The 144,179-nt window shown below is 46.7% G+C and overlaps 1 protein-coding gene and 1 non-coding gene across 3 annotated transcripts; both read right to left on the bottom strand.

The window, feature by feature from the left end:
• Window positions 1-67,060: 67,060 nt before the first annotated feature.
• On the bottom strand, window positions 67,061-133,847 carry MAP2K3 (mitogen-activated protein kinase kinase 3). 2 transcript variants are annotated; one of them, XM_053365535.1, is made up of 13 exons: window positions 133,560-133,847; window positions 81,509-81,541; window positions 80,084-80,153; window positions 79,137-79,185; window positions 78,582-78,695; window positions 78,082-78,201; window positions 77,563-77,679; window positions 75,860-75,911; window positions 75,002-75,129; window positions 72,802-72,879; window positions 71,841-71,980; window positions 70,260-70,305; window positions 67,061-69,364 (listed from the first exon to the last, which is right to left on the bottom strand). In XM_053365535.1, exons 1-13 carry the CDS (start codon window positions 133,573-133,575, stop codon window positions 69,281-69,283), a joined length of 1,047 nt encoding a protein of 348 aa, XP_053221510.1. In that variant the 5' UTR covers window positions 133,576-133,847; the 3' UTR covers window positions 67,061-69,280. The 2 variants fall into 2 exon arrangements, with proteins under 2 accessions (XP_053221510.1, XP_053221509.1); XM_053365534.1 differs by lacking the exon at window positions 133,560-133,847 and adding an exon at window positions 95,349-96,042.
• TRNAI-GAU (transfer RNA isoleucine (anticodon GAU)) lies at window positions 117,417-117,489 on the bottom strand. The gene has a single exon. It is a non-coding gene; the product is annotated as a tRNA-Ile (tRNA).
• Window positions 133,848-144,179: the final 10,332 nt, after the last annotated feature.

Raw genomic sequence — 144,179 nt, 5'->3', positions numbered from 1 at the left:
ACAAACACTTCAGGTTACAGACGCTTCAGGTTACAGACTCCACTAACCCAGAAATAGTACCTCAGGTTAAGAACCTTGCTTCAGGATAAGAACAGAAATCGCGCAGTGGCGGTGCAGCAGCAGCAGGAGGCCCCATTAGCTAAAGTGGTACCTCAGGTTAAGAACAGTTTCAGGTTAAGAACGGACCTCCAGAACAAATTAAGTTCTTAACCTGAGGTACCACTGTAGGGTAAGTGCATTAAGGATTGCGGGCAACCATGGCTGGAGACAGCTCGATTGCAACCTCTTTTGCTGCCACCCACCAGATCCCAATGCAACAGTCTCTCGGAGCCCAACTTTGCATATCCTCTGTTCCTCTAGAGACAATGACCCAGCTGCAGAAGTGAGCCCTGCGGGGGTTCCTTTCCAGAAAAGTACCCCTTATTCGTTTAAAATGGCAAAAAGAATCCTCCGTCTCCAGGTGACATTTTGCTTCTGACCAGCAGGATGACTCTTATAATGAGCTGCGTGACATTCACCTGAGACAGCCAGACGGTACACAGACACACAGCCTCAGGGAAGGCAGTTGGGTGATGGGCTGGTCTTCCCCTCAGACACGGGGATAGGCTTGGGATCACTCGTGGGCTCAGATAGGGCAGAGTGGAGAATTCCAAGGAATTACTGCGATCGCTTTTGGACTGTGAAAACGTTGCCGCCTCAAAATGCAGCTAGGTGATTCTTTTTCTTCCGTTCCAATGGAACCTTGTTTGGGGAGTGAGAGGGGAAAGCACATCAGAACACACTATTTCCTAAGGAATATGGTGAGGTTGAATCCTGACAAGACAGAAGTACTGTTTTTGGGGGACAGGAGGCGGGCAGGTGTGGAGGATTCCCTGGTCCTGAATGGGGTAACTGTGCCCCTGAAGGACCAGGTGCGCAGCCTGGGAGTCATTTTGGACTCACAGTTGTCCATGGAGGCACAGGTCAAATCTGTGTCCAGGGCAGCTGTTTACCAGCTCCATCTGGTACGTAGGCTGAGACCCTATCTGCCTGCGGACTGTCTCGCCAGAGTGGTGCATGCTCTGGTTATCTCCCGCTTGGACTACTGCAATGCACTCTACGTGGGGCTACCTTTGAAGGTGACTCGGAAACTACAACTAATCCAGAATGCGGCAGCTAGACTGGTGACTGGGGGTGGCCGCTGAGACCATATAACACCGGTCTTGAAAGACCTACATTGGCTCCCAGTACGTTTCCGAGCACAATTCAAAGTGTGGGTGCTGACCTTTAAAGCCCTAAACGGCCTCGGTCCAGTATACCTGAAGGAGCGTCTCCACCCCCATCATTCTGCCCGGACGCTGAGGTCCAGCGCCGAGGGCCTTCTGGCGGTTCCCTCATTGCGAGAAGCAAAGCTACAGGGAACCAGGCAGAGGGCCTTCTCGGTAGTGGCGCCCGCCCTGTGGAACGCCCTTCCAGCAGATGTCAAAGAGATAAACAACTACCTGACATTCAGAAGACATCTTAAAGCAGCCCTGTTCAGGGAAGTTTTTAACGTGTGATATTTTACTGTATTTTTGGTTTTTATGGAAGCCGCCCAGAGTGGCTGGGGAGGCCCAGCCAGATGGGCGGGGTATAAATAATAAATTATTATTATTATTATTATTATTATTATTATTATTATTATTATTATTATATACCTCAGGTTAAGAACCTAATTCGTTCTGGAGGTCTGTTCTTAACCTGAAACTAAAGTGGTACCTGAGGTACCACTTTAGCTAAAGGGGCCTCCCGCTGCCGCCCCGCCCCCCCGATTTCTGTTCTCATCCTGAAGCAAAGTTCTTAACCCGAGGTACTATTTCTGGGTTAGCAGAGTCTGTAACCTGAAGCACCTGTAACCTGAGGTACCACTGTAGTAGGATAGCTATGGATTGTGGTTTATGCCGCACATGCACTGCTTCTGAATCCAGAGGATGCAGAGTAAGCAGGTCGGTTTAATCAGGCCCGTGAGGCAGTTTATTTCCTGGGGTAAAATCCCAAAATAAAACCTTACAAACTCCAACTCTAAAATAAGGTCAACAACTTTGGCCGGCCTTTTGGCCAAAATCTGACCCTCTTTGAAAAAAGTTTGGACACCACTGTACACAAACTTGGTGCTGGTAATGAGCAAACGACTTAAAAAATAATTATTTGGGGGTTCAGGGGTAAAGGTTGTGGAGAAAAAGAGGGAGCCCTAAAGGGTTCCAGGACAGAAATACATGCAGCGCATGAGCATAAGAACATCAAAACTGTTACTCAGAAGCATGCTGCCTCCGATAGTGGAGGGGGAACATTGCCATTGAGGCTGAGAGATTACCTAAGCAGGCACAATATAAATCAGGAGTCTAGGTTTGGTCAGAATCAAGAATATACCGTATTTTTCGCCCTATAGGACGCACCGGCCCATAGGACGCACCTAGATTTGGGGGGGGGGGATAAAGAAAAAAAATTATTTTCCCCCCCCCAGGCGCGGGGCTGGGGCGGGGGAAGCCTGTGCTTCCCCCGACGCCAGCCCCCAGAACGGGACCCAGAGCCATGCCGAAGCTGCGTGCAGCTTTGGCATCACTCTGGGAGCTTGTGGGGCTGGGGGTGGGGAAAGCGGAGCTTCCCCCAACCCCAGCCCCCAGAACGGGACCCAGAGCCATGCCGAAGCCATGCCGAAGCCCTCCGCCAGCCTTCTACCAAGTCGGGGGACAGCGGGAAAGGCGCGCTGCGCCTCCCACTGTCCCCCGAGTTTGCGGGACTGGCGATGGGGAGGAGCAGGCTTCTCTCCCCCACCAGCCTTCTAACCAAGTCGGGGGACAGCGGGATGGCGGCGTTCCGCCTCCCCGCTGTCCCCCGAGCTTGTGGGGCTGGCGGTGGGGCTCTCCTGAAGCCTGGAGAGTGAGAGGGGTCGGTGCACACCGACCCCTCTCGCTCTCCAGGCTTCAGCGAAAGCCTGCATTCGCCCCATAGGACGCACACACATTTTCCCTTCATTTTTGGAGGGGGAAAAGTGCGTCCTATAGGGCGAAAAATACGGTACTTCCAGAGTTAATGCTGAATGCATTATTTCTGGTAAATGAGCCACCATAGCCGCCAGAGGGCCATGAAAATTTGTGTCCCGGCCTCAGTGCTGTATACCTGAAGGAGCGTCTCCACCCCCATTGTTCAGCCCGGACACTGAGGTCCAGTGCCGAGGGCCTTCTGGCGGTTCCCTCACTGTGAGAAGTGAAGTTACAGGGAACCAGGCAGAGGGCCTTCTTGGTGGTGGCACCTGCCCTGTGTAATGCCATCCCAGCAGATGTCAAGGAAATAAACAACTATCTGACTTTTAGAAGACATCTGAAGGCAGCCCTGTTTAGGGAAGTTTTTAATGTTTAATGCTGTACAGTGGTACCTCAGGTTACATACGCTTCAGGTTACATATGCTTCAGGTTACATACGCTTCAGGTTACAGACTCCACTAATCCAGAAATAGTACCTCGGGTTAAGAACTTTGCTTCAGGATGAGAACAGAAATCTTGCTCTAGCGGCACGGCGACAGCAGGAGGCCTCATTCGCTAAAGTGGTGCTTCAGGTTAAGAACAGTTTCAGGTTAAGAACGGACCTCTGGAACGAATTAAGTACTTAACCCAAAGTACCACTGTATTGTGTTTTAAACGTTCGGTTGGGAGCCGCCCAGAGTGGCTGGGGAAACCCACCCAGATGGGTGGGGTATAAATAAATAAATTATTATTATTATTATTATTATTATTATTATTATTATTATTATTATTATTATTTTCATCTACATTGGTTGCCAGAGATGCTTTCCCCCCCTCAGCTCTCCTACCCTGCTATTAACAATCCTCTTCATGAGTAGAAAGGAGAGCATTGCCTGTGCCTTTAAAGCAAATCCAGAGCATATTTCCCCCCTCAAAGAATTCTGGGCACTGTAGTTTACCCCTCAGAGTGTTACATTTGCCAGCAAACTACAGGCCCCAGAATTCTTTGAGGGGGGAGCTGCTCCTTGAATGTGCTTCAGATGCTTAGTGGTGTGTGTACAGTCGACTTCCAATCTCCACGCAAACTTTGGGGCATCAAATTAGGATGAATATGCTATTGGAGAGAGAAGGTTTGGGAAGAGGTTCTTGCACTCTCCTAGCAGAGCAGCACCACTGATGGCACCAGGCTGGTTAGACCTGGTTAGATTTTACATCTGCCCCCCAAACAAATGTCAAGTGAGAGTCAGTAACCATATATTGCCACAATTTAAGTGGATCGCCTGCAAGCAGCTGCATTCTCTAAAAACTAACACATTCAAATTAAGAAACTGTCACGATCCAATTGGTGCTATCCAAAAAATAATATAAAGCAGACAGCATGAACGGAGCCCCATATCTTAGGACTGTTTTTACGCAGGCTGACAGGAGACCAGCGGTTCTTGTCCCAGGATAACTGATTATGTAAACAGGCGCTAAGGCTTGACTGGGACAGGAGCCAAACTCCTCGTCCCGTCCTGTCAGAGGCTCCGCTGTCAGGGATCGGTAGACACAGAGTAGCATATGTGCCCCTGTTTCCTGGGTGTGAACTTCTTTTCTCCTCAGATTCCCCCCTCCATGCGAAATGCGATGCCTTAAAAGCCACTTGCGTGGGTGATCTCACGGCTGTGGCAGGAGAGGGACGGAGGGGCTTGTTAGTAGGAACATCGCGGTCTCCATGGCTTCTGCTTCTGTGCAGGAAGGCTGAGCAGCTGGCAAGCGGCCTGGCTCTTCAGGCTTCCTGCCACCTTAGAATCATCACAAATGGGGTTGTGGTTCCTAATTCTGGGAACAGGGCCGTGATGACCAGCCTTGCAAATCAACTGGGGTGACTCAGAAGCGAAGGCCGTGTCTGCACTATGCATTTGAAACAGTTACATGCCACTTTCAAGAGCCACGGCTTCCTCTGAAGAATCTTGGTAACTGTAGTTTGTAAAGTGTGCTGAGCAATGCTTTTTTTTCTTTAAAAAAATGTTTAGGGGTTGAAATATACTCGGAGTCCTGTAGTGATTTCATGCTCTTTATTGCAGCTTGTAAAACAGTGATTGAATTGACCCCCAAACCTCAGGCTTTTATATACATTATTTACACAATGAGTCCTGTCTGATTGGCTGATTAACTTCTTCCTGGAGCCTGATTGGTCTTTTCCTGAAAGCCAATCAGTTATTGCATTCTAGGATCCTACTTGCCTATTGTTCTAGGATCCAAGGTTAGTACATAACAGGGTTACTCTCATTTTGATTCAAGAAAATCACCATTTTATAGTTCAAATCGGGGGAAATAAATACAGTATTACCTCATGATACACAGCTGACAGCTCACAGTAACTTCCACATTGGCATGAGGTTGTGTACGCTAACATCTTCCTGACTTTCATCAGTAAAACACCACACATCCACATTTCACACTGCTTCACACATTAAATGCTCGCTTCCGTCTGAGACTCAGGAAACACCGGGAAAGGAAATGAGGCCGCCATCGGGGTAGCAACGGAACTGAATATTCACCATGCTCCCTACTAGATGGAATTTTTAAATTTTGTTTAGACCATGCTCCTGTTAGATTCACAAAATGTTTAGGGGTATGTGTACCCCTGCATCCCCCCAGAAAAGAAGCACTGGTGCTGAGAGGTGTTAGGAGACCCCCCCATATTCCTCTCACACTGCCACAATTCCTAGAGTGCTTTCAACAATGAATCCCTCTTCCCAAGAAACACTGGGGACTGTAGCTCTGAAAGGAGAATTGTGGTCTCCTAACAACTCTCAGGGACGCGGATGGTGCTGTGGGCTAAACCACAGAGCCTAGGGCTTGCCGACCAGCAGGTCGGCAGTTCGAATCCCCGCGACGGGGTGAGCTCCTGTTGCTCGGTCTCTGCTGCTGCCAACCTAGCAGTTCAAAAGTGCAAGTAGATAAATAGGTACCGCTCCAGCGGGAAGGTAAACGGCGTTTCTGTGCACTGCTCTGGTTCACCAGAAGCGGCTTAGTCATGCTGGCCACATGACTCGGAAGCTGTACGCCGGCTCCCTTGGCCCGTAAAGCGAGATGAGCGCCACAACCCCAGAGCTGTCCGCGACTGGACCTAATGGTCAGGGGTCCCTTTACCTTTACCTTTAACAACTCTCAGCTCCCTTATAATAGACCAGCAATATTTAGAAAATCACAGGATCCCCATTCCTCCATCAGGGGCGAAGAGCAAGGTGGGACCATCTCTTACATCAGAGATGGGGCAACTGTGGCCCTCCAGATGTTCTTGGATTCTTGACGCCCATCAACACCAGCCAGCATGGTGAATAGTCAGGGAAGATGGGAGATTGAGTCCATCAACTTATGAAGGATCACAGGTTAGCCTCCTCTGCTTTGCAACTTACAAACGTGGTAGGAATAAAGTCTTGTGTGTTGTTGTCTTTCAAAGGACAAAACTATCCTCCCGCATCTCTTCAGATCTACCGATCCACCAGTCCCACAATCTGGACCCCAAGGAACCAGCATGTCCACCAGCCAATGGAATGAAAGGCAACAGAGGTTATCCTGATGAGAAGATGACCTCGGCTGAAGGGGAAAGCAATACCCAGGGGTGGAGGACAGCTGCTTTCTTGTGGTTGTTTGAGGTTCAGTGAAAAACACGTGCTTCCCTTTTGTATCCTGGCTGTAAAGTGGGTGAGGTTATCAAACATGAGGAGAGGTCCTAGTTGAATTGTAAATGAAGCTGGCAGTACCCAACCAAAGCCCTTTGTAAGAAGAACAGACGATGTCAGAAAGAGCCAGCTCTCACCAGCGCTGTGTGCATATCAATATGGGTCTTAAGAGAATGCATGAAAGTTTACCTCAGACCTACGGAGAATCTGACTGTCACAAGGATAGCTTTGATGTGGGAATTGTGAATGAGTTGGTCAACAGTGCATGGATTATTATTATTATTTTTAATACTTTTTATTGAGTTTTCAGTTTTTTACATTTCAAAATAAACATTTTGCAAACTTTAAAATATCCAATGACTTCCCTTCTTCTCTTTCCATTGTTCACACGACATATCATACATTCCTGTATATTTTACTATAACCAGTCAAATCAATTTTCAACTTTTACATCAATCAAATATTGTTTACTCTGTTGAATTTATCTTAATGCTGCCAGTGTTTTCAGCTGTGTACATATATTCAATAAATATTTTTCACTCTTCTTTAAATGTATGTTCTTCTTGCTCTCTTATCCTATGTGTTAAGCCTGCAAGTTCTGCATATTCTAACATCTTAAGTTGCCTCTTTACATGGGACCTCTCTCACTTTCCATTTTGGGGCTAAGAGAACGCGGGCTGCTGTTGTTGCATACATAAATAAACTTTTTCTGGCACCTGAGGATTTCTGTCTGGGTTATTCCCAACAAAAATGTCTCTGGTTTTTGGGGGGAGGTAAATTTAAACATTTTTTCTTCAACTCATTATAAGTCATTCCCCAATATTCTTTTACCTTTCTGCATGTTCACCACATATGAAAAAAGTTCCTCCCATTTCTTTACATTTCCAACAAGTATCTGATTCTGCTTTATACACCTTAGCCAACCTACTCGGAGTTAAATACCGTCCATGAATCATTTTCAAATAGTTCTCTTTCAGAGAATAACACACAGTAAATTTCAAATCACTTTTCCAAAGTTTCTCCCAGAGGTCTAGGTCTATATTGTGTCCTATATCTATTGCCCAGTGTGTCATCGATGCTTTAACTAGCTCATCTTTTGTTTCCCATTCTAATAAAAAATTATACATTTTGGATAGGTGTTCACCCTTATTTTGTAACAGTTCATTTTTAAAATTGTGAGCGTTGGTCCAAAACCGCCCTTCTTTTTGTCTACCTTACACATATCGTATATCTGATGGTGCATAGATTCTAGATACGGCTTCGTTTATTATATTTTTTACATTTTGCTAGAAGTTTCTCACCCTTCCCCCCTCCCCTTTGGAGAGGGAAACATTGGCTGGCATCCAAAGAAATTCAAGTTCAGCAAGGGTTGGTTTTAAATTCAGTTTTCTCTGTAGAGCAAGGAGTGGTGTGTTGTTTGATGAAAAGCTAAGGCTGTGTTCACAGTCCTGTTTACTGTGCCTTTACAGTGCTGTGGGTTTTTAAATTTCTGTGTCCACACTGTGTTATCCAAAATGTGAAGATGGCCTAAGGCTGCTTCCTGATGGCAACGCATTGCAGGAGATAGTGATAGCCTCCAACTTAGACAGCTTTCAAGGAGGATTCAGACAAATTCACGGAGAAGACCATTGATAGCTACAATTACTAGCCACGATAACTATGCTCTGTCCCTTTGGGATGCGGGTGGCGCTGTGGTCTAAACCACTGAGTCTCTTGGGCTTGCCGATCGGAAGGTCGGCGATTCGAATCCCCGCAACTAGGTGAGCTCCTGTTGCTCTGTCCCAACTCCTGCCAACCTAGCAGTTCAAAAGCACACCAGTGCAAGTAGATAAATATTTACCACTGTGGCGGGAAAGTAAACAGCATTTCCGTGTGCTTTGGTTTCCATCACTGTGTCTTACTGTGCCAGAAGCGGTTTAGTCCTGCTGCCCACATGACCTGGAAAGCTGTCTGCAGACAAATGCCATCTCCCTCGGCCTGAAGGCAAGATGAGCATCGCAACCCCATAGTCGCCTGTGACTGGATTTAACCATCCAGGGGTCCTTTACCTTTACCTTTTTTTTTACCTGCTCTGTCACTTTAGGCCTCCAAGCCTCTGGCACAGATATGATGGGGCATGGTGGGAGCAATGTTGTGGGGAGGGGGAAAAGGGGGAGTTCAAATTTTGAATTTTTATGTTGTGAGCCACCCTGGGAGCTTCAGGTGAAGGATGGTATACAAATTTAAATAAATAAATTTTGTGTTTATTTTTAATAGGGACGCGGGTGGCGCTGTGGTCTAAACCACTGAGCCTCTTGGTCGGCGGTTCGAATCCCCACGATGGGATGAGCTCCCATTGCTCAGTCCCTGCTCCTGCCAACCTAGCAGTTTGAAAGCACATCAAAGTGCAAGTAGATAAATAGGTACCGCTCCAGCGGGAAGGTAAACGGTGTTTCCGTGCGCTGCTCTGGTTTCGCCAGAAGCGGCTTAGTCATGCTGGCCACATGACCCAGAAAAACTGCCTGCGGACAAACGCCGGCTCCCTCAGCAAGTAAAGCGAGATGAGCGCTGCAACCCCAGAGTCGTCCGCGACTGGACATAATGGTCAGGGGTCCCTTTACCTTTAATACAAAGAATCACCCAACATCCATGACACATAGTCTTCGTAACAGTAGCCTTTGATAGACATCCTCTGTGGGTTGGTCTAATGCAGAGGAGGGGAATCTCATGCTCTGATGGGTTGGGAATCAAATGTGGCCCCAGGCCTCTCCATCGGTCTCACAGAACCTTCCCCAGTCCACACCTTGCTTCACCCCCAAAATGTTTTGGCTCAGCTGGAATGAATCCTTGAACTCTGATAATACCTCTCTCCATGGAGGATGAGGTGGGGTGACTGCATGTAGAAACTCGCCTTCTGCATCAAGATGGATTTTACATTAATTGCTCTGTCCATTTTATTATTATTATTATTATTATTATTATTATTATTATTATTATTATTATTGCCTCCCACCACTGGTTTGTGGCTTTTGGAAGGTTGCCCAGCAGGGAATGCAGACTCCAGTCCGAAAAAGTTTCCCCACCCAATGTCTAATGCCCTTTCAGAGCTATCTGTTGCTCCATCATGTGAAAGTGAGTTCCACAGTTTTAGCTGTGCACCATTGCAAAGAAGCACCCCGGATGTCATGGACTGGTTAGAGGCAGAGGAATGGTGGCAGGAACCAACTGGGGAACCCCTAATGGGAGAAGGCTCAGAGACTGGGGATTGGTGGTGGGATGTTAATGAGTGGTCAGAGGGAGAAGACTGGGAAGAGGAGGTGTTGGAAGCTGAAGTGGTAACAGGGCTTAGTGAGCGGGGAGAGTTTGTGGCAGAGAGAAGTCCAGAATCAGAGGCAGAAGCTGAAGCAGGAGAGGAGGGAGGCCAAGAGGCTGGTGCAGAGTCAAAGGTGTTTCCCCCTCCTTCTGCAACAAGCTCCTTTCCCCTCTGGTCTCCCAGAACCAGTAGAGGCATGAAGTGGGAGGAGCAAAGACAGATATGCAGGCTTAGTCTTCAATTGCTTGGGGGGGGGGTAACCCTGGAGAGGAAATAACATAGCCAGCTGTGGAGAGGCAGGGACCTTTAGTCTCAGAAACTGATCCATGAGGCAAGACCTATCAGGGATGAGTTCCTGTGCTCACTGGGCCTGACACTCTTCCAAGTCTGTGCATATCCTGTCCTTGCTAATAAAGTGTTAACTTCAATGTGCACAGTGTGATTTACTGCTGGCTTGCTCCTGTCGCTGAATCTTCCCACAAAATCTGCTTCATTGGTTGACGTACACACACATACCCCTTTGTCTTCTACTGTTATGAAAGAGGGAGAAGCCGCTGCCTTGTTCCGGGTCATGGATTAACTCTACGCCCCTCCTCATCCTTCCCCAAAGATGCCAAGTGACAAACAATGGGCAAAATTGTCTTTCCGATTTGCCAGGGGTTGACAAAGAGCCACTCGACCTGCCGCTGAGCCATTAGTTGCAAAACAGTCAGAGAAGACTCTTTTGCTCTTTTGCTCAGACATATTATCTAAGCCCTTTAGGGGACGCCTGGGGAGCTAGAGCAAGTATCTATTCTCTGAGAGTCGCTTTTTTGTTCTGATTCTGCTTTAGGTTTCTTTTCTTCTCTTCTCTTCCCTCTCCCCACCCTCCCCTTCCCAAACCTCCAAGTCGAGTTCATCTTTATTCATAAAGCATGCCATGTCGCTTTAAGAAACAGCTACCTTAAGCGGCAGGTCCTAAGGAACCGGAGACCAGGGAGCAATCAAGTAAGGACTTGCACATATAATATTTGCTATATTTGCATCCTGTCTCCTTCCCTATCCCTAAAAGATCAGGAAGATCAGGGTGCTTCCCCCCCCCCCGCGGCCTCATCATCACAAGGACCCTGTGAAGTAGATTAGGCTGATAAATAGGGACCCAGTGAGCTTGGCTTATTACAATTATACCCCACTTTTACTACAATGAGCCCAAGAGTTAGGGATAATAATAATAATAATAATTTAACTCTGGGCGGCTTCCACAAAATATTAAAATACAATAATTCATCAAATATTTAAAGCTTCCCTAAACAGGGCTGCTTTCAGATGTCTTCTAAAAGTCAGATAGTTGTTTATTTCCTCGACATCCAATGGGAGGGCGTTCCACAGGGAGGGCGCCAATACCAAGAAGGCCCTCTGCCTAGTTCCCTGTAACTTCGCTTCTCATAGTGAGGGAACCGCCAGAAGGCCCTCGGCGCTGGACCTCAGTGTCCGGGCAGAACGATGGTGGTGGAGACGCTCCTTCATGTATACTGGGCTGAGGCTGTTTTAAAGGTCAGCACCAACACTTTGAATTGTGCTCGGAAACGTACTGGGAACCAATGTAGGCCTTTCAGGACCGGTGTTATATGGTCTCGGTGGCCACTCCCAGTCACCAGTCTAGCTGCCACATTTTGGATTAGTTGTAGTTTCCGGGTCCTCTTCAAAGGTAGCCCCATGTAGAGCACATTGCATTAGTCTAAGCGGGAGATAACCAGAGCATGCACCACTCTGGCGAGACAGTCCATAGGCAGGTAGGGTCTCAGTCTGCGTACCAGATGGAGCTGGTAGACAGCTGCCCTGGACACAGAATTGACCTGTGCCTCCATGAACAGCTGTGAGTCCAAAATGACTCCCAGGCTGCACACCTGGTCCTTCACATGGATTCCTTCCCAGAATTTCATTTTCACAACAACCTTATAAGTTAGGCTGAGAAACATTGATCACCCAGAAAGCTTCACAGCTGGGAAAGGCTTGAACTCTGCTCTTTCCCCTCCTAGTCCAATTCTCTCACCTTCACACTATATTGGCTCTCTGTGTGATGATAGTTGCAGTGGCAAGGGATCAGTACCAAGGACAGCTCATGGAGAAGTTCATAGCCTGGCTGAAACAGCCTGAGATGTTGCTTCAGCACTTGTCAGTTGCCAATTGAGGACTGAAATTGCACTATGGGGACGAGAGTGGTTTTAACTGGACGTTCCTGGATAATACATGTTCACAGGTAAAATGATGCTGTTCTGAGTAATATCAAAACAAAAAAAATTTTTCCTTCCAGTAGCACCTTAAAGACCAACTAAGTTAGTTCTTGGTATGAGCTTTCGTGTGCATGCACACTTCTTCAGATACACTATAGAAGATAGATACAGATAGAAGTGTGCATGCACACGAAAGCTCATACCAAGAACTAACTTAGTTGGTCTCTAAGGTGCTACTGGAAGGAAAAAAAATTTTTGTTTTGACTATGGCAGACCAACACGGCTACCTTTCTGTAACTGAGTAATATCAGGAAGCCTTGTGTGCAGAGTAGACCCACTGAAATTGCAATAGACCTAAATAACTTGAATCTAATGATTTTGATGGGTCTGCTCTGCACATGACAAACATCATAGCTGTCATAATGCATAGGGTTTTTTTAAAATAGAAAAAGAAAATTACTTGGCTTGTTTGTTTTAGATTGAGTGCATCTCAGTTGCTGCTTGATGCAATATTAATTGCCTTCCTTGTTTTCTCTTTGCTGGAGACAACCGCCGCATTGCACAGAACAAGCCATTAGAGTATCCGAGGAACAGAAGTCATTCAGTTTATTGTAATGGTATATTTCTCACTTCCTTTTCCAACAACAATCCAAAAACAGCAACGAGATCGTAATTCCCTTAATGAGCTTGAGTATTGCTCTGGTACCATGGTGAGATTGCAAGCACTTGTGGCTGGCAAATGCCTAACATTTTTCAGCTCTTTGTAGGGTGATTAGAGCCCATAAGAAGGAGATATGGGAATGGTAGGCCAAAGCTGGGAAGGATTCTCTTACTTAAAAGAGAGAAAGAGAGACAAGACAACAGGACTTGGTCTCAGCATATAATTAAACTGTGGAACTTACTATATGCTTCTGAAACATGGACCACTTATAAACGCCATCTCCAGCTCCTTGAAAGATTCCATCAACGGTGTCTCCAAAAAAATTTACACATCACTTGGGAAGACAGGCAAACTAATATCAATGTACTGGAAGAAGCAAAGATCACCAGTGTTGAAGCAATGATTCTTCAACATCAACTTCATTGGACTGGTCATGTTGTGCGGATGCCTGATGATCATCTTCCAAAGCAACTACTCTATTCCGAATTTAAAAATGGAAAGCGTAATGCTGGTGGACAACAAAAGAGGTTTAAAGACTGTCTCGAGGCAATTCTTAAAAAAATGTAGTATAAACGCTGACAACTGGGAAACACTAGCCGGCGAGCGCTCCAGTTGGAGAACAGCCTTTACGAAAGGTGTCATGGGCTTTAAAGACACTCGAACTCAGGACCCAAGGGAGAAACATGCCAAGAGGAAGGCACACTTGGCAAATCCACACGGTTATCAACTCCCACCCAGAAACCAATGTCCCCACTGTGGAAGGACGTGTGGGTCCAGAATTGGCCTCCACAGTCACTTATGGACTCATTGTTAAAACCATGTTTATGGAAGACAATCTTACTCGGCTACGAGTGATCGCCAAAGAAGAAACCGTGGAACTCATGTCCACAGGAGGCAGTGATGGACACCAACTACAATACCACAAGCAAGCCAGATGAGTGCTTGGGACACATATTTTTAGGGGTAATAATAAGCCCACATGCCCTCCAATAGATATATCCCAGAATCTCTTGCAATGCACATAGGACACTGTGGCTCAAGTACTGCCACACATGGGAAGCAGTGGCAGCTGGTTCCATTGACACTTGTAGGGTGGGAGGCTGGGAGGCCAACAGTAGGCGGCGCCAGAGCCAGTGACAGGCAGAGACACCCTCTGACTGGTTGTACACAAGAAGGCAGGCGGGTGGAGGCTGGTTGATGGCAGAGGTTGTTGACATAGCACCCCATTGTCCTAATGGACCAGGCTCCACTGATGGGGAGGTATAACTAATTTTGCCTGGGGGCTTGCAGTGGAGGAAGAGCTGTTAATTTGGCAGTGGGGAAAACATTGCAATCAGATGTACAGGAAGTGAACAGAAGTGTACATAACCATTGTGCGATATAAAAAGGTAAAGGGACCCCTGACCATTAGGTCCAGTTGTGGCCGACTCTGGCGTTGCGGCGCTCATCTCGCTTTATTGGCCTAAGAGAGTTGGTGTACAGCTTCCGGGTCATGTGGCCAGCACGACTAAGCCGCTTCTGGTGAACCAGAGCAGCGCACAGAAACGCCGTTTACCTTCCCGCCGGAGCGGTACCTATTTATCTACTTGCACTTTGACGTGATTTTGAACTGCTAGGTTGGCAGGAGCAGGGACCGAGCAACGGGAGCTCACCCCATTGCAGGGATTCGAACCACTGACCTGATTGACAAGTCCTAGGCTCTGTGGTTTAACCCACAGCGCCACCCGCGTCCCATATTGTGCAATATATCACGTGGAAAATGGAGCAAGTTTGTTCCCTCCTGCTCTGGAAGTCAAGACCCGAACCAATGGATTCAAGTTAGAAGAAAGGAGATTCTGACTCAACATCAGGAAGAACTTTCTGACAGTAAGAGCTGTTTGGCAGTGGAACGGTCTCCCTCGGAAGGTGGTGGACTCTCCTTCCTTGGAGGTTTTTAAGCAGAGTTTGGATGGCCATCCTCCATGGATGCTTTAGTTGAGATTCCTGCATTGCAGTGGGTTGGACTAGAGAACCCTTGAGGTCCCTTCCAATTCTACAATTCTATGATTCTATTGTGGAGCATCAGCCACAGATGCATTTGAGCAGACATGGTGGGGCAGGTGAGTCCTTGCTGCTTCCTAGAAGGGAGAAGGATGAGGCAGCATCAAGGTCGGTGCACTGCAGATGTGCTGCTCCTGCTGATGTGTTTGCGCCACCCTCCCTGCCACCTCACCCCTCCCAATAACTAGCAGTGACTCACCTGACCGGAGGACAGACCAGAGCCTTCCACTCCATCTCTTGCAGCTTTTAAGTAACTCATCTCAGGCCTCAGGTCTTATCAAATGCTTTAAATGAAGCCATTTAAAAATATGGTGATTGATTGATTTTATTTTTTTGCAAACAGCAGCCTGAAGAGTTTGAAATGGCATCTGGCATCAAAACTGATTCTACGGCTAAATGCAAGATGGATTGATATATAATTGCTGTCAACAAGCATTTGTATTGCAATTTACAAGAGGGACCTGCAGTACAATAGTGCAATGTGGGGCTCCCCTATTGAGGTTTCCAGCAAGGCAGCCATGCTACAAACCATCCCAAAAACAGACGGTCAGTGTTCCGCTACATCCTCGTTGGGTTTTCTAAAAGTTTGTGTACTTCTGCAAATCCTGGACTTTCCCGAGCATGCTGGTACCTGCTCCTTGTTTTCCAGTGGGACCGTTTGGGCTATGTAGTGGTTGTTACTCTGCATATGAGTTCATCATTAGAAGGGTAAAGGTAAAGGTAAAGGGACCCCTGATCATTAGGTCCAGTCATGGCCGACTCTGGGGTTGCGGTGCTCATCTCGCTTTACTGGCCGAGGGAGCCGGCGTACAGCTTCTGGGTCATGTGGCCAGCATGACTAAGCTGCTTCTGGTGAACCAGAGCAGCGCACAGAAACGCCGTTTACCTTCCCGCTGGAGCGGTACCTATTTATCTACTTGCACTTTGACGTGCTTTCGAACTGCTAGGTTGGCAGGAGCAGGGACCGAGCAACGGCAGCTCACCCCGTCGCGGGGATTCGAACTGCCAACCTTCTGATCAGCAAGTCCTGGGCTCTGTGGTTTAACCCACAGTGCCACCCGCATCCCTTCATTAGAAGGGTACTTTGTCTTAATATTGCTGCACACCAGCCCAATCTGAGCGGTGTAACATTGCCAAGGTTCCAGGCACTTTTCCAGGGTCTGGGTTAGCTTGTTCCAGCAAGGCAGTTCCTATGAATGTCATGCACGAGACGTGTCCTTCTCGAAGCCTATCAGTGACCTCAATAACTCCTTTTATTTTCATTTGAATAGCATTTCTAGGGTCTATCGGGTCCCAATATCATCATATTGCAAAATTACCCGGCTCCTCTTGAGGGTCACTTTGATCCACACAAGAGTCTGCAGATACTTTCTTGTGTTACTAAGGTCTTCCCATGGGAAGCAAGATGAATGCTTTGTGAGTTTGACTGACCCAAATTGGTCTCTTTATGCTACTTATGGATATAGCAAAGCTATGTATGGGGTAGCAAAGCCTTGAATTGACTGAATCTCCTTCAAGGAGACATAAGAAATGGAGCAGGCTGAGTCAGCAGAATGGTGAGGGTCTTTGGAACTCGGGTCTCAGGTGGCTTCTACATCATTGGAATGATAGCGGATGGAAATAAACAACAACAACAAAATCATTTTTCCTCAATGGGCAAAGGATACAACTGAACGTCCTGACTTCATTTTTGAGAAGAAGGAAGCCCAAGGCTCTGTGCTTGTCAGGAATGAGCCAGCTCCAAGCGAAGGTTTGCAGCCAACTGCAGAAAGCAACCAGGAACAGAGAGGCTTAGATGTTAGTCAGGCAGGGGAGAGCCGGCAGCTGCAGACTTTGTCTCTTCCTGACCTTGACGGGCAAGCTGATAAGGCAGCAGCTGAGAGCAGGCTAGAACACAGACAAAGCTGGCCAGAAGCACAAATAGGCGTGAATAGATTCAGAGACAGCCTCTCAGATCAGGAAGGGGTTGGAGCTGATCCACTAAGTCCAAAGAGTTGGCGAATGGGAGGGCTGCAAGACAGGAAGCAAAACAAGAGACATAAAGTTTGTAAATTCAATATCTTCTGTCAATGCCGGAAGAAGTCTTCAGAAGGGTCATCTTGAGTAATGATGCCGGAGCTGTCTAGAACTATCTGTTTTTGTAATAAATCCTCCTTTTTAATTACCTACGCTTACAGTGTTATCCAGCTGGGAACCTGAACTCCTGACAGTGCTAAAGCATTTTTCCACAGCTTAGTGCCCTCAAGATGTTTTGGGCTATAACTCACATCAATATCAGCCAGCATAGGCAATGATCAAGGATGATGGAAGTTGCACCGAGTTGAGGAAGTCTGGGCAAAAGACCTCACTGAATCTAAGCAGGGCTGGGTGTGGCCAATGCTTGGAGAGGAGTCTGTCTGAAACCCTGCCTGTGCAGGGAGTTCCATGGGAGAAAGTGTGGGTATAAATGTAACAATTAGGAGGCAGCAGGAAATATCTGACGCACAATCCTAAAATGAACCAGTGGGGAATTGGGAGAGGGTTTTTTTTTTAAAGGGATGTATTCTTCCCTTATCTCTTTCTTCAAGGTGGCTTGCAAAATATAAAAAAAGACAGTGTGCAGTGTGCATTTTTTTAAAAAATCATTTTTGCACCGTAACAATTATATGTGTCTATTAAAAGCGTATAATTTTCCCAAACACCACTATATGGGCTTCAGAGCAGGATCAGTGGCTTCTAAGCAGACCTACTGCTTGAGAATAGGAAACGCCCAACATATAGTGGGTTGCACCAAATGTTAGTTATATTCAGGGTAAGCCCAGATATGGGAGAGACATGTTTTGTTGCAGCTGGGGAAGATGAAGGCGCCCAGTTGTCCGTTTCTTCTCTCTGAGCTCCTCCCAGCCATCATTCCTCCTCTGGTCACTGCTATGGGTACATGGCCTGATTGTCTGTCTCCAGGCACTGCGGTCATCTACAAGGGATACCCACACAGGTACTATTACTTCCCTTGATTGGGGCTCTATACTTCTGTTGATGCAGTCTAGAATATCAGCTTTTTTTGCTTCTGCACCACACTGTGAATTCATGTCAAGCTTGTGGTCTGCTAAGACACACCCCCCCCCAGATCCTTTTCTCATGTACCACCGGCAAACCTGGTGTTCCCCCCGCCATCTTATATGTATTCAGCTGATTATTCCTCCCTAATTGTAGAACCTTACATTTGCCCTTTTGAAATTCATTTTGTTAGTTTGGGCCCAGTTCTCCAGTCTGTTAAGATCATCTTGAATCCTGTCTTCTGCAGGATTAGCTACCCCTCCCAGTTTGGTGTTACCTGCAAATTTGATGAGCAGTCCCTTTATTCCTTTGCCCACGTCGTTTATAAAGATGTTGAACAACAACGGCCCCAAGACAAAACACTGTGGCACCCCACTTGTCACTTTTCCCAAGGATAACAAGGAACCATTAATGAGCACTCTTTGATTTCAGTCAGTCAGCCAGCTACAAATCCACTAATAATAGTAATAATAGTAATAATAGTAATAATAGTAATAATAGTAATAATAGTAATAATAATTTATTATTTATACCCCGCCCATCTGGCTGGGTGTCCCCAGCCACTCTGAACAACTTCCAACATAATATTAAAATACAATAACCTATTAAACATTAAAAGCTTCCCTAAACAGGGCTGCCTTCAGATGTCTTCTAAAAGTCTGGTAGTTGTTTTTCTCTTTGACATCTGGTGGGAGGGCGTTCCACAGGGCGGGTGCCACTACCAAGAAGGCCCTCTGCCTGGTTCCCTGTAACTTGGCTTCTCGAGGTGAGGGAACCACCAGAAGGCCCTCGGCGCTGGACCTCAGCGTCCGGGCAGACACCTCACCCAGCCTACATTTTACCAGCTCCTCCACAATAATATCATGGGGGACATTCTCAAAAGCCTTACTGAAATCAAGATACACTACATCCGTAGCATTCTCCTGATCCACCAAGCTGGTGACTTTATCAAAAAAATAAACTTTATCAAAAAAAAAGTTCACCACACAATATCTGCCTCTGCTAGCTTTTTGTGTCTCATAGTTTTGGTGTGTGTATGTGTCCCCATTGTCCAGGTGTGTGCTCCACTTTCTGGGTCTATTTTTCTGCCTTTCATTTTAAGAATAGAAGTGTCTCCAGATGGGCGGGATATAAATAACAAATTATTATTATTATACTCAGGGCCTGAGTCTCCCCCTCCCTGCATTAAAGTCTCCCCATTCGTCTCCCCACCTGAATGCTTTATTTGCTGCTCCAGCATGCAGAAGACTCAGAGATACCAGTGTTCTTTGAAAGCAATATTTTACACATGATTTGAAATGGTAAGGGTCTGTGTCGGGGATGGAGGCCCTATGATGCCCAAGACATGGGCGTAACCAGGATTTATGTTGGAGGGGCAAGACACTCACCTGTCATCACCCTCTGACTCTATCGTTCAGCCAGATTGCCAGTTGTATTGCTAGAATGCACCGCAACATCATGCAAGCAACCTAAGCGAGCATTTCAATTTAAAATATTCTGATTATTTCTACTCTTAGTTAAGTATTTTTATTTGCTTATTTGATTTAGGGGGGAGCAGCTGCCCCCCTGGCTATGCCCCAGATAATAATTATAATAATAATAAATTTTTTATGCCCCGCCCATCTGGCTGGGTTTCCCCAGCCACTCTGGGCGGCTCCCAACAGAATATTAAAACCACGATAAAACATCAAACAGTAAAAACTTCCCTAAACAGGGCTGCCTTTAGATGTCTTCTAAAAGTCAAATAGTTGTTTATTTCCTTGACATCTGCTGGGAGGGCGTTCCACAGGGCGGGCGCCACCACCGAGAAGGCCCTCTGCCTGGTTCCCTGTAGCTTTGCTTCTCGCAATGAGGGAACCGCCAGAAGGCTCTCGGCACTGGACCTCAGTGTTTGGGCTGAACAATGGGGATGGAGATGCTCCTTCAGGTATACTGGGCCGAGGCTGTTTAGGGCTTTAAAGGTCAGCAACAAAACTTTGAATTGGTGTTGTTGGACTACAGATTCCAACATCTCTGGCTGATGACCACACTGCCTTGCAGTTGGAGCCGGAAGCAGGGATAGCCAACGTGGTGACATCCAGATGTTGGTCCCATCAGCCCTTTCTAGCATAGCCAAAGGCTAGTGGTGATGGGAGCTGGAGGCCAGAAACATCTGGATGACATCAGGTTCCCCTTCCCCATCCGATGCTGAAGAAAGGAGGAGTTGGGGAAATAAAGAGGTTTCTGTGTAATAAGCACACATATGTGCTCCAGGAAAGTCTAATTCCATCCTTAGTCACGGAGGAAGTAAGTGTTATGAGTCTCCTATCAAATTGCCAAAGGCCTTGGTGGATGAAGTGACTCATTCTGAACAAAGCATGGCACTTACAAGTTGTACTTGCCCTCCGAGAAAATAAATATACATGCCAGAATGCAGAAAAAGGCACAGGGACCAAAATAGCCGTCAACCAGCCTTATTTCCAGTCAAGTGGTTAGAGCGCTGGACTAGGAAACAGGATGACCAGGGTTCAAAACCCTACTCAGTCATGGAGCTCACTGGGTAACCTTGGGCCAGTCACTGTTTCTTAGACTGACCTACCTCACAGGGTTGTTGTGATAATAAAATGGGGAGGGGAACCCATGTAGGCTGCCACCTTGAGTTCCTTAGAGGAAAGGCGGAAACTTAATAAATAAACAGATTGTTTCAAAATGATCTTATTAGTTGAGTTTGCACCTTCTCTCTCTCTCTCTCTCTCCCTCTCTCTCTCTCTCTCTCTCTCTATATATATATATATATCTCGTATATATAAAATTAAGCCACCATTCCTTCAGTCTTGAAAAGCCCCATGGGGTGAAAAAAGAGGGCAAATAGTCTGCAAATGGCCAGACTCTGCGTTGCGATCCGCCGCCTGCCCGAAATAAACTCTGGGTGTCAGGATGATAAAACCATTGTGGGCTCTCAGAAGGGAGGTTGTCACAGCAAGAAGGCGCCCGTAATTAATAGAGCTGCCACACAGCTCCCAGGAAGGCTAAGAATAAAACTCTCCCTCCGAGGGACCCAAAAAGTTTTGAAAAATCTCCTCTTTGGCTTAATTATATTACAAGGGATGGCACACATTGGGAGGGGGGCGAGGATGGAAACGGGTAATGTGTGTGCAAGGGAGAGTTGCAAAAGGCAAGGCGGAAAGGTGGGAGGGAGGAAAAAATGAGACAAAGGTGAAAATGGGGGTACAAAGGGGGTTGCATAAAGTATAATTAAAGCTATGGTTTTCCCAGTAGTGATGTACGGAAGTGAGAGCTGGACCATAAAGAAGGCTGATCGCCGAAGAAATGATGCTTTTGAATTATGGTGCTGAAGGAGACTCTTGAGAGTCCCATGGACTGCAAGAAGATCAAACCTCTCCATTCTGAAGGAAATCAGCCCTGAGTGCTCACTGGAAGGACAGATTCTGAAGCTGAGGCTCCAATACTTTGGCCGCCTCATGAGAAAAGAAGACTCCCTGGAAAAGACCCTGATGCTGGGAAAGATGGAGGGCACAAGGAGAAGGGGACGACAGAGGATGAGGCGGTTGGACAGTGTTGTCGAAGCTACTAACATGAGTTTGACCAAACTGTGGGAGGCAGTGGAAGACAGGAGTGCCTGGCGTGCTCTGGTCCAGGGGTTCACGAAGAGTCGGACATGACTAAACGACTAAACAACAAAATGGGTCATTAAAGGAACAAAGGAAGTGGCTCAATGGCAGAGGTGAAATGGGTGGGGATGCCCTCCCTCAACTCACTGGTAGTTAAAAAGATAAAGGCCAGAGTTGAAGAGTTGACTTAGGTGAGGTAGAACCTAGATGTTGCAAGGCTGGGCAGCTGGGAAGTTTCATTAATGTGTGACCCTGAAATTCTGGGTCCCCCTCCAAACTGATGCCAAAGTTTAGCGATAGTTTAGTGCTGTTTTGTGCCGTGAACCCCACATTTCATACCACCACCCCCAAACCGAGCAACTGACACAGCAGATCAAGGTCACAATGCCCCCCCAAAAAACCCCAAGCTTGTCTGATTGACTCCAAACAGGAGCCAAAGTTTTGAGCTAGTTTTGTGCTGTGGACCCCACGTTTTGTCCCACCAACCCCCAAACTGAGTAACTGTCACTCAAACTGGGGTCACAAGTAAATGGCCAAAAACCCAACCTTGTCAACCCCTCCCTATAACCCTGGCCAGAATGAGAACCACCCCCCTTTATGCAAATGTGGCCTTTGATTATTTGGCTTTGCACCCCCAAAGTGCCTCCCCCAAAAGGGATTTTCTAGAGCTGCCACAGCACACCTAGCTGGGGCAGCAGGCTTTTTCACTGCTGCCTGCCTGCCCAGGGTCCTGGTCCCTGCTCTGCTTTCACCACTCCTGGTGTTCAGTCCCTTCAGAGCCCAGCAAATGGGACAAGTGGGATGAGCAGGATAACTAGACAGCTAGACCAGCTAGATTAGCAACCTGAGATGTGGGCTCAGGGGGAGAGGGTGGTGAACAAGCTATCCTTACGGGGTCTCAAGAATAGATCTACACGGTGTATTCATCAATATTTTTAACTCACTTCCTGAGGGGACTTCCTGAAAGCGCCAACGCAAAATATTATAAATAGGACTGAGGCAAAACGACTTACTAGCTTTCGTTTCCATTTGAAGTGAGGGTCTAAAACAGGGCGGTCCAACTTTTCATACCAAGTGGGCTTCAAGAGTTCTTCGACATGGAACCGGTGGGCCACACACTGCCTTGTCTCACATGGGGGTTGAGGGAAGAGGGGCCAAAATTTGGTGCCCCTCTCAGGCTTTGGCCAAGTGAGGTGCCAGGCTTTGGGAAGGAGGCACAAGGCTCTGGCAGGGTCCCAGAGCCCTCTTTCCTCCTTCCCAAAGCTGGGAAATTGCTAAATAAGCTTTGGGAAGGAGAAGGGGGACTCTAGGACCCTGTCAGAGCCCTCACACCTCCTTCGTAAAGCCCAGTGTTTTCTTACCCAGATAAATGTTTCCATGGGCCACCAAGATAGTCCTCAAGAGACATATGTGGCCCCCAGACTGTGTTGGACCATCCTGGCCTAAAAAATAACAAAAATCACCTCCCATTTGGGGCATCTGCTACAGGAATGATTGGCACTGATTACTAGTTGGCTTTCCCTGGGGGAAAAACGGCTAGTTTTACGTTGCTGTGGATTCCCAAACAGATGATCTGCATCTGAGACATTCTCCTCTTAACTTTGCCACAGCCACATTTAAGTTGTTTGCAAGTTACTTTGTCTATTACAATACAATTCAGTTCGTGTTATGTGTTATGTGAACTTCGCATAGCAAAAGAGCAGGAACATATCTTTTGGGGAAATTGAATAGTGATATTCCAAGAGAACATACTAAATTCTTTCTGTACGCGACATCAGCGGCGGAAATCCTGGTGACTAAGTACTGGAAGGGTAACCAGATACCGACCGAAGAGTTATGTGAATTATGTGAATATTTGGAACTGGCCAAATTGATGGATATAATAAGTTTAAAGCCAATGAATACAGTCAAGAAGGAATGGAAGTGCTTGAATGATTATTTAGAAAGACAAGGTTCTAATGTAAAAATTTGGCTGTGTCTAGAATGGCCTCGTGAATGGAAAAGGGGAAACATACATATATACATTTCTATATATTAAGATGAAAATAATACTGAAATACAGATAAAATATGAAATGTGAAAGGAAGTGTTGTGAGAGTGATGGAAGTCTATTATTACTATTATTTTGTAAAATAGTGCTTATTGTATTGAAATATTATACTTTTCTTTATTCTTTTACTGTCTTCTTGGCATTTTTTTTCCTTCTCTATTTTTTCTTTCTTTATATTATTCTTTATGTATGGTTTGGTACTGATGCATTTACTTTGCAATAAAAACAAAAAAACAAAAACAATAGTTCGTGTATTTGCTTCTTAAAACAAAAATACTTGTATGCAGCGATTTCATAAAAAGTAGCTAGCAACAATTACATACCAATTGCTTTAAAAAAACAGCCATCAACAATTATACGTACAGACAATTAAAAAACACACATCAAAATTTAGAATTATAGTCAGCTAATTATTATAGAGCTTTTTCTTAATTGTCCGCATGAGGCTGGCAGCAGCAGACATTACGTATCCCTCCTGCTCATTCCTGGTCTAAGTCTGACTCACGGAAGGTTTTTCATTCCTCAGTATCAAAGTAAGCTGGGCTCAAATCTAGGGCTGGGTTGAAAGTTCTCCAGTGAAAACTTATTTTATTTTTTTATACTTTTCAGATATATACATTTCACTGATTTTACAATCATTTTGACATTTCAAAACTTGACTTCCTTCCCCATCTTTCTGCGGTTCTGTAAATTTATTTTTAATATCTTCTGCGTATCCAAATTAACTTAACTTACTCATTTATTTATCTTCTTTATATATATACTCTGATGTAGCTGCAGGTTATTACAATAATCCTGCCAACGTTTTTATCTGTTTACAATTTATCTGTAAATATTCAATAAAGCATTTCCATTCTTTTATAAAAAAGTTTGTTATCTTGATTTCTTATTCTTCCGGTAAGTTTCGCCATTTCTGCATATTCCTTAAGTTTTTGCATCCATTCTTCCTTTGCTGGGACTTCTGCTTCTTTCCATTTTGGGGCAAGTAATATTCTTGCCGCTGTAGTCGCATGCATGAATAAATTTCTATACAATTTAGGTAGTTATATCCCTATAATTGGGGACACGGGTGGCGCTGTGGGTTAAACCACAGAGCCTAGGGCTTGCTGATCAGAAGGTCAGCGGTTCGAATTCCCGCGACGGGGTGAGCTCCCGTTGCTCGGTCCCTGCTCCTGCCAACCTATCAGTTCGGAAGCACGTCAAAGTCCAAGTAGATAAATAGGTACCGCTCCGGCGGGAAGGTAAACGGCGTTTCCGTGCGCTGCTCTGGTTTGCCAGAAGCGGCTTGGACAGGATCACACTTCAAAATGACCTTGACAGATTAGAGAACTGGGCCAAAACAAACAAGATGAACTTTAACAGGGAGAAATGTAAAGTATTGCACTTGGGCAAAAAAAACGAGAGGCACAAATACAAGATGGGTGACACCTGGCTTGAGAGCAGTACATGTGAAAAGGATCTAGGAGTCTTGGTTGACCACAAACTTGACATGAGCCAACAGTGTGACGCGGCAGCTAAAAAAGCCAATGCAATTCTGGGCTGCATCAATAGGAGTATAGCATCTAGATCAAGGGAAGTAATAGTGCCCCTGTATTCTGCTCTGGTCAGACCTCACCTGGAGTACTGTGTCCAGTTCTGGGCACCACAGTTCAAGAAGGACACTGACAAACTGGAACGTGTCCAGAGGAGGGCAACCAAAATGGTCAAAGGCCTGGAAACGATGCCTTATGAGGAACGGCTAAGGGAGCTGGGCATGTTTAGCCTGGAGAAGAGGAGGTTAAGGGGTGATATGATAGCCATGTTCAAATATATAAAAGGATGTCATATAGAGGAGGGAGAAAGGTTGTTTTCTGCTGCTCCAGAGAAGCGGACACGGAGCAATGGATCCAAACTACAAGAAAGAAGATTCCACCTAAACATTAGGAAGAACTTCCTGACAGTAAGAGCTGTTTGACAGTGGAATTTGCTGCCAAGGAGTGTGGTGGAGTCTCCTTCTTTGGAGGTCTTTAAGCAGAGGCTTGACAACCATATGTCAGGAGTGCTCTGATGGTGTTTCCTGCTTGGCAGGGGGTTGGACTCGATGGCCCTTGTGGTCTCTTCCAACTCTATGATTCTATGATTCTATGATTCTATGCTGGCCACATGACCCGGAAGCTGTACGCCAGCTCCCTCGGCCAGTAAAGTGAGATGAGCGCGGCAACCCCAGAGTCGGCCACGACTGGACCTAATGGTCAGGGGTCCCTTTACCTATCCCTATAATTCCCAAGAGAAAGGCTTCTGGGTTTTTTGGAGTTTTTTTTACAAATGTTATTTTAAACATCCTTTAAAACTCCAGTGAAAACTTTTAGCCAAATTCGGAGGCAAAACAGAATGAGCCTGAGGGGTATGATGGATGTGGTCAGGGCTGAACGGGGAGGTTTGTCCTACCCACCTGCTAAAATTGACCTGGGTGTGTAGGGAGAGATAAATATCTGCCCTCCTGAGCTAAAAAAAATTGCCCCACCCCTGGGCTACAGAACCAATGTTTGTGACCTAAAACATTACTTTCGAAACTGGGAGCTGCTTGGGCCTGAGTGTGTCTGGAAGTTTCACTCTTGGATTTATGATGCCTTTTTCTCCTCAACCCAGATCCGTGTGGGGTTGTTGCAGCTATTCTGCTGGAAAGCTCTCTGCACATGCTTGAAGGTGCTTTAGTCATTACATCACTTGTCTTGTATCAGAGGTCCACCACTGCAAACAGGTGATGCCGTTGCTAAACCCACGGCTTGCTTCCAGCCATTAATTTCTGCTACTGAAAGAGGTCTGTGGGGAGAGATGAGAGAGAGAGAGAAAACTCATTTGCTTCACCAAATGAATATCAGATTTGAATGTTGCTGATTGTCTGCTGTGTGGCAGCTGGGAGACCTGAGTGCATATTGGACTTCATACCTCGGTGCTCTTTCTGAAAGACATCCACTTCCTTGCACTCAAAGGGAGTTGAAATGTCTCCATTTCCTTGCATACTTCTTGGCACAAATGCCCGTTAGGCTGCTGTTGCAAGTTCAGTTTAAAGGTACAGAACCATCAGACGGGAGAGTCTTGAAGTTGCAGACTGAGCAGACAGAAAAACAGGCCAGCTTGTCACTGTTTTCCCCACTAGGGTGTGATGTGTGCACTTCTCTTTAAATTATCATAATTATTTCCATGTTTGCATCTATGCACACAAGTTCCTATATGCACATTTTATGTCCTTTTGTTTGCAGAAGGAGGTGATGTATTTCCTCCTTTAAAAAAAAAGTGACCCTTTATTTGCAGAAAAAGCAGCATTAAATGCTGCAATCACACTTTCCTAGGAATAAGGTCCCACTGGATATTGTGGGACCAGATCCTGAGTAAATATGCATACACAGAGTGGGACTGCCAAGGCCTAAGACAGATGGTTTGAGGACCCAATGACCTGTGGAAAAAGCCAAACCCGGCATAACCCACCCAGCTGCTTACGGAAGTCTCCTGGGTGCTTCCTTACGAATCTCCCTGGAAATGAATACCCAATACCCTGAGTTTAATTGCTCCTAACAATATCTCAGCTGACACGGTTGTGCCAGTTCCGGCTGTAAAAGTCCCGAGCCAGAACGTTATGAGTCAGGGGTTCTCGACCCCTCAAGAGGCCTGCGGGCAGAGTATCTCCTTTCATTGCTACTATATGAAGTATCTTGGCTTTTAAGCACTTCCCTTGTTGTCATATATCAAAAAGAGGGCCCCAGGGAAACTGAGGAAGGATGAAATCTCAGCAGGATGCCACTCTGTCAGAATAAGCAGAAAATCAGGGATGTTCAGGGATGCAGAAGAGGATATACTGTTTGATTATAGCCTTTCCAACTTGTGTTAACAAGTTCACAATTTAGCTGATTAACATTCCCCTTTTTAAACTCACAGCGGATACGTTAGCTCAGGCTCGCTAAAGCCTCTATAATAACTGTTCTGGTATTTCCCCCTTATTCCCTCATAAAAGGTAAGACACGACACAGTCTTCTATAAAAGTATAAAAAGAGTTTACTCACATTCTGTTCATAGTCGGATCCCAGAAGGCAGACTTAGCTTAGAAAAGTAACATAAACCTGGAAACTATCTCATAAGGAGACAGTCCCTTTGTCCTCTCTTGGCTGGAGGCCAAGAGAACATCTTTGGCTAAGCAGATGTTGCTGCTTTGATGCATGTAGTCAAAGAGAGAGAGATTGCTGTCCTGCCCTGTGCTTTTGTCGTTACCTGCACAGGTGAGGCTACACCCACCTCTAGTCACATGCAGAGGAAGTCTGTCCCAGCCCAGAAGGAAACAGGAAGTTTACCTGCTGACTGGACAAACATTCTTCCCCATGTGTAAACATGTTCACTCTAGGAATGTTGTACTTGACTGCTCTTCTGTTTCACATCCCACAATTATTTCCACTGCAATGTCAAGAGCTGATGCCTGTGTTTGCCATTATTATTATTATTAGTGGTGGGCAGGGCCAGAGACAAAAGTGGGTTGAGCAACAGATGTATATGGTGTCTTTGGAAAGTAGGATATAGTTTCTCCACACACAGCTCACTATCCTGCACCCCAGAAGCAGTGGCGCAGCGTACTGGGGCCACGGGGTGGTTTCCCCAGGCGCAAAATTGTTAGGGGGCTCAAAATGTCAACCCCCGTTGCTGCCTCAATACGGCTGCCTGCTCCGTCACTGGGCTCCATTGAAAATGGCTTCTCCATGCGAATCAGGAAGTGACCTCTCCAGACAATGAAACAACTCTTCTTTTCTTATCTCTGTGGCTGTGATCTCCTGGCAGTTTGGCTGGGATGTGAGCTGAGAGTGATAAAACACAACAAGCTGGAGTAGAGGGTCAGAGAGCCATGGTTGATTTCTGCTGGCATCCAAGATTGTGGCCATGGAAGAAGCAAGAACCTCTTGGAGTTGAAATAAAAAAAAATAAGGTCTTATATATATAATAAAAGTTCATAAATGTACCAAGCAAACACGTATAAACCACATGTCTGAAGCAGCACAGGAAAACAGCCATGAAGCCATTTTGGCTCCCAAACTGACCAAATGCTTTCTCTGCAAAGTCAAAGGAAAATGGAAAAGCCTCCCCATTGTCTTTTCCTTCACAAATCCTGTCTTAAAGGTATGTCTGGGTATAAATAGGGTGAGCCTGTGACCTGGCTCAGGAACTAAGTATTTGTCACTACAAAAGACTGGCCAGGCTCCCCAGGGTATCCAATCAAGTAAGCATTAACAGGTAATCTGCCAGACAGGAGATAAACAACGACAGGAGATAAACAACGCACTCAGATTTCTGCTGTAGACCACCTTTTCTGTGATGTATGTATGATGTTTCTGGGGGTGGGCTTGTACTCCAGGGCGGGCAATTTAAAATGTCTATATAAGGGCAGGCACACCTAGGTTCTGGGTCCTCCTCCTTCTCCTGCGTGTGAAGGGGGCACCCTGTTGCAACAGTTCAATAAAGATCAGGCTTACTAGCTGCTTTGCTTCTCAATATTTTCTGGTTGGCCTCTGTTCTTTTCTCCGACCGATGGAGAACCTACAAAGGACTCTATAAGGGCTCTTGTGTCCCCCATAAGGAAATAAGGGCAGATTTTCGTTTATTACAGTGTGTAATGCTGGGAGCCCCTCCATCATAGGCCCAGGCTGTATATATGTATAAATCATATATCCTAAAGACACCACCGTCTCCGCTGTGCCTCATTTCCAAACGGAAACAGGAACCCTGTGTCAGCTCCCAGAATCCCTGAAATCTCACACTGCTCAGAGATTGGGATGACAGGCAACAGTATGATACTTTTGATTTGACATTGAATGGCTATAGCCAGTATGGCATAATGGTTAGAGTGTCGGACTAGGACCTGTGAGATCACTGTCTCTGAGCCTAGTTGTGCTGGTCCCAGGGGGGGAGGGTTACCGTGCGGCGTGGTCTAAGTCCGGTCCTAGGTCGAGGGTAAGGAGGCTGTCTGTCAGGGGCGAAGCAAGGTCCAAAGCGAGGAGTCGGGTGTGGTCAGGAACTCAGGAGAGCAGGTCAGGGTGCCGGCAGGAACAGGTTACTAACGATGTTGCTCCCGCAACCTGGGACTGGGCTGACTGGCCTTTATCTCCTCTGAGGCATAGGGCGGTCCTGACCCACAGGTGACTCGCTTCTCCTGACAGTACTCCTCCTGTGAGAACCTAGTTCCCTCCGCCTCTCTGCCCTGAGCCTCTGCAGCTCAGGAGAGGCTGGAGGGTTACTGGACCCAGAGGCAACCTCACCTTCCCCTGACAGGGCTGGGAGAGGAGCACCTGCAGGCAATGGGTCCTCCATCACTTCCGGAGCCAGAGCAGATTCAGCTGGTGTCTGCTCCTGAGGATCCGGCTCAGCTGGTTCTGGAGGCGGGGACTCCTGAGCAGGCTTGGATTCCTCAGGTTCAGCCTCTGAATCGGATTCCCAGGCCATCACACTAGCCTACCTCTCAGGGTTATTGGGAGGATAAAATGGGGGGCAGGGAACCATGTACCCCACCTCGAGGTCCTTGGAAGAAAAGATAGGATGCAAATGCAATAAATAATGTAATGAATTAGTTCTCTCTGCTTTGAATCTTCCTTCTTTTTCTCCTTTTGTGCCCAGGACAAGATTTGCTCAAGGGCCGCTCACTTGTTTTCAGGAACGCAAATATTGCCAAACAAATTTAACATGTCTGCAAACTGTGGTTTCGGCTTTCTCTGACACGGACGGAATTGACGTGCCAAATTACGCCACTCGAACGCAGCCCCCAATGTGCAAATCCTCTGCCGCGCTTGCAAATGAAGCATTGTCTACTGAAGACAACGGCTCATTAATTTCCGAGATAGGTTCAAATGCAAAGTGGAGAATTTCACAGCAGGGCTGTCAGTTATAAGAAAGCAACACACACACACACACGCACACTCTTTCCACCTCGCCCTGAGAAAATGTGCCATTCCTGGACCGCATTGGAAAGGTTGTACAGTGGTACCTCGGGTTAAGTACTTAATTCGTTCCAGAGGTCTGTACTTAACCTGAAACTGTTCTTAACCTGAAGCACCACTTTAGCTAATGGGGCCTCCTGCTGCTGCCACGCCGCCAGAGCACAATTCCTGTTCTCATCCTGAAGCAAAGTTCTTAACTTGAAGCACTATTTCTGGGTTAGCGGAGTCTGTAACCTGAAGCATATGTAACCTGAAGCATATGTAACCCGAGGTACCACTGTAGCTGTACCCTTTATAGTCATAAGCTGGAAGTTCAAAAGACATTGGGGAAACCTATGATTTAAATAGAGATCCCTTTAAAATCAAAAGGGACAGAATGGGGACATTGGCAAGAATAATGTTAACCGGAACACCTTCCTCGTTCTCTTGGAACGGCAAGGACCTGAGAGTTGCCGCAACGTTCCGGCAAGTTCCGGCCCCCCCAAACCCCGGTGTTATCAAAGTACTGGGGGTGAAGAAGCAAAACGAAACATCTACCCACCCCTCAGCCTGAAGCATGGACAGTTCTAAACATGTGTTTGTGTAATTAACAAGAATAAGCTGTTTAAAGGGGATTACGCCTCCTTAAAGCCACAGCCATATGCCGACTGAGGGGAAAAGGTGCATTTCAGTTAATATCAGATCGCTCTGGAGCTGGGAGCAAGAGGGGGCAGGCAGGCAACAAGACCCTGCTCTTTCTGCTGTGGAACTTGGTCACCGGCCCAATGAAAATGGATTGGATATAATGGCCTGTAACCCCGGAATCTGAAAGTGCACACTTAATAATTTTATTAATTACCATGGGGCAGGGCTTAGTGTGGTTTACAGTAATTATGTGAAACTCCAGGCTCTGCTCCCCGAGGGCAGGGAGGGGATAAACTGGGGCCCTGTGTAACAAGGGAAATGTTGAAGGCAGCCCTCGGAAGTGTTGCCAATTCTTGTTTTTTGACACCCGTGCTCCCATACTTGAGCTGCAGACACTAGCGGGTGCCAAAGGTGGCCCCCACTTCAAAAAGCTTCCACTGCTGATTTATGCACAAATCCAATGGCATCATAAAACATTGCCTCTTATTTATCTTCTGTTGTTGTTGTTGTTGTTGTTATTTTTATATCCCACAAGGAACTCAAGGTTCCTTTCCCTGAAAGAAAGGGGATTTAAATAATAATAATAATAATAATTAATATTAATAAAAATTAATAAAAATAATAAATAATAATAATTATTTTATGAGTTATGTGTCTTTGTTTCTCAATTTTAGGGTTGCCGTTTTTCAAAAGGAAAACCCCAATGTTGTTGAGCAATTTTTTGCATTGTGACTTGCAGTTATTTTTATTGATCATAGATTAGTAATTATTTATTGTAATTGTTAAGAGTGAATTTCTGTTTATTATTTGCTGATGTTTCGAGAGTTAATTTAATTGTGTACTATTATGTTCTAATAGATTATTGAATATTACTTTATCTGATATATAAGTCATTCTGAAGGAAGATGAGGACAGGTGACCCCACCTAGGCCTGAAGTCACACACACCCCCACTCAATAATCACACCAGGCCTCAAAACTGTCCAAAATTCCTTTTGTCTTCTAAAAATCCACAGCTACAGCTTTTCTGTGGATTCTCACAAGATGCTGGTACATAGGAAAAACCGTTACTTTTATCAGCACAAGAAGGCTTCAAAAAGCTAATGAATAGACTCTGTCAGAGCAAGCCTGAGAACTGAAACTTATCTCATTCGGTTGCAACATCTTGGACATGCTGAACCACCAGGGCTCCTCAACCCCTTGGCTCTCACTCCCCTTTCCTGGGAAGGGTGCCAAGAGTCCAATAGTCCCAAGACAGCTTTCTGTTCATGCTCAGGGGAACTCAAGGCAGGACTCCTGAGGGAGGAGAAAGGGGAGGGAACTAGAAGGGGAATATATACTCTGTGCATATGACTGTGAACTCGTGCATGCTTTTTGTGAGTTATCACACTTGCTCCTTCTACCAGTTCATGGATAGTAGAAATAAAGCTTTTTCTCTGAAACTATTCCTTGAGTGTCTGTTGACTCCCACTTCCCTTTCCCAGGCACAATATTTTTCCCACCCGAGGGCAAAGCCTCATAAGGCTACAATTCCATTTTAAAGTTACAGTTTATTTTGACTTTTTGCATTGGATCAGATTATTATGAGGTGTGTGTTCTTTGTTGTATATTCTGTTGTTGTAAACCGACTAGTGTATAGTGATATAGAAAGGTGGTATACAAATTAAAAGTGAAATGAAAGAAATGGCATACATGATTCTCTCTGTCTCCATCTTATCTTCACAACAACCCTATAAGGTAGATGAGATTGAAATACAGTAACTGGCCCAAAGGTCACCAGCTTCAGGGCTGAGTGGCTATTCAAACCCTTGTCTCCCAGGCCCTAGTCCAGGCTAGCAGGCTAACCACTATTGCCACACTTCATCCCTGAGACAAATCTCATTTCCTGGTAGCTGTCACTCACTTTGTGCAACAGGGAAAGGAGCGCACTTTTGCCCTAATGAAGAAACTAATTAACTTTGGTTGGTTTTGTTTAACTTTTTTTTTCCCTTACCCGGAAGATCTCTGTTCCCCTGCGACTTCCTTCCTACCAGATGGCGACGAGCATTTTTCTCTTTATAATTAAGGGCAACATCCTCAAACCGCTTTGGAAGACAATTGTCACCTCTTCTGCTAGATCTCAATGTTTCTTACGTGTCCATCATTGCAAGGCACGGCATTCCCTTTGGTTAAAAAAAATCACACCCCTTCTGGGCATTAGGGAACTGATAACACTTAGAAAGTTGGCATGATATGACTCAGTCATCTGTGTGGGGAAATGGAGGGACTGTTTTCAAATTGAGGGCCGTAATCCCCTCTGGGCAACATTCTGAGGGCCACATGGTGGTGGTGGGTGGAGCCAGGGGCAAACATGGGCGGAGCAATGAATATTCATTTCACTTTGGCACAGTAGGCTAGCTTCTATAGGAACACACCCTTCTCTTTCCTCCATCCAGACAAATGAGAGACATTGCAAGAGTTTAAGAATGCATCCCAGCCTGGCAAAAACATTCAAGACATGTGTGAAGCAGCGCTAGTGAGGAGGGCGGCCAGAGGAGAGTTCTGAGTGACCAGGCGGGAAGATTGTATTTGGCCCCTTGGTTTGCCCATCTTCCACCCCTGAAATATTTGTTTATTTGCAGACCGCTTTTTGTTTCAAAGTAGTTCCAAGGCAATATTGTGGGCTCTGACCAGCTCTCTTTGATATTTGGGCAGGTTTTGGTTTTTGGCAGAATTTAGGCCACAGCTTTATTGATTACAGAAAGTGACTGGTTGCATAGGCTCTGGTTCGACTAGCTCCCTGCCATGCAGGTAGCACTGACCCAGGGTTCCAGCATAGGTCAGCCAAGGGTGAACACCTGGATAAGCAGAAAGCCAGGAACGGGCTAACTCTGCCACCCAAATGTCCCCCTCTCATGGGTTGACCAAACCATCGAGTCCCTGGATTCCTTTAATGGATGCATTCTCCCATCCCTATCACCTGAACCAGAGCCTATCCGCAACCTTACAAGTTGTGACGATTTGCTACGCGGCTGGCGAAACCCAAATGGCAACAGCCAATCAGCCAAGTGGGGGAAATTCCTGCCGTGCCCCTGTCCCAATGACAGATGACACACGACGGCATAGCAAGGTCAAGCACAAAGCCCTAAAAGTAGGGAGAGGTGGGCGGGTGTTCCAAATGCACGCGCCAAAAGAAGAAGCTCTGGGTCACGTGCATGGGCATAAATAGGTCCCTCGAACCGTTTAGACTGCGTCCCATTGGCCAGATGGCACCCAGCTTCAAGGGACCTACCAATCAGGTGTTGTGGTTGTCCAAACGTACCCACCCACAACACAGGGTGTCGGTTGTCCTTAAATACGTGCCCTCTTTAAGGGAGGACCCGATTTGTCAGATTGTTCTGTTTTGCAACACAGGGGATTTTTTTTGTTGCATGGTGTCTTTGTTTGGCGATCCAAGTGAGCTCGAGGATTTTCCTATGACACTGTGGCTCACATGAGCTCTTGACTCCCTTGAACATAGGAACACAGGAAGCTGCCTTGCAAGGAGTAGAGACTATTGGTCCATCTACCTCAGTACTGTCCACACGGACTGGCAGCAGCTTTCCAGAATTCCAGGCAGGAGCATCTCCCAGAGTTACCTGGAGATGCCGAGGAGCAAATCTGTGATCTTCTGCTTGCTCTACCATGGAGCTATGGGCCTTCTGTGAAATAGTGAATGGCATGGGATCGTTCTCTTCCAAGCAGAACTCTTTCTCTTTCACAGAATACTGAACAATAAACTCAGGGCGCACAATGACGAATAGCAATTACGTGCCCTTAGCAAGCTATTAGTCTCCCCCCACACACACACACATCATGTACGTGTTTGAGGAGATTATCCACGATTTAGGATTACCGCTGTTGTTCTCGACATTTAATTCTGCCTTCCATGCACCTATGCGAGGGAGGCCTCTCCGCTTCCCTGCCCCACACGCAATCTGGATTTTCGTGATGCTACTGTTGACATTATGATTATTTTATTTTTTTTAAAAAAGCATAACCCTAACCCTCCATCGGCACAGATACAGGACCCCAAATGAGCGCAACCATGCTGTAAAATAAACAGCACAACGCCGAAAAATATATTCCACCACACAAATAACAGCCGCTAAAAAAGAAAAAAGGACAATGGGCTAGACAATAATCAGCTTACCAAAAAAAATTGAAATGGGAGGTCAAAGAAACAAGCTTTAACTGGAGGCTGAGATGAGGATAACTTGGGCGAAAGCAGTATCTATGGGGAAGGATGTGTACATCTGGTTCCCTCACAACTGTGAGGGGGTGTCTAAGGCTCCAATTGGTTTCACTCATTCAAAACATTCCTGGGAGTTTCCTGGCTACAATAGCTAATGTTACTCTAGGCTGCATCAGCAGAAGCATCGCATCCAGATCAAGGGAAGTACAGTGGTGCCTCAGGTTACGAAATTAATTCGTTCCGGAGGTCCGTTCTTAACCTGAAACTGTTCTTAACCTGAGGTACCACTTTAGCTAATGGGGCCTCCCGCTGCCGCCGCCCTGCCACCACCCGATTTCTGTTCTCATCCTGAAGCAAAGTTCTTAACCCAAGGTAATATTTCTGGGTTAGCGGAGTCTGTAATCTGAAGCGTATGTAACCTGAGGTACCACTGTACATTCCTGAAAGCCTGGGCCACTCTCACTCCCAACGTGATTGGCTGTCTAAACTTCCAAGCTGCGAATCATGACTCCGAGTTCAAGGGCCAATGGCAGAGGTCCAAATCCTGAAATGTTCTGTGATTGGACATCATGTATCAAATCAGAACGCCACCGCCGCGCAATTTCTGTGCTCATTCTGAGGTAAAGTTCTTAACCCGAGGTACTATGTCCGGGTTAGTGGAGTCTGTAACCCGAAGTGTTTGTAACCCAAGGTGTTTGTAACCCGATGCACCACTGTAATATTGCCGCTTCTGCCTTGGTCACACCACACCTGGAATTCTTTGTCCAGTTCTTGCTGCCACAATTTAAGAAGAATGTTGACAAGCTGGAAGGTGTGCAGAGAAGTGCGACCAAGATGATCCAGGGTCTGGAAACCAAAAGTTGAGGGAGCTGGGTATGTTTAGCCTGGGTAAGAGGAGACTTGAGAGGAGATATGATTGCCATCTTTGAATATCTAAAGGGCTGTCACATGGAAGATGGAGAATGCTGAGCCATTGGCTTCAAGTTGCAAGGAAGCAGATTCCGCCAGGACGAACTTTCTGACAGTAAGAGCTGTTTGACCTTGGAACAGACTCAGGAGGCCAGGCCTAGCTGGCAGGGACTGGGCAGAGGAGGAGTGGTGGAGACCACATCCCCAGCCTGACCCTTCCAGAAAAGAAGGAGACAGTTCAGAATTACAAAAGGGGTTTGAGGGAGGTCACAGCTCAGAGGCAGATGAGGGGGAAAGCTGGGAAATAATGGGAGAGGAGGAGGAGGAGGAGGAGGAGAAGGAGAAGGAGGAGAAGGAGAAGAAGGAGAAGAAGAAGAAGAAGAAGAAGAAGAAGAAGAAGAAGAAGAAGAAGAAGAAGGAGAAGGAGGAGGAGGAGGAGGAGGAGGAGGAGGAGGAGAAGAAGAAGAAGAAGGAGGAGGAGGAGGAGGAGGAGGAGGAGGAGGAGAAGAAGAAGGAGGAGGAGGAGGAGGAGGAGGAGGAGGAGGAGGAGGAGGAGGAGAAGGAGAAGGAGGAGGAGGAGGAGGAGGAGGAGGAGGAGGAGGAGGAGGAGGAGAAGGGGAGCGACAGCTGATGGACTCTGTGTCTTTAGAAAGCATTCCAGACACACACCCTCTCCCAGAACCCGGCAGGCATTGAAAGTAGGAGAGCAAAGAGCTCAAAGGCAGAAGGCTCTTTCCAGCACCCGTAGCTATGACTCACGAGGAAGTGGGAGAGAAGGAGGGGGTGGAAATTCACTCGGAGCAACGCCATTATTCTGAGAGGCTGCATCCCCAAGCCTCTCTCTGTGAATATTGAATAAAAGCAGATGGTAAGGACTTTTCCTTGTCTTGTCCGTTCTTGGCAGCCTGCTGTGGGGATTGGTACATCTGCCGCCTGACTGAAGTTTTCCCACAGTCACTGAAGCCACTTCTCTGCATCTAGCCATTCCATTACGCTAATAAAGAGATTGGAGGAGCCCTTGAACACATACAACTCAGGGGCATTTCAGCTTTTGCCTCCAGCACAGCTGGCTGCATCTATCGTTCTGGATATCAATGTTGGTCCCAGCACGCACGATGCTTGGACAGTGTTGTATGGGACACGGGAGAGGTTGGGAGAGGGAAATGACTCAAGCACCAGCAAGCCGAGTCGCCAGCTTTCCGAGCTAAATACACAAAGATGCAACAGGCAGCTACAGAGACATCTCCAGAACAATGGGGAGATTTGGCAGATAACATGACTGCATCGCAGATACCACGAGACAGCTGGGAGCGCATTAAAAAAAACCCCACACATGCACCAGAAGGACCCATCTCCAGTACAGCCCACCTGCCGCCCTATGTCTCCAATGTCTTAATTTATGTATTCAATAAAGACGTATTAAAGCTGGTCTCACTCTCCTGAGGTCTCTGTGGGCTCTCAGCGGAGCAGTCTCCCCTCCTCTGTCATGCCGTTCTATCAAAATTACACAAGCAATTAAGTCGTAATTAGCCTCTTTTGGCAAAAAGGCATCTGAGACTTAAGCTTACACGGTTGCTCTTAATGACTGCTCGACACCGGCGCTGTGGAAAATTAATCATGTATTTGGCTTAATTAATTAGCTGATCCCTTTGCCAGCAACAGGGTGGGTGTGGAAGCGATACCAGATACCACGTGATCCCGGATAGAGCTCAGTAAGAGTATCTTGTTAAAGGGATCCAGGGGTGTGGATCCTGTCTGAAGCCTGGTTGTGGGCTAGGGCCATGCCACGACCCATCAGGGACCCTGGGGGTGCCCCAATTTGACATATGTCATAGGGCTCCCCCTACTGTGGTTTACCCTTAGTGGGACTCCCTGCAGATGGACAGGAGTCAGGATATACAGTGGTACCTCAGGTTAAGTACTTAATTCGTTCCGGAGGTCCATACTTAACCAGAAATAATAATAATAATAATTTATTATTTGTACCCCGCCCATCTGGCTGGGTTTCCCCAGCCACTCTGGGCGGCTTCCAACAAAGATGAAAAATACACTAAAATGTCACATATTAAAAACTTCCCTGAAACTGTTCTTAACCTGAAGCACCACTTTAGTTAATGGGGCCTCGTGCTGCTGCCGCACCACTGGAGCACAATTTCTGTTCTCATCCTGAAGCAAAGTTCTTAACCTGAAGCACTATTTCTGGGTTAGCGGAGTCTGTAACTTGAAGCGTATGTAACCCGAGGTACCACTGTAGTCCAGTTTCACCCAATGCATAAGCCAAACCACTCACATCTGTAACCAATAAAGTTGTGGCCTATTTTATCCCATTAACCTAAATATTCGTGTCCGTGTGTTTATTATCTAAGGGAACTGTGGGCCCTGGGGCCTCGCCACACAATAGTAGAGTTGCTTTATGGTTTTTGTAAATCACTGGGGGGGGGCGTTTTGCAATCAAATGGTGTATATATTTTATGAAACGAAGAAACTAGGTTTTCACCTGTGAGTTCAGGAGCTTGGATCCTGGATCCTTGGTTAAGTGGGACCGTGGGTTTGATCCAATAAGATTGTTTTTATGTTCATAGAACACACTGCCAGAGCACCTGAATGAAGTCTCTTTAATCAAATAACATTTTCAAAGGAATGGCTTTGTCAGTTGAGCCATGGATGAAAACATATGCCAAGATGAAAGAGGATGTTGGGCTGATATTTCATCTTCCCCTTTCTTTAGCTGTTATCTAAAAAGAAAAAGGAAAAAAAAACACTTATCCACCAGTGCTACCACCCCCGTAATCCAGACATTTTCTTTAATGAGCTTCACATTTAGAAGTGACAACAATGGATCTCTTTGAGCAGCCCTGTTTGTTTGTTGAGGCCAAGGACCTTGGGACGAGAGCAAACCACAGAATATAAATTACATTTCTCTGAGATTCGCTAAATAAAACATGCAGCTGGGGGAATAAGAGGGGAGTTTGTTAAATATTTCAGAGCATCTCCTCCTTCGAAGGTCCTCTTGCTCCCTCACTCCTTGTGTGCCAATGTGCAAGATGTTTTCATACTCAAACGACTGTTAGATTTATTTTAAAACAGCATTTTCTCCCCCACCCCCAAAAAACCTCACGGAAAGCATGCCACTTAACTCTACATTAAGAGCTTCACAAGGAATCAATTGCGCCCAAATTAAACAAAGTTTGATACACCATGAGCTACGACAGAACCCATTTACTAATCAATATTGGGACTGAGAGCTAAGCTGTCTTTCCTGGAGATATTTTTACAACTCTATGAGGCAAATTTTGCTTTTATTGTTGGAATCGAATCACGGGGAGAAACAGGAGATTCTTTCCCTTATTTGTCAGGCAAGATGCTCCATTATTTACACCGCATTTGTAGAGAACAAAGCCAAAGAGAGCTTATCTTCCTTCTTAATGAAAGGTTCTCCTTCCTTTTAAGATAGAACACGCACTCTTCAAATATTTCCTTTGATTGCGTTTCATCTGTAAGCTCTAAATATAACAAAAGCACAGGGAGGTTTTCGTTCACAGGTTTCTCTGCAAATGGCTCTCAGGCATTTTTGAGCAGTGGGTGTCCTTGCTAGGCAGACTGGGTCAACAGGTGAGCCCCTCTGAGGTTCCTGATTTGAGTGAGAAGTTCTAGAATGTGGAACCTAGAAGGCAATCATTAAAGACTTCTGATCTGTTGGCAAGGCAAAGACAGAAAGCCACCCCTAGTCTTTAAAGCATGAATGTGGAGAGGACAAGTGCAGGATCCAAATGCAACTCTTGGAATGCTCCTTAGGCCACGCCTTCTCTAGGGCTGGATGACATATTGATATATCGTCCAAAATCGGTTTGAAGTCCATGTTGTGATATTGGTTTCCTAATTTCTGACCTAGCAATATATCACAAATCATTATGTGCGTGCAGTGCCGGATTTATGTATAATCCAAACAAGCTATAGTTTAGGGCCCCATGCTCTTGGGGGCCCAAAAAGAAAATTAAAGGGAAAGAAAACCTGGATGTACATTTCCAAAATATAAGATATAAAAAAATAAAAATAAAACCTACATAAAGAGACAGTGTTCTGCTTTGTTTTGTGTTGTGTAGGCTCCTATGGTGTAAGTAATGGGCCCGCAAATTGTTATTTGCACGTTTGTTATGTGCAAGTGGCTTTAGATACCTATTAGGTCCATAAATTACCATATAGCATATATTCAACACAAAAAAAAGTTGTTGAAAATTTGTTGTTGACAAAGGACAGCTGGACATATACACGGCCCCATTACTTTTAGTAGCTTAGGGCCTCATCAAACCTAAATCCGGCCCTCTGTGTGTATGTGTGTGTGCGCGCTATGTCTCCCAGCTTCATCTGGTACGCAGGCTGAGACCCCACCTGCCCATGGACTGTCTCACCAGAGTGGTGCATGCTCTGGTTATCTCCCACTTGGACTACTGCAATGCCCTCTACGTGGGGCTACCTTTGAAGGTGACCTGTAAACTGCAATTAATCCAGAATGCGGCAGCTAGACTGGTGACTGGGAGTGGCTGCCGGGACCATATACAGTAACACCGGTCCTGAGAGACCTGCATTGGCTCCCAGTACGTTTCCGAGCACAATTCAAGTGTTGGTGCTGACCTTTAAAGCCCTAAACAGCCTTGGTCCTGTATACCTGAAGGAGCGTCTACACCCCCATCGTTCAGCCCAGACGCTGAGATCCAGCGCCGAGGGCCTTCTGGTGGTTCCCTCATTGCGAGAAGTGAGGTTACAGGGAACCAGAGAGAGAGCCTTCTCGGTAGTGGCGCCCGCCCTCTGGAACGCCTTCCCATCAGATGTCAAGGAAATAAGCAGCTATCCTAATTTTAAAAGACATCTGAAGGCAGCCCTGTTTAGGGAAGTTTTTAATATTTAATCGTGTATTGTTTTTAACACTCAATTGGGAGCTGTCCAGAGTGGCTGGGGAAACTCATCCAGATGGGCAGGGTATAAATACATTATTATTATTATTATTATTATTATTATTATTATTATTATTATTATTATAAAAATCACAATGTGGAAAAAACCAGGAAGCCAGGCAATGCCTCTGCATAGCTCCATCCTTATTTCAGACACTGTGATATATCAATATATTACAATGTTTTGCTGGTGATATATTGCAATGTTGAAAACCAAGAAATCATGCTTTGAAATGTTCAACTAGGGATAGCTCAGTTGGGGCAGCATGGGACTCTTAATCTCACGGCCATGGGTTTGAGCCCCACAATGAACGAAAGATTCCTTCATTGCAGGGGGTTGGATGAGAATAATCCTCACAGTCCATTCCCATTTCAGTTCTATGATTTGTGCTTATATAAAGCTTTGCATTGCATTTCTCCAACCAAACAAGGTTTTCAGTAATGCATATAAATTAGCGTGCGTAAAAAGTGAAGACTATTGGTGAAAATAATGTAGAATGTTGCATTATGCAAAGATCTGTACATTAGTCAAAACTGCTTATAAAAATGCACTAACATGCCGTTGAATTTCCATGAGGGTTTTCATTTAAAAAAAAAAAGCACCAAATTGCAGATTGCTACAAAATGTGGAGAACTGAATTTAAGACTGGAAAAGTTAGAAATGGAGAGAGCCTAAATTGGCAGGTCCTGTTCATTTCCCTGAATGAAAACTGCAGACTGCAAATGACTGGGAGGTGAAATAATACTTTTACGGTCAGCACTTTCCACTCCCCCAGCCCTCACCCCAGCATTTCATTAAAGAAGACATATTGACTCTGATAAAGTTAAAGCCGCTGGTCTCTCTTAATTGTTCTTGACGTTTCCTTCGGTGTGCCAAATGATGGATCACCCCAGGAACTGAAGTCTCAGATAGCTGGCAAGGGAAGTCAAGAAAGTCATCTGTTTGTTTTATTTCTGGTGGGGGTGGGATCCTTCCCGCTCAAGGGCCCAGTTCCCAGAAGGGCCTCACCTCTGATGGGTGAAAAATAAGGTTTGCATAGAGGGGAACAGATTTGTGGGCTGAGAGCCGGACTTACTTTATTCGCATTTATTTGTAAGATTTCTTACCAGCCCCTCACCATAAGGTCACAGGTTGTCCTGGACTGGTTGGACGCAGAAGAATGGTGGGAGGTACCAGCTGGGGAACCCCCAAGGGAAGAAGGCTCAGAGCCCGGGGGTTGGTGGTGGGACAACCAGGAGTGGTCAGAGAGAGAAGACTGGGAGGAGGAGGTGTTGGAAGCTGAAAGAGTAACAGGACTCAGTGAGCGGGGAGAGTCTGTGGCAGAGAGAAGGCCAGAATCGGAGGCAGAAGCTGGAGCAGGAGGGTGGGATGAGGGAGACTGAGAGGCAGAGCTGAATCTGGCGGGTGAAGTTTCTCAGGTGTATCATCTCCTGCTGCAACCAGCTTTCCTCTCCCTGGTCCCTCAGAACCAGAAGAGGCATGAAAAGGGCAGCAGAGAAGTTAGCAGGGGCAAGGGGAAAACTGCTCAGACCCGTGTTTATCTAGACCCAGCACATGGAAGCATGGACAAGCCCTTAGTTTTCTTTATCTCTTCAACCAGCAGTCTTACCAGACTGAGTAATGGGTGGCACTGTGGTCTAAACCACTGAGCCTCTTGGGCTGGGGTCAGCAACCTAAGGCCCATGGGCCGGAAGCGAACCACAGAGGTCCTTTGACCGGCCCACGAGCTGCCCCTGAACCAAGCTGCCTGCTCGTGCACTGTGCTAAACCGGCACAGCGCAGCACGGGGACTCGCTTCTGCAGCACCAGAAATCACATCTACGCCGGCTCCCTGAGCCTGAAAGCGAGATGAGCGCCGCAACCCCATAGTCACCTTTGACTGGACTTAAGTGTCCAGGGGTCCTTTACCATTCCCCACCCCCTTACCAAACTATTCATTTCTGCATACTGTTGCAATATATTTACTAAACTCCAACAACAGAACTACCAGAAGAATCCCCTTTGCAGATCTTAACAGGTTGTTAGGTATGGAAATTGCCTTTCAGGTACTCTGGGCCTAAGTCATTTAGGGATTTAAACACTCATGTGAGCGTCTTGAATCGACCTGGAAACACACTGGTGATTCTTATACGCACTTACCAAACAGAAGCTTAAAGTCCTAGAATTACAGAATCATAGAGTTGTAGAGTAGGAAGGGACTTTGAGGGTCATCTAATTCAACCCCCTGCAATACAGGAATCTTCTTGCCCCCACATGGAGCTCAAACTCATGGCCCTGAGATCAAGAGCCTCGTGCTCAACGTTCGAGGGAGCACATGGCAGTGGTGGGCGGGGCCAGAGGCAAAAGTTGGAGGAACAGCACTTGTCAATTTTGCCTTGTAGACTAGATTCCACACTCACACGCCCCTCTCTATCCTCCATGCAAGGAAAAAAGAAGCATTATCAGAGTTGAAGGACACATTCCCGCCAGGCAAAAACTTAAGGAGGGTACAAAGAAGGTGTGGCCTGGAGAGAGGGGTGTGGCTATGGAGGGTGTTTGGCATGGGGAGAGAGTCCCAAGGGCCAAACAGAGAGGTTTGGAGGGCCGAATAGAGAAGAAGAAGAAGAGTTTGGATTTGATATCCTGCTTTATCACTACCCCAAGGAGTCTCAAAGCGGCTAACAATCTCCTTTCCCTTCCTCCCCCACAACAAACACTCTGTGAGGTGAGTGGGGCTGAGAGACTTCAAAGAAGTGTGACTGGCCCAAGGTCACCCAGCAGCTGCAGGTGGAGGAACGGGGAAACGAACCTGGTTCACCAGATTACGAGTCCACCGCTCTTAACCACTACACCACACTGGCTCTCTAGACATCTAGAGACATCTAGAGATGTTTATCCCCTGGGTCTGAGATTCCTCATTCCTCCTTTAACATCTAAAACCAGCACTTTGAGTTGCCGTGCCCTAGATATTCTTGCAGCTGGCACAAAAGCCAAACATTGACAGCCAAAAGATTCCTCCCCCGCTCACCAACTTGGCTGTCAATTCTACTGCGCTGTCAGATTTGGGGGGGGGGGCCTGAAACAAAGTAAAAGAGCTTTTAATTTGGCGAGTGGAGATGGCAACGAAGCGAGGCACCTTGCCCAGGGATTGGCTTCCCTACACGGAGACCTGTCTGGTCTCCCTTTCCTCCTCTCCGTCTCTTCTTGTGTGGCCTTCAATCAGCTTGGCTCTTTCTGACATGTGGTGACACCAGTCTAGAAGTCACCATCTGTTTTCCCCGGCGTAGGGCTCCCTCCCTTCCCCGGGCCCAGATCGACGTTTTAATTAACAAGGCCGTTTCGCAGAGGCAAAACCTTTGCTGAACATGTAATTTAAAAATTGCAGAGGGCAGGAATTGAGAGAGAAGAGGAGGCAAACGGACACAGCTGCCCTTATTCGAGCTCTCAAAGTGTTGCTATTGAAAATGAGACTTTGGCCTCATCTACGTCATATATTTCAAGCACTCCTAATACCACTTTAACATCGTCATGGCTTCCCGCAAAGAATCATGGGAATTGTAGTTTGTTAAGGGTGCTGAGAGTTGTTAGGCAAACCCCTCACAGAGATACAATTCCCAGCACCCTTAACAAACTACAGTTTACGGGGATCTTTGGGTTCAGATCCTCTGTCATTTTAATAAGACCCCACACATGCAAAGAGCCTGCACCCTCAGCAGTGTGGAGTTTTTTAGAGCACAGGTGAGGAATGCCAGGCCTGGGGGGCCGCATGCTGCCTTCTAGGCTGTCGATCTGGCCCTTGGGAATGTCCCAAGGACACACCCTCTCTCCACAAGCCCTTCACCGCCTCCTGGAATGATCTTGCCTGGCTGGATCGTGTCCTTGTCCTCTGATAACATATCTTGCTTGCTTGGAAGGATGGAGGATAGAGAGAGGTGCTTACCTGTTCAGAGGAGGTCAGCTGAGATGATCAAGGGTCCGGAAACCAAGTCTTATGAGAAATGGTTGTTTGAGGGAGCTGGGTATGTTTAGCCTGGAAAAGAGGAGACTGAGAGGAGATAGGATAGCCATCTTCAAATATCTCAAGGGCTGTCACCTGGAAAATGGAACAAGCTTGTTTTCTCCTGCCCTGGAGGGTAGGACCCAAACCGGTGGCTTCAAGTTACAAGAAAGGTAATTCTAACTAAACATCAGAAAGAACTTTCTGACAATAAGAGCTGTTCAACAGTGGAACAGTCTCCCTTGGGACTCTCCTTCCTTGGAGGTTTTTAAGCAGAGGTTGAATCAGGGGCATCTTGCCCATAGAGGCAAGTGGCGCAGGGCGCCAGGGTGCCAAGTTCTGGAGGGCACCAGGGAAGAGGCAGAGACTGGACGTGGCGCCTCCCGGCATCAGCTCACTGCCCTCACCTGCCTCTGCCACGCCACACTGAAGCAGCACCACGCCTGGAGCCTCCGCCTGCCGTGGCCACCGTGGCACAGGCGCCAGGGAAGAGCCAGAGGCTGGGTGCAGTGGCTCCCAGCATCAGCTCACCCGCCTCGCTGAAGCCGTGCTGCACCCGGAGCCTCCGCCTCTTCCCCACCAGAGGAGCCACCCTCCAGCCACTGCCCGCCTCCTCCAGCCCCGCAAAGCTGCGGACAGCGCCGTAAAAAGGTCGCTAACTCTGGGAAACGGGTTGGAGGGGCGCCGGAGGGATCTTTTCAACACGGCGCCGGATATACTTAAGACGGCCCTGGGTTGAATGGCCATCTGTGATGGACGGTTTAGCTGAGATTCCTGCATTGCAGAGGGTTGGACTGGATGAACCTTGGGGTTCCTTCCAACTCTACAATTCTATGAGAGAGAGAGAGAGAGAGAGAGAGAGAGAGAGAGAGAGAGAGAGAGAGAGAAGCCTACTGTGCAAAGCCCAACTTTATACAGTGGTACCTCAGGTTACAGACGCTTCAGGTTACAGACTCTGCTAACCCTGAAATATTACCTCGGGTTAAGAACTTTGCTTCAGGATGAGAAAAGAAATTGCGCAGCGGCGGCAGCAGGAGGCCCCATTAGTGGTACCTCAGGTTAAGAACAGTTCCAGGTTAAGAACAGACCTCCAGAACGAATTAAGTTCTTAACCCGAGGTACCACCGTATTCTTTCCAGACCTACTTTTCCCACTGTTCCTGCCCAGCATAGGCATGTGACCCATAGAATATTAGCTGGAAGGGAGTGCAAACCCCCTTTTTTCTGCAAAAGGATTCCCACAAGTGCTGTAGAAATATTTGTGGACTAAAGAGCCCACTTCATCAGATCAGATGCATTTAGTGAAATGGTAATAGGTTGTGCTGTAGTAAGGTTGTTCCTCCTTAAGGTGCCGCGAGACTTTCCCAGCGTCCACGCTAATGTGTGGTTTCATGCTTCTGGGTTGCATGCCCTCCCTGGCTTGCATCTCTGGTGCACTTATTAAACCTTCTTCCAAGAGATGTAGGGAACTGATAATACTGGCTGGCGGGGTCAGAGAGGAACCCATTTCATGCCCTTGAGAGCTCCCTCTCCATCTCCATCCCGCTGCCACTGAGCTCTAGCCAAATTGACTTAACGCAAGGCAACTGCATGTTAAAGCCTGGTTAAAAATACAACGTAACTGGATTGCTATCGATGTTTCATTTGGCAGGATGAATTCGGGAGACTTTACACGGCCATCAGCAGAAAGACTCGTTTTTTTTCCTCTGCCAGAGATTTCAAAGCATGTAAACAGAACCGGCCCATGCATGAGGCGGATTGCAGCAGGCGGACCCAATGGCAAAAACGGGCAGAGAAATGGACCTGACTGTTACCTGTGCACAATAGGCAGCAATCTAGCCATGCTAAGAACAGAGATTTACACACACACACACACACACACACACACACACACCTCCATCTCACATCCAGGCAAGTAAGAGGCAGCATCACTAGTCGAGGGCAAATTCCAGACAGGCAGAAATGCTCAAAGAGGTTGCAGAAGAGAATCAGCAAGGGGTGTGGCATGGGGAAGAGGGAGAACCAAGTAGAATCCCTAGGGCCAGATCTGAACCCCTGGAGGGCCACATTTGGACCTCAAGCCTGAGTTTCCCTCCCTGTTCCCTACAGGATTACAGTGGTACCTTGGGTTACATATGCTTCAGGTTACAGACTCCGCCAACCCAGAAATGCTTCAGGTTAAGAACTTTGCTTCAGGGTGAGAACAGAAATCGGGCTCCGGTGGCGCGGCGGCAGCAGGAGGCCCCATTAGCTAAAGTGGTGCTTCAGATTAAGAACAGTTTCAGGTTAAGAATGGACCTCTGGAACGAATTAAGTACTTAACCCGAGGTACCACTGTATGTATGTATTTATTTATTTATACATACATACATACATACATACATACATACATGCATACCCCACCCATCTGGTTGCGTTGTCCCAGCTACTCTGGGCGGCTTCCAACACATATAAAAACATAATTAAACATTAGTAGTAACAATATGATCCGATATAAAAAAGTCACAATAACTTTAAAACAAACAGCTTATATCAAACAAAGCAACATTCAACAGTCCACCAGAATCTAAACGTAAACAGTACAATTTAACATCAGCAAATAATAATTAAACACTTACCAACCACAATAAGGAATTACCAATCTGTAATCAATAAAAATACGTAACAGCAAATCGCAATGCATAAAATACGGCAAGGCATACAAAACCATGTAAAAGGATCCAGTTGAGAAACAAGGGCACAGAACTTATAAAACACAGCCCTGGATGCTCTGAGGTATTGAGGGAAGTGAAAAAACATCCGTTCCTAGCTGCCCGTCACATGACAAGGGCAAGAATCAGTGCTACTTAGGATATAAACATGCTTGGCATCATAGGAGCCAACCCTGAGGGGCTGAGGTTCCTTCACCTCACCCAATAAAACATTTGAGGGGACCAGCCCCCCCGGCCCCAAGTTGATGGGTTTGCCATTCAAATAGTGTGTGCATGCTGTACCACGTGATCGATTATGTGGGGAGGGACATGCACACCCCCAATATTTTATTCAAGTTGGCACCCCTGCTTGGGATAATTGTGTCAAAAAACAACTACAACCACACGTCCTGAGAAACCCAACGCTGGGATCAGCAATAAATTGTGCTCACTTACATAGGCTCCGACTCCTAGAGACCAAGGAACTTCAAACCCCCCCCCCCAATATTTTTTTTTAGGACAGGCCCCCTCAATATTCAGAGGGTATTCGGCTCCATCCCCTGGCTCCTCATGATGTTGCACGCATGATATCAGAAAGTTGCACCAGGCCCCCTCAATCATCTTGAGAAGATGACAGCTCTGCTCACTTATTTATAACAATGATGAGAACCTACATATATACTGGATCATTTAGGGACATCTATACTTTTCAAAAGCAAGAACTGCTTCAACGTATCCAAGTCAATTCAAAATAGCCGTTACAAAATCATTATCATTTTTTATAGCTATTATCATTTCCACTCTGTAATTGGACTTGAGTTATTATGCACAAGCTATTGGGGAAGACTAACAGTGGAAATACATTCATCTGTTGCGGAGCCAACGGATTTTTTTATTTTTTATTTTAAAAAGATGATCTAATAATTTTGCAGTCCCTATTTTTAGAAGTCTTCAGCTGGCGAGAATGGGTGTGCTGCATTTTTTATGGCGCCTGAAAAACTGTACATGTAAATAAATTATTAGCATAGACTGATTTATTGTTGATCCCGGGAACTGATTTCCTTCTGAGTATTCAAACGATATTTATTGCAAGGCCTTGTTGTTAAACAATATATCCCAGTGATGCCCCACACTGGACCAGACCCCAAAAAGTCTGGGAGGGTCATATTAGGAGTTGCCAGGACCCATAAGAATATTTGAAGAGTCCTGCTGGATCAAAACAAAGACACAACTGGCCCAGCATGTTGTTCACACAGTGGCCAACTAGGTGCAAGACATGAATAGGCCTCTTCCAGTTGTGATCTTCAGCGATTAGTAATACTCAGCCTCTAATACTAGAGATAGGGACGCGGGTGGCACTGTGGGTTAAACCACAGAGCCTAGGACTTGCCTTTCAGACGGTCGGCGGTTCGAATCCCCGCAACAGGGTGAACTCCCGTTGCTCGGTCCCTGCTCCTGTCAACCTAGCAGTTCAAAAGCACATCAAAAGTGCAAGTAGATAAATAGGTACTGCTCCGACGGGAAGGTAAACGGCATTTCCGTGTGCTGCTCTGGTTCGCCAGAAACTGCTTAGTCATGCTGGCCACATGACCTGGAAGCTGTACGCCGGCCAATAAAGCAAGATGAGAGCCGCAACCCCAGGGTCGTTTGTGACTGGACCTAACGGTCAGGGGTCCCTTTACCTTTAATACTAGAGATAATGCATATAGCAAGGATGGAGAAACTCAGGCTTGAGGACCAGATGAAGTCCTCAAGGCCTCTCTGCCTGACCCTTGGGATTCTCCACAAAAATTATATTGTAGGCATCCGATTGTCTCAAGAGACAATGGAGTGTGCCTCTGTGGGTGAAGCCAAACTGCTGCATTAGCAGAACCAGGGTGCTAGCCTGGGCAGTGTGTACAGAGCTCTTGGGCTGCCCAGGCAACAAGACCCCACATTCGGCCTCTCTGATGTGGTCCGAAGGAAAGGAAATCAAGACGTTTGGCACCAGCTTAGTTGCTGGAAGTAGGCATGTAAGGCGCCATCCAACCATCTTAGGGACCCTACTCCAGATTTGTGTAGAGTTTACTCCTGAGCCTTTTCTTCTCCTGAAGATATCCCACAAGGCAGCGGAGGTTTAGGTTCGGAGTTTTCCTTCTCCTAGATGGGCTACCTTCCCAGGTTGATTGTCAGTGAAGGATGTCAGAGAAGTGCCCCTTGCTTCCCCTCGCTTCCCACTATGGCACATGCAGAAACCACCTTCTTGACCATTGGACCCACTCTTGGCCTCATCCGCTCAATCCACCAGAGCCTGGCTTCACATGCAGGAGAAGCCCTTAACTCACTAAGAGTTTGAGACCCATTGGCTCCCCTCCCCAGATTTAGCCAACCAGTCAAAGCCATTTCCCAGGGTGCGGCCACTGTCCCATGCTGACAGCTTCTAGGAGCCACAGGTGAGAGCTGAGTGCAGAGTGAGGCCCAAAGGTGGGCAGACTATCCCAGAAGGAGCACAATGTGCCACCTACCAGAGGTACCACCCCTCCCCATACACCCCACAAAATTTATATACCCCTTGATTATGTTGCTGTTGTTTAGTCATTTAGTCGTGTCCGACTCTTCGTGACCCCATGGACCAGAGCACGCCAGGCACTCCTGTCTTCCACTGCCTCCCGCAGTTTGGTCAAACTCATGCTGGTAGCTTCAAGAACACTGTCCAACCATCCCGTCCTCTGTCGTCCCCTTCTCCTTGGGCCCTCCATCTTTCCCAACATCAGTGTCTTTTCCAGGGCCCTTGATTATACATAGCCCTTTAAGCAGCTTACTAGAAACATTAAAATTACAAATGCAAGACAGCCTTGGCCAGGCACTAACAAAACTGGGCCTATCTCTGCTCAACAGGGACAGTGGAGGGTGTTGCTGAGGGTGGGATGAATCATTTTGCTGCTCCTTTGCTCTTCCACCAGCCAGATCCCTGGAGATCCGTCTCGCCTGGATGGATCGATAAGACACGGTTCGGCTCCATTATCCTCAATCTGCTCTCTCACGCTTCCGGTGTCTCTTGCAGCTGCTGGCAAGCTTGTCAAGATGCTATTGATCCATCGCTGAGTGACAGGAGCTCCTTCAGATTTACACGGCGGCAGCCGCTCGGCGGGCATGTGACAAGGAGGCCACCAATGAGGCAGGTGAGCAGAGGTATCACCCAGGGGGAGAGCATTCAAAGAAAAACACCCAGCACAACCCCAGAATCAGGTTTTTGTCTTTTGCCACTACCTAAGAATGAGATGTGGATGCGGGTGGTGCTGTGGGTAAAAGCCTCAGCGCCTAGGGCTTGCCGATTGAGAGGTCAGCGGTTCGAATCCCCGCGGCGGGGTGCACTCCCATTGTTCGGTCCCAGCGCCTGCCAACCTAGCAGTTCGAAAGCACCCCCGGGTGCAAGTAGATAAATAGGGACCGCTTACCAGCGGGAAGGTAAACGGCGTTCCGTGTGCTGCGCTGGCTCGCCAGATGCAGCTTGTCACGCTGGCCACGTGACCCGGAAGTGTCTCCGGACAGCGCTGGCCCCCGGCCTCTTGAGTGAGATGGGCGCACAACCCTAGAGTCTGTCAAGACTGGCCCGTACGAGCAGGGGTACCTTTACCTTTTTAAGAATGAGATGACTCTCTTACGGAGAAAAATGAGATGGTTGTTGTTTTTTTATCAGAAGAAAAATGAGTCCGATGGAGGTTTAAGGTATTGGGTATATTTAGCTGGGAGGAAAAAAAGCAGAGACATCACCTTGCCGACAAAGGTCCATATAGTCAAAGCTATGGTTTTCCCAGTAGTGATGTATGGAAGTTAGAGCTGGACCATAAAGAAGGCTGATCGCCGAAGAATTGATGCTTTTGAATTCTGGTGCTGGAGGAGACTCTTGAGAGTCCCATGGACTACAAGAAGATCAAACGTATCCATTCTGAAGGAAATCAGCCCTGAATGCTCACTGGAAGGACAGATCCTGAAGCTGAGGCTCCAATACTTTGGCCACCTCATGAGAAGAGAAGACTCCCTGGAAAAGACCCTGATGTTGGGAAATATGGAGGGCACAAGGAGAAGGGGACAACAGAGGACGAGATGGTTGGACAGTGTTCTCAAAGCTACTAACATGAGTTTGACCAAACTGCGGGAGGCAGTGGAAGACAGGAGTGCCTGGCGTGCTCTGGTCCATGGGGTCACAAAGAGTCAGTTTATTCCTTATAAGGAAGAGCTGCTTTGCTTTGCCCCCCCCCTTACATAAAGCATGGTGGCTCTTTGTTTTTGCCTTATATTTTCCGCTACCCGCTTGAAAGTTCTAATGAGAGAGATGGTCTTTTATCATCCTAATTAGACATGACCTTGCAAGGCCTTGGAGATGCATATATGGAGAAGATGAATGGATGCCTATGACAGCAAGACTGGGTGCTCAACCTTTAGATGACAAAGCAATACGGATGATCTTCCAGAAAAACAAAACTTGCGAGCCTGCCTGTTGGCGTCCTTCTTCTAAAAGCCCTCTGCCAGCTTCGGTGCAGATAGGAAAATGCTCCGTGTCACGAAATGGCAGGGCAACGGGGAGGAGAAAGAGAATCTCAGCAAAGGGGGCAGACGCCACTGAGAGCCGTCGGGGTAAGCCAGGGATCGGAAAGGAGAGGTTGGGGTTGCAGAAAGTACACACAGGATGACAGAGGATGCCGAGGGGAAGCTGCCTGACCAAGAGTTTCTCTTGGTCCACCCTGTAGTCTTCACACCATTTAAACATTTTGTTTCCCTGGCAGCGTGTGTGTTGCCCATGGGTGACAGTGTGCAGGAATCTCAACACAAGCATACAGGATACATGGCGAAGTATCATGAAGTACCATTCCCTTCTGGCGGTTCCCTCGCTGCGAGAAGTGAGGTTACAGGGAACCAGCAGAGGGCCTTCTCAGTAGAAGAAAAAGAAGAAGAGTTTGGATTTGATATCCCACTTTATCACTACCCAAAGGAGTCTCAAAGCGGCTCACAATCTCCTTTTCCCTTCCTCCCCCACAACAAACACTCTGTGAGGTGAGTGGGGCTGAGAGACTTCAAAGAAGTGTGACTGGCCCAAGGTCACCCAGCAGCTGCATGTGAAGGAGCGGAGACGTGAACCTGGTTCCCCAGATTACGAGTCTACTGCTCTTAACCACTACACCACACAGTAGTAATTATTAATATTATTATTATTATTTATTATTCATACCCCGCCCATCTGGCTGAGACTCCGCAGCCACTCTAGGTGGCTCCCAATCAAGTGTTAAAAACAATACAGCATTAAATATTAAAAACTTCCCTAAACAGGGCCGTCTTCAGATGTCTTTTAAAGATAGGATAGCTGCTTATTTCCTTCACATCTGAAGGGAGGGCGTTCCACAGGGTGGGCGCCACTACCGAGAAGGCCCTCTGTCTGGTTCCCTCTAACCTCACTTCTCGCAATGAAGGAACCGCCAGAAGGCCCTTGGCACAGGATCTCAGTGTCCGGGCTGAATGATGGGGGTGGAGACGCTCCTTCAGGTATACAGGACCGAGGCCGTTTAGGGCTTTAAAGGTCAGCACCAACACTTTGACATGTTTCACCTTTCACTTTCACCTGCCGTGTGAAACGCCCTCCCAGCAGATATCAAGGCAATAAGCAACTATTTTACGTTTAAAAGACATCTGAAGGCAGCCCTGTTTAGGGAAGTTTTTGATGTTTAATGCTGTGTTGTGTTTTTAATATTCGGTTGGGAGCCGTCCAGAGTGGCTGGGGAAACCCAGCAAGATGCGCAGGGTATAAATAATAAATTATTATTACTATTACTATTATTATTGGTGGGTTCCCATGAGGCAAGACACAGTGATAACAGCAAGAACCTTTATTGAAGTACATAACTGGGAAACGGACAAAGCAACTGCTTATATACATTCCTGAAGCCTGGGCCACTCCCACACCCAACGTGATTGGCTGTCTAAACTCCCAAGCTGCGAATCACGACTCAGAGTTCAAGGGCCAACGGCAGAGGCCAAAATCCTGAAATGTTCTGTGATTGGACATCATGTATCAAATCAGAACACAGGAGTTCAGAATCCTTAGTCCCGACTCAAGCTTAGGCAAACAAAGGCCACTGAATACATAACACATGGCCACCCAACCTCTGTTTGAAAACCTCAGAGGAAGGAGAGTCTACCACCTTCCAATAAGTCTGTTCCACTGTCAAATGTTCTCCTATAAAGAAAACATAAACAAATAACAAACACATTGCTGCTGCTGCTGCTTATTTTGTGGACGTTTGTAAAAACGTAAAAGCAATAAAATTACATTTATTTTAAAAAAGATTGGGTGGTAGGTAAGGTGTCCGGGTTGGCAAGGCTCTTGCACGTTTAATGGTTGTACAGAAGAGAGCATTTCAACCACCATCTTAAAAAATAATAATAGTGACTTTATTCCATTACGTTTGGCAATAAAATATTTCGCATTATAACTGTTAAAAAATCTGGAAGGACTGCTCTTCCTTGCAGCAGCTGCAGAACAGGCAGAAAGCTTCCTGTGCGGAGTTTGCCTGCCAACCGCATGCAGCTGTTAAAGGCAGAGGAGTTCTGCCAAGGTGGGCAGGCCAGGAGAGGTTGGCACCCTTTTCTGCTCTCAATTCCAGAAGTGCAGTTTTAGAGGGACAAAGAGGAGGGGAAGGAGGGAGACCTATCCAAACATGAAACACTTTGTCGAGGGAAGGAACAAATAGTTCAGCAGAGGCTCGTGAGGACGAACTCTGGTTATACGGGTATTATTTTTAGAAAGTTTCCAGAGGACAGCAGTCTCTTGCTGCAAAAACAAATACAGTGGTACCTCGCAAGACGAATGCCTCGCAAGACGGAAAACTCGCAAGACGAAAGGGTTTTTGTTTTTTTGAGTTGCTTCACAAGACGATTTTCCCTATGGGCTTGCTTCGCAAGACGGAAACGTCTTGCAAGTTTGTTTCCTTTTTCTTAAAACCGTTAATGCAGTTGCGACTTGACTTCGAGGAGCAACTCATAGCACGCGGTGTGGTAGCCTTTTTTGAGGTTTTTGAAGACTTCGGTGATTTTTGAAGCTTTTCCAAAACTTTTCCGAAACCGTGCTTCGCAAGACGAAAAAATCGCAAGACGAAAAAACTCGCGGAACGAATTAATTTCATCTTGCGAGGCACCACTGTAATCCCGTGGCAGCTTAAAGACTTAGGGCCCCTGCAGATGATCTTTATTACACATCCATGATTGTTTGCGCTCGTGATGTTGTCGGGGAGGTCACACGAGATCCCGCTTTCATTACCGTTTCCGTTTCAAGATATCCGGGGGCAGTCATACGTTGTTTCCTTTTAAATAATTTTTATTAAGTTTTACAATTTTATATTCAACACAATCATTATCATCACAAAAAGAATATATAAATCCCATTCTCCTCCACCTTCCCTCCCGTGACTTCCCTCAATTTCCACTTCTGGTTCTTTAAATATTTACTTCTCTTGCTTGTTTTATTCTACCCTAATTTTTTAATCATTTACAGTGGTACCTCAGGTTACAGACGCTTCAGGTTACATACGCTTCAGGTTACAGACTCCGCTAACCCAGAAATAGTACCTCAGGTTAAGAACTTTGCTTCAGGATGAGAACAGAAATCGTGTGGCGGCAGCATGGCAGCGGGAGACCCCATTAGCTAAAGTGGTACCTCAGGTTAAGAACAGTTTCAGGTTAAGAACGGACCTCCAGAACGAATTACCGTATTTTTCCGTCTATAAGACGCCCCCATGTATAAGAGGCCCCCTATTTTGGGGGACTCAGATTTAAGAAAATGGGAGGAGATGTATCCGTGTATAAGACGCCCCCTAATTTTTGACATTATTTTTAAGGGGAAAAACCTAGTCTTATACATGGAAAAATATGGTAAGTTCTTAACCCAAAGTGCCACTGTAGTTTGATATTGGTGTGATCTTATCGTTGTTGTACCATAACCTTTGGTATTACATCTTACCCTTCATTATTTTCTCATTGTTACATCTTAACTTTTATGCTTGTTTTCTTAATTGTAAGTGTTTACTCAAACCCTGCTAGTGAGTCCACTTCTTTACAACATTCCTGTAAATACAACATATACTTTTTAAAGTCTCTATTGTCCTTGTCTCTTAGTTTCCCAGTTAGTTTTGCCATTTCGGCGTACACCAGTTTTTCTTTCGTTGGTATTGTCTCGTCTTTCCACAGTCATACTTTGCTTCCAATCAGCCCTCTTGCAGCTGAAGCCCTGCGACTTTCCGTACTACAAATGCTTTTTTTTAATTGTGCTACATCTCCTCTGTACGGCAATGATGTTCGTTGCACCGTAGAAGCACTGCAGAAGAAACTAAAGCAGGATAAACCCACCATTAATGCAATATTATTGGGCCTTAAGAACATGCTGGAAAAGTCACCTGCAGCGCGGAACAACAGTCCCAAGGGACCCTAACCAATGTATTATGGGCTGTACGGAAGCTTATGCCCTAATATATTTGTTACTCTTTAAGATGCCACGGGGACTCTCGCCTTATTTTTAGAAAGGTTATTTCAGGTTATTCTGCCTTGAGATGGTCTAATTGCTTTAACATGCCTTCCTGGTGCTTTTCCAGATCCACAAATAGGCCTCCCACATTGCACTAACCTTTCTTTAAATACCCCACAGTCGATTCCAATGGAGGTTGCCAACTTCTTCCTTTGAAGAAGTTGCTGTGCTTTTCAACAGTGCATGTGTATAACAAAAGAAAGCACCTGAAACTTTTTCTACTATAGCAGCAAAGGGGAACCTGTGGCTTTCTGTGTGTTGCAGGACCAACTCCTGCCAGACCAAGCCAACAATCAAGAGATGGCAGGAATTGTACTCCAGCAACATCTGAAGAGCTGCAAGTTCCCCCATCCCTGTCTATAGAAACAAAGTTAAGAGGCAGAGCCGTCTTTCCCATACGGCTTAGTGGTTCATTGCGCCAGGGCGCCGGCCTCTCAGGGGCGCCCCGGTGAGTGAGGGAGCTGCATGGCTTTCCCGGTGGCCTCCACTTTCCCTGCACACCCGCGAGCTGCTCCCCGTCAAACATACGGCTGGTGGACATGCAGCTTGCCTCCCAAGCCCCCACAGGGATTGCTCTCCCGAAGCGGCTGGGGAGAGTTGCGCGCACACACACCCCATGGCTCCCCCCCCAACTATCTATGGTAATTTGGGGGTGCTGAGCAGATATTTACACCCCGGCGCCGCATCTGCTAAAGATGGCCCTGTTAAGAGGCGTGAGCAACTCACAACTTCCAATGTATTTATAATAATGTATTTATACCCTGCCCATCTGGATGAGTTTCCCCAGCCACTCTGGACAGCTCCCAATTGAGTGTTAAAAACAATACAGCATTAAATATTAAAAACTTCCCTAAACAGGGCTGCCTTCAGATGTCTTTTAAAGATAAGATAGCTACTTATTTCCTTCACATCTGAAGGGAGGGTGTTCCACAGGGCGGGTGCCACTACTGAGAAGGCCCTCTGTCTGGTTCCCTGTAACCTCACTTCTCGCAATGAGGGAACCGCCAGAAGGCCCTCGGCGCTGGATCTGTGTCCAGGCTGAACGATGGGGCTGGAGACGCTCCTTCAGGTATAGGGATGAGAGGGGAATTCAACTCAGGATGCATTTAAAGGCAAACCACCACAATTTTCACTTTCTGTGGGATAACCAGCTTCGTATAACCAACATGCTTAAGTCTACTGAAGCCCTTTTGCCTCAGCATCCCTCGTTTGCTCTTATTCATGGCAAAACTAATCCAGACCAACCCTCAGATGCTTGCAGATGCTCCCCTAATCATGGAAGCTCTCCCTTTCTCGTTCCCATGGGAAACTATGTATCCTTAGGCAGACCTACAGTCATGGTTTTTAACATTAAGGAAGGGTTAAGGAATGGTTTACATGGCGTATTTGGGCACACAAAGTCCCACTTTTAACCTTCGTAACGCGTTATTAAAATGAGACCCCAGAGAGCTCTGCAGAGCAACCAGCAAGCAGCAGCAGGGAGACAACATTTTGACCAAACACACACAAAACAAAGGTTAAAAAAAAAAGCCGCTCTAATTTACGAGTACACCCTGTGATGTTTTAGAACGACATTATCTAATATCGTCCTAATAACATTACACAGGTCAGTGTAGATACACCTCTTACTGCTCTCTAGGAAACACCTATGTTTTGTGTGTGAGAGCATCCTTAGAATTCTGGTCCATTGAGGAAGAGAAAGTTCGATTAAATCAGGCTCCTGTTTTTTGGCACAGCAAGTCTGAAATAATATAGTTTAGCCGGGAACAGCAAATGCATTGGGGGACTTTGGGAAATGGCTGAAACCTTATTTCTTTTCGTTTCTTTTTTTCCCCTTTTGGTCAGTGTCTAAAAAAAGAAAGGGGGTGAAATAAAACCCTTTTGAGCTAATAAAGTAATTTTAAAATGATGGATTTCTCTCTCTCTCTTCTGTTCCTTTCCTTACTGGGGCCTAATGCATTTTTAATGCTTCTTGATGTAGCTATTAAGTTTGTAATTGAAGGAATGGGGAAGGAAGACCTGTGTAAGTTGGACTAAACCAGCTGGAGACTTCAGCTGAGGAATGGACAGATCTCCCAATTTCTGGATTTTTCGATTTTAAACTCAGTTCTTCCCAGTTCAACATAATTTTGCTATTTATTTGTTGTTGTTGTTTGAAAACCTGCAATAAAAATTCACACACAGTTCCAATCAAATCAATGAGCAGCATTTTTATGCCCAGTTTTGTATGCCCATTGCACCTCGGTTGTCAAACGTTTCAGAAGTCAAATGGTCTTCTGGAACACATTACGTTCAACAACTGAGGTACCCCTGTATTTTTATTATTATCAATTTCTATTGATTTATTAGTTGGTTTGTTCCTTGTAGAGGATGTTTTGTGTTTAATGTTTGATGTTTCATTGTGCTTTTATATATGTTGTAAGCTGCCCAGAGTGGCAGGGGAAACCCAGCCAGATGGGTGGGATATAAAAAAATAAATAAATTAAGTGACCTCCCCAGGGTGCGAGCCTGGGCAGTGGGTACTGGGGTCCTGGGCTGCCCAGGCTTGCAGCAGGAAGAAGAGACACCTGTGACTCTTCGTTCTTGAAAGACCTACATTGGCTCCCAGTACGTTTCCAAGCACAACTCAAAGCGTTGGTGCTGACCTTTAAAGCCCTAAACGGCCTCGGCCCAGTAGACCTGAAGGAGCGTCTCCATCCCTAACATTCTGCCCGGACACTGAGGTCCAGTGCCGAGGGCCTTCTGGTGGTTCCCTCGCTGCAAGAAGCCAAGTTACAGGGAACCAGGCAGAGGGCCTTCTCAGTAGTGGCACCCGCCCTGTGGTCCGCCCTCCCACCAGATGTCAAAGAGAACAACAACTACCAGACTTTTAGAAGACATCTGAAGGCAGCCCTGCTTAGGGAAGCTTTTAATGTTTGATGCATTATTGTACAGTGGTACCTCGGGTTACAGACGCTTCATGTTACAGACTCTGCTAACCCAGTAATAGTACCTCAGGTTAAGAACTTTGCTTCAGGATGAGAACGGAAATCTCGCAGCGGCAGGCCCCGTTAGCTAAAGTGGTGCTTCAGGTTAAGAACGGACCTCCAGAATGAATTAAGTTCTTAACCTGAGGTACCACTGTATTTTAATATTTTGTTGGAAGCCGCCCAGAGTGGCTGGGGAAGCCCAGCCAGATGGGCAGGGTAGAAATAATAAATATATATTATTATTATTATTATTATTATTATTATTATTATTATTATTAGCTAGACTCATCTCTGCCTCTTGGCCCTCCTTCTCCCCTACTTCAGCTTCATCCTCTGCTTCCAGACTCTCCCTGCTCACTAAGTCCTGTTACCTCTTCAGTTTCCAACACCTCTTCCCAGTCTTCTCCCTCTTCTGCCTCTGACCACTCATGGTCGTCCCACCACCATTCCCCAGGACCTGAGCCTTCTTCCCTGGATGGTTGTCCAGCTGGTTCCTCCCAGAACGCCTCTGCGTCCAACCGGTCCAGGACAGCACCCTGTTCCCTGCTAGCATTGTCTCTCAAGAGCCCTCCCTCCTGCTTTGCAGCTTCTAGAGAACAAGAAAGAGTTGCTCTTTAGTCGCACCATCTGGTGGCTTCTGTTTCTGTGGGTGAAGGCCCCCCTCTGCTAAGAGTTCCATGGCCTCCGGTGACCAATGGCCCCATTGTAAAGGGGGAACAATAGCAATGGCCTCCACCCCTAGTCCCACCCAATCGCGTCCCGTCCCCGCTGCAACAATGACAACAAACAACTTGTGTTAGAGCAACAATGCATATTGTTGTATCCCACACTTCCTTTACGACAGCAAAGGGGGGGGGGGACAAAGCTGGAATCCTGGCAGTACAGAAGCCTTTGTCCACATCCACTGATAGGCCAGGGCTGAAAGCGGAGGAGTTGGGAGATGGGTCAGGAGCACCAATCACAGGCCTCGTTGTAAACTGGGTGGGTGGTGGCATTCAGTCACAGGTCTTGACACAAATCAGGTGGGTGGTGGCATGTGGCTATTTGCTATAGTTAAAACCTTTGTGGAGCAGTGGTAAAATTCAAATTACAGGGCACTTCCAAGGAGAGTCCTGCAAAAGCCAGTGTGGTGTAGTGGTTAAGAGCAGTTGACTTGTAATCCGGTGAACCAGGTTCGATTCCCCACTCCTCCACATGCAGCTGCTGGGTGACCTTGGGCTCGTCACACTTCTCTGAAGTCTCTCAGTCTCACTCACCTCACAGAGTCTTTGTTGTGGGGGAGAGAGGGAAAAGGAGATTGTTAGCTGCTTTGAGACTCCATAAAGATAAAGGTAAAGGGACCCCTGACCATTAGGTCCAGTCATGACCGCCTCTGGGGTTGCAGCGCTCATCTCACTTTATTGGCCGAGGGAGCTGGAGTACAGCTTCCGGGTTATGTGGCCAGCATGACTAAGCCACTTCTGGCCAACCAGAGCAGCGCATGGAAACGCCGTTTGCCTTCCCGCCGGAGCGGTACCTATTTAGGCTTTGACTGGCTGGCTAAGCCAGGTGAGGGGAACCAATGGGTCTCAAACCCTCAGTGAGTTAGGGACTACCCCTGCATGCAAAGACAGGCTGTGGTTGATTGAGTAGACAAGACCAATAGCGGGTCCAGTGGTCCAGAAGGTGGTTTCTGCACGTGCTGTAGAGGGAAGTGAGGGGCAGATGGGGCTCGTCCACCTGGGAAGGAAACCCATCTAGAAGGAAAACTCTGGTGCTAAAGGTCCATGGCCTTGAGGCTAAACTCATTCGTGAGAAAGGCTTGGGAGTAAACCCAATGGGAAAATCTGTACCCTCTGCCTTGTGGGACATCTTCGGGAGAAGAAAAGGCTCAGGAGTAAACCCTATACAAATCCAGAGTGGGGTTCCTAAGACAGTTGGGTGGTGCCCTGTACGCCTCCTTCCGGCAACTCCTTCAGCCAAGCTGGGGCCAAACGTCTTGCTCTGCTCAGGGATGCTGGGAGGGGGTGACTTCTGGGCAGCCCAGGACCCCCATACACACTGCCCAGGCTTGCACTCCGGGGAGGTCACTTTGGTGCTGCTAACACAGTGCTTTGACTTCACCCCCGAAAGCAAACTCCATTGTCTCTCGAGAAGAAGAGTTTGGATTTGATATCCCGCCTTTCACTCCCCTTCAGGAGTCTCAAAGCGGCTAACAATCTCCTTTCCCTTCCTCCCCCACAACAAACACTCTGTGAGTTGAGTGGGGCTGAGAGACTTCAGAGAAGTGTGACTAGCCCAAGGTCACCCAGCAGCTGCATGTGGAGGAGCGGAGACGCGAACCCGGTTCACCAGATTACGAGACTACCGCTCTTAACCACTACACCACACTGGCTCTCTGAGACAGAAAAATGCCTAAAATTCTATTTTTACCGCCAGGGAAGTGCAGGAGGTGGGTTTTCTTTTAAAAATATTCATTAAAAATTGCATTTTAATATTATCCTTTCTCAGTAAACATGTTTGCATGTAGTTTTGATTAATAAACAAGTTTTTTGCTGTCTGGCATACCTCTCAGGGTTACAGTGAGAATAAAAACGGGATGATGGCAGGTACAGTGCCATCAGCAGCTTGGTGGAAAAGTGGGATCTACGATTGTGATAGCTAGTTAGCAAATTAAGCCTACAATCCCAGCTCCACTCACCTGGAAGCCCCGTCAAATTCAATAGGACTTATTTCTGAGCAGACATGGTTAATACTGTTTCACAGTGTAATCTTCTATGGTACAATGTAGAGGGGCAAACATATGTCAACAGCACCCTCTAGTGGTGAATGATGGGAAAGTTTGGGTATCACTTTCTTATAAGGATCAGAAAATTTCCCAGACAATGGCCAACAAGTATGGGAAACTGTGTTGCAGCACCTGATGGGATGAATAGCACCTGTGAGTGGAGACACAATGTGCATTTTTATGTCTACTCAGGTGCAAGAAGTGTAGTGGCAAATTCAGAAGTACAGGGTCCCTTCACCCTCTGTGGGATAACCAGTCTTGTATAAGCAATATGCTTAAATCTAATTAATGCATGAAGGGGTTAAAACCATAAAGTAAGCTGTCCTGTCAGGCCTAGCTATGTTACTTCCCCTTATCTTGGGAGTAAATAGGTAATCAGATCTGTCTACCTGAGAAGCTCAGCATGTGAAGAGTTTTGGGCTGGTTGCTCCAGCTCTGCTGTACGGCTCTCACTTTTGAGTTCATATATCAATAATCTAGGAACATTTACCACTTTGTAACTAAACTAAGTTCTACTGCCTCTGCAATTTTTCTGAAGCACATGAACATGACCTTTGAAGGCTTTGCAAGTAAACCAATTTTTAACTTAACATATATGCCACATTTTTCCTGTGATGAGTGAGGAGGGAAACTTTGGAAAGAAACTGTGGGGACATTTTGGAACTCACTTTGAGGGTCACATTTTAAAGGACTAGCAGCCTATATTTTCACAATTTACTTTGCTGCATACTTTGTGACTTTAAATCTCTGCTGGGGTTCCCACACCAAAGACTACTTGCCACAAACTTGGATCTTGGCATCCAGTAATGTATTTTGCACCAATACTCTCACAGCCACAACTCCTCACAGCCACTCCTCCTTCTACAATTATACAATAATCTTATAACTATGCAATAATTATTATAATTGCAATGTATCCCTAATTATAATTATGCAATAGTTATAATTAGGGATACATTGCAATGATCGGTGGAGATCTCCATGTGTTGCCTTTCAGCTAGATGTATTATTTTCCATGTACATACATAGGCAAATAATTTGGAGTGCTCCAATATCTTATTTTGGGGTGGCTTAAGCTGTGTTTTCGCCGAAGAATTGATGCTTTTGAATTCTGGTGCTGGAGGAGACTCTTGAGAGTCCCATGGACTGCAAGAAGATCAAACCTCTTCATTCTTAAGGAAATCAGCCCTGAGTGCTCACTGGAAGGACAGATCCTGAAGCTGAGGCTCCAATACTTTGGCCACCTCATGAGAAGAGAAGACTCCCTGGAAAAGACCCTGATGTTGGGAAAGATTGAGGGCACAAGGAGAAGGGGATGACAGAGGACGAGATGGTTGGATAGTGTTCTCGAAGCTACAAACATGAGTTTGACCAAACTGTGGGAGGCAGTAGAAGACAGGAGTGCCTGGCGTGCTCTGGTCCATGGGGTCGAGTCGGACACGACTAAACAACTCAACAACAACAAAGCTGTGTTTTCCTTGAAGAATTTAAAATGATGCAAGTAATTCCAGCCTGAACATCTGTGGCACAAAGGTATTGAGGTTACCGGGGGGTGGGGTGGCTGCAGTTAAAAATGGATCATTTCACAAAAGCATCAAATGGAATTTCTTGCACTTGGCCCGGTATGCATTTATTACATTCACCAGGAAGACAACTTTGGCATCGTTAAGCCACTTTGAGTAGACAAAAATGCTTAAAAATAAGCACAAAGCCCCTTACTTCTCTTTTGAAGCTGTGCTGCTATGAATAAAAGATTAATAGGGATATGGTACCTAATTCGGAAGGCATTCGTCAAAATGATGTGATAGCACTCTTAAAGTACCTTCTACAACCCCTCTCCCAACTCTGTGAAAAAGGCAAATGACACTTAATTCCTTGCTTTAAGGGATAAATTCAGCATGGATAAGAACTAGCAACCAGGCGAGAAGGAACTAGGACCCATCTCCACTCTGCATTTAATCTGCTGGTTAGCCTGAACTTTCTATTGCAATCCTCCCAACGTGTTTTTTAACCGCACCAAAAAATGTGGGAAAATGATAAAACAATGGCAATAGTGTATGACATTTTAAGTTCCACCAGGAATTTGGGAATAAGTCAGGAGACAGTGGGCTGCTCCTGCTTACGCATTCATGGTGGTTTTCTGCTCCTGCTGGTACCGAGGTGGTTATACAGTATTATTCCAATACCCTTTGCACCTGCAAATGTTTTGTGGCACACCTACTTGCTTTGCTCCCTATCCTGTGTCTTCCTGCCGAAATCCTGTAGCATTTTATACGACTGATGTTTTGGTTTAATTTGTTTATTGCCCTTATTTTGTCATGCAGCGGGACCCCTCCAGATAGCAGTAATGCAATTAACATGGGGGCAGTATTGCAGAACCAATAGAGCAAAATGATTTGTCAACAGTCCAGTGTAAATCCACCACTATTGCACTATTGTTGCATCCATGTCATGTTGCAAAAATGAACAGCAGCGTAAAAGCCCTTTGTACACTTGCCTTGACGGAATATAGATTTTAAACACTTGGGTTTAACAGTTTTCTGTAAGTTGTCCTGTAAACATGTAAGGCAGTCTGGAACTATTGCAAATCAGCATCAGCTCTGATCTAGGTGTGCAACTCATCACAGAATAATGACAACACATTATAGCAATGGACAAATCAAGGAGGCCTTAAACAAGCTGTTCTCTTCCCCCAGCTAGGAATTAATGCAAGATTTAAGAGTTGTGATGGTGAACAGCTTTAGAACAGTGTTTCTCCAGCTGTTTTTGGACTACAACTCCCATCATCCCTAGCTAGCAGGAACTGTGGTCGGGAATGATGGAAGTTGTAGTCCAAAATCAGCTGGAGAGGGACCCAAGTTCGAGAAACACTTATTTAGAGTAAGAACGCATCATCAAGGAAAGCTTGGCTGTTACTTTTATTTAAAGTGTTTTTAAGAAAAAAATCACAGAAGAAACTGGGTTGGGTGGCTTATTTTATTGAAAACCAATGACCAAGTTCGTTGTTATATACAGTCTTCCAATTCATAAAAGCATCCAGTCCTTTCCTAGATACAAAACCATTTTCCATCCCCACCGGAGAGCCTTTTTTGGAAAGGACCCAGGCGGGGTAGGGGAAGCGGAGGGAAAAAAGCAAGCAAGCTGCAGTGTAATCAACCCAGGTTCTCTCTGGCTCCACGTAGTTCCAGCTCATGTAACAAGGACATGAAAGTATTTTCAGGCTGAGGGCCACATTCCGTAGTGCGCAACCTTTGGTGGGCCACGTTCCAGGAGTGGGCAGGGCCAGAGGCAAATGCTGAATGTGAATTTTACCTACATACAATAGGCTAATTTCTAGACACACACACACACACACACCATTCACCATCCAGGCAAGCGAGAGGCATTATTTGGACATATTCCAGTCAGGCAAAAACCACTCAACAAGTGTGTGAGGTAAGGTCAGTTATGGGCGTGGCCAGGACAGAGGGGGCGTGGCCAGGACAGAGGGGGCACATGGGCTGCATTTAGCCCCTTGGCCTGAATTCCCTCTAGTGGGGAAGCGGCCATTTCGTTCATTGGGTGTTCAAAATGGAGTCACTCTCGCTTTATCAAACCAGGTTTTTATTGGAAAAAGTGGGGCGGGGTGGGGATATAAAAGTGGAGAAAAAGAGGCTGAAAATCCAAAACCATGCAGTTTTTAAAAAAAGTTTCACGGAAGCTTTGAAGGAAGAGGAGGTTGGGGGATATTTTCCGGAAAGGTACAACAGCAACATTAAAAATAAAGACGAGTGATAAAAATTATACAACACCTGCAATTCAAAAAACCTGCCACACGACACTTGCAGGGCTAACCCATGACAAAAGTGCAGCAGTTTGCCTTAGGAAGAGATGAAGGGAGGGGGAATTCAGGAGAAAAATGGAAAGTGATTCATCCTCTTTTTATTAAAAAATAATAATAAAACATTAAAAATGGTGAAGGCATGGGTTTTTCGGGACAGACAAAAGAACGAACTTGATCATACAACACCTATTTAATTTATGGAGGTTGCTAACACAATAGCCGGCTGGCTTTGGTGACTACAAGAAGGGAGGCTGGGCAAAGTAATAGGAGCCATGATGGCAATATACCACCTCCACTTTCAGTGACGGCATGGCTACTGAAGCCCAGGTGTGGAAAGACAACACAGCCAGTGAGGGCATTGTGTTGCCAGCGTGAAAGCAGGTGGCGCCACCTCTCCTCCCCCATTCCATATACCAGACGTGGGGAACCTTTGCTGAAATACAATTCCCATCAGCCCCGGCGAGGCCACTGATCCCAGGAGTGATCTCACTGATCTCAGCAACTGGAAGGCCAAAGGTAACTCCACACCCATCACATGCAGAAGCTACAGTTCCCAGGAGCTGTTTGGCAGCCAATCCTTCTTCCCCAAGGGACTCTGCGAGTTGAATGGGGTTCTCCTAACAGCTCTCAGCAGTTTCTGGCACTGTTTAAAGTAGGAGGGGGCTACTTCAAATGTGTAGAGCAAATGGGGCCAAACTTCAGCACCAGTGATGGAACTGCTTCCTCAACTGCCCCCAAAATCAGCTTGCTAGCTTAGGAGGCATGCAGGTACGACTCTGTAGCTGCTCCCAGCCAATCGGCAGATGTAGCCTGAGGCAGACACTTCACTCTGCCAAATGGCAGGACCAGCCCTAACAGGAGGCAAGGGCCCTTAGCTCCCCACTTGCAGGTTTCCCAGAGGGATCTAGCTGGTCAATGATGGAACTTCGGCCTGGTCTTGCTTGCATTCCTACGGTTCCAGAACCCTGGACCTTATTCCACAGAATTAGAAAAGTAGTTAAGGCAGAGAACTTTTAGAATCCAGGGATGCTTCTTAAAAAGGACGCATTAAAAATTAGGTGGCTTGTTTTTTCCCCTTTGAACCACAACACTTCACTAACACTCCCTTAAGGCTGGTTGGTCTAAGTGAAATTGCTGGTTGTTTTGCCACACCTATTCCCACCTGGGCATAATGCTGCATTTTCAAAATATAATTTATATGTACAAATATATTAGAAAGAAGGAAGATAATAATGGATATGACTTGCACATGTGTTTAGGAGAGGGGAGAGAGACGCAATCCACAGAAACCAAGTGGGGCTATAATAATATCACAGGTAAATGCTTCCCTTTTGTCGGTCGTGGGCAGGGCATTAGAGTACAACTTAGCAACAGGTGTCAACTGTGTTGGTAAGCACCTTTTCCGAGGATGAGGCAGATGAGCAAAAGGAGGCGGTTCCTAGCTCAGCGGTAGAGCACCTGGCTTTCGCATGCAGAAGGTCCCAGGTTCAGATCCCAGCATTTCCAGGTAGGAATGGAAATGGGCCCTGCCTGAGAAATCCCAGATAGTGACTGCCATTTAGCACACACAACACTGGACAACCTGACTCACAACTTCCCCATGTGCAGGCATTAGCTGGCACGACAGAAAAAGCAAGTCTGGTTGTCCTCGTGGTGGGGAAACCGACATGGATGCTTCTACCCTGCAAAGTGTCGCAGATGAAAAAGTGCGGATTTTTAAAAAAGTCTTATTAAGACTACAACTCCCATCATCGCCGACTGGCTGGGTGGTACTGAAGCTGGTTTGTGTGTGTGAACTTTGGGGAGGGGGGAAAGAGACAGCAGAGAAAGTGTCAACATGTCCCACCCCAATACATATAGACACGTTCAACTGCTCTTTCCATTAAAAAGGAAAGAAAGATCTGGGGATTTGTTAGATAAATCTGGACGTTAGATTCTTCCCTCCACTACGTTAAATATGGCTATGAACTGCCTGTCTGTCCTTGGAACTCTTTCTATAGCAGGAGTGGGAAACACATGGTGTTCAAAATGTTGCTTGACTAGCAATCCCATCAACCCCAGCAGAGAGCATGGCCAACAGGTGAGGGACGATGGGTATGGAAGTCCGACAACAGGATGCACCTGTGGTCTTAGATCAGCAGAGAGATGGCAGCTCAACTCAATCACTGCTTGCAGAGCAACTTTGGAGAGGGCGAGACTCTGCTTGTGTTTAAAGAGGGGTTTGTGTATGTGTGTGTCTACTGATTTTGCCACACAACTGTGACTGGACAGAGCATTTAGAAGAAACTGATAATATATTACATTTAGCTGTGGAAAACTAAAGGAGATGTCTGTTTAGGCCTAAGAAAAACGGCTGTTAGAATTAAATGAGTAAATGTTTGGGGGCGATAACAAAACTAGGAGTCGTGTTAAAAACAGAATTATAGGTGAGAGTCCTTCTCAGACTTCCACAGTGGAGAACATTTAAATAACTCTTCCATTCTGCTCTAAGAGCTAGTTTTCGACATACAGGGAGTAACTGGGGTGTGGGTTCAGTTCATAGATAACAGATCATAGAGTTGAAAGGGACCACCAGAGGCATCTAGTCCAACCTCCTGCAATGCAGGAATCTTTTGCCCAACGTGAGGCTCAAACCCACAACCCTGAGGTTAAGAGCCTCGTGATCTACTGAGCTTTTTTTTTTATTTTAATGCGATCTGCCGCTTGCAAGATGAAGTGACACCACCCAAAAAACAACCAGCCCCACAGGTCTGCTGGTTAACCTGCGACAGGTGACACTTCTGTGGCTGTTGTGATTTTGTATGCAGTTTCAGATGGGCTCAGATCTCTCCAAGCAAAAGTACACATGCTCATAGACACACAAACATACACACACACACACGTACACACAGCTGCATTTCGAAAAGGCGCCTGGTTTTAAAAGTAACACAACGTGCTTTTCTCAAAACCCACCCGAGGGAGAGTCGTCTTGAGCACCCTTCAAGCCTTAAGCAGATTGTGCGTGGCTACAGTTGGGACCGAAGACGTCTACGTGTCAAAAACGTGTCATTCATAGAGGCCTCTTGTTAAATAATAATAATAAAATCGCTCTCTAAGTCCAGCATGATGCCGAGAAAGGGGGTGGGAGGGAAGAGAAAAATTATTTTTTTGGGGGGTGGGGAGGGGAGGAAGCAGCGAAGACATTCATTCTCTTTTGTGCAAACCACAGTTGGTGCTATAAAAATCCTTATTCCGTTTTCTCTCCCCGCCAGGAGAAGGCAGGGCTGGTTCTTTTGTTCCGATGGCGAGGTTCCGTGGGACTTTTAGGAGTCCTCTCCCAGGATTTCTGTGACGAAGGAGACCATATCAGTCTCGAGGGTGTCGTGCATAGTGAAGAACGGGTGGGCCTGTTGGGAAAGGAGAACGGTTTCAGTTTGAGACGAGAGAAGAGGTCTCATCTTGCACAAGGAGCAAAGGAAGAGGCGGTCATAGCATCGTGGACTTTGAAGGCACCCCCAAAGGGTATCTGGTCCAGCCCCCTGCAATGCAGGAATCACAACTAAAGAGTCTCTGATACGATGGCCGTCCAAACTCTGTTTAAAATCCTCCAATGAAGGGCAGTCATTTCCTGGGTAGCTCAGTAGGTAGAGCATGAGACTCAATCTCAGAATCACAGATTTGAGGCCCACGTTGGGCAAAAGATTCCTGCATTGCAGGGGGTTGGACCTACAGCATCGCCTCTCCTGGTATGCCCCGCGGAGGACCTTAAGACCCACAAATGACAACATTTTGGAGGTCCCAAGTCGCAAGGTGGTTAGATTGGTCTCAACTAGGGCCCAGGGCCTTTTCAGTACTGGCCCCAACTTGGTGGAACGAGACCAGGGCCCTGCGGGACTTGACATCTTTCCGCAGGGCCTGCAAGACAGAGCTGTTCCGCCTGGCCTTTGGTTTGGACTCAAGTCTGACCCTTATGTTTCCCTTCCCTTATGGTTTTTGCTCTATGGGCTACTTTTAAAATGAGGCGGCATTTTAAATTGCATTTTAACCTGTATTTTAAATTGGTCCGTCCCCCCCCCCCAATTATGTTTTTACTGTAATTTTACTGTTGTTAGCTGCTCTGCACCTGGCTCTGGCCAGGGATGGTGGGGCATAAATAAAAGTATTATTATTATTATTATTATTATTATTATTATTATTATTATTAATGACTCGTGGTTCCTTCCAACTCTACAATTCTATTAATTCCTTGCTGGCACCACATAACCCTTAACCAAATTTGGAGAAGGAAGAAGAGACACTCACCATGAGTTCCACATAACTCAATCGTTCGGCAGGATTCTTCCTCAAACTAAGAGAATGAAAAACAAGGAAAGAAAATTCGTGAGAGTTAAGAGGTCGGTTGTACAAAACATTAAGAACTTTAGAGGAAAGCTGGATAGGTATTATGTTGCTATGAAGGAAGTAAACATAGAATGTAACTTTTTCATAGTAATGAAGCCATTGGTTTTATTTGTGTGGCATTTTAATATAGTCCTGAATACTCATCAGGTTGTTTCATGTAAACAGAGTTTTAGTTTTGTGGTATATGGTTATGTGTAATATATGTTTTGGTGATTAAATGCATCCTACCAACACCCAGAAGAAACTTGAGTGCTGTGTGAAGCTTTCATTCCTCCCAATCTATATTATCTCTGCATAACATTAACAAAGGTTTATGTTTGAAAAAGGAAAAAAACAATAGTTTGCATCATACATGTAGTTACTCATACATGGGGTTTTGGGGGGGGAATGGGGGGGCAGGTCCCAGTATTCTGCTCTTGTTGTAGGCAGCTTTTATGTTGCCTTTTAATTACACATTATAATTTCAATTTGCATACATTTCAGCTGCCCAAATTCATCAAGGACAGTCCCTATTTCCTCTCACCTGTTCCTACAAAATTGCTTTTGCTGCTTTTGCCTTCTGCAGAGCTGCAAGAGTGCAAATTTCTGGATTTGCCATACTTAAGGGTATCAGCTTGCTACCGTGTGACTCAGTAATATCAAAAGCAACACAATGGCCAGAAACAATTACTATAATATAGAAAACTTTACGGAATAACGCAGAACATTAAAATTATCAAACTGAAGTCTCTAGAAGTCCTTGAATAAGTCACGGTGCCAGATTTTACCCGGCAGAGATCAAGCTTATAAAGCTTTGTATGATCAGCAAATGTCCAAATCTGAACTCTGCTGAACAGTGTTTCCGGATAGCAACTACTGTTTCATTCAGTTCTTCATCAGTTTGATAATTTTGATGTTTTGCATTATTCCATAAAGTTTTCTATACTGTAAATGTTTCTGGCCATCATGTTGTTTTTGATATTGCTGAGTCACATTGTGCAACACAGGGGTTGTTTGTTTACTTATTGCTACCATGTGACTACAGGGGTAAATCTGGGCTGGGAGTGGGGGTGGTAAGAGTTGGCAGAAATGCCCTCGCTTCCAAGGCACAGGTGTGCCCATGCATCACCCACATGAACCCAGAGATGTTTATCCCAGGAATTTCACATGCTGGTGAAGTTCACTGCAAGCTGCTAATAACAGACGGTGGAAAAATGAAGTTCCTCTTCCTACAAATCACTCCAACAGCAAAGCTCAGGTGGTGAAGAAGCTGTATTGCACGCGTCCCTAAAACCACCAACAGCCAACGGGGTCCTAAACCAGATTAAAATGCCCGAGGGTAAAACCTACTTCAATAAAAACCAACTTGGGAGTTGCTGCCAGGGACATTCTGAATGGAAAGCTGGGGGTGTTTTGAAGCACTGTGCTCCAGGGAAATGGATCACCTCCACTGCAGTGCATTCTGGGAGACAAGATGGCGGCCTGGATGGGAAGGGCACCTACCACTGGGCTGTGAAGTCCACAAAGTTCTGTGAGAAATGCTCCGCAGGCAGCTGAGGCGAGGGCTCTTCCACCACTTGCTTCAGCTGCTGGAAAGGGGTGCCCCAGGATTCGTACGGGAATCGGAGAATGGCCATTTCAATCTGAGAGGGAGAGAGCGGAACAGAACATAAACAGAGAGCCCTTCCTGGTCAAACGGAACTTCTACCTGAGTCCAGTGTTTCTGCTTGCTGCAGTAGCCAACCAGAAAGCCTGAAGGCAAGTTTCATCGTTCTACGTCCCTGACATTTCTTAATTGGAGGTATCCTGTCTTGGAACAAGGAGGCTCCATTAGCCCAGTAGCCACTGATGAAACTCTCCCTGTGATTTTTCTTTTAATCCTCTTTTAAAGCTAAGTACACCAATACACAGGGACGCGGGTAGCGCTGTGGGTTAAACCACAGACGCTAGGACTTGCCACTCAGAAGGTCGACAGTTCAAATCCCCACAACGGGGCGAGCTCGCGCTGCTCGATCCCTGCTCCTGCCAACCTAGCAGTACAAAAGCACGTCAAAGTGCAAGTAGATAAATAGGTACCGCTCTGGCGGGAAGGTAAATGGCGTTTCCGTGCGCTGCTCTGGTTTGCCAGAAGTGGCTTCGTCATGCTGGCCACATGACCTGGAAGCTGTACGCCGGCTCCCTCGGTCATTAAAGTGAGATGAGCACCGCAACCCCAGACCTAATGGACCTAATGGTTAGGGGTCCCTTTACCTTTACACTAATACACACCCCTGCATCTGGTAGCAGGGAGTTCCATATGTCTATTCTAGATTGGGGAAAGCCCCACAACAAGGTGACAATATCTCATGCAATATATTTCATAGATCCTCAACAGTGTTCACGTGTTTCCTGACTGTTGAGTTCTTAAACCCACTCAATTACTGATCCCTTTACACACAGACACACTTCTGTGTAGATTTCTTACCAAGGTGATGCCCAGGCTCCAGACGTCCGATTTCACATTGTACCCCTGCTGGTTCAGCTCAGGGTTTATTCTCTCTGGCTGCAAAGGAAAGGTATCGAAAAGGGTTGGCACGGTCTGGTGGTTGAGCTACGGAAAGCTGGATTCAAGTCCCTGCCTAGCCACGAAAGCTCACCTTGAGCCAGGCCACGCCTTCACTCAGCCGCAAACTACCCTGCACGGCTGTTTTAAGGATAGAAAGGGGAGGCGAAGAACCATTCCCCCAAGTTCCTTGCAGGTAGGGTAAGATATAAATATACTGTTTGCACCTGCAGAAATCTTCAGGGCAGACAGACTGCACATTAAGTACAGTGCTACCTCGGGTTACGAACAGTCCTGCTTACAACTGCTTCGGGTTACGAACTCCACAAACCCGGAAGTAGGTGTCCTGGGTTGCGAACTTTGCCCTGGGATACGAACACAATCCGCTTCTGGGGCCACAGGAGGACTATGTAGGGAACGTGCGCCTTAGATTAAGAACGGACTTCCAGAACAAATTAAGTTCATAACCTGAGGTATCACTGTAGCTTCCTGCTGAAATCCTGTGGGGGTTTTTTTAATACAGTCATACCTCATGTTACGTTTGCTAAATGATACGTTTTTTCAGGTTGGGTCCCGCGGCGTCCCGGAAGTACCGGAAAGGGTTACTTCCGGGTTTCACCGCTCACACATGTGTAGAAGCGCTAAATTGTGCTTCACGCATGCGCACAAGCACCAAATTGCACCGCGCACCTGCGAAGATACGGCGCTTCAGGTTGCGGGCTTTTCATGTTGCGAACAGGCCTCCGGAACGGACACCGTTCGCAACCAGAGGTACCACTGCACTGCAAATATCCAGATACGTTTTGCTTTGCCACACAAGAGTTATCCTCCAGGCGGCAATTATGCCCATTCACATCGGGGGAAGCATCACAGAACAACTAACGAATTGGAATGACGTGTGGACAATCCGTATCACTCCTATCACTAAAACACTATTATGGGACCAATAGCAGAATATACCCTCCCACCCATTCACCCCAAAGAGGGCCTGGAAAGGGTCCTCAGCCAAGTGACACTCATTCTGTTGAAATGACCAATGGGGAGGAATTGGGCTCTTTGTGTGCGCTTTGAACATCATGGGGCATTTATTCTGGCACCGTTAAATGCACTTTTGGAGGGAAAGTTCCCTATTGTCAATGTAAACGTTTCTGTGAATCCAGAGAGGCAGACTAATAATAATTATTACTACAATTATAATTATAATAATTTTTATGCCACCCATCAGACTGGGTTGCCCCAGCTACTCTGGGTGGCTCCCAACAAATTATAAACCACAGTAGAACTTGACAACTCATGCACTTAAGCACCACTTCTCTTGCTGGGATATACGTAAGACCTGTACTTGAACTCACTTTACGGAAATTCCCAGGATGGTCAAATGCATTTTATGCTTTTTGGGGGGGTCCTTTCAGATAAGAACACATCCATCTCTTCCTTCCAGAGCAGCTAAAAATTGTGCATGTGAAACTCGCCAGAGTTCATTTGGGCCAACTTATAATTTTGTTTTCCATGCCTACCTGAGACTGTTATTCGTAATTTTATCAGTCTGGTTTCCCATTATTGATACAATTTATATTACCACCCTTTATCCGAAGATCCCAGGGCCTGGTGTTATTGTATAAACAGCTCAGGATCGCAATACCTCAAGGACCGCCTCTCCCCATATGAACCCACCTGGACCCTGCAGTCATCACCTGCAGCCCTTCTTTGTGTGCCTCCTCTGCAAGAGGTTCAGAGGGCAGCATAATGAGAGCGGGGCCTTTTCTGTGGTGGCTCCCCACTTGTGGGATGCTCTTCCTAGGGAAGCTTGTCTGGTGCCATCATTTAAACGCCAGACAAAAGCATTCCTCTTCTCCCAGGCCTTTGGGCTAATTAAACAATCTATAGCCTCTTATACTGGGGAGTGGTTATTGTTTACATTTGTTACCAGGTCATGTATTTTTGTGTTTTTATATTGTACACCACCCTGTGATCCTCAGATATAGGAAATAAACAAACCAACAAATAAATAATTGTGCATGTTTCTTCCTGACTGCTGATCACTGATCACAAAAAACTGATTGATTGAAGGGGGCGCGCAAGAGAAGGGCGGTGTGCCCCAAACAACTGATCAAAAACTCACCGCCATATAAGGTTTGCAACCAGCATCCAGGGTCTTCGCCACAGAATCTACCAAGTATCCACTGATCCCGAAGTCACACATTTTGACATGTCCCTGTTTATTGATAAGGACATTGGACGGCTTCACGTCTGTTAAGAGGAAGATGCACAAAGAGAGCAGTTAACGCTTCTTTCTCTGGATCGGCTAGGGAGACTTTCCTCCGTTATTTTTTTTTAATGAAAAACTGAGGTCCAGCTCCGAGGGCCTTCTGGCAGTTCCCTCACTGCGAGAAGTGAAGCTACAGGGAACCAGGCAGAGGGCCTTCTCGGTAGTGGTACCCGCCCTGTGGAACGCATCAGATGTCAAGGAAATAAACAACTATTTGACTTTTAGAAGACATCTGAAGGCAGCCCTGTTTAGGTAAGTTTTTAATGTCTGGTGTTTTATCATTTTTTATTGTTATTATTATCATTAATTCTGTTGGGAGCCACCCAGAGTGGCTGGGGAAACCCAGCCAGACGGGTGGGGTATAAATAATAAACTATTATTATATGCAAGATACAGATGCAAACATGACAAGGTGTGTCCAGTCAGGCAGAATGGAAACTAACTTTAGCGGCTCTGGAATGATTAATGGTGAAGCCACCTTCTATCAGCTCAGACTGTTCTCTGCCTCTACCTAGCTCAGTACTGGATATTGACTGGCAACAGCTTGGCAGGGTTCTGGGCAGGCAATCTTTCTATATTGTCTGCAACCAGGATCGTTCCAACAGGAGATGCTGTAGATGCCTTAGGATCTTCCACATCCCAAGAGGTGCTCTGCCTTTGAGCTCTACACCCCCTGCTCAGTCCTCGTAATGCACAAACTCCAATGCTTACCTCTGTGAATCACAGACAGCTTGCTATGCAAATGCTCCAGGGCTCGGACAATCTGGAGAAAGAGGAAGACAGAGAGAGAGAGAGAGAGGGAGAGAGAGAGAGAGATAGAGAGAGAGAGATGGGTGTAATTCTAGCTGCAGACCAGCTTTGGCCAACCAGGTGACCTGCCGTGCCTGGAGCGATCCAGCAGTAAAGCCTCTCCTCCTAACAGAGGGGAGGAGTTGTGAGCAGGAGTCAGTTCCCACGTCAGCAGGGGGGCGTATTCAGCCCCCTGCATCAGCTTACCTGGCTGCCGTGCCCGTAGGCCAGCCAATAGGGCTGGCTTGTGGGCAGGGTTTAGCCGCATTCAAGCAGCCGCGGCAGCTCCATCTTCTCATTCTGTGCCCCTTCCCACCCTCCTTTTAGATCATATTTATGTGTCTGCCCTTGCTATGGACTCAGGTTGGTTGCCCTGGTTGCCCAGGGGGCCTGGTAGGAATGTTTACCCATCTGGCAAATTGGAACCAGCCTCTTGATTTTTCACCTTCCTCATGGCAAACCGTCACAACTTTTCGGGTATTGGCGGTTAGGCCTTGGATCATGTGTTGTGTGTTGGAGGGCAGGTGTGGCCATCACCTACCCCTCCCCTTGTTGGGTATTCCATTAAAGGAATCCGGCGGTCGTGGATCCTGTCCGATGCCCTGCTGGTGGCTAGGGCCATGGCACGACCCCCGGTGACATCAGGGGAAGCTTCAGTTGTACAGTGGTACCTTGGGTAAAGCACTTAATTCGTTCCGGAGGTCCGTTCTTAACCTGAAACTGTTCTTAACCTGAAGCACCACTTTAGCTAATGGGGCCTCCTGCTGCCGCCCTGCAATTTCTGTTCTCATCCTGAAGCCAAGTTCTTAACCCAAGGTCCTAGAGGAGTCTGTAACCTGAAGCATATGTAACCTGAAGCGTATGTAACCCAAGGTACCACTGTATTTGCATCAACAAGCTCCTCCCACTGGTTGTTAACCTTCGGGTGACTCCCTGCTGAGCGGGGTGGAGTCATGTATAGACTGTTTGATCCAAAGCATAAAGCCAATAGCACTCACATGCCGTAACCAATAAAGTTGTGGCCTTCTTTAGCCCATTAACCTTAAATTCATGTGTCCCTGTGTCTTATTTATCTCTAAGCGGGTGGCGGGCCCTCGACTCACAAATCACGCTATGCAAGCTAGAGTTAACTCTATTAGCAAAAAACACAATCTGCAAAGGAGTATCAGGCCTAATGAGCACAGCAACTCATCTCCAATAAGTCTTGCCCCCATGAGACTGAAGGTCCCCCATTTCCCCACAGCTGCCTAAGTCCCCTCTTCTCCAAATAATCAGAGACTGCGCCTGCAGGTACCTCCCCTCTGCCCATTTCATGCCCCTTTATTTCTGGTTCTGGGAGGCAAGAAGGGAAGGGAGTTTGTTGCAGCAGGAGGGGGAGTACACATGCCACTTCACCAGCCTGAAATAAGCAGCTTGGGGAGACAGTCCTTGATATATAAGTTTAATTAATAAAAAGGGTTTTGCACGACTCCACCCTGATTTCAAAGAGAAGCTGGGGTCTCTCCATCTGTGTTGGCTGCTACATTCTGTGCTTAGCAATCATGCAGACTGCCCTCCCTGCCTCACTTGCTATGGGAGGGTGGGTCCCACAGCAACCTTCCTCAGAGAAAGAAGGTGCCACTCACAGACACGGTTATTTTCCCAAGTATGTCTTCGGGGATCGTCTTCTTCTTTTCCAGGACCCTCTTATAAAATTTATCCAGAGACGTGTCCATTAGCTCCATGCAGATCCACACATCACCCTGAAAAAGAAGGGAGTGAGAGGAGGAGGAGAAGAAGGGGTAGAGAGATGAATTGGTTGGCCTTTGTCAGAGGACTGAACCTTTAGCAGGTCCTGCCCTGTGGAACTCCCTGCCAATGGAAGGGCGTGGCAGGAGTCATCCCTCCTTTATTTCGAGACATGCCTTTGGAACTTGATTTTTCAAAAATGCGCTTTATTGAGAACGCTATTTGTTTAACCAATGTTATTACTTAAGTGTTACATTTTTTGTGCTGTATACCTGAAATAAATAAATACGTAAGACATCTGGGGGGCACCAGGTTGGCTTCCCCCTGCTTTTCAGCAAACGCTTCAGAGGTTGTGCTTGCTGTCTGAGGTGGCCGGCAAAAATGAAGAGGCTCTGGCCTCCCTGCTGCTCACTTACCTCTCTGAAAAGGGCTCCATAGAACGTGACAGTGTAAAAGCAGTCCACAGTCCTCATGGAAATGTCCAAGTCCATCACTAGCCTCTTCTGTTCCTGAGAGTTCACGGTGGCTCGGATTCTCTGCAGAGAGTGGAAAAGGACAAAGAAAATAACCATACTGTCAAGGCTTTGGGAAAACTATTCCTCCCCTGGTTGTTTTAAAGTCTGGAACGGATTAATCCATTTTGCATTACTTTCTATGGGAAAGCACACCTTGGTTTTGGAACGCTTTGGTTTTGGAACAGACTTCCGGAACGGATTAAGTTTGAGAACCAAGTTACCACTGTATTATAAAAGATGCAGGAGGAAATGACTAACAACAGGACCCACAAAGGGGAGGAGGGACATCCAGGAGATTCTTTGGAAATCTTGTTTTTATGATGTATGTTGGCTATGTAATTGTAAAACTTTAATCTGAAAAACCAAACAAATAAATATTTATATAGTACTGCAGCTCTTACCTTCACAGCCATTGTGGTGTCGCTCTGCGCATGATACACTTTCTCCACTACGCCGTAAGCGCCTCTTCCCAACTCTGAAATGCTCACCAAGTCGTCGGCCTCTACTTCGAAATTCTGTTGACCAGGCGAGAGAGAGAAAGACGCACAAAAAAATTGACAAAATAATACATTTAGCTTAGGATCGAGCCAATATTCGTATTGCTAACATCAGCCGGCAACCTTCTTTATCTCTCTCACAAACAAAATTTGTTGTTAAAGAAGTTAAACCTTGATGTGATTTGCCTCTGAGAAACACACATAGCAAGGTAACGTAGAAGAATATTGAAGAACAAAAGGACTTCTTTGGGAAAGGACTTTGTAACCTCAGGTGTAACAAAAAAAGGAAGGAGCTGTAATCTATATAAAACCGGACCCCAAACAATTATTTAAAGATGAACAAGGAAGAATTCTTGATAATCCAGATAACATCACAGGGAGAAAAAATGTTGTTAATCGGTGTGCATGCGCCAAACAAGTAAAAAAAACAAAAACAGAACAACATCAGCATCAACATACCTTCTCACCAACAGTAATGAAAGTCCTGGAATCCAAGTTTCTTGGAGGTCTGCAAGGAAATACAAAGGCTCTATTTAAAAGTCCAATCCAGTATTCACCACCTGGTGTCGATTTTCTGAAATTCTGCAATTTGGCTGCTGGTGAGTGTCAAACGGGTACACTCAGTAAAGTCACTAGGGCTCCAGCAAAACCGAGGGGCACATAAATGGGGAGGAGAATCTAAAGTGGAAGTGGGCAACTGTGCCCCTAACAAAGGTGATGTTGGACGCCAACTCCCATCAGCCCCAAGCCAGCATGCACAATGGTCAGGGCTTTATGAGAGAGATAAAGTCCAGGAGAGCCACAGACTCCTCTCTCCTTATGTAGACAAACTATGAGCTGGAGAGCTCCAGCTTTATTTGTTTTTATTTATTTATTTATTTATTCATTCAATTTATAAACCGCCCTTTATCAAAAACATCCCAGGGCGGCGTACAACACTAAAAACACATTAAAGGTAAAGGGACCCCTGACCATTAGGGCCAGTCATGGCCGACTCTGGGGTTGCAGCGCTCATCTCGCTTTATTGGCTGAGGGAGCCGGCGTACAGCTTCCGGGTCATATGGCCAGCATGACTAAGCCGCTTTTGGCGAACCAGAGCAGTGCACAGAACGCCATTTACCTTCCTGCTGGAGTGGTACCTATTGATCTATTTGCACTTTGACGTGCTTTTGAACTGCTAGGTTGGCAGGAGCAGGGACCGAGCAACGGGAGCTCACCCCGTCGTGGGGATTCGAACCGCTGACTTTCTGATCAGCAAGTCCTAGGCTCTGTGGTTTAACCCACAGCACCACCCATGTCCCTCTGAAAACACATTACAGAGCACCAATAATTAAAAATAATAATAAAAAGCATTACAGCAGACAGTATATTAGGAATTTACAAGAGAGCGAAGCAGCGGTTCTTACGTTGGTGGGACGGATGACTGCCTGTTTGCTGATGGCATGCTCAAGAGGGGCGGCCGTTTCTTCTTTGGCCCTGGAAAGAAAGAGGACACACACCCTCTTATCATCTTTTTTCATAGAACTGTAGAATTGGAAGGGACCCTAAGGGTCATCTAGTCCAACCCCTGCAATGCAGGAATCTTTTGCCCAACATGGGCCTCGAACGCAAGACCCTGAGATTAAAAGTCGTATGCTCTACCAACTGAGCTACCCCAGGTATTTTTAATAAAGCAAGAATCAGCAGGGGCATAGCAGTGCTGAAATGAGGTTGAGAAGACTCAGGTTCGAATTCACACTCCAACACAATGTTCGCTGGACTGGGTGACCATGGGAAAGTCACTATCTGACCTGCCTCACAGGGTTGTTTCAAGGGAGAGGGGGTAACTTGAGCTCTTTGGAAGGGAGAGGGAATTTTAAAAAATGTACACCCAAAATGTAATCAATTAAATCTTGATGTACCATGTTCAGAATAGGACCAGGTCCTAAACATCAATTCCAAGGTGATGACCTCTCAAGCAATATGCAAGACAAGGTCTTTTCAAGAGTGGCACCAAAACAATGGAACACATCTCCATGGAGAACCACCAGGGTGTTTCTCCTTAAGGAATCAGTTGAAAACTTCCCCTATGTCACTATACTTTAACCTGCAACTTTATATTAAAGGTAAAGGGACCCCTGACCATTAGGTCCAGTCGTGGCTGACTCTGGGGTTGTGGCGCTCATCTCTCTTTACTGGCTGAGGGAGCCGGCATACAGCTTCCGGGTCATGTGGCCAGCATGACTAAGCCGCTTCTGGCAAACCAGAGCAGCACACGGAAACGCCGTTTACCTTCCCGCTGGAGCGGTACCTATTTATCTACTTGCACTTTGACATGCTTTTGAAACTGCTAGGTTGGCAGGAGCAGACACCGAGCAACGGGAGCTCACCCTGTCGCTGGGATTCGAACCACGACCTTTTGATCAGCAAGTCCTAGGCTCTGTGGTTTAACCCACAGCGCTACCCACGTCTCAACTTTGTATTAAAAACCCTTTAATTAGAATCCTTGAATTTAGCCTTTTTCAGCTGTCTGCTTTGATGGCCTCCCTCCTCTCCTGGCTTCAGCTTCTGCCTCTGATTCTGGACTGCTCTCTGCCACAGACTCTCCCATCTCACGAAGCCCTGTTACCTTTCCAGCTTTCAACACCACCTCTTCCCAGTCTTCTCCCTCTACTTATCATTGCCCCACCACCAATCCCTGGGCTCTGAGCTCTATTCTCTTAAGAATTCCGAAGCTGGTTCCTCCCACCATTCCTCTGCTTCTAACCAGTCCATGACAGTCCATGGGTGGGGAGAAGAAAAAACACTGTGGAGACGAAGAAATGTTTCCAAAAGTTCAGGTGATCCCTTACCTCCTTTCCGCTTTTCCGAGGATCCTTTAGGATCTATGAGAAAGGAGAAAGAGAAAACAAACTAAGAGCCCAATTCTAGCCAAGCCGCTGTCCAGGTACTAAAGAATTCTAAACCCCCTGCAAGGCAGGAATCTTTTGCCCAACGTGGACCTCGAACCCACAACTCTGAAATTTGGAGTCTCATGCAAGAAGTGAGGTTACAGGGAACCAGGCAGAGGGCCTTCTCGGTAGTGGCCCCTGCCCTGTGGAATACCCTCCCATCAGATGTCTGGGGCAACCCAGTTAGGTGGGCAGCATATAGATCAGGCAAACTCAGCCCTCCAGATGTTTTGGGGCTACATGATCCCTACCTAACAGGACCAGTGGTCAGGGATGATGGGAGTTGTAGTCTCAAAACATCTGGAGGGCCAAGTTTGCCTATGCCTGATACAGATATTGAGTTGTTTTTGTTTTTATTATTTATTTTGTATTTTTTTCTACTGTGATTTTATGTTGTAACCGCCCTGAGACTTGCAGGTATGGGGCAGTATACAAATTTAATAAAGAATAAATTTATTATTATTATTGGGCTCTACCAACTGAGCTATCCCTCTTTGCTAGATGGACCAATGATCAATCCATCAATCTTTTTATTTGTATGCCACCTTTCCAAAGTTAAAACCATGCTCAAGGCACCTTACAACACATGTACTAACCATGAACATAAGCAAAAGCAGTCAGAAGCAAAACATCAGAACGTACACAACCAAATTGAACGATTTCCACATAAACCAATGATCTGATTTGGTACAAGGCCTGGATTTTGCCATTTAACTCCTAACCAGCACGAACCAGCTCTGGGCTGTGGGATGCACAGCACAGTGCCGAATTTCAATTCCCCAGGGTTCCTATCCTTGGGGAGCCAAGGGCAAACAAGCCTTTCTTGACCGCTAGAGGTCACTACATCTCCAAGCATTTGGAGGGGGGAAATGAAGCAACCAGTTTGGGACAACGCCGCCTTTTTCGAGAATCCGTTCAAGCTCTTCATTCAGAATGCGGTGGCGGCAGCAACCGCTCACAGGGGGTTATGATCGTTCAGGTCACCACGTTTCCGAGGCTGGATCCAGCTGGCCAGAACTGGTGTTAGCAGCAATCGTTGCTATCCTCAGGATAACTCGAGAGACGGTGCAAAATGCCCATCTTTTCCATGGGAAACTTTGATCTTTAACGGCTTGGGCACGAAGTGTGGGGTTCTTAAGGAGAGCTCTTCTGAATTTCCACGTAACAGCACCAGTGTTGCTGCGTGTTGAGTTATTCCTTGTTCATTTCTTGCAAAGAGGTCAAGATAGCATGCTTGTTTCTTCCTCCCTCCTCAATTAATCACCACAACAACCCTGTGAAGTAGGCTAGGCTGAGATGCAGTGACTTCCCCTTGTACAGTGGTACCTCGGGTTAAGTACTTAATTCGTTCAGGAGGTCCGTACTTAACCTGAAACTGTTCTTAACCTGAAGCACCACTTTAGCTAATGGGGCCTCCTGCTGCCATCGCGCCGCTGGAGCCAGATTTCTGTTCTTATCCTGAAGCAAAATTTCTGGGTTAGCGGAGTGTGTAACCTGAAGCGTATGCAATACTTCCACTGTATAGGGAAGTTTTTAATGTTTGGTGTCTTATTGTATTTTTAAAAAATAATTTGCTGGAAGCTGCCCAGAGTGGCGAGCTAGTCAGATGGGTGGCATATAAACAACAACAAAAACATTAAAAACAAAAACTATTACAGCTCCCCCAAAGTCACCCTGTGAGCTTCATGGCCAATATCAGTGGCTGACTCTGGTACTATGGCGCCCTGTGCAAGGTCAAAATTTGGCACACAGACATGCCCAGTCCTTGCTGGCCCTTGGCAAGATCTGTTGATGGCCCTTGACGCTCTGTCTGATTAACGCCTGGGCTCCCCCTGCTAGAAAGCTTTCGCCTGACACATTCCAAAATGCACACCCAACGTCAGTTCTGCAGGAGTAGGCTGCATAAAGAATGGAGGGAGGATTTGTAATAATTCTGGTAAAGAGAGGGGGGGCTTGCAGCTCCAGGATTGCAACAGCAGCTTCAACACAGATGGTGTGAGCTAAAGGGAAAATCTGTAGTCAAGAAGTGGAACATCTGCCTTGCATGTAGAACATGGGTAGGCAAACTAAGGCCCGGGGGCCGGATCCGGCCCAATCACCTTCTAAATCCGGCCCACGGACAGTCCAGGAATCAGCATGTTTTTACAGGAGTAGAATGTGTACTTTTATTTAAAATGCATCTCTGGGTTATTTGTGGGGCATAGGAATTCATTCATTATTATGTTTTCAAAATATAGTCCGGCCCCCCACAAGGTCTGAGAGACAGTGGACCGGCCCCCTGCTGAAAAACTTTGCTGACCCCTGATGTAGAAGGTCCCAATTTCATAGCACTTCCCGGCACAGTTAGAGAAGAGTCCCCCATCTGAAAGCATGGAAAGCCATTCCCAATCAGCACAGTTGTCTCACTTAGTAGAAGAAAACTTCCTGCGCTACCAACCACAGTCTAGGCTCCAAACCACAAATTGTGCCCCCAATATTCAGGCAGACCATAGCATCTATTGTTTCCGTTCCCCTGTGCCTCAAAAGTCCCCGAATCCTACCCCCAAACCAAAGCCTCTTGAGGCCGAAGCAACATCACAGTTTGTCAGTTCACATGCAACACCAAACCATGATCCACCTGAACCATGGTTTGAAAGGAAAAAAACAGCTTCAACAGCCATTCACAAACTATAGCTCTGTCAGCAAAAAATCAAGCATGCAAAAAATCACAGTTTCAGAGTCGAGTCTGAACAGTCTGAACAGTCTCAGGCTCAGCAGAGCATCCTGGATCTGCGGTTCTCCTGGAGTCGTGAAGATGTAGGATGGAGCTTGCAAAACTCAAAGAGATTGTGGGAAGGGTTAACTGGGGAGAGAGAAATTGTCCAACACCATCGCAAAAGAGCGCCAGTGATGACAGACTGGAACAGCAGGCAGCAGGACAATGGCCATTCATTACGGCCTTCATGAAGGAGGCGGCAGCGATGGCGTATCCTCCTATTTTCTGCTAGTGTGAAAGGACTGAGAGGAGCCATTAACTGCAACGGGCCTCTACTGCTCGGGACAGGTTTACATGGAAAAAATGTTCCGAAACACAAAATGGCCTCCATGCACTTTTCAAGACAGAGCTTTTTGGGTAGGGGGGAGGAGTGGACGGCCAATATTCAAGTTCTGCTTCTGGCCTCATCTGCACTAAACATCTGAAGCCGTTTCATGCCACTTTAAACCACCAAGTCTTCCCCCAAAGAATTATGGGAGCTGTAGTTTCTTAAGGGTACTGAGGGTTCTTAGGAGACCCTCGTTCTCCTCACAGAACAGAAATTCCCAGAGTTCCCTGGGAAGAGGGATCGACAGTTAAGCCACTCCGGGAACTAGCTCTGGGAGGAGACTAAAGGGGGGGGGGGAGTCCTCTCCTAACACCTCACTTAACAAATGGGGGAAGCCATGACTGTTTAAAGTGCTTTTACAGTCATACCTCGGAAGTCGAACGGAATCCGTTCTGGAAGTCCGTTCAACTTCCAAAACGTTCAGAAACCAAAGCACAGCTTCCGATAGGCTGCAGGAAGCTCTTGCAGCCCAGCAGAAGCTCCGTCGGACATTTGGGTTCCAAAGAACATTTGCAAACTGGAACAGTCACTTCTGGGTTTGCGGTGTTTGGGAGCCAAAACGTCTGAGTATCAAGGCTTTCGGGATCCAAGGAACGACTGTATAGTGCTTTAAATGTTCAGCAAAGATGGGGCCAAAAAGAGTTCAGATACATACATACACACACACACACACACACACACACACACAGTGGTACCTCGGTTTACAAACTTAATCCGTTCCAGAAGTCCATTCTTAAACTGAAACTGTTCTTAAACCGAGGCGCCCTTTCCCTAATGAGGCCTCCCGCCGCTGGTGCACTTCCACTGTTTGGATTCCGTTCTTAGACCGAAGTAAAGTTCTCAAACTGTTTCTGGCTTTGCGGAGTTTGTAAACCAAATTGTTCTTAAATAGGACTGTTCTTAAACCGAGGTACCACTGTACCCTGTTTCCCGTTGCAAACGGACAGCCAGAGCATGCATGGGGAGGCCTGTTCTAGCTGTCACCCTTTTCAAAGCTGGGGCTCACTTGCTCCCCAAACCTGGAAAACCTGGAACCAGCTACTTGGTGTGATGAGTCTGTTTTGACAACCAGCGGCTCCTGACCTTTCTCCAGCCCCAAAGTTCAGAGGAAGCCTGGGATCGCTCATCTTGAGAGAAGAGGCAGTCAGCCCACAAGACCTGAAAAGCAGAGCTGAAGCATGCAAAGGCCCAGTCTGTCTTCCCGTTTACCTACCCTGTCCCTGAGATCTAGTTGCAAGCTGGCAGGGAGGGGCAGAGGGCTCCACATGCCCGTCCGCCCATATTGTGCAAATTTCTTCCCAAGAGATGTGGCTTCATGCAAAAAATAATGGAACGCAGAAAATGTTCCTTTGCCCTAAACCAAGTGTGTAACCTGGACCCCAAAAGGCAAACAGATATGAATTAAAATATTTGATGGGTGGTGAGGGAAAACCCATTAAGCACATTTAATGTTACATTAAAAAAAAATTTGCAAAGCTTTATCTGGGAAGTAATTTTCTCCAAATACCTGGTAGTATAGTTTTTGATGCAAAGTAGCATTGTGTTCTTAAGACATATGAAAACTCAAGTGAATATTATTTATGAATAAATAAATAAGAATACCTGGAAGTATTTCAAGGAATGGCCTGTAGTTTCCTTACATTGTTTAAGGTAAGAAAACTATATAGGCCATGCCTTGAAATACTTCCGGGTATTCTTCTGTTTTTATCTCTAAACTTTCTTGAGTTTTCAGATGTTTTAAGGCGGGAACAAAGGCACCGGGGAAAAACATTAGCATTTGTAAATTTTAACACATCCCAAAAGCAGTGCACCCATACACACACACGAATTAATCGCAACTCTAAAACTGCCTGATGTTTGACTGGTGTTGCAGCTATTAATAATGTCTTTTAGAAAATGAAAAGCTTTCCAATTGATTTCTCTTCCTCCCCACCATGAAAAGTTCCCCAGCCATGTTACTACCCACCTCCCAAATTCAGGAAGATTTTAAAATGTAGGTTAGTGAGGGGTTGGCTAAGGTGTGGGGGGGGGGGAGAGAGAAAACTGCCAAGGGCTCAGCCGTAGACTGAATTACTGTGTGAACCGTCCCTTCGTCACCCATAAAATGAGTGACTGCAACAAGGCTGGTCTGCCTAGTGTCAGGCGCTATAAATCTTTTCATAGCTGAGGGGGTGTATGTTCCCCGCTGCTGCTTTCCAGCGAGTAGGTAAAAACCCTTAATCTTGCCCTCTGACTAGACGCCAATTTATTATTTTTTTTAAATGCCCATCTAGTAACAGTTTATTAGTGAACTCTGATCGCGGGGACTTCTGCAGAATTTAGAATGCTGCAGAAGGCAAAGGGGTAGAAATTTGAGACAGGCGACAAAAAGAGAGAATTGTTCAACATTTACCAAGCGCATTTTGCACCTGGCTATCCACCACTTGCAACCAAGTGAAGATGCCCAGGTGCCAAAATGTCACCTGACGTTTGGATCTTGCCTGTTTTCACAAGCAAATCCTGTAGAATTCAACCCATGATATTTTATCTGCACCATCGGAACAAAATTCAGGAACCAAAAAGTAGTGTTACTGAAAAATAGAACTTTCGAGCCGTCTGGCCCCCAAACGGCATCTAAGACCTTCGGTTTTGGCGACTGTAATCCCCGGTTTAAAGGAGCCATTTGGTGCCTAGTTTATATAGCCGGGTTTCTAACACTGAGAGAGACCCCATGCTAATGAGGGAAGGGGGGAAGCGTATTTCTAGGTCAGGCAATCCAAAACCCTGCATGAAGGAAACCCACAATTCTACAATCAGCATAAAATTAGGCCAATTGGCTTATTTTCCTTGAGGAACTTCTGCAGCAGTCTGCTATTTTTGCTCCTCTGCTTTCCCAAACTGTTAAACGAGAAGCAGCGCCAGCTTCTGAAGTCCTGCCACCCAGAAGTTCTTACTCAGATGCCTCCCTGGGATTCTGGGATTCCGGCAGCCATCGCCCCCATTCACTTTCAAGCACATCCTCGGATCCTTGAGGCCTAGAGACTTGCTCCCCGCTCCCCAAAGTGGAAGCTGTGGTGGATCAGGAAGCTGGAAAGCTGTGTCCACAAACTGCAGCCCACAACTTCTACCGAGAGTGTGACACACAAGGGAGGGAGTTCTGCTCATCGGTAGACGGGCACAGCTATCAGTGGAGAGGTCTCTCATAGGTGGCCAGATTCTTGGGTCCAAAATTTGCCCCCTTTCCTCCACAATCAGGGGTGCTAGTACCACGTCGCCAGTAAATCCTACTTCTTCAAGGATCCAGAGTCTAGTTCCAGATTATTATTATTATTCATTTATTTTATTATCTGCATCTTATCTAAAGGACCGCTGTAAACAGATGAAAACACTAGCAGGATTGCAATAACACCTGTAACGTGGCAAATATTACGGACAAAATGGGAGACATGTAACATGGAATACGAAATAAAAAGGATGACAATAGGACCCCATGGATACGTATTTTGTATTGTACTGTTATAATTCTGTATTTGTAAAACCAAATGAAAACATTTTTTTAAAAAAATAAAATTATTAGTTGCATCTTTTGCCACAGCAACTCAAAGCAACTTACAAAATTTTAATATTTTAAGCAAAAAACGAGCACATACATACATTAAAACCAGTATTTAAAAAATCTAAAAGACGCATGGGGTTTTTGGGGGGTGGGAAGCTATATTTAAATAATAAATAAATTTAAATAATAAATAAAATGATAAAAGATGAAACCAGGGCAGTTATACGCAATTCCTCTTTCAATACTGTTTGTGCCTGCAATGTTTTGGGATTGAACCTACTGCTTTGTTTGCAACTAATCCATTCCACATAACTTCCTACCAAAATACAGCATTTTTTTAATACCACTATTTTTTGAGGGTTGTCCCTCCAGATGGCAATAATGTATTAACACTGGGGAAGCATCACAGAAAAAATAAAGCAGAATGATACTGCATGGACGGTCCAATATATCAGTCCAATATATATCCACCACCAAAGAACTATCATTACATCACTGAAAAGTTGCAGAAAATGCTTGCAAAAAGACTCCACACATCTGGAGGGGTCCTACGTTAGAATAATCTCCCTGTAGGGCAGGGGTAAGCAAACTTTTTCAGCAGGGGGCCAGTCCACTGTCCCTCAGACCTTGTGGGGGGCTGGACTATATTTGGGGAGGGGGAAGAAAATGAACGAATCCCTATGCCCCACAAATAACCCAGAGATGCATTTTAAATAAAAGGACACATTCTACTCTTGTAAAAACACGCTGATTCCCGGACCGTCCATGGGCCGGATTTAGAAGGCGACTGGGCGAGATCCGGCCCCCGGGCCTCGGTTTGCCTACCCATGCTGTAGGGTGCTGGTTGGATGACAACCCCACCCCTCCACAGATCTTCAGGCTGCAGTTTACAGCAATCAGAAAAGCATCTTCAAACCCACCGCCTCAATGCCTGCGCCCTTGTTAACATTTTTATTTCCTCAGCGGCACCATTGCAACACCTCCGAGATTAAAGGATGGGTTGCAACCTCACGTTGCATTGCAATCTCCACCCTTCTGACGCACCAGCTTCCTGGAACACCTCAAGCCAGGAGCATGCATGAAAATATGCACATTTGGTGACCTGTTCCTAACCCAACAAGCTCTGCTGGAAATTCCGCCTTTCTGTTTTGGAGGCCTTGTCAACGTTTGCTGCGGCTACAGTTTCAGGGTTGCCTCTTTTGCTAAGGCTGCAGCGCAGTTCCCTCCACCTCTTGTATACCTCTTCATCACCGCACAAACACACACAGGGCAAAGAAAAGCTATAAATAGCACAAGGAGATTTACACTCAGCTGACACTTCGCCGAATACTTGTCAGAGCAAGCAGGAGGATGACAAACCAAAACGACGAGACAAGGAAAGAGAATTCCAGCTGGTCTAAAAATCCCCCCCCCCCAAAACCAGGAATTGCACATTAACTAAATGCCAGTTTGCAGGGAAGGGTTCTGTAAAGTACGAGGATAACAGGACCGCTCACTCGCCTAACCAAGGAGAATGCATACAGCTTAGGAGCCATCTTTCTGCCTAATGTGCTTTCAGGTGCTACAGGCAAGAAGCGGCAAGACTCTGTATACCAGCTGCAAGCGAAGAGACGGCTGTTGCACCCAAGAGTCCTGCTTGCGAACTTCCCAGAAACATCTGTTTAGGCACTGCAAGAGCAGGAAGCTGGATTAGGCGAGGCTCCTGCCTGATATGGCAGCCTCTTCTTATATTCTGATGCTCTTATACGGTATTAGACAAATGGACCAAAGCTAAGGCTGTATGCATTTTGGAGGGAGTCTGCCTCGAACTGCAGCTGCTGGAAATCGCCAAGTCCCAGGGGAGCGAAGCTGCAACTCAGATCCCCATTCGTGGGTTTTTCATTGGGACAGGACATCTTTTTGGCCACTGTGAAAACAGGGCACTGGACCAGAGAGAGCTGTCCTTAAATCCTCAAGGCCACTATGTGTTTGGTGCTGCTCCACGCATCTTGCAAAGTTCACTCGCACGGGCTTGCATGTTAGTTTGCAAACAGATTCCTAACTTGCAGGCTGCTTTTAACAATGCAGCAAGAAAACTAGTTTAATCACTTCATTACTGGCAATGTGCAGCCCAGACAGAGAGATGCACAAATTCTGGTGTAGCTTTGTTTATGGGGGGGAGGGTTCTCTCATTTTTTTTGGCTGGCATGGGTAGCCAAAACACATTCCTCCTAATACACGCAGCTAACAGCCGCTATAGCCAGTAGGAGAACCTGCGCTGTGCTAAAGAATGTGCCGCCACACCGGTTACGGGGAAAGAGAACAAGCAGTCCTTGCTCATACTTTTGTTGACCAACTAACCCTGTAAATAAAATCGAAAAGATAAAACTGCTGTTCTGCACAGTGTCATTCTTACCTTTAGGAATTACAGAGAAGCCAATTGTTGACATTTGACCTATTAGTGGACAAGCAAGCAGCACACTCACCTATCCTCAATATCTTGCCAAAACAATTGTTTTCCAAGGGGCGTGCTTTTAAATTATTTCACTTCCATTGCATTACCTTTTCTTTCACCCTGAGGCTTTCATCCAATTCCCCTAATGGAAACCCTTCATAAAAGGTAAAGGTAAAGGTACCCCTGCCCGTACGGGCCAGTCTTGACAGACTCTAGGGTTGTGCGCCCATCTCACTCAAGAGGCCGGGGGCCAGCGCTGTCCGGAGACACTTCCGGGTCACGTGGCCAGCGTGACATTGCTGCTCTGGCAAGCCAGAGCCACACACGAAAACGCCGTTTACCTTCCCGCCGGTAAGCGGTCCCTATTTATCTACTTGCATCCGGGGGTGCTTTCGAACTGCTAGGTTGGCAGGCGCTGGGACCGAGCAGCGGGAGCGCACCCCGCCGCGGGGATTCGAACCGCCCACCTTTCGATCGGCAAGCCCTAGGCGCTGAGGCTTTTACCCACAGTGCCACCCGGAAACCCTTCATAAACACATCCAAAATCACTTGGAGGATTAGGGTTGCTGGGTTTTTTTGTTTTTTTTTTAATGGTATGTTTGGGGCATCAACCACCAGCCCTCTCCTAAATCCTTGATTTGTTTGGTACCAAGTCTGGATTTTTGCTAGCCTTCCAGATGATCATTCCAACAATATCAAAGCTCCAGGAAGGAGCTTCTTGTTATATTCTGGGTTATCAATTCTACAGCAGACGACACACCGTGTTTCGCTTGGAATTCTCCCTGCCTTGCAGACCACGCATCAAGAGAGAATTGCGCATGTGCGTTCAGCGCATGAGCAGAGTGGAGCACAAAATGATCAACCAAAGCCATGCACATCCAAGAGAGCTGGGTAGAGATCCCTACTCAGGTACCAAGGTTTCACGGAGGATCTTGGCCCGTTCACACTATACCAGTCTAACCACAATCACAGGATGGGTTTAAGGGATAAAAACCCAGAAGGCTACTCTGAGCTCCTGGAAGACAAGAAGAATAAATACTGTAATAGTAATGCTGCAAACAGAGACCAATGTGCTGCAGTTTGAAGAACTCCTGTTCCGGGTTTAGAGGTCCGTCCCCCAAACAATCAAGAGGTATATACATTTTATGGAATAAATACATACATACATACATACATACATAGCCAGCCTGCATCTCTTCCAGAACACACATTCTAGCCCAAGAGAGCTCAGCATTCTGTAGTCACTGAGCATCTTCGGGGTTCACTGGACAATACTGTATTTTTTTGGGGGGGGGAGGTTTGCAGAACTCTAACTACTCCATCCCCATCGTTCTACCTGGACACTGAGGTCCAGCGCCAAGGGCCTTCTGGCGGTTCCCTCACTGCGAGAAGCCAAGTCACAGGGAACCAGGCAGAGGGCCTTCTCAGTAGTGGCACCCGCCCTGTGGAACACCCTCCCACCAGATGTCCAAGAGAACAACAACTACCAAATTACTGTATTTTAGTATTTTGTTGGAAGCCACCCAGAGTGGCTGGGGAAGCCCAACCAGATGCACAGGGCATAAATAATAAATTATTATTATTATTATTATTATTATTATTATTATTATTATTAACACAAAAGGGTTTTGGGGTACTTCAGCAAAGCTTGAATTTCCTGAGCACACGGGTAACCTGTTCCAACTTGGCTACAGTTCTGTTGGCACTCACCAGCCAAGTTCACTATTAGATGGAGATACACCTGGCGTCAAATACCGCGCTAAGTGCCAAGCTGACAAAACTTTTATTTGCCCAGACATTTCGGTATACAATGTCTTCAGCTGGCTTTATTCCTCCGAGTCTCCATCTGCACTATACTTTTAAAGCAGTATCATAGCACTTTCAGTGTTATGACTTGCCACCCCAAGAATACTGGGAGCTGTCATTTGCTAGGTTTTCTGGGTGTTGTTAGGAGATTCCCAGTGCCCCTTTGCAGAACCTACAATTCCTGGAGTTCCCTGGAGGGGAAAGGGCCTGAAAAATGATTGGCAAGTAAGTGCAGCTGGGCCAGGATCAGTGCAATATGCTCAAACCATCCTGCCCTCTGTGTGAGATAACCACTGGCGTAGTAAGTACACAAAGGGATGACCTGGAAAGCCTTAAATCCCACCTCTGCACAAACTGAATGGGTGGTCTTTGGCAAATCAGCAAGCCCTTCCCATGTGTTGACAACAGGATATATAAAACCACTGAGGTGGGTGGCTTTGAAAAGAGGAGTAAACCAATCATGGAGGGCAAAGTTATCAATGGCTACACAAGTCACGGATGGCTATACACGGTGGAATTTTTTTGCAGGGGGTGCTTAAAGGTATGCAGTACCGGCACCTATTTTTTGTTGTTGTTAAAAAGTGTGGCACTTACTATAACAATTTCATTGCGAGTAAAGGTAAAGGGACCCCTGACCATTAGGTCCAGTCGTGGCCGACTCTGAGGTTGCGGCGCTCATCTCGCTTTACTGGCCAAGGGAGCCGGCGGCGTACAGCTTCCGGGTCATGTGGCCAGCATGACTAAGCTGCTTCTGGCGAACCAGAGCAGCGCATGGAAACACCGTTTACCTTCCCACCGGAGCGGTACCTATTTATCTACTTGCACTTTGATGTGCTTTCAAACTTCTAGGTTGGCAGGAGCAGGGACTGAGCAACGGGAGCTCACCCCGTCGTGGGGATTCGAACCGCCGACCTTCTGATCGGCAAGTCCTAGGCTCTGTGGTTTAACCCACAGCGCCACCCGCGTCCCATTCATTGCGAGTACTGGCACCTATTTTTCTAGGGGGGGAGGATCACTGGCTACACCATGGGTAGGCAAACTAAGGCCCGGGGGCCAGATTCGGCCCAATCGCCTTCTAAATCCAGCCTCCGGACGGTCCAGGAATCAGCACGTTTTTACACAAGTAGAATGTGTCCTTTTATTTAAAATGCATCTCTGGGTTATTTGTGGGGCATAGGAATTCGTTCATTCCCCCCCAAAAAAAAAATATAGTCCGGCCCCCCACAAGGTCCGAAGGACAGTGGACCGGCCCCCTGATGAAAACGTTTGCTGACCCCTGGGCTACACTCTGTCTCTGGAAGAAGCAGTGGGTCTCAGAAGCAGCAATACTTCTGAATATCAGTTGCCGGAAACCACGCGAAGAGAGAGCGCTCTGGGGCTCAAATCCTGCTTGTGGTTTTGTGGCTGGCCACTGTGAGAACAGGATGCTGGACTTAGAGGAGCCACTGAAACTGATCCAAGCAAGCTGCTTGCATATTCTTACGTCTGCTTGCAAGGATTCCTGCCTGGTGCGCACTGCACAGATGTTGCCTCAAGAGGAAGGATAATAGGCTGAGAAGCAGGGTGCCTTTCCGCCTCCAGCCCTGCCCCTCCCCGTGCAAGAGATGCGGCAGAAATTCTGTGCATGTCTGCAAACTTTTCCTTTCTACAGCCAAACTTTTCTTTCAGCCAGCCACGAGAACTGGAAACTTGCTGAACGCGAAACCACCGCAGACATCAAGAGATGTTCCGATGGCATGCCTTAATCCGGCAGAGATTGCAAGAAAGTACACGGAGTCCTGAGCGAGCGGGGCAAAAGTTCGAGTTTCTTTCCCACCCCTCTCCAAAGAGGCCTTTCTGCACCATCAGGTCCCCTGGAGCACACAAAGATATATACATGTTGCGAACGCATGCATGGCAAGGCAAAAAAACACTGCTTTTGTGCACGTGCAGAGTGCATCGCCTTATACCCCAGAATTATAACCCCCCCAAGGTCCACAAACAAGTGGAGACTGCAGAACAAATAAATGGACCGAGCACATCTTGGTCTAGGAACAGAGAGCTTTTAGGTGCGTGCGCGCGCACGTTCTCTGTCGTTCACACACACACAAAACAACTATGGACATTGCAAGCTTTGCAAGCGCTTGGGGGGGGGTTGAGCCTCTAGCTGCCGCCCATCAGCCCGTCGCCGACCCCCGGAGAGCTTTCTCCTGCAAGGGCCAAGTGACCTTTTTGTTTGCAGAAGTTGCAACTGGGCGTGGGGGAGGGGAGGCGGACCAGAGAGGAAAAAGCAGCTCACTAAGAAAAGTCCTCTTTCCAAGTCGCAGAGGCCTGTGCAAAGGAAGAGAAAAAGGGGGGGGGGGTAAAAACTCAGCAGCTGCAGAGGCAAACCCAGAGAGTGTTACCTGTCAACTGCCAAAGCTAAAATCAGAACTTGGAAAGGGGAGCGGGGGGGGGCTTGCAAGGCAGCATGCAATGTTAAAATGCTCTGCAGAACAATAACCCGGCGCTGGGGGGGGGGGGTAAAGTTGTGCAACGGGGAAGCATTTCTGCGCAGACCCACACACACACACACAAAATGCACCACCCAACTCTTCCCCCCCCTGCAAAACTTTTTTTTTTTGCACGCTCATGATTGAACCAGGATGACATTTCAGCCGCCCCCACCCCCCCCCACCTTGCAAATCCCTTCCTCCGGCTGTTCCCGGCACCTCCCCGCAAAAGCATGCAAGTTTCCTGCGACTCTCCGCCGAGCACAGACCCTCCTTTGCAAAATAAAAAAATTAAAATTTGCAATTGCACACAGGGCATTTTAAGGAGCCTTGGGAGCAGCACGAACTGAATTGCAATCGACCTCTCTTAAGCCTTCCGCCACCCTTTTTCCGACAGTTGCAACACATCTACCTTGTTTTCTGTCCATGTTGGTTTCCCAGAAGTGAAAGAACAGCGAACGGCACGCCTCGGAGGGGCGATTTTGCGCCCTGCAGAAAAGCAACCCCGGGTCGGCTGCAAGAAGCGGCGGCTAGTCGGAAAAGCACGGGTGCATGCTCCCAAGTTCTTGCGGACTAGAACCTTTATCCGCCAATTGCTTCTTTTCGCCTCCTGCTCCCTTAAAAAAAATAAAACACTCTTCCTTCGTGCTCTCGGCGTGCAGAAAACCCGCAGCAGTGGAGGGAGGGAGGAAAGGTTTGCACAGAGTCAAAGCAATCCGGATTTTTATTTTTATTTTCCTTTTCCTCCCGCAGGCTAAAAAAAGAGACCCCGCGAGAGAGGCAGCAGGGAGGAGGGAGAACCAACTCCCGGCGGTAGTAAAGCGCAGCGCGATCTCTCCAGGCGGCAGCTGAGGTTGCCCCGTTCCGGGGGCTTCTCGGATTACAAGCGGAACGCAGCGCAAATTGCAAAAAAGAGCAGCGGCGGCAGGAGAGAGGAGAGAAAGAGAGAGGCCCGTGACGTCAAACAGGAAACTGGAAGGCCGCCAACTCGGGGAGGCAGCGGCCAGGCTGCCCGCGGGGGGCGGGCGAGGAAAAGCCCCGGCTCCCGGGAATCGGGGCGGAAGGGAGACGGCAGCTCTGGGACGGGACACGGAGGCTGCTCATTGCAGCCTCCTCCTGCTGCTGCTACTGCCGCTCGCCCAAAAAGGAGATTGATCCAGCAGCCCAAGCAAGACTTTTTGCATTGGAAACGCCGGCGCAGAATTCGAACCGGGGACCCTTTCTCTGCAAGCGCGGAAAGGGGGGCGAGCCGCACCCATGGGCAGCTGCCGCCCCTCCCTCCCTCCCAATCAGGCAAATAAATAAAAAATACTTAACCACAAGTATACACTGTAGCGGTGTTTTTTTTCCCCCTGAGGGACGCATACACCTAAACATGTTGCGAATCTAAAGTTTGGCCTCATTGAGGGGCAGTATTTCAGTATAAATAGGAAAATGAGAGTAAGTACCCCTAAACATTTTTTTTTAGGGGGGAGCACTGCACTGTAGAAAGATGGGCAGATTTTTCTAAGAAAAGTAAAAGAACTGTTGTGGAGACATTTCCTTCGGAATTGCTGAGTCTTGCCCTTCCCACCCCCCAATCCTGGCTACCTGCCCCCCACAAGATAAATCCTGGCTACGCCCATGCCAGCACCCCAATATTTCGCTCCCTGTCTGGTGGCTCACGGAAAGGCATGCCCCATTCATGTACAAAATTGTAACTGAATCAAACCAATGTGCAACCCAAAGTAGGCTTAGGAAATAATAAGATCATAGAGTTGGAAGGGACCCAGGCGGTCATCTAGCCCAACCCGCTGCAATGCAGGAATCCTTTTGCCCAAAGTGGGGCTCAAACCCACAACCCTAAAATTAAGAGTCTTGTGCTCTACAGACTGGGCTATCCCACTTACTAGAAATTAAATTTGTTAGTCGCTTTTTCTTGCCCCGAGGCAACTCTGGTTGCACAAAAAGTCCCCAAGCAGCTAATCACATAATAAAAACGCATTGTTGTTAATTATAACATTTTATTATTTAGCTATAATATTGAGTACTGTTTCTAAAAACCATGCCAATGTTGAATTCTAGTGTTTTAAAAACTGCTTTGAGGCTTCCTTGTTTTTTTTTAACAATCAGGTGGCATATAATTCTTATGAAATAAATGAGTTATGAAACAGCAGAAGCATCTACTAAGAACTGTAGGCAGACGGAAGAGTTATCTGAAAGTCGACTTCAGAGGAGATAGTTACCTCAGAGGAATAATACTTTAGAGAGATCAGGTTCAAGGTGGGGGCGTTTGTGAGTAATGTGCTGTTGTTTCTCGGCCGGAAAACTGCCCACTTTCCTAGAAATGTTCCTCTGTGCACAAAGGCAGAATCTGATTTTTATTTTTAGGTCAGGAGTGACTTCGATGACCCTTGTTTTTAGCTTAAGCCATCAGATAAATGCCAAATTGCTTGTAATACGAATGGAAGGGGGAAAAGTAATAAAAATGTGGATAGCAGATACCTTTATGATAAATAGATTTGAAAGAGTCATTCCTTCCTGGATAAGAGAAATGGGGATTTCCCCTTCAAAGATGGTGCTCAGCTGTTTGGCATTAAAGAATATGAAGAAGACCTGCAGAAGGGACCTGGAAAAGAGTTAAGAGCCTCGGACATAAGATCTCCAGGTTGATGGACTATATGGAATTGATTGAAAGGACTGGCAGAATCTGAAACCAGGGAAAGGAGATGGTGGAAGAAGATTGGAAAATTTAAAGTTTCTATATAGAAATACTGTAAATTAATGAGTGATAGAAAAATGGTGGAAAGAAATTTTATGGCCTTAGCAGAAATGTTATAAGGAGTTAAGCATATATAAGCATTTTAGTCTTAATGAAAAATAAGGTTAAAAATTATGTTAAGATATTTATAATATGATAGAAAATAGAGAAAGATGGAAAGGATTTGCTGAAACAATTAATAGAAGTGGAATACAAAAAGGGAGGTGAGAGGAAGTCAAGGAGACAAGGGAATGAAAGATAGAGTATGGAAAAGGTGTGATGTATGTTTTTAAATGGTTTTTGTTTTGTTTTGTTTAGGGTTAGGGTGGGTTAGGGTTTTGTTTAGCTTAGTTTAATGTGTTTAGTTTAATGTGTTTAGATTCTGTTTTGTATTGTTTATGTATTGTATTGTATTGTTTCTTTTTTTGTTTTTTCTCTTTTCTCTTTTTTCCTTTTCTTTTCCTTTTCTGTAATCTTTAAAAGTAATAAATATTATTTTTTTTAAAAAAAGATGGTGCTCAGCTGCAACACAGACATACACGAGCCAACAATCACACTTTGTCTCTCTAAAACAGTTTCCCCAAATATTTTGAGTAAAGGGTAAAGGGACCCCTGACCATTAGGTCCAGTCATGGCCGACTCTGGGGTTGCAGCGCTCATCTCGCTTTACTGGCCGAGGGAGCTTCCAGGTCCCTCAGCTTCCAGGTCATGTGGCCAGCATGACTAAGCCGCTTCTGGAGAACCAGAGCAGCGCACAGAAACACCGCTTACCTTCCCGCCGGAGCGGTACCTATTTATCTACTTGCACTTTTGACGTGCTTTTGAACTGCTAGGTTGGCAGGAGCGGGGACCGAGCAACGGGAGCTCACCCCGTCACGGGGATTCGAACCACCAACCTTCTGATCAGCAAGTCCTAGGCTCTGTGGTTTAACCCACAGCGCCACCCGCGTCCCCAGTAACAGTAGGAGGAGCCTATTGGACATGGGGTGGAGCCAAGAGAGAGAAACTGGTCAACGGAAGGTAGCTAGACACGAATTCTAGCACCTTCCGCTCAGATATTCCTTCCTGCCCTGAAACTTCAGATCAAATACAGAGGGTTGCATCTAAGTTTTACTTAGACTGGGCCCACTGAAATCGATAGATCACGTGCATTAATTTCAACGGGTCTTCTCGGGGTAAGACTAACACTGGAGACACTCCGAGACTTGGCAACCCTTGTGTGATTTCACACATTACATGGACAAACCTGGGTTTCAGAACTCCAGTGGGTACACACCCAAAGCAGGTCTGGCCTACAAGTTTATGTCCATAGGGTGCCATCATCCTTTCAGGGCCTGTGGGTACATTTGCAAACCAGAGGAGTTCCTGCGGGCCGAAACTCCCCTATCTCCCCATCTGTGGCATCACTGAAATTGCCCCTGCACCGTGGTTGGGCTTTTAAAATGAGTCTTTTATTGGCTAAAGGTGGCCTCATTCAAGCACAATTTCAGCAGGGATTGGGGGGCGGCGGAGAGAATGGAACCCTGTGGGCACGAAGGCAAACGTTTGTGTGCCCACAAGTGCCACACTGGCAACCCACATTTCAGTCCCTTGCAAGGCTCTGTGTGTACGCCCTTGGCAAACGTAGAATCATGGGATTGCAGAATTGGAGGGTCCCCAAAGATCATCTAGTCCAACCCCGCTGCAGTGCAGGAATCTCAACTTACACAGGCCTGCAAACTCCCGGCATTTGGCTTAAGAAGCACTGTGCATCTCTCCAAGATATCGAAGGGGAAGCCGATGACGGAAACAAAGGCTACCTCGTGTGTGTTTTTTAAAATAAACCAAATAATAACAGTAATATAATAATAGCACCGGTGAAAAGGTTTTGTTTGTGTTCCACTGTAGCTGGGTAGCTATGGAACTTCTTCGGGAGAGGGTGCCTCCTGGTGACAGCTCTCACCTATCCCGGTTGACGCCAAACTGCCAAGCCCGGCCTCCTTCACAGCAACCTGCGTCAGGAGCGAAACAAGAGATCCTCTTTTGGAACATGAGCAAGCCAGCTGTCAGGAGGAGAGTGGAATTGGTAACTCTATGCCAGTGTGCTTGCAGGGGTTTTGATTTTTTTCCGGGGAGGGGGAAGGAGGGCGGCCGGGAGGGAGGCAGAAAGGGAAGAGATTGGATGGACTTGTTTGAAGTCAGGCAGGCGGGCACGGGAGTAAAACACGACTCGGTGCAGGATCTGTGCAAGGAGCAGCATTTGTGCACTGTTATCGAACTGATGCACCATCCGCCACAAATGTACGATTATTGCATCAATACTGCAAATAAAAAAACTGTCTGGAGGGGCTCATAATGATTTAATAATGTACCTCTGCTCAGTGCGGGGTGGAGTGAGAGAGATTTTAAGTAAGCACTACAGCATGGTTGCAAAAGTTAGATCCTTTCCTCTGCACCAAAGTCCCAATCAAAACAGGGACCTCTCTGCAGCTGAGTTTTAGGAAGGGTGAGGGGAGACGTTGTTTGCTCCCAAGACAGATAAACCTCCCTCTTCTGCCCAGCTATTAAAGGTAGCAGAGGTCCAGTCCTGATTATTATTAACTAAGCTGCTAGACACCATATACTTAGTACGATTCCCAAATGCATCTACTCCTTTAAGGACAGATTCGAACACTCAATCCCTGACATGGTACTAAATAGATTCCCAGCTCGCTTTTGGGGGTAACTAGCCCCTCGTAAAGCAGATTACAGCATACTTGTAAAAGCAGAATGAATAAACAAACCATAAATAAATAGTTAAGGTGACGGCAGCAGAGAAAACCTCTGTTGAAAAGCACGGGGCATTGAAACTAACCACATGCAAAAAGGGAGGCCAGACGTTCTTCCAAAGAAAATGTGGAGTCGCTATAGAAGAGGCTCTGTCCTTGGTACTCACTCATCTCACAGCTTTCACCAGTAGGTAAAGGTAAAGGGACCCCTGACCATTAGGTTCAGTCGTGGCTGACTCAGGGGTTGCGGCGCTCATCTCGCTTTATTGGCCGAGGGAGCCGGCGTACAGCTTCCGGGTCATGTGGCCAGCATGACTAAGCCGCTTCTGACGAACCAGAGCAGTGCACGGAAACACTGTTTACCTCCCCGCTGGAGCAGTACCTATTTATCTACTTGCACTTTGACGTGCTTTTGAACTGCTAGGTTGGAAGCAGGGACCAAGCAACAGGAGCTCACCCCATTGCGAGGATTCGAACCGCCGACCTTCTGATCAGCAAGTCCTAGGCTCTGTGGTTTAACCCACAGCGCCACCCGCGTCCCCACCAGTAGATTACATAGCCTCAAATGCTGATTATAAAGCTCGAGCAAGCTCATATGAACTGACGCAGATCCTGCAATCATCACCTGAGGTCCTTCTTCATTTGCCCCATTCATGACCAGTCCGGATGGCAGCAATACAAAATCAGGCCTTTTCTACTGTGGCTCCCCATTTGTGGAAGGTTCTCCCCAGAGAGGCTCGCTTGGTCCCTTTCATTACACATCTTTAGGCGCCAGGCAAAAACATTCCCCTTCTCCCAGGCCTTTGCCTACCGTATTTTTTGCTCCATAAGACGCACCTGACCATAAGACGCACCTAGTTTTTACAGGAGGAATGCAAGAAAAAAATATTCTTTAAAGGGAGCGCTGAGCAGAGCCTGTATGCATCCCAGGCTCTGCTCAGAGCTCCCTTTCACGAGCCGCATGGAGAGCGTGTGCGGCGCTTCCAGGCTTTTCCCCGAGGAGGGAGAAGGGCAGCCCCGTCACTGACAGGCTGACCTTCTCCCTCCTCGGGGAAAAGCCCCCAAGAGCCGCACACACGCTCTGCGCAGCTCTTTAAAGGGAGCACGGCTTTTGGGGGCTTTTCCGGGCGGTGGGGGAAGGGACAGAGCCACACGCAGCGATCCCTCTTGCTGTTCTGGCTTCTGGGATAGCTGCACAGCCTGCATTCGCTCCATAAGACGCACACACATTTCCCCTTACTTTTTAGGAGGGAAAAAGTGTGTCTTATAGAGCGAAAAATGTGGTCATTAAACAATCTATGGCAGGCTTCCTCAACCTCGGCCCTCCAGGTGTTTTTGGCCTACAACTCCCATGATCTCTAGCTACCAGGACCAGTGGTCAGGGATGCTGGGAATTGTAGTCTCAAAACATCTGGGGGGGTGAGGTTGAAGAAGCCTGATCTATGGCCTTTTAAACTACGGAGGGAGCAGTGTTAGAAACTCAGGTATATAAGGTCATTGCCAAATGGCAGTGAACCCTGCACTCCTTGGGGAAAAAGGTGGGATATAAATACAATAAGCTCTTCTTGCTTACCTGTGTAGGAAAGCTGGTAACAGCCAGCCAGACGGAGATGTCGGCTGCCAACCTGACATCCCAGAGATCTCCATGTGCTCACAATTGGACCAGCACCAGTCAAAAAACGTGCCTGGCGCCTGGCTAATTTCAAACATTGGGAAGGGGTGTCGTTTTGCTTGTTACTATGTTATGTATTTTTGCATTTTTATATTGTAAACCACCCTGTGATGTAGAAATTTAAAAAATACATACGGTATATAAATCCTGCTGACCAAGTCAAGCGTTTCTGTTACCTGCTGGGAACAGAATGCAGTAAACGCAGAATTATTTTAAATTTTTAATAAATTTTAATAAATTTTATTGGAAATTTTATTTACAACATAACATAAACCCCCCACCCCCCAATATATTTCTGTATTGGGGGTGGGGGGGTACTGTCAACGCAGAATTAAACCCCGTCCTCCCACCCATAGGCTAATGTCACCGTGGTTGGGGAATGGCCTGGCAGGCCGAACTGGACCCCATTTTTGACCCACCAGCTGCAAACTCCATACACTGTATTAAGGGAAATTGCATGCATGCATGTATATTATATATATGACAAGCTTGCATATGTAAATGTATATATCTGGATAAATTTGAGACAAACACTGGTGAATTTTCATCAGGATTTTTTTTAAAAAAATCACTTAATGTGGAGAACTGAACTGAGGGAAAACGAGAAACCAAATTTGACAGATTCACCAACCTCACAGGGTTGTTGTGGTGAAGAAATGGGCAGAATCAGGCGTGCCACCTTGAGTTCTTTATGGGAAAGACGGAACACAAATGCAATAGTAACAACATAACGGAACAGAAACGCACACTGTCCTATTGCTTCCCAAGGGCTGGTAGGAAAACTGGTCATCGTTACCTGATCAAAGAGAAATCGAAGTTTCAGTGCGGCTGGAGAAACTTGTTCATCTCTCTCTCGCCCCCCTCCTAACTATCATTCCGAAGTGAGTCAGTCTAGGAAACAATAGGGCACCCAGTTGCTTTACCTTCAAATGAGCAGAGAGTTTCATCATCGGCAAAAAATGCCCCAATTACGTTACGTTAAGTTAAACCATATATGTTGAGTGAGGCTTGTGGGGGTGGGGAGAAGGACCGTGGCTGAGTTAACCGCAAAATTCTTGCATTATGAGGCTGTGCCTCTTCAGCCCCTCCATAATGGAACCCAGATGGGCTGCAGAGGCACAGATCTCCATATACAGAGAGGCACGCTGAGGTTTGCTCTTGCAGAAAGCCTAAGAAGTGGATAGCAACCTTCCCCGCAAGGCTGGCTCCATCGAACCATTTCTGCTGATTGGGTTTTAGAACCATGATCTCATAAGCCCCTAGAGAAAAGGGGCGGGGGAGACTGTTTTTTTTAATCCAACTCAGCAAAAAAATTCCAGCTCATGCAAGACTCAGGCACATGAGCTGACCTGGCACTAAACTCGAGATCCAGCGGGCTTGCAAGGCCGTGGGCACAGCAGATTCACCAGCTTAGAGGAAGAGAAACCAGGAAGGGGCTGGGTGAGAAGCAGCAATTGAGCCTTGGGGTTTTGAAGAACCGGTGGAGGGTTTTTGAGACAGACAGTAGATGTGTGGAAAGGAATTGCACACTCATGGCATGCTCTGTCAGATACAAGAAAAAGAAGCATCACAGGCAGAAGCAGGGGCGTAGCCTAGAGGCAGGCCCAAGACACAAATTTGCATATGCTAATGTATGTGAATAGATGCTAATTTAAAATCCAATCACAGCAAATTAAGATGCACAAGCTCTCTGCTTTGCAGCACAGCCACAAACCCCATAAGCAAATAATTATATCTCTTTTGGTTATGTTTTTAAAAGTTGCAGAGAGGAGAGAAGGGGATGGAGATATGGGGCCCAGATCGAAAAAACCCGGGGCTTAAGTCATTCTCCAACACCTGGGCAGAAGGATTCAGATTAGCCTCCTGACCACCAACATGCAGTATTTTTCAGCCTGCAGGGAGAAGGAACGTGAGGAGGCAAGGCTTTCCACCCTGCTCTGCATGTGTCACAACCAGCGCCGTTTCCCTTCGGCTGCAGTTCGGCTTCCTCCAAAAGCAACATAATTCACATTGGGTATATGCGGGTGGCGCTGTGGGTAAAACCTCAGCGCCTAGGACTTGCCGATCGCATGGTCGGCGGTTCGAATCCCCGCTGCAGGGTGCACTCCGGTCGTTCGGTCACAGCGCCTGCCAACCTAGCAGTTCGAAAGCACGTCAAGTGCAAGTAGATAAGTAGGTACTGCTCCGGCGGGAAGGTAAATGGTGTTTCCGTGCGCTGCTCTGGTTCGCCAGAAGTGGCTTATTCATGCTGGCCACATGACCCGGAAGCTCCCTTGGACAATAAAGCGAGATGAGCGCCGCAACTCCAGAGTCAGCCACGACTGGATCTAATGGTCAGGGGTCCCTTTACCTTTACCTTTACCTTATATACTCAACTTTGCATGCTTTCACTGAGTAGAGGGCAGGGTTGATTGTAACAGATGGAGAAGTTACACTTCGTTGTTTCCCAGTAAGCCCCCCAAGCTCTGCCCCTCTCCCTCCTGCATGAGACAACCATGAGAAACTTGCTGCATTGTGTAGCTTAGAATCAGATGCCATCCTTGTAAATACAAAGAAACTCAGTAAAGAACTTGTTCTTTTTTCTTTTTTAAAAAATAATTTTTACTGATTTTCTTTTCACATGTCAAATATCCAATATCCTTACTAAACATTCATTTTCCAATTTCCCCCCTCCCTGTTGACTTCCCTCAGCTTCCATTTCTGGTTTGTTACATCAAATGATACATTCTGCTGTTTGTATATAATACTATGTTATACTTCTTGTTCTCTGTAAATCAAATTGTAAATGTTTATTTAAATCCTGCCAACAAATCCATATTTTTTTGTTGTTTCTGCAAATATACTGTAAAGGGTTTCCATTCTTTTTCAAAATCACTATTGTCCTTTTCACGCAGTTTGTCCGTTAATGTTGCTAACTTGTAAAGAACCTGTTCTTTACCAGTGGGACCTTGGTGCAATCCATTTAGAAGAAGAAGAAGAGTTTGGATTTGATATCCCGCCTTTCACTCCCTTTAAGGAGTCTCAAAGCGGCTAACAATCTCCTTTCCCTTCCTCCCCCACAACAAACACTCTGTGAGGTGAGTGAGGCTGAGAGACTTCAGAGAAGTGTGACTGGCCCAAGGTCACCCAGCAGCTGCATGTGGAGGAGCAGAGACGCGAACCCGGTTCCCCAGATTACGAATCTACCGCTCTCAACCACTACACCACACTGGCTCTCACTCTTCTTTACTCTTCTTAAGCAATGGTAGTGAGGCGCGAATGAGACAAAATGGCCAAGGGACTGGGCAGATCCAGCTTCCAAACTATTAAAACTCTCCTATAAACTAACTGATTTTATTTATTTCTTTAGAAAGCCAAGGATTCATTATGCTGTTACATAATTAACTTCAGTCCGTTTTAATGGAAGGGAAACGTCAAAAACAATGCAGAAAGGTCACCGGCAATTGCGAGTGGGAAAATACTAGGAAAGGTAAAGATTAAGCAGCTCATCTCCCCGTTGCAGGACTGCTTTCCAGGACAACCAGTGATGATTGAGAAGGACCAGAGCTCAGAGGTGGAACATCAGCCTTGCATGCAGAACAACGTCCTAATGTTTGATCCCAGACATCTCCAGGCAGGGCAAGGTGAGGCCTCTGTCTGAAACCCTGGAGAGCTGCTCTCAGACGCTCCCAAGCCATATGGGCCAATGGCCTGCTACCAGGCAGCTTCCTATGTTCCTCCGAGCAAAAGAAACACAGTGAGATCCCAGTGTACTGTCTTTCCTCATGCAGGAAGTGTTCTAAATTAAATGTACAGTGGTACCTCGGGTTAAGTACTTAATTCGTTCCGGAGGTCCATTCTTAACCTGAAACTGTTCTTAACCTGAAGCACCACTTTAGCTAATGGGGCCTCCTGCTGCCTTGCCGCCAGAGCACGATTTCTGTTCTCATCCTGAAGCAAAGTTCTTAACCTGAAGCACTATTTCTGGCTTAGCGGAGTCTGTAACCTGAAGTGTATGAAACCTGAGGTACCACTGTAAAGATAAAGGGACCCCTGACCATTAGGTCCAGTCGTGACTGACTGGGGTTGCGGCGCTCATCTGCTTTATTGGCCGAGGGAGCCGGCGTACAGCTTCTGGGTCATGTGGCCAGCATGACTAAGCCGCTTCTGGCAAACCAGAGCAGCACACGGAAACGCCGTTTACCTTCCCGCTAGAGCGGTACCTGTTTATCTACTTGCACTTTGTCATGCTTTCGAACTGCTAGGTTGGCAGGGGCAGGGACCAAGCAACGGGAGCTCACCCCGTCACGGGGATTCAAACCGCCGACCTTCTGATCAGCAAGCCCTAGGCTCTGTGGTTTAACCCACAGCGCCACCCGCATGGTGGCACTCATGACCAAGTGAAGATGCTTGGGCGCCAGGATGGTGCCTGGTATCTCCATCATTTGGGGATCATTGGATCTGGGCTGTTTTCACACACTGATACCCCGCGTCCTGTAGAATTCTGTCTTATCTGCACAATCAGGAGTGTACGTCTGGAACTGAAATGCTTTTCGGAACAGTCACCGTTAAGAAAAAGAGGTCGGAATATTCCAATATATACATGCAGACTGCCCCTGGATCAGGTGACTTTTCTTCTATAAGTTCTCAAAAGTTCTTAACCTAGCTCAAGGCTGTCATCTGTCAGAGGTTTAACTGAGAATCAATCACAATCCGTCCATCATTTGAAAAATAAGACTTTGGAGCCGCCTTGCCCAAAAATGGAAACTAGACATTCAGTTTTGGCAACTGCAACCTTGGGTTTAAGGAGCCATTTAATAATAATAATTTATTATTTGTACCCTGCTCATCTGGCTGGGTTTCCCCAGCCACTCTGGGCGGCTTCCACAAAGACCAAAAATAAACTAAGATGTCACACATCAAAAACTTCCCTGAACAGGGCTGCCTCAAGATGTCTTCTGAATATCAGGTAGTTGTTTATTTCCTTGACATCTGCTGGGAGGGCGTTCCACAGAGCGGGTGCCACTACCAAGAAGGCCTCTGCCTGGTTCCCTGTAGCTTTGCTTCTCGCAATGAGGGAACCGCCAGAAGGCCCTCAGTGCTGGACCTCAGCGTCCGGGCAGAACGATGGGGGTGGAGACGCTCCTAGCTTATGTATCTGAGTTTCTAGGACTGCATGGGGGGAGTTTGACAGGGGTGGGAACATTCAGATGTGCAGCTCTCCCCCTTGCAATCTGAAGAGGTACAGTTCTTGCTTCCCACTGGCTTTTTACATTATTATTTTTTGGCACTGACTGTCCACATTCTTGTGCTCTGCAGGTCAGCTCTGAAATATGTGGTGCCCCGAGACACCGTCTGCCAGCAGCAGTGTGGCTGGCCTCGCAGAACGAACGCAGGCTGCACACTCAACTCTTCCTGCAAGGGAAGCGATTCTCAGAAGGAGGAGCGACTGGAAGAGAGGCCAGCATGACTCAGCGCCTTGCCGACAAGCCTGGAGCTCAGCCAGAGCTCACTTCTATCTAGGGCAGGGGGCCTTTGCAAGCTCCGAAGGTAGCACAAGGAGGAAGGCTGGAGGCAGAAAATGAAAATGCACCCCTTCAACACTGTCGCACCTCTTGCGCAGCTCAGTGCACAATAGAATAGGGGCTCAACCATGGCAGATGGCCATGCAGCCTCTGCTTAAAAGCCCCTTTGTTTTTGCATGTTGTTCTCCACTAACACTTGCATTCTTGTGCATATATTTTTATGCAAATTTTACACTAATAAGTGCATTCTTGTGCACAGCACGTGGCTGGAACGCTGCATGCATAATTCAGAGACGTGCAAATCTCAAGGAACTGCTGTGTTTCAGTTTGGGCAAATAAGGCAAGGCTCACCTTTAAATGCAAACCAATTCCAAATTATTTCTGCTTCCCAACTGATCATCACCCCCATCTCAAAGATTTCTGCCCAAGACAATCTAGTTTTAAATGGGATAGAGGGAAAGGAGGATTTTTTTAAAAGCATCATTGTAACTGAGATGGTAGTTTCCAAGATTACATGGAAATCTAGCTTTGCAGGTTTTCCCCCTCCACTATCCACAGTTATGACGAAGGAAATAAAAAGTCATTCAGTTTTATGGAAATTGAATTTCCCCACAGCAGGCTAGTCCCAGGCACAAAAGCACCCCATCCCTTGCCAGCTCAAGATCTCAAAGGCTGTGAATCAACCCTGCTGGAAGCAGCAGGGCAGGACTTTCAAGGCAGAGGTCTGGGGCCCCACCCAGAAGAACGGACAGGAAAGCCCCCAATCAGACCAGGGCTGCCTTGCCCCATTTTGAAGTGAGTGAAGGAATATACCGTATTTTTCGCTCGATAACACGCACCTGACCATAACACGCACATAGTTTTTAGAGGAGGAAAACAAGAAAAAAAAATTCTGAATGAAACAGTGGATGTATCATTTTTGTGCTTCATGCTGCGGCCACAGACATGTGATTTGACGGTGAGTTTGGGGTAGCCCAATGCAAAGATCCTGAGGATCCATGTGGATCCATGCTTTGTAACCACGTTTTTGCACCATTGCAGCCCCAGGCAACAGTGGGTGCGTGATTTTTTTGGTGCAGGCTGTAGCCATGGACATGCTATGTGATCTGATGGTGAATTTGGGGTGACCCAATGCAAAGATCCTGAGGATCCATGTGGATCCATGCTTTGTAACCACGTTTTTGTACCATTGCAGCCCCAGGCAACAGTGGGTGCGTGATTTTTTTGGTGCAGGCTGTAGCCATGGACATGCTATGTGATCTGATGGTGAATTTGGGGTGACCCAATGCAAAGATCCTGAGGATCCATGTGGATCCATGCTTTGTAACCACGTTTTTGCACCACTGCAGCCCCAGGCAACAGTGGGTGCGTGATTTTTTTGGTGCAGGCTGTAGCCATGGACATGCTATGTGATCTGATGGTGAATTTGGGGTGACCCATTGCAAAGATCCTGAGGATCCATGTGGATCCGTGCTTTGTAACCATGTTTTTGCACCATTGCAGCCCTGTTTTTGCATCAGATCATTGCTATGTGATCTGATGGTGAATTTGGGGTGACTCAATGCAAAGATCCTGAGGATCCATGTGGATCCGTGATTGGAACCACGTTTTAAGTAGGGAGGGAAGGAAAAACATAGAAGCGACAAGGAGAGGGGTGTGCAGAGAAGCAGCTGGCTAAGAATGCAGGAGAGGGGTTTTACCGGAGGGAGGAAAGGAAGGCAAAAGTTCCCCCCCCACAAGCCAACCAGCTCTCTCTCTCCCCCCCCCCCAACCTGCATGTTGCCTTCGAGTCCCAGACGCACGGAGAGGAATTAGAAGGACGCTCTGCTTTCCACTCTGCTTGCCTGGAGGGGAGGGGTTTTCTCTGCTCTTTGTTCCGTTTGAGGAAACACAGTAAGGAAACAGAAGCGGGTGGGCAGTAAGACCCTGAGGCAGAATGCAGGAAAGCAGCCTCCTTTCCTCCCTTCTCCGGACGATTTGATATTTGCCTGATTTTTGTCTTCACTCCCGCTTGTCAGCTCCAGGGACCACACATTCGCTCAATAACACGCACAGACATTTCCCCTTACTTTTTAGGAGAAAAAATCTGCGTGTAATAGAGGGAAAAATACGGTACTATCAGAAGCAGGGGTGTGTGTGACACATTGCACCCATTCAATGCAGCCTAAAAGTACCTAATATTTGCTTCTTCTTCTTTGGTGATCACTCATAGCTGAGTAAGATTGTCTTCCATAAACACAGTTTTAACAGTGAGTCCATAAGTGACTGGAGGCCAATTCTGGATCCACACATCCTTCCACAGTGGGGACATAGGTTTCCGGGCACGAGTTGATCACGGTGAGGGTTTGCCAAGCATGCCTTCCTCTTAGCAGGTTTCTCCCTTTCGTCCTGAGTTCAAGTGTCTTCAAAGCCCATAACAACAACAACAATTTATTATTTATACCCCGCCCATCCGGCTGGGTTTCCCCAGCCACTTTGGGCGGCTTCCAACAAAATATTAAAACACAGTGGTACCTCAGGTTTAGAACTTAATTAGTTCCGGAGGTCTGTTCTTAACCTGAGGTACCACTTTAGCTAATGGGGCCTCCTGCTGCCACCGCGCAATTTCTGTTCTCATCCTGAAGCAAAGTTCTTAACCCGAGGTACTATTTCTGGGTTAGCAGAGTCTGTAACCTGAAGCATCTCCCCATACACTCAGATCAACTTTAATATATAAAGCTCTTACCCGCTTAGGACCAGTTTATTGTGGAATTGCCTTTTCCCCTGTACACCTACTTGACAGCTTCAGTAAACAGAAGTCGCCCTGTTACACATATGATCTACATTTGTGAGAAACTGATCTTTAACTGTGGTAGCAGCTACACTTTGGAACTCCCTGCCGATTGAAATCAGGCACCTTTGCTGTATTCTTTCCAGCACCTGCTTAAAACTATTTTGTTTAGGCAAGCCTAATGCAGACATACAGATGTTGATGTGTTCTATTTAGATTACTGCCGATTTTAATTACTTTAAGCAACTGTAAACATTTAAACTGTTATTGATAATCTGAATATTTCTTGTAAACTGCCAGGAAGTTTTACTGCAATCATAAATAATGAAATATTGGAGGTCCTGTCCCCCTCTCCTGCCAGATTAAGTATAGCAGGTAGACAGAGAAGAAGGATGGTGCTGAGGCTCTAAAGTCTGCAGTCTCCCCAAGTAAGTCTGTCTTGCCTGTCATCATAAGACATTTTCCCCAGCTAATTAAAACCTGACTTTCAGGATGCCTTTGGGGAGGTTGGTATTGATCTGCTGCAGTGATTTTGCTGCATCATCAAGAACATGGGTAGGCAAACTAAGGCCTGGGGGCCGGATCCAGAATTGCCTTCTAAATCCCATGGACGGGAAACACAAGAATCAGTGAGTTTTTACATGAGTACAATGTGTCCCTTTATTTAAAATGCACCTCTGAGTTATTTGTGGGGCCTGCCTGGTGTTTTTACATGAGTAGAATGTGTGCTTTTATTTAAAATGCATCTCTGGGTTATTTGTGGGGCATAGGAATTCATTCATTACTATTTTTTCAAAATATAGTCCTAGCCCCCACAAGGTCTGAGGGACAGTGGACCGGCCCCCTGCTGAAAAAGTTTGCTGACCCCTGATCAAGAACATAGGATGTTGCTTTCTGTACCACATCGGTGTGGAACCTGCGACCCCCCAGATATTGCTGACACACAGTTCCCACCATCCCTGGCCCTTGGTCTTGCTGGTCGAAGCTGATGTGGAGCTGGAGGGCCACAAGGTTCCTGACCTCACTTATGCCAAGTCAGACTGCTGGTTTATCTTCCTCAGTAGTATTCAAGATTTCTCCAGGGGTCTCAGGCAACTGCCTTTCCCAACCCTTATCTAGGGACATGTTTTGCATCCAAAGACTGTGCTCTCAACTCACTACCATTAAGAAGCACGTTCAATGTGCAGGCCTTCTAGACCTGCAACTTACACCCACCAGGAGTGATGCCTTAACGGCTTCCACATGTGCTGCATCAGGAGCGGGGTGGATAAAAATTAATGGTTTAAAAAAATTTAAAAATCAATTGTTTTTCTGCTTTAAATTGGATTTTTTTTAACTTAAATTGGATTTTTAAAATAAAATGCTTTTGGAGGAAAAATCTTTCTAAAGATAGTTTTCTATTTAAGTTACATTATAGTCCATCAGGAAATAAGGATTTGTTTAAAGTTTTTCATGTGTGCTAAAACTCAGTCTAAGGTGTTTTTGTTAAACAAAATTGTTTAACCGCATCAGTTAACAAACAGGGATACATATGCTATAATGTTATTGTTTTAGTTAAATAAATTGTTTAAATTGTTAAGGAAATGATTATTTTTCTCATTCCAGTAAAGTACAGCAGAAAAGTTGTCCAAATATAAACAGTTAACTTATTAACCCTCACAATAATTTCATAATTATCTGTCTGTGTATTTCTAACAGTATAACCCAAATCAGTTGTTTTTTATATAACTGTAAAAACTAGTCTGAAAATTTTATTATTCCAAAAATGAAACCTTCCTCTGGTTGTAAATATTAAGATCATACCAGCAAGAATGAGTCTTTCTGTAAAAAAAAATGATTCTAAGCAACTCTTACTGACTAGTGATTTAAATCGTGATTTAAATTGATTTGATTAAAATCAAATCCACTCTGGCCAGGAGGATTTTGGGCATCACATGGCAGGACAGAGGCTCAGACAAGGATGTGCTCTTGCAAGCCCATGTTCCGCGACCTCTGCGCTGGCTTGCCATGCCCACAGAATGGAAGATGACAGGATCCCCAAGGATGTGCTCTACGGGGAGCTGGTTTCAGGCACCGGGGCCCATTGCCAGACCAACTCTATGTGTTACAAAGATGTCTGCAAACATGACACAAAGGCTGGCAAAACCAACCTGGCCATGTGGGAATCCCTCGCGGATGACTGCAGTGCCTGGAGACAAGCAGTCAAGTTGTGTATCCACAGCAGTGACCAGAGGAGGAATGACGGCTGGGAGGAGCTCAGAGAAGAAACGCCATGGTGCATCTGCAGCAACAAAACTGGGCACCTTCATCTGCCCCAGCTGCAACAAAACATGTCTCTCCTGTATCAGTCTCTACGGCCACAGCAGGCGCCGCGACTCTCTAACAGTTTGACTTTACTCCCAAAAGGCGCAAACCTCCATTGTCTCCCGAGACAGACAGATGCCAGGCAAACCTTGTGCTCTATGCCTGAGCCACCCATTCATTTCCCTAAGGTTTTTATTTATTGTTCCTGGGTTTAAACATGTTTTGCTGTTAAATGATTTGGGCTCTTGAATGGAAGAAAAGTAGAATTATTGTTTTTTAAATACATCAAGAAGTAAAAAAATAAATAATTGCAAAGGACCCCCCAAAAAACACCTTTAAAAAACCCCACTTTGTCATGAAGCGTCATTTATTTCTGTTCTTCTTTAGTACATTTCTATGCCACGTTTCATCCGAGGATCACAAGGCTGTTTACAACATAAAAACACAAAGATAATGCACGTATCATAGTAACAAATACTAACAAGGATAATTGGGTGACCTTGAGCTGTTACACTCAGCCTGACTGACCTTGCAGGGGCCCCTGTGAAAATTATGGTGGAGGAAAGGACTGATCGCACTGTCCTGAGCAGGTGGCATTTTTTAAAAATTGAATAATTGGAATGACTAGTACAGTGGTACCTCAGGTTAAGTACTTAATTCGTTCCGGAGGTCCGTTCTTAACCTGAAACTGTTCTTAACCTGAAGCAACACTTTAGCTAATGGGGCCTCCTGCTGCCGCCGCACCACCGGAGCATGATTTCTGTTCTCATCCTGAAACAAAGTTCTTAACCTGAGGTAAGATTTCTGGGTTCGCAGAGTCTGTAACCTGAAGTGTATGTAACCTGAGGTACCACTGTACAGAATACAACAGCAGAAACAGCAGCCAACAAGTCAACTCAAAGGCTATTTGGAAAAGGTCTTGATTGGTCTTTGAAAGGACTAAAGGGGAACATTCATACCAACATCCTTAAGGACTAGTTCCTTGTTTCCTAGGCTTAACAGAATGTTTCCATAAACCATTATTTTAAACCCACAGGTGTTTTGTGTGGTTTTTAAGCATATTTCAAGCCTGAACCACAATAGAGGATTGAATTCAGGAAATCTTGAACTGCACCAACATTCCTTTGCTTGTGTAAGAGAAACGCAAAATAAATAAAGCGGGGGCGGGGGGGGAATCATACAATTCTCCAGGGAGGAACTCAAGAACAGCGCAAACAAGAAGGGTGGCAGTAGTTAGCATCTGAAGATGAAAGAGAGAGAAACATTCCTCAGCTTCTTCCCGTGCAATTGTTACCAGCACAATTCAAGGAAAGGACGTTAACAAGGAAAACCCAACTTCTAACTGAAGCCTTGTCCATCCCAACCTAAAAAGGCTCAGCGAAATGTTGATTTTCTTGCCGATAAGGCGTTTAGCAGGCCTAGGTTCAAACACACCTGGAAAGTCTGTGGTTCCAGACATTACAGAATGGTTTGGAGACAGGGAGGAGAGGACGCACATGTCACCTCACGCTTCCTGTTCCCTTCATTTCTCAGTACAGTATATCCGACACGGACATTATGCATCTCTCCATGTGTTAGGAGCAGGTTTGCACACCAGGGATGGGGAAGATGCAGTCCTCCAGATGTTGCTACACTGCAGTTCCTATTAGCCCCGTTCAGCGTCACTAATGATCCAGGATGATGGGAGATGCAGTCCACAGGCACCCAAAGGAAGCACATGAGACAGGCTCTTGCTGTGTGTTGTCCCCACACATTACATCGTGTCCGAAACCACTTGTACATTTTTATTTTTAAATCAGGGTCTGTATGGTGCAGTATTGGGACGCGGGTGGCGCTGTGGGTTAAACCACAGAGCCTAGGACATGCCAATCAGAAGGTTGGCGGTTCGAATCCCCATGACGGGGTGAGCTCCTGTTGCTCGGTCCCTGCTCCTGCCAACCTAGCAGTTCGAAAGCACGTCAAAGTGCAAGTAGATAAATAGGTACCACTCTGGTGGGAAGGTAAACGGCGTTTCCGTGCGCTGCTCTGGTTTGCCAGAAGCGGCTTAGTCATGCTGGCCACATGACCCAGAAGTTGTATGCCAGCTCCCTCGGCCAATAAAGCGAGATGAGCGCTGCAACCCCAGAGTCGTCCACGACTCGACCTAATGGCCAGGGTTCCCTTTACCTTTTTATGGTGCAGTGGTTAGAGTGTTGCAGGACCTGAGAGACCAAGGTCCAAACCCACACCCAGCTTTGAAAGCTCACTGGGTGACCTTGGGCCCATCACAGTCCCTTAGCCTATAGTCTGCCTCGCAGGGCTGTTAAAAGGATGAAAAGAAGGGGGGAGAACCATGCACAATCTGGTGAGTCCTTGGAGAAATGGCGGGATATAAATGTAAATAAATGAATACTGTACTCTTGAATTTTCAATGCCTGTGACTGCTTGTATTGAGGGTTGTGGTTTGTCACACTGACCAACCTTAGCCCTGCCCACAAAAATTAGCCTTAGCCCTGCCCACAAAAATTTCCAAAGAGTCTAGTTTTCGGGCCTGACCCTTCATAAGGAGAGAGGTTAGGCTGGCCTCGACCAGAGCCAGGGCTTTTTCGGCTGTAGCTCCGATCTGGTGGAGCGCTCTGTCACAAGAGACTAGGGCCCTGCGGGACTTTCCGCAGGTCCTGCAAGACAGAGCTGTTCCACAGGCCTTTGGCCAAGGCACAGTCTGACCCCCTACTTTGGCAATCCTCACAGAACCTCTAGCCCAATGGTTGCCATTAACTTGATTGGAATTAATTTTATAATGAAATGATTTTATAATGTTTTATCGTTTTACTGTTGTTAGCCGCTCTGAACCCGGCTTCGGCTGGGGAGGGCGGGATATAAATATTATTATTATTATTATTACAAAAGCACCAATAATCTGAAGCAGTGAAAGAAAATTCAAGAGAATCACACCCGTGAGAAAGTTGCAAGTGCAATAACTTCCAGCCAAATGCTTGCAGATTTTACAGGCTGCAACACAGTTTCAGCCTCGAAAAAGGAAATGAAACAAAAATAACAGTTCCCCGCCCCCTGTCAATGCTGCCAGGAAGATAAGAGAGCAAGCCGCAGTTATGATCCCATTCACAATTGAGCCACCCACACAAAAAGCTCTCTCCACAGCAGCCGGCCTGACATCCTCTCTTTATATACTGTTGCTTTATTTGGCTTCTGCGAAACACCAGCCAATGAGGGAGGGCGTCAACAGGAAGTGTTGCTAGCTGACCGAGTTTGAATTAAATGGGCAACGCCGGGTGGAAAGCGAAAAAAATTCACCTAAAGGAAAGGAGAAGGGATACTTGTTTTAAAAAAGAAAAGCAGTGACTTGAGTCAATGCTTTCAACACTGTTTTAAAAATAAACCCAAAGCCACTACGTGGAGCTCTTGTACAAATGCACTCCAGAAATGCAAGGCTGTAACTAGTCAGCAAGGCAGCCTGGTCTACACAAGAGAGAACTCTGCTTGTGCGTCATGTCCAGAAGCTTTCCAGGAATCGCAGAGCATTGGGGACATTCATGGGGGATTGAGACAATCAGTGGCTGCTTGGCTAGTCAGCTTGGCTGCTTTGTACGCCCGGGATGAGAGGCAAAAATGCCACCAGATTCTGGGGGATGACAGCAGGAGGCAGTCATTGTACTAGTGACCTGTTTGCGAGTTTCCCACTAGGGTAGAAGAAGAAGAAGAGTTTGGATTTGATATCCCGCCTTTCACTCCCCTTCAGGAGTCTCAAAGCGGCTAATATTCTCCTTTCCCTTCCTCCCCCACAACAAACACTGTGAGGTGAGTGGGGCTGAGAGACTTCAAAGAAGTGTGACTGGCCCAAGGTCACCCAGCAGCTGCATGTGGAGGAGCGGAGACACAAACCCGGTTCCCCAGATTATGAGACTACCGCTCTTAACCACTACACCACACTGGTTCTCAAAGCCAAGGTAAACAAAGATGATGGAGTGGTTCAGAGGCAGAGAATCTGTAGCTCTCCAAATGATGTTCGAGTAATACTAACCCATTATATTTGTTTCGCTGCAAGCCAGAACAAAGGGGGAAAGGCATTCAGAGCCGAGTCGCGAAGTTGGCCAATGCAAACAGAGAACAAGGCAAGACAATGTTAATTTCCCTTGTGCAGCAGCAAAAAGAAAGCAAACTCCACTTGACGTAGCAAACTTTGCCGCGCACAACTTCCATCATCCCAGAGTCCTCTCCTGACCCATTATTAGCTCAAGAGATCTAGGTCTACATCTAAGAACCTCACGATCTAAGACAGTGGTTCTCAAAGGGTGTGGCAGGAGACAAGGGCAAGTGTGTTGGTGTTTAAGTGATCAATGTAACACTTAAACATTCCTGTGTCGTATATCATGCTGTGGTTGGACTTGACCCACAGAGGCGTACTCCATTGTCTCTTGAGACAGACGGATGCCAACAAAGCACAGTACAGTATAATATAAAAATGATTATTATAATTATTTTACTATTATGCTGTCTATTATGATTTTATTATTATTTAAATGAAGTACACTACACTAGGATCTTTTGATTGGTGAAGATCAGTACTGTATATAAATCAATTTATTATTAAATGTTATTTGCAGAATATGTAACTGCTTTGTTTTATGCTTTCTGGATGCCCCAGCTGCAATAGCTACTAGCCACAATGGCTGGATCCTGTCACAGAATTTTGTAGGGACTCTGAGGATCAGTCCAGCCTCCTGCAATGCAGGAATATGCAGTTGTTCCAAACAGGGATCAAACCTGCAGCCTTGGCATTATCAGCACCACGCTCTAACCAACTGAGCTATCAGGCAGTCTGCCTTGGAATACCAGCTGCTGGGAATTTCAAGTGGGAAAATGCTGTTCCACTCAGGTCTTGCTAGCAAGCATCTGGCTGCACAATGTGATCAAAGATGTTGGACTCGATGGGCCTTTAACCTTTCTCTCCAAGGAGCTCAGGGTGAAATGCACAACCCTCATTTCATCCGCACAACAACCCTGTGAGGTAGGTTAGGCTGAGAGGTCAACCCAGTGAGCTTCATGGCCGAGTGGGGATTGGAACCCTGGTCTCTCAGGTCCAACACTAACCACTACACCACACTGCCTCTCGTGCACAGCCCTGGCGGCACAAGATCCAGACCAGCACCTCCCAGAAGCAGCATGATTAGTCTTCAGGGTTCAGAATAACTTCCATTTTCATTGCGCAGAAAGGGGAAGGAAAAGCTGGCGGGTTTCAAGAGCTGTAGGCATACTTAAGAGGCTCAGGCACCTGATGGCTCTTTCGGCCCGTCCTTCCTGTCTTACTGGATAACCCCAACCCGCATTTCCTTCCACTATCTGCAGCCACCACCAGCCAGAAGGAACTTGCCCCATTCCCAGCACAGCCCCTTCAGCAAGCTGCACTATTAATTTATTGCCTCGCCAAGTTCCAAGACGGCACTGTTTGTTTCCCCAGAGATAATGTCTCCCACCACACAAACCTTCCCTCTCTTATGCATTGCATTCTATTAAAAGAATCACAACATGCTCCTAAGTGCAAGTATAATAATAATAATGAATAATAATAATTTATTATTTATACCCCGCCCAGTCTGCGGGCAGGTAGGGTCTCAGCCTGCGTACCAGATGGAGCTGATAAACAGCTGCCCTGGACACAGAATTAACCTGCGCCTCCATGGACAGCTGTGAATCCAGAATGACTCCCAGGCTGCGCACCTGGTCCTTCAGGGGCACAGTTACCCCATTCAGGACCAGGGAGTCCTCCACACGCGCCCGTCTCCTGTCCCCCAAAAACAGTACTTCTGTCTTGTCAGGATTCAACCTTGATCTGTTTATAAATGTAAAATGCAACACATTATGTGTATGTGGAGTATGTAACCGGAAAACTAATAAAGATTATTTGGGGTGGGGGGAAAAGAATCACAACATGACCCATTTTTTTACCTGGAAATGTAATGTACCAAATTTGTGGGGTCGCCAGGACCAGATTAAAAACGGCTGCTGCACTAGGTGCTCGTTTCCACGTTGCACACTCGTTGCAATGTCGGGAATCTCAGCTCTTGTGCAAAATCGGGGCTGGTTTACTTACAGCACAAGTTCAGGCATGTGAATGCATGCAACCTCCTTACAATGGTGCGATAGACACTTGGACACTCTCCCCCTTTATGCTTCAGCAATGCACCAGACCAATTTGAGTTAGGCTACCAGGACACAGTGGGACACTTCCACCTCGATGGACCTACAGGATTTGGCAGCGTCAACCAATTAATATCACAACATGAAAGATGCAACGGAGCAGAGTTTCTCCAAGCTGGGACAGTCTCTTGGCCAACTAGCGTTATGCAGTTGATGGCCGTTTCAAGCTGTCTGTTTGTGCATTAAAATATAATAACATTGAAGGAGCATCTCCAACCCCACGGTTCAGCCTGGACACAGAGGTCTAGCCCGGAGGGCCTTCTGGCGGTTCCCTCATTGCAAGAAGTGAAGTTACAAGGAACCTCTCAGCAGACACAAGAGGGTAATTAAAGGCATAATGAAGAGAGATACCTTCAAAGACACAAGGGCCCCCTTTCTTTAACTATGTTAATGACCAAAATCAAGACCTTGTTATACCAACAGATCAATATTCTCAGCGGAGCAGTTCCATTAACTAATCACACCCTCCCTGTGGAACACCTTCTCATCAGATGTCAAAAAATAAACGCCTGATTATTAGAAGACATCTGAAGGCAGTCCTGTAAAGGGTAGTTTTTATTGTGGTTTTATTGCAGGGGTAGGCAACCTAAGGCCCATGGGCCACAAGCGGAGCTACCCCCAAACTGAGCCGCTCGCTCAATGAGTCCCCGCGCGCTGTGCTAAACTGGCGCAGTGCAGCGTGGGGACTCACTTCCGCAGTGCCGGAAATTGCATCTGCACAGATGTGGACACCAGAAATCACGGGTAAACCTTGCCAATCCCTGTTTTATTGTGTTTTTAATATTTTGTTGCAAGCCACCCATAGCAGCCAGGGCAACCCAGTCAGATTGGTGGTGCACATCATCATCATCATCATCATCATTATTATTATTATTATTATTATTATTATTATTATTATTCTGGCATCAGTCAGGTCTTGTTAGTTCCCAATATCTCCTACTGCACCACATGATTCTACTCTCCAGATAGCTCAGCTGTGCAATGCCACATTAAAAAGCTCAAGCTGTTCAGTATTGTTGCTGCTGCTGCTTTTAAACAAAGGAAGAAATCTAATCCCCTCTAGCCAGTTCTACTATTTTCTACACAAGGAATGCATTTTGCCTGTTGGGTTTATAAATGCTGACCCACTCCAGGGAAGGGTGGGTAGGAGAGACAGGCCCCTCAAACAACTTGCAGGCACCAGGCTTAGAAATCTGAATTTATTAATTGCACTTAGTCCTCTCTTTTTTATCTCCAAAACGTGAACCGTGGGGGGGGGGATGTGAGTATTTAGTTGAGAAAAGGCGAATAAGAGCTGAGAGGGGGCACAAAATTTTGTCCTCGCTCAGAGAGCCACATTACCAACGTTCGCCCCTGAACCCAGACCTCCAACGCTTGAGGGAAGCGGAAACTGGACCAGTCAGGATCTATCCTTATACAGTGGTACCTCGGGTTACATACGCTTCAGCTTACAGACTCTGCTAACCCAGAAATAGTGCTTCAGGTTAAGAACTTTGCTTCAGGATAAGAACAGAAATCGGGCTCCTGTGGCGTGGCGGCAGCGGGAGGCCCCATTAGCTAAAGTGGTGCTTCAGGTTAAGAACAGTTTCAGGTTAAGTATGGACCTCCGGAACGAATTAAGTACTTAACCTGAGGTACTACTGTACTTGCACTGCAAACCCTGTCACAACTCAAGGCCACACCATTTCCCCTTTAAAAGGCAGAGCTGCTTGCTTCAAGGACCAGGAAGCCGGGCCCAGCCTACACACTTCTGCCGGTGAATCAGCTTCTTCATTCAGAAACATGATGGTGCTGACTCATAAGAGGGTTACACACCAATAGACAGGAAATGCAAATCCAGATTCTCTCTGGTTAAACACACACACACACACACACACACACACACACACACACACAGCTCAGCTCAACCCACAGGGACATGTTGTGGCGTCCCTCACTGAAACCCAGCAAGAATCCTGCACACCACCTCACCGGAAGGAAGAGCCCCCTCAGTTGTTGAAACCTCGGTGGGATACCTAATGCGAAAAGACAATAGATGAGCCCTCCTTGTTTAAAGCGGTATTGTAACACTTTAAACCAGGCCAAAGTCCTAATCCGGTGCACTGCTCTGTTTAATCCAGTCTATAATATAACCTGGGGTAAAATCCTTTAAAAAAGCTCAACAATATCAATCTTAAAAAAAAGCTCAACAACTTCAATCCTTAAAACTTAAATCCTTAACAACTCTGGTTGGCCCTCATGCATGTTCACTTCATCAAATCTGGCCCTCTTTGAAAAAAGTTTGGACACCCCAAAACTGTCATGGCTTCCTTCAGAGAATCCTGGGAGCAGTAGTTTGTTACGTTTAAACCGTCCATTCCTCTTCCCAGGGAATTCTGGGAACCTTGTGAGAAGAACAGGGGGTCAGCTAACAATCCTGCCTACTGTGGGCCCCCCGGCCTTCCGCCGTAAAAGCACCTACGGGCGCCAGCCACCACCGAGGGTAGCCCAGGCAGTTTGCTGCCATGAAAACGGCAAAGAATCAAAAAATTCAGAACGGGAAGCCTTTGCCGACCCCAATCGACCTCTTCAGAATCCATGCAGTGTTGACAAGTGTTACTGGGGAGGAGGGAAATGTGGGAGAGAAAGTTTGGAGGCGGGAAATGGTATGCAAAGCCTGCTGACCACAATCCTTTACACATTTCCTTGGGAGAAATTCCACTGCAATCCGCGGGGCTTTCTTCCACAGCAAACAAAGATAGGATGTTCAAGGCAAAAAAGGATGGGACAGGTCTGTCAAAGAAACTCCTGCTCGCATACCAGCCGAGGATTATTATGAACTGTAGACCTGCGAACTTTCCCCACATGCCCAGATTTTAATCTTCCTCACCCTCTTCCCTGACGGTTTATTTAAACATCCAGCCTGAAGAATTCTGTGGGATAAAAAGCAATATGAACAATGAAATACACAGACACACCTCTGCAACATTTTGGTTGGTCCAAATAAAGGAATTGCCCTAATGTAGTTATTGCACCATTCCCCCACCCCTTCAGAACAGAATATCCAGTTCTGGTGTTAACTACACTTTTATCCTGCAATATCTCCAAGGAGTTCAAGGTAGCATAAACAATTATTTCTCCACAGCCACCCCATTTACCCAGACATACACATGCACACACACCTCACACCCACTTTGTGAAGTAGGTTACGCTACAGAGCCAGGAAACCTATGGCATCTCCAAGCATTGTTGGATTGTACAATTCCCATCACCCCTAAGCCCAACCCAGACCAGGGCTCTAGCCACTACACCATGCTGCCTCTCACACCCTGTCTTTCTATAATAATAACCACCACCACCACCACCACCACCACCACCAAAGAATTGATGCTTTTGAATTCTGGTGCTGGAGGAGACTCTTGAGAGTCCCATGGACTGCAAGAAGATCGAACCTATCCATTCTGAAGGAAATCAGCCCTGAGTGCTCACTGGAAGGACAGATCCTGAAGCTGAGGCTCCAATACTTTGGCCACCTCATGAGAAGAGAAGACTCCCTGGAAAAGACCCTGATGGTGGGAAAGATGGAGGGCACAAGGAGAAGGGGACGACAGAGGACGAGATGGTTGGACAGTGTTCTCAAAGCTACAAACATGAGTCTGACCAAACTGCGGGAGGCAGTGGAGGACAGGAGTGCCTGGCGTGCTCTGGTCCATGGGGTCACAAAGAGTCGGACACGACTAAACAACAACCACCACCAAAGTACACAACGGAAACTTTCATCCTGACTCAAGCTCACTTCCTTTCCTCGAGGGCTTAATAAAGATGCGATGACCAACATTTATGCATCAGCTTAACCGGATTCAGAAGGAAGTGATTTTTATTCATTTATGGCAGTGATGCCCAGTGTGGAGGCCCCTCCGGAGTGCAACCATTGGCTATGCTAGCAGTGGCTGATGGGAACTGGAGTCCAACAACAACCAGAGGGTGTGAAATATTTGCTACGCCTGCTTTAAGACAGCTGTATATTATTATTCTTGCAAATATACCACAGCAGTTCACAATACGGTCCTAGGTTTTGGTCTGAAGATGCAAGAGGGCCTGCTGAAGCAAAGTAGGTCTGCTTCTGGTCAGTATCTGGGTGGCTGGCCATCTCAGAACAGGAGGCATGCCGATTTGAGTTCCAGGGTGGAAGAATGGTGGGACAGAAATTGCTGTTGACATCTGTTTGTCCCGGGCGCAAAGCTCATCAGTGTACAGTGGTGCCCCGCAAGACGAACGCCTCGCAAGACGGAAAACCCGCTAGACGAAAGGGTTTTCCGTTTTGGAGGCGCTTCGCAAAACGAATTTCCCTACGGGCTTCCTTCGCAAGACGAAAGCCCATAGGGAAATCTCCGGGACAGCGGGGAAGCGCAGCGCGTCTTCCCCACTGTCCTCGGACCTCCTCTGAAGGCTGGCGGTGGGGCGGAGAGACCTCCTCCCGCCGCCAGGCTTCGGAAGGCTGCTCCGAAGGCTGGCGGTGGGGCGGAGAGACCTCCTCCCGCCGCCAGGCTTCGGAAGGCTGCTCAATGCATTCCTGTGGGAAACCGTGCTTCGCAAGACGAAAAACTCGCAAGAAAGAACGAACTTGCGGAACGAATTAATTTCGTCTTGCGAGGCACCACTGTATATGGAAGGCAGCCCTGTACATATCAGGGAGTTTTAAATGTTTGACGTTTTATTACTTTTTATATTTTGCTGCAAGCCTCCCAGAGTAGCTGGGGAAAGCCAGCCAGATGGGCAGGGTATAAATAATAAAATTGTTGTTATTATTATTAAATTATTGTGGTGGTGCTGGGCTGCTCAAACATCAAGACACCCCCCACTTGGTCTTGCTGATGTGGTCCAAAAGAAAGCAGTGCATTTAAAGGGATATTATAATATGATGAATGCGCGAGCAGGATTTGAGTTATGAGCAAGAGAAAGATTTAGAAATTATTGTACTGTGATTAGGATACAAAAAAGGGAAGATGGGGTGCAGCAAAGAGGTGGGGGGGAATTGGAAAACAGGATAAGAAGTTGATAAAACAAAAGAAAGAATTGTAGTCGTACCTCGGTGTGACGCTAACATATGAGAGTGCTGAAAATGAAATAGTTAAATAGGTTACCCAATCAGAATCCAGGGGGGTGGAGTCAGAAGGACTATAAAACCAGCTCTGGGAGGGGCAAAGAGGGAGTTTGTTGGGAGTTGGGTGGTTGCATAGCTGTGAACCGTCCCTTATTTGGTGGGAAAGTCCCTTACCCCAGAGCTGTGTCCCGCAGCTGTCCCTTATTGATGATGTCCCTTAAATTTCCCAGGTTTCAAAGGAAGCAGCTCCTCTCCCTCCCTCCCTGCTAGCCAGGGAGGAGGGAGGCTCCAACTGTGTTGCTTGGCTGCGTTGCTCACCCAATAAGGAGTCTAAGAACGACTGGGGGGTGGAGCTTGCATGCCTTGTGCCAATCAAATCGGCCGCGTTGCCTGGGGACTCGCCTTTGCTCAGCGCTTCCCAGCGGAGAGGGGACGGTGGTTTTCCTTGCTGCATCCCCTTTGTCGGGTTGCTGCGCTGTGGGAACCACCACTTGAGGCTTTGTTTGGCTGCTGACTGGGCTTTCTGCCTTTGGCTGGGAGGGGCTCAGAAGTTGAACATACCTGTGCTTGGAAAATCCCTTATTTTGGCTGATGATCCCTTATTTTCGAGGCTGCTGGTCCCTTATTTTCAAATCTATGGGTGGGTGGTTGGAGTGGAAGTGAATTGGGATAGAGTCTGTGGGGAGGTTGAGTTAGTGTAGCGAAAGAAGCTGAGTTAGGAACAGTTAGGAGCTAGGAAGACAAGTAAATATCTGAGAGGTGCTTTAGTGAGTGAGAGCAAGTAGCGGAAGTTATAGGTCTGGATAGGCACCCCATGAATGTAATTGACCGATACCATTTATGAAACCACACGCTTGTTAAACTGCAATAAATAAACAGAAGTTTATGTTCCAATTTAACCCTGACTGGGCCTGGGTGGTGGCAGCGAGAAATAAAGTGGTGAAACGTCCAGGGACCCTGTGTGATCGCCACATTCGGTTACCCAATGCCTTGGGAGTCAAACGTTCCGGCTGCTGAAGGATCAAAAACCGGAAGCGAGTGTTCCCGTTTTCGAACGTTCTTTTGGAAGCTGAACATCTGACGGGGCTTCCACAGCTTCCGATTGGCTGCACAAGCTTCATAGAGCCAATCGGAAGCCGTGCTTTGAAAGTCGAACATTCCAGAAGTCGAACAGACTTCCAGAATGAATTCTGTTCAACTTCCGAGGTACAAATGCATTACATATTGGAATTATATGTGAAATCTGTGAGAATTGAATAAAACTCCACATATTTAAATGAAAAGGAAAGCAGAGCAATACATTTGGCATCAGCTTGGCTGCAGGAGTTGCCAAAAGGAGGTGAACAAAAATTAAAAATAGTATTTTGTAATATTATGCTGCTACATATCTAAAATACAGTGGTACCTCGGGTTACATATGCTTCAGGTTACAGACTCCGCTAACCCAGAAATAGTGCTTCAGGTTAAGAACTTTGCTTCAGGATAAGAACAGAAATCGGGCTCTGGCGGCGCAGCAGCAGCAGGAGGCCCCATTAGCTAAAGTGGTGCTTCAGGTTAAGAACAGTTTCAGGTTAAGAACGGACCTCCGGAATGAATTAAGTACTTAACCCAAGGTAACACTGTACTCCCCAAAAACACAATTAACACAAAACCACTTTCCAAATTCACCCCAAAACTTCCAGCAACTGTGTTGAAAATATAATTTCCCTCCGTAGGGCTCTGTAGTAAAGCATTTGCTATGCAGGCAGAAGGGGCCCAGGTTAAATCTCTGACATCTCCACATAGGGCTGGGAGAGACTCTTGCCTGAAACCCTTGAGGGCTCCTGCCAGTCAGTGTAGACAATACTGACCTACATGGACCAATGGTCTGACTCAGGTGTAAGGCAGCTTCCTATGTTTTGAAAAGATTATTCAAGTTCCTTGTCATCACGCTCACCTGTAAAGGCACCTGACAAGCCAGCGATGCCTTCCAGGCTCACTCACCTGCACAGGTGATAATTCCCCAGCATCCTTTCCACATGAGGTTAAGCAAACACACACACACGCAAGCAAGCAGCAGCACAAGATACAGTATGCAAAGCTAATAGATAATAGCTGTTGAAAGGACCATACTTTGATCACATCCAGTGATGTTGCTTCTCCAAGAAAATATTCTGCTGCTTTAAGTGATGAAGATCGGATACTTATAATAAAAAGAAGTTTGCTGTATTAATATATGAATCTATTAAAGGCTTTTAATCCTAATAGCCCAAAGTAGTGTTTTCTTATGGGTGAGCATCCAATAAAGTCCATTTTCAGTGCAATCCTATAAAAACTTCCATTAATTCCATTAACCTATTATTATTTATAGGACGCGGGTGGCGCTGTGGGTAAAACCTCAGCGCCTAGGACTTGCCGATCGCATGGTCGGCGGTTCAAATCCCCGCGGCGGGGTGCGCTCCCGTCGTTCGGTCCCAGCGCCTGCCAACCTAACAGTTCGAAAGCACCCCCGGGTGCAAGTAGATAAACAGGGACCGCTTACCAGCGGGAAGGTAAACGGCGTTCCGTGTGCTGCGCTGGCTCGCCAGATGCAGCGTGTCCCGCTGGCCACGTGACCCGGAAGTGTCTGCGGACAGCACTGGCTCCCGGCCTCTTGAGTGAGATGGGCGCACAACCCCAGAGTCTGGCAAGACTAGCCCGTACGGGCAGGGGTACCTTTACCTTTATTATTATTTATAATAATTATACTTGTTATATTTATTATCATCATCATCATTATTCCATTATTATTCCATTAACCCAATAATAACCCAATCCCATTAATGGGGCTTACTTCTGAGTAGAGACATATAGGAACGCATGGTAACTGACAACAATTCCCATCAGCCCCTTGGGCAACGGTCAGAAATATATTGATCCAGCAACACCAGGAAAGCCACAGGTTCCCCACCCCTGAACTAGGACTGACCATGGATTAGCTCACAGAAAGAGCACCCTGGCAGCCATCTTTTCTTTGACAACCTGTTGCATGCTTATGTGAGAAACAGCCCAGGTCGTTGCATGTCTTTATATGCTCGGTTAACACAAGGTCATGCAGGTGGCTTTTGTATGTGATGTTAATACAGTTGTACCTTGGTTTGTGAACGCCTTGTGAGTCAAACGCTTTGGCTCCCAAATGCCGCAGACCCAGAAATGAGTGTTCCTGTTTGCAAACGTTATTTGGAACCCGAATGTCCAACGCGGCTTCCAATTGGCTGCAAAAACTTCCTGCAGCCAATCGGAAGCTGCGGCTTGGTTTCCAAATGTTTTCCCCACTTACATGCATTTTGACGCACGTGTGACCGCATCTACGTGCAGAGCCAGGAAATATTTAAACAAATAGATTTAAATAGCAAAAATGGCGCAAAAAGAGCAGAAACAGCTTGCAATCCCATGAGCCTTTGCACCAACATTTGAGGACTGTGGAGAGCTAGAGCTTGGAGGGAATTGTTGTGGTGGAGTTTGGTGGGGGCTTTTGTGGATTTTGGACCGAGTTCGGCTTTTTAGATGGTGTTCCCCACTATATACGATTTCACGTATACGTGTGGTACCTGGGAATGTAACCCCCATCAGTGGGGAGACACCTGCATCAGGATTTCTGTCATTTAATTCTACTTGGGGCTCATCATGCTCTTCCACGACTGCTGATTTATGTATCTTTAATGGGACTGCCAGATCAGGAGCATCCCAGATCCTGAGATTTCAGGGCCCAAGCCTGAGACTTGGTGATGTCACAGGGACAGGCCCTGGAGATGGAGGTTAATTGGGAGAGGGGAGCAGAGGAGGACAGGTCTCCCAGAGGTTCTGCGCTATAATTTGCAGCCAAGTCCTGCCAGGCTAACGCTCGCAAACATGCATAATCTTCTTAATATTCTTTTAGTCTATCAAAGGCATTCTCACCCACCTGAAGATTCAAGCCGTCTACCTGTCAGGGGAAGGCAAACCTGGAGGCTGGTCAGAACTGGAGGTCTGGTAACCTGAATGTATAGTTTTTAATATATTGACCAAATATTCTATTGCTGCAAACCACTTTCTGTTCATTTTGCAGTTTGGCAAGTAAGATAAGCAGATACACACACCTTTAAAAAAATAAATGGCACAATGACCCTACAGCTTTCCATTTCCGACTTATTTAAAAACCCACATAATACAAAGTGGTTTTGGAGTCGTTTAGAGGGTTTGTTTTTTTAAAAATGGTCCAAATAAATTAGCCCACTTCATTAAGTGACTTCCTGTGTCACCTTTGGGCATTCTGACCCGCCAAAGAGATTTCTGCAAACGTGCCAAAAGGGAAGTGGGCGATGACAGGCCTCCAAGTATGTGCCGAAAGGATATTAAGGACTGATTTTTACAACACAGCAACCGCTTGCTTTTATCACACCAGCTTTTGAGGCATTTCCAAAAGCTTCTGGCTGTCTCCAGCAAAACTCTGTTCCACAAGACTGTAGCTCAGTGGTAGAACATTAAGTCCATTAATACAGGGATGAGGAAATTATGACCCTCCAGGTCAGAGCTTTCTAAACTTTTCGTGTTGGTGACACACTTTTTAGATGTGCATCATTTTGCAACACAATAATTCAGTTTTTCTAGCAAACTGGAGGTTAAACTAACCCCTTTCCAGCCCCGGGAGGAGTGCAGGGAGCGTGACACACCTAGAACACACTGACATGTCCTGACACACAGTTTGGAAAGCTCTGCTCCAGATGTTCCTGGACTCCAATTCCCATCAGCCCCAGGCAACATGGCCAATGGTCAGGGATTGTGGGAGCTGGAGTCCATCAACATCTGGAGAGGCCCGCAGGTTCCTCACCCTTGGACCAAAGTTACTTAGCCCAACCAGAAAAACAATGCCTGCCTGCCTGCACATACCTATGTTAGTCAGTGATGGACAACTGTCCTCCAATTTTCAAAATTCTCCCAGTTCATTTGCAGGCAAGGGATTCTTACCCACCGCAGGCAAATCAGGCAAGCAGCTATTTACGAGCCTGCCATAAAGCAAGTCTGGCAAATGAGAACACCGAAACGCAAAGAACATTTCGGTATCTAGCTCTCTCTCTCTCTCTCTCTCTCTCTCTCTCTCTCTCTCTCTCTCCTTGCCAGTTACGCAAGTAGTAATTACTCTATTATGCCTAACTATGCAAACAACGTGCGGGCCATACCCCAGTAGTCATTAACAGAGTACTTAAAAGGGTTCCCCGGCCTTTGATGTGGGGAATTAACAAATAACGAAGCATTCTTGTTCCAACTGTAATCCCAGAAAGGGACATTCCCTTGTATTTAAATTTTTTATTTTTATCTTAAGCAGAACACACATAGGCACACACAGCTCAGGTGTGCTGCCTGGTCAAAAGTGTCAAACACAATTCCATATTCATGCGCTTACAATTCCCACTGTGCTCAATGGGGTTTATTTGATGGGCACGGGATTGCAGGCCAGTATGTGTTTTTGGTACAATTAACTGCAATGTTAATTAACTGCAAACCAAGCTGTTTTCCAAATTTTGCTGCCTTCCCCTCTCCCACCCCACCCCCCAAAAAACTAGAATTAAACCACTTCAGGAGCCTTGGAAATTCTAGGTGCAGGAAAAGGATGCTGAACCTCAGTCCCAGGAAATAAATGACGCCCCCCCCAACCTGTTTCTCTGGCCCTTGGGACCCTCCCTCAGGCCATGCTCCAACCCGGACTAAAGGAATGAATAATCTAAATAATCTTATAGCATCTTGAAATGTCTGTCCATTTCATGTCCTCAGGACCAAAGCCCACACCTCCATTAGGACTGCCCACCACCCATCACATAAATGGCTGCTGGATGGCAAAATGCACCTGGCGCCTAACTAATTTTGGACACTGGGGCCATCTGAATAAGTCAGTCTCAGCCTGCCAAGGAGGGAGCCAGTCTAACCTCTCCTGGGAAGGAATTCCACCAAGTTGCGGCCACGGGAAAAGGCTCCCTTTCGTGCCACCGCCGACCATGCGCTTCCGATGCTCATGGGACTGACAGAAGGTGGTCGACCGAGGATCCTAGCACCCAGGCAGGTTCATATACAGTGGTACCTCGGGTTACATACGCTTCAGGTTACAGCCTCTGCTAACCCAGAAATAGTGCTTCAGGTTAAGAACTTTGCTTCAGGATGAGAACAGAAATCGTGCTCCAGCGGCACAATGGCAGCGGGAGGCCCCATTAGCTAAAGGGGTGCTTCAGGTTAAGAACAGTTTCAGGTTAAGTACAGACCTCCGGAACGAATTAAGTACTTAACCTGAGGCACCACTGTATAGGGAGGCACATTCTCTCAGGAAGCCTGGGCCCAAGTCATATAGGGCTTCAGACGTCATAACCAACACTTTGAATTGTGCAGTTGTTTTCATGACCTGGGGTAGCCCAGCTGGTACAGCACGAGACTCTTAATCTCAGGGTTGTGGGTTCAAGCCGCACAGTGGGCAAAAGATTCCAGCATTGCAGGGGGTTGGGTGAGGTTATCTACGTGCGCTCCCTTCCAGCTCTACAATTCTATGCGGTCTGGAAGAGGCGCCAGTCAGCAGCCGGGCTGGAGCATTTTGGGGCAGCTGAAGCTTCCAACTAAGAGGGGTTTGATAAAGATCTTGTCCAGTACGGGAAGACACGGGCCACAGACTCCACCTCTGCAGAGCCACAGGGGTACTTGTGTTCATGCTGGGGGCTTTTAAGGCATCTCCCTATATCCCTCATTGCCAGTGGCAAGAATTCAGACTGAATCTTGCCCTCTATCTCTGTACTGCTGCTAGCCACTGCATCCTGCAGCCACTGACTCCTAGCAGGAAAGGAGGCTGCCTAATACCAGATCAGACCAGATCAGGTCCAGCTACATCTATCGTCCACAACAGACACATCCAACTCTATAGAGACTGCGATCTACTCCCAGTATAATGTGATCTACTCATTGTCATTGCCCACAACTGTTGAGCTTTCCTTAGGGGAAGAGACCAGAGTTGAGCTTTTTGGGGGAAAGGTGTCAAGACCATCAATCACACAACAGTCCACGGACCTCACTCCTTCTCCCACTCTGCCGCCAACTAAGGGAGTTAAAGCTTTCACAGCAGCGCCAGGAGGGGCAGGATGCGTCGCCATTGCTCAGGAGCAACTAGGCAATCTTTTTTTTTAACTCCTGCAATCGACCTGGATAACCCTGGCGATCTACCTGTCGATCGTGGTCGCCCAGTTGGACATTGCTGGTCTACAATTACCAGCAACACCTCTCCAGGGATTCAGGCTGAAGAAGAAGAGTTTGGATTTGATATCCCGCCTTTCACTCCCTTTAAGGAGTCTCAAAGCGGCTAACATTCTCCTTTCCCTTCCTCCCCCACAACAAACGCTCTGTGAGGTGAGTGGGACTGAGAGACTTCAAAGGAGTGTGACTGGCCCAAGGTCACCCAGCAGCTGCATGTGGAGGAGCGGGGAATCGAACCCGGTTCCCCAGATTACGAGACTACCGCTCTAAACCACTACACCACACTGGCAGGCAACATTCCCAACCCTACCTGGCCAGGAACTGAACCTGTGACCTTCTGCATGCAAGGCGGAAGCTCTACCAGTGAGCTAGGACCTTTCCCCAGCAGGACTCTTATTCTGCCCTGCGTCCTCTGACGTGCGGCGAGGACCACAGGAGCTGTGCAATATCTTGCCCCTTAGACAGAGTTCAGGCAGTCGAGAACAAGCAGCCAGATCCCACGCAAAGAGGACCGAGATTTGGAAACAGAAACGTGAGCAAGTGTTCCAAAACAAAAGCATGACACTATCTGCCCATCCCACCAAGGCTGAGTTACAGCTCAGAGCTGCTGCATGACACAGAGTGAAGCTCACGCAGCCTGTGATGATAAGAGCAGAAATATGAAACATCTGTAGAAAGAACTGCCTGTGAAGCTCATAAGGGCAAGCAAGGCCTTCTGATTTCTCCATACGTTTGTACCTTATACCATCATTATGCCACCCAGCCTCTTAAGGAACTCAACTCACCCACTTTATCTTCACAACAACCCTGCAAGGCCAGGCACAAAGAGCCTTGCGGTGTGCCAATGCTCTAACCGCTGCACCACACTGCCCCTCATGTTTATATGCACAGATAAAGACAACACACACATTTATAAGATATGCATTACTTATAACACAAAACAGCATACACCACCTTGAGCTCCTTGAAGGAACTGGGGGAGATAAATGTAATAATTTACATGTTATAGAGAGGATTGTTTGGCTCCCTCTGTCAAGTTTCAGACAAGCTGTTTTTAATTTCACCAATAATTTAGCAACGTCTGTATTTTTATGCTTAACTGGTTTTTCAAACCCGGCTCTTAGGTTTAAGCCGTGAACTTGTTTCTTAGCCATCCGAGCTGTTTCATTAACATTTTATGCCTTTTTTCTTTCTTTTGTAAGCTACATCAAGTCTATTTCTCAAAGAAAGGCAGGATGCAAACTTCCAAATAAATAAATATCGCCCATACAAAATTTTATACAGAAGCACCTTTTCAAATTCCATTTCTTCACTATGTTGAATGACCCTCGCACACTAATGTGACCCCAAAATATATAACTCGGGGTAAGTTTGGGGTAGGGAGAAGGAAGGCTATGTGCCACCAATATTCCATGACGTTCTACAAGTCTTTAGCTGAATCAGTGCCCTGTTTATTTTCTTTATTCAAAAAGATGTCTAGCATCACTCCGCTTTTGAATAACTTACCAGAAAAGCGGTATTCCTTGTCCAATGCAACACACTGCGCAGAGCAGGGATTACACGACTAAACGACTAAACACTTTCACACTAGTGCAGTTTACAACACACACACAAAACAAAAAAGAATACATCCATCATAAAATACAATCCACTGTGTAATCCACTGTGGGTGCACACCTGGCACACCTGTTTGCACCCACAGTGGATTACAGAGACCTCGATACAATTTTGGACTGAAAAATACACTCAGATTTGACACCTAAAGCGGTGATTCCGATTCCGCACCAATCACGCTACTGGCAAGCCACCTTCCAGATATTACTGTACTACAAAACCATTAATAATCACCTAATTAATAGTACTGGCAAATTGCCTTTCAAAACTGTTCTCAAGACATTGCACTGGCATAATGAGGACGGAAAATAAAACGCATTCAAGGAAGTTCAGGGACAACCGATCTCATTCTCACCAATGAATTCAAAACTCGTTTTAAAAACGGTTAAACAAAACAGTAAGAGATAATAAAAAAGACAGTGTGACCACCTTTCGGTTTTAAAGAGGGCAAAATCAGGAAGATCCCGCTCTCGGAGCGCCAGAGCTATCGTTAGGCCAGATTTATAGTCACAAGATTATTTCATTCGACTTGTGCGCTCAAACATTTCGCATTTGGGAGAGATCAGCAAGAGCTCTTGCATTGCTTATCCTTGCAAAAAAAATTAATTTTTTTGGCGGTTTCGAGCGTTGTGCGTTTCCTGCCATCCGTTTCTGAACACCGAAGTTTGCATTGGGGTGGAGCGCGGGGGTGCGAGCAGTTGGCCTTTGCCTGGGGCGCAAAAGAGCCTCTTGCCACTCGCGCAACCCACGCGAGATCCCTCTCTTACCTTTCGGAAGGGACATGGCTCTCTCTCTGGCTGCGTGGATCGACGGAGGAGAGAGAGCGCTGCTTCCTGGCGGGTTCCGCCCGATGAAGATCCGGCTAGGCGCCCAGGTGAGGCAGCGGGAGACGTCGGGGCAGGGCGCGCGCCGGCAGCACCCAGGACATGTCCAAACAGCCTCGCAGCCTTCGCGGGGATCAAGCGCAACAGCCTCTGCAGGAGGGGCGGCGAGGCGTTTGCATAAAAGGAGCCCCGGCCCCGCCCAGGACCATCCGTTCTGCCCCCCGCATTGGCTGCCTTCTCTGAAGGGGGCGTGGTTGTGCTAGACCACGCCTCCTTCCCTGCTCTACCTTTTATACGCAGGTAGCCCTGCAGGGAATCCCAGTCACCGGCTGCTGCGCGGTGGAGAAGCTCTGATCTATGCACAAGGCGGAAGGCGCTCTGGGTGCCCCAGGAATCCTCATCACCTTCTTCCCCTGCAAGGGTTTTTTTTTTTTTTTAATTTCTGTACCACTTTATATTTTTAAGAAAAATCTCAAACCGGTTTAGGTAAAGGTAAAGGGACCCCTGACCATTAGGTCCAGTCGTGGCCGACTCTGGGGTTGCGGCGCTCATCTCACTTTATTGGCCGAGGGAGCCAGTGTACAGCTTCCGGGTCATGTGGCCAGCATGACTAAGCCACTTCTGGTGAACCAGAGCAGCGCACGGAAACGCCGTTTACCTTCCCGCCGGAGCAGTACCTATTTATCTACTTGCACTTTGATGTGCTTTCGAACTGCTAGGTTGGCAGGAGCAGGGACCGAGCAATGGGAGCTCACCCCATCGCAGGGATTCGAACCACCAATCTTCTGATCGGCAAGTCCTAGGCTCTGTGGTTTACAGCAAAGCAGTTTACAGCATATTAAATCAATAAAACATAAATAAAACAATCTGAAGAAAGTCAAATATAGAGCATACAGTCAAATCAACATAACAGAAAACTAAAATGTTATCTTAAAAGATTTCAAAATAAAAGTTGGTTTCCCTGCACTGGGTTACCACTGGCATGCTGTGTTTCAGCATCCGAGGTCTTGCTTCTTCTGCGCCCTTGCCCTCTGAGGTTTGGCAAGAGGCTGCCAGGAAAACAGGAAGCTAGCTGCTGCTACTAGCCTTCGTTGGCATAAGTTAAAACAGTAAAATCATCCAAAGTCATCCAAATGCTTTGATAATCCAAACACATACAATATATAAAAGACTAGATAGCCACCACTGAATAAATCAGGAAATGTTAGATTTAGCTTTAAAGATCTTGGCTAAGTATCCCGAAACAATCTTTGTAGTATCATCCCTCGACAAATATTGGATGACAGACTCTTTGTAAATCAATATTTTGAGCTGCAAAGCAGTCCCTAGGAGATCTCTGCGATGAGTGTCGAGAAGAGGGCAACCCCAAATTATGTGATGGTGTTTTCCTATTACAGGAACAGAATGTGTTCTGGGAGGGGATTTGTTTGTTTTTTTTAAAAAAAAACTCAGGAAGCTAGCTGTCTTGTTGCACCGAGTCAGAAAAATCCATAATTTTCATGTGGTCCGTGGAGGGGGTGTGGGTGGGGAAGTTTGGGAATTTAGGGAAATTTGTATTTAGGGAAAATGTATTATCTCCAGATGTATCACCATGGGGCACCATAAAAGCTAACTGCTGCAGAACTCAGCCACATTATAACCATGTGTATCCCATCCCATCCGGCTACAGCCAAATAATCCCAAAGTGCATTAAAACAGCCCATTAAGAGTTTCACCCAAATGTTTGTACGGTGCATCGTTCAACATAGAAGTGCTACATTGCTGTCGTCAGGAATCTGCCCCATGTGGTGAACCAGGGAACTACAAGTGGCAGCATTATCTGCGGAGAACCACCCAAGCTTGGAATCTGGAACTTCCAGAGCAGGATGAGTTATCAAAAGGGATTCTTGTTCCAGCTTAACATTGTGTGGCGGGCAAGAGTCACATCCACGCCACATGTTCCTTAGCACTTTTATGCCACATTAGCAGTCACAGGGAATCCTGGGAACTGTAGTTTGTTCAGGGTGCTGGGAATTGTAGGTCTGTGTTTTATTATTTATTAAAACAGTGTCCATAGATCTAAGGGCAGTCCGCAGAAGGGGGCACAACCAAGAGTCCTCACGCAGGTGCCTGCTTCCATGGAGATCCCTGCCCCATTCTGGAAATGGCAGCGGAGCAACTCAGGTTCATGATGAGCAGGTGTGGACCCCAGAATGAGGCAGGCGAGGGGCCCCAGCATAGCTCAGCCCAGTGCTCCTCTCTGAGGATGTTGGAGGGATTCCCTGCCAAAGGTTGCATTGGCTGGTTGGGCTCTCCCCTGTGCAGGCTCCAGTGGCGGTGAGCTCAGGTGGCGGTTGCAACTTGCCCACCCTGGGTCCCAGCAACCCATGCTATGCTGCTGCATCACCAGAGGCCACCCCTAGCTCTCAGTGTGGTGTAGTGGTTAAGAGCAGTGGACTCGTAATCTGGTGAACCGGGTTCGCTTCCCCGCTCCTCCACATGCAGCTGCTGGGTGACCTTGGGCTAGTCACACTTCTCTGAAGTCTCTCAGCCCCACTCACCTCACAGAGTGTTTGTTGTGGGGGAGGAAGGGAAAGGAGAATGTTAGCCGCTTTGAGACGCCTTAGGGTAGTGATAAAGCGGGATATCAAATCCAAACTTCTCTTCTTCTTCTTCTTCTTCTTCTTCTTCTTCTTCTTCTTCTTCTTCTTCATGTTTGGGCCCTGAAATCTCAAATCTCAGGGTTTGGTGTGCTCCTGAGCTGGCAACACCCTACACCAGGCATGGCCAAACATGGCCCTCCAGCTGTTTTGGGACTACAACTCCCATCATCCCTAGCTGACAGGACCAGTGGTCAGGGATGATGGGTATTGTAGTCCCAAAACAGCTGGAGGGCCAAGTTTGGCCATGCCTGCCCTACATACACTGGGGGGGGGGGAATAGGGATCCAAATGCAATCTGGCCTCTCTGTGTGTGTCTTAACTCCCTCTTATCTTGAAGGGTGGAATTGGGTAAGAAGGTGGACAGGAAAAGAGAAGCCTTATGAGAAGAATGAAAGGGCGGAGAGATGTTAGGACAGCGTGCGTGGGCGGAGAAGTTATTCATTTCAGTAGGAAAGGAAGGTGTGGAAAGGAAGCTGTTAGGCTGCTAATCTGTGCCATGGATTAAAGCACAGAATGAACTCAGGCTTGCTAGAGAGGTTAAAAGCAACAAAAAAGGCTTTTATGGGTATGTTCGTAGCAAAAGGAAGAATAAAGAAGCAGTGGGGTCACTCAGAGGAGAAGATGGTGAAATGCAAACAGGGGACACAGAAAGGGCTGAACTCCTCAATGCCTTCTCCGATAAAGAAAACAATGCCCGACCTGAAGAATTTGGAGCAAAGGATTCAGCAGAGGAAACACAGCCCAGAATAACTAAGGAGATAGTACAAGAATACTTGGCTAGTCTAGATGTATTCAAGTCTCCAGGGCCAGATGAACTGCATCCAAGAGTATTAAAAGAACTGGCAGATGTGATTTCAGAACCACTGGCAGTCATCTTTGAGAATTCCTGGAAAACAGGCGAAGTCCCGGCAGACTGGAGGAGGGCAAATGTTGTCCCTATTTTCAAAAAGGGGAAAAGAGAGGACCCAAATAATTACCGCCCAGTCAGTCTGACATCAATACCAGGGAAGATTCTGGAGCAGATCATTAAGCAAACAGTCTGTGAGCACCTAGAAAGAAATGCTGTGATCACCAATAGTCAGGTGCCCCATGATATTCTTGTAAAGAAGCTGGTAAAATGCGGTCTTGACTATGCTACCACTCAGTGGATTTGTAACTGGCTGACTGACCGAACCCAAAGGGTGCTCATCAATGGTTCCTCTTCATCCTGGAGAAGAGGGACTAGTGGGGTGCCACAGGGTTCTGTCTTGGGCCCGGTCTTATTCAACATCTTTATCAACGACTTGGATGATGGACTCAAGGGCATCCTGATCAAATTTGCAGATGACACCAAACTGGGAGGGGTGGCTAACACCCCAAAGGACAGGATCACACTTCAAAACGACCTTGACAGATTAGAGAACTGGGCCAAAACAAACAAGATGAATTTTAACAGGGAGAAATGTAAAGTATTGCACTTGGGCAAAAAAAATGAGAGGCACAAATACAAGATGGGTGACACCTGGCTTGAGAGCAGTACATGTGAAAAGGATCTAGGAGTCTTGGTTGACCACAAACTTGACATGAGCCAACAGTGTGACGCGGCAGCTAAAAAAGCCAATGCAATTCTGGGCTGCATCAATAGGAGTATAGCATCTAGATCAAGGGAAGTAATAGTGCCACTGTATTCTGCTCTGGTCAGACCTCACCTGGAGTACTGTGTCCAGTTCTGGGCGCCACAGTTCAAGAAGGACACTGACAAACTGGAACGTGTCCAGAGGAGGGCAACCAAAATGGTCAAAGGCCTGGAAACGATGCCTTATGAGGAACGGCTAAGGGAGCTGGGCATATTTAGCCTGGAGAAGAGGAGGTTAAGGGGTGATATGATAGCCATGTTCAAATATATAAAAGGATGTCACATAGAGGAGGGAGAAAGGTTGTTTTCTGCTGCTCCAGAGAAGCGGACACGGAGCAATGGATCCAAACTACAAGAAAGAAGATTCCACCTAAACATTAGGAAGAACTTCCTGACAGTAAGAGCTGTTCGACAGTGGAATTTGCTGCCAAGGAGTGTGGTGGAGTCTCCTTCTTTGGAGGTCTTTAAGCAGAGGCTTGACAACCATATGTCAGGAGTGCTCTGATGGTGTTTCCTGCTTGGCAGGGGGTTGGACTCGATGGCCCTTGTGGTCTCTTCCGATTCTATGATTCTATGATTCTAAAGGAGTACCCACCACCTGGGAGGAAACAATGAGAGATTGCAGGCCGCTCCCACCAATGTTAAATGTGTCTTTTGCACCTAACAGGCAAATACACTAATAATAATTATAAAAAGCCTCTGCTGCAGGGAAGGTTTGACATGTATCTGGACTGCAGCAAGTAAGCAGGTAGCAGGGGAGTTTAACCCATTTGCACCTTGCTGTGGTCCTGAGGAAGGTCCCTTCTCTGAAACTGAGGTATCTTTACTGGGAGGAATCCCCCACTTTGGTTCACTCCTGAGAATCCCACCACAACTTCCTGCAGCGAAAGGGCTAAGCATATAATATAGATAACATGGTAAAAGAGATGCCTCTTTTATTTACTTTATTGTTCATTTGTTGCAGTCCCATCCCACCCTTTTCCTCCAAGAACCACTGTACATTTAAAGCAGGCTTCCTCAACTTCAGCCCTCCACATGTTTTTGGCCTACAACTCCCATAATCCCTAGCTAGCAGGACCAGTGGTCAGGGATGGTGGAAATTGTAGTCTCAAAACATCCGAGTTTGAGAAAGCCTGCTTTAAAGCAATATTAGATCGCTTTAAATGGTAATGCCCCCCCCCCGAGTCCTGGGAACTGTAGTTTGTTAAGGGTGACTGAGCATTGTTAGGTCATGGGATTGCCATATCTTGAAGAACCGCCCTTGCTGCGCCCGTGCACCTCTTTGGCTGCCAATGGCCATGATGTGCAGAGCAACCCGAGCCCGAACCTGAGCCCTCCAAAACCCAGGACATTTCCATTGAAATGTAAACATCCACCCGGATGGGCATGTTGGCCCCCAATCAGAGGGTATGCCCAGGTTTTCCCAGACATATGGCAACCCTAGGAGACCCCTATCCCCCTCCCAGAGCTACAATTCCCTGAGTTCCCTGGCAAGAGGGATTGATCATTAAACCATTCTGGGAAGGGGAGTTAGGGGGTCTCCTAATGGCTCTCAGCCCCCCTTAACAGAACAGGGGTGGCCCACCAATTAGGCAAGGTGAGGTGACTGCCTTGGGCGGCAGGATCCACAGGGGCGGCAGAGCCAGCCTCCAAGGAACACATTGCCAGCTGCTGCCTCCACTGCTGTAAAAGCAGCATGACAACTGCCCCTCACTCCTTGGGGGCTGCTCAGCAGCCCCCGCCATTCCGCCTCTACAGCAGCCTCTTGGCAAATAGGTGCCGCTGTTCTCCTCCTGCCACGGGGAGTAAATGGCAGGGGCTGCCCTCTGGGGGCTGGGGGCGTGATTCCGAGCAAGCCCCTTCCTCACCACCCACAACACTTTTGATTCCCACTTCAACCATCAGGTAAAGCTGATTTTATTCTCGCCCTTGTTCCCGGTGTAGATCTTCATTCACCCCCTTGTTCCCTGGTGGGGTGCTATGCAGGTCATGGCTCACTCTGTTTCAGGGCCGAAAAACGGTGCACATGTTGGCAATTGCGTACATGTCAAACGTGTGCAAAGGGGGAGTTGCCTGTACAGTGGTACCTCGGGTTAAGTACTTAATTCGTTCCAGAGGTCCGTTCTTAACCTGAAACTGTTCTTAATCTGAAGCACCACTTTAGCTAATGGGGCCTCCCGCTGCTGACGCACCACGGGAGCATGATTTCTGTTCTCATTCTGAAGCAAAGTTCTTAACCTGAAGCACTATTTCTGGGTTAGCGGAGTCTGCAACCTGAAGTGTATATAACCTGAGGTACCACTGTACTGTGGTTCATTTCAGGCACCAAAGTGCCCTGGGCCAGCCTTGTTAACAAACTACACCTCCCAGGATTCTTTGAGGGAAGTCATGACTGTTTAAAGTGGAATGTTACTGTTTTGAAAGTATAGTTTGATGGGGTCTTCATTATGCTTTGGGCATGAGCCTGAGGGAAAGAATGTTCACCACCTGTGATGGATCCTAAGCTTAACTCACCAGCGGCATAGAAGTCTTGGGTGTTGCACAGATAGTGTCGTTTGATGGTTTAATCACAAGGTGGCATGGGACTTGTTTGAGCTGTGAGTTTCAAGACAGCCAAGGTGCTTCCTAGTGAGGCATTAGGTCAGCCTTCCTCAAACTTGGGTTCCCAGGTGTTTGTTGGACTACAACTCCCATCATTCCTGGCCAGCATGGCCAGCGGTCAGGGATGATGGGAGTTGTGGTTCAAGAACATCTGCAAACCCAGACTCAGAGGCCGAAGAGGAGGGCTGGAGAGGGGACAAGAGGCAGTGATGGGGCAGGATTCTCCCTGAAGAATCCAGGGAGTTCCAAGCAGGGAGACTGCTTGGGAAAGACCCTGGAGGGGAGGAGTCTTGCAGAGTGGGGGAAAGGCAGGGACCTTCAGTCCTTGCAACTGCTTCACTGGAGCAAGACCTACTGGGAAGAGATGCTAGGATCACTAGGCCTGCTCTGTGAAGAGTGAAGAGCACTGACACCATGTTTTTTATTGCTGGTCATGTGACTCTGGCTCCTGACACCCAGTCAGCTGATCAAGGAGGGCAGGTGTTGGCACCAGCCCAGGTTGCATTTGGACTTCTACTTAGGAAGCTGCCTTATACCAGGTCAACCAACTGGTTCCTCTAAGGTCAGTATTTTATGCAATGGCTCTCCAGAGTATTTTCCAGTCCTACCTGGAGATGCCAGGGACGAAACCATGGACCTTCTGCATGCAAAGCAGGTGTTCCAACATCATACTATGACCATCCCCAGAAAGGCTTTGATATGAGGCTTAGGTTATAAATAAGCTCTACGTTCCTACACTGCCAGCCTTTGAGTGTTTGTGTGTGACGACTCAGGAGAAGACAAAATTGCTCCTCCGTCTCCCCCTTCCACCCTGAGCTTGAAAAACATGCCCACACGTCATTCATGCTTCCTTGAGATGCAGCCAACAGAACCTTCCCTTGTTTGTGATTTAACAGGAGCAGGGAGAAGGTCAGGTGGCCTTGCAGGAAAAGGACTCGTAAATGAGCTGCATGAGTAAATAGCACGGCACATACTGGGTGGTTTTCATATTCCCCACCCACTTCCATTCCAGAAATTCTTTGCTGTCAAGGGCCCTCTCCAAAGAATGCACACAACAGACACACAATGAGAGGCAAGAGGCTGGCCGAGTGCCTCTTTAGGAAAGCGAGGCAGCAAGTGACTTGGCATGTGTACACATTAGCAGCTTAAAACACAGCGAGGTCGTCTGTCTGCTGTCCCCACCCCTGCATTTCAAGTTACATTTGCACTTGCTGTACCTAGGGCTGCCAGCCCTCCAGGTCTGAACTGAAGTCTTCAGGTCCACCTGGCTCCCTCCAGGTGGCAGGTGAAGGGCTTGAATCTCCAAGAGTGACTTTATTAAGAAAGTGGTGCATGCAGCTTGCAAGCTTCAGCCCAGAAACTGGCTACAAATTATAGCGTGTACACGCTGGGGGGTATGCCTTCCTCTGCTCCCCTCTCCCAATTAACCTCCGTCTCCAGGGCCCATCCCCATGACATCCCCAGGAGCTGCCCTTAGGACTCAGGTTTGGGCCCTGACCTGGGTACATTACCTGATTTGTTTCTTTGTGCCTGCAACTCCTCTGAAATCCTATTCTAGGAAGCTGTCGTTTGCACATGTGCAATGGGAGTCCAAACTGTACACACTTCAGCTTATCTGTGGCTTGCATTTTCAACTTGTGTTTAAGCTGGTTTGTGGGAAATTTCAACAAACCTGATCACTTCTCAGGAAATACAGGGTGCATATGGATTGTGCGGCTCACATCATGTGTACTCAGCTACAAACTCCAGTTGTGGGAGCATGCTGGAGTCAGAGTAAACAACAACAACAATTTATTTATACCCCGCCCATCTGGCTGGGTTTCCCCAGCCACTCTGGGCGGCTGCCAACAAAATATTAAAACACAATGGTCTGTTAAACATTAAAAGTTTCCCCAAACAGGGCTGCCTTCAGATGTCTTGTAAAAGTCTGGTAGTTGTTTTTCTCTTTGACATCTGGTGGGAGGGCGTTCCACAGGGCGGGTGCCACTACCGAGAAGGCCCTCTGCCTGTGACTTGGCTTATCGCAGTGAGGGAACCGCCAGAAGGCCCTTGGCGCTGGACCTCAGTGTCCGGGCAGAACAATGGGGGTGGAGATGCTCCTTCAGGTATACTGGACCGAGGCCGGTTAGGGCTTTAAAGGTCAGCACCAACACTTTGAATTGTGCTCGGAAACGTACTGGGAGCCAATGTAGATCTTTCAAGATATGTGCACATATCCTTGTAGTACCTAGAATAATGATGGTCCAACTTGTGACCAGTGGGCCAGATCCAGGCCCCAAAGCAATTAATACCAACAATAATAATCTGAACCCAGTTAGTTAATCATGGAGATCAAATTCACACCCTAAAGTTCAAACACTCCTACCGCTTTAACATGGCCATAGCTTCCCCCAGAGAATCCTGGGAATTCTGGTTAATTAAGGGTGCTGAGAATGGTAGCTCTGAGGTCACTAATAAACTGTCGGCTTATTTGGAGAAAGCCATGACTGTGTTAAAGTGGTATTAGAGTGTTGTAAATGTATGACATGGATATGAGTGGACATCCTACCTTTCTGTCAAAAACAAACCAAAGCTGATTAAAAGACGAGAGAACCAAAATGGAACAGATTAGATCTTATGGACATTTTCACTGTAAAGTCAGCAACAGCTAAAGCTTCATGAAAGATCATACAAAGATAAAAATTCACTAGCAACACATTTAAATAATATGAAATAGCTGTTCATAAACTATAAGTCAGCTGGATGTTGGTTGTTTTTTTTAAAAAAGAAGTCACCTACAGTGGTACCTCGGGTTACATACGCTTCAGGTTACAGACTCTGCTAACCCAGAAATAGTGCTTCAGGTTAAGAACTTTGCTTCAGGATGAGAACAGAAATTGTGCTCCGGCGGCGTGACAGCAGCAGGAGGCCCCATTAGCTAAAGTGGTGCTTCAGGTTAAGAACAGTTTCAGGTTAAGTACGGACCTCTGTAACAAATTAAGTACTTAACCCGAGGTACCACTGTACTATCTAAAAACAGAGGGGGAGACAAACTAGGATGGCTGCTCATGCATCACCCAAGAAGAAGACGACAAGAGACAACACCAATTTGCATTAAAAATACCTTTGTTAATTTGTGTACCACTTAATGGGAATCACAAGCAGGGAAAGCATTGTCACACTCAGATCCTGTTTGTGGGCTTCCAATCTGCATTCCCATCTTGTAGGCAGCTGAGAACTAGGTTGGCCTGGGGTGGGGAATATTTTTTTGGCTCTACAAGCTGAACCTGGCCTACCTGCTCTCTCCAGTTAACCTAAGAGGCTGTTTTCTGAAAACACACCTGGCTGTCCCATATGGAACATCAGATGCGAGGCAGGCCGTCCTGCAGCTGCAGAAAACTGGAATGAATTTGAAGCAGATGCAGGGGGAATTCCTGTGTTGTGAACACACTATGTATTTAAAGCACATTCAAGGCATGTTTCTTTCCCTCAAAGGATTCTGGGAACCTTGGTTTGTTAAGTTAGGTTGCTGGGAGTTGTAACTCTATGATGGGTAAACTACAGAGCCCAGAATTCTTTGAGGGAAAGAATGTGCTTTGCATGTGATTTAATCAGGATAGTTTCCTCCGTTTCCCAGTTAGCTACTATGACTCACGTCATTCATTTAATCCTAGGCGGAATCCACACAATGGGGCAAATTCAGAGGAAGGTTTCGTGCCAGTTCCA

Source organism: Podarcis raffonei, chromosome 14 (assembly GCF_027172205.1).
Source record: "Podarcis raffonei isolate rPodRaf1 chromosome 14, rPodRaf1.pri, whole genome shotgun sequence".
NCBI classification, from domain to species: Eukaryota; Metazoa; Chordata; class Lepidosauria; order Squamata; family Lacertidae; genus Podarcis; species Podarcis raffonei.
The sequence above is the reverse complement of the archived record's forward strand: the minus strand, read 5'-3'. Positions and strand labels throughout refer to the sequence as shown.

Coding starts and splice junctions, on each gene's coding strand:
- MAP2K3 (XM_053365535.1), bottom strand. Junction 75,130..75,859: donor GCTGTCTGTGATTCACAGAG/GTAAGCATTGGA, acceptor TCCTCTTAACAG/ACGTGAAGCCGTCCAATGTC. Junction 69,365..70,259: donor TGAGTTATGTGGAACTCATG/GTGAGTGTCTCT, acceptor CTTTCCCAACAG/GCCCACCCGTTCTTCACTAT.